The following is a 144,179-nucleotide window of genomic DNA, read 5'->3' on the forward strand; positions in this document are numbered from 1 at the left end:
CCGACTGAAAATGGACCCCAGACTCAAACAGAGGGTAGAATGGCACCTGCGGACTAAGTACCACGAGAAGCGAGACATACAACTAGCAAACAGGGCTTTGATCACTGACAGACAAGCTATGCAATTCACAACCAATGCCTGCCGAAGCGTTTGCTGCGGTGCACAAGCACTGTAAAGCTCTGATGGATGGGCAGCGGGCCCTCAGGGCGGCTCGGGCGGTGCGCAGGGCGCGGCTCGGCCCCTCCCGTTGCCATGGCGGCCCCGCCGCTGCTGGCCCCGCCCCGCCCGGCCCTCGCCACCGCCTCCACAAGATGGCGGACGGCGGGGCAGCGCCCGCGCAGCCGGACGGGGATGCGGCCGCGGCTCCGGCCGCCGGTGGCCGCAGGGATCGGCAGCCGCGGAGCAGCGGCCGCCCGCCCAGCGCCCGGGATTTGCAGGTGAGAGGGTGGAGGTGCCGCGTCGCTCCCGGGGCGGGGCGGGGCGGGGCCGGGCGGAGCGCCGCGTCCCCTCGGGGGCGCCCCAGGCCTGCCCTGCCCTCGGGCCGCCGCTGAGGGGAGCGGGCGGTGCGCGGGTCTCCTGCCGGGGCTGCCCCGCCGTGCCCTCTGAGCCCTGTCGGCTCTTCTTCCTTCAGCTCCTGCGCCCCTTTGGAGGCTGGCAAGGGCAGGATGCCTCTGGAAGAGCACTAGGCCCCTTAGGAAACGGCGGGTGCTCAGTTCTCCAGGGCACGGGAAGGACTCTCCCGACGCTTCGCTAGTTGGGTTTTAACTGTCCTTGAAGTTATTTCAGTGCCATTGCATTTCCTGCTTATTTGATAGGAATGTCTTGTCCCGCATGGAAATGTTAGTCTCCACAGATGTGTAAGACTAAGGACAAGACCTTTCTTCATGTGTATGTGGGAAAAGTAGAGTGTGATCACAAATAATTCAGCATGGGTACTTAAATGCTGCATTAGAAACCTTTTTAGCAGTATTCCTTCTTTTGCGTTTGACACTTTATGAAGGTTTGAAATATTTTAGCAAGAAATTGATTGGACAGCAGGTGAAACGTAGTAACTGCAACAGCTCCTGTTCTATTTAATTATACATAATTAACAGGGAAAGATAGGTATAGTTTTCTTCTTGGTTGCTATTTGGAATTTTCATAGGCTTTCCTTAAGATTAATTTTGCTTCAATGGTTGCTACATCATAGGATGCATTGAGTTCAAAGGGACCTTAAAAATCACCTAGTTCCAACTCCTCTGCCATGGGCAGGGACAACTTTCACCAGACCAGGTTGCTCAGAGCTCCACCCAACCTGGCCTGGAACAGTTCCAGGAATGAGACATCCACAGCTTCTCTGGGAAACCTGTTCTGATGCTTCACTACCCTATGACTAAAGAGTTTCTTCCTAATATCTAAATCTCTTGTAGTTTAAAACCATTCTTCCTTGTCTTATCACTATCTGCCCATGTAAAAAGTCACTCTCCCTCTTTTTTCTAAGCCCCCTTTAAGTACTGGGAGCCCCCAGCAAGAGCTCACTGGAGCCTTCTCTTCTCCAGTGTTATTGTCATGTTACTCTCCGGGATTTCTTTATTATTGTTACAATATGTAACAGTAATAAAGTCTATGTTAATACTTCTGCTACATGAGGACTTAGCTGAAGCAGACTGGCATTTTTGGTAGATACTTATTGACAAAGTGTTAAAGCCCGAGGAAGTACCCTCCTGGGTCTGTACCTGATTTGTGGTGGCACAGTAAGACATGAGGTATGAGGAAAGCACAGAAGCCTGACCATGCTCTTCTAGGCTCCCTCAGCATCCCTCAGTCCGTGGATTAGGGATGGTACAGGGTATGTTGTCTATGACCTACCCATCAGCTTTATGTATCTGAAAGGTATTTTCCTCTATCCTCAGAGAGAATGGAGGTCTTCAGCAGATTTTTGGGCTGTCTTTACTCAATTTAATTTTCCTAATGTATGTAATTCCTCATAATTTATTTTTTTCCCTGCAGAAAATACCTCACAATAATATAAAAACGACAAAAAATAATATGGGATTAATACCCTGTGTTCATAGCAGTGCATTTTCAAGGACAGATGATGTTTCATTTTGTTTTAATGTGTATTCCTTCTACATTAAAATGTAATGAAATTGTAGCCAAGTACCTTTTCTGGTGTGTATGATAAAATGTTAATGTCAGTTGCATAGTGTGAACAAAATGGTTTGGGGACTAGAAATAAGGATGATTTGAGAAAGTAGAGTATTATTCAGGACAAAAGAAAGATTGGTGAAATGACATTACATGTCCCTCGCATAACTTTCTAAAAATGAACTTGCCAGTGATATGGCAGCATTTGGGGAATCTTTATGAAAAAGTTGTTGGGGTTTTTTTGATTATTTGTGGAGTGATTGAATTCAAGCCATCGAGGCTGAATTTGTTTTGCATCCCAGTGCAAGCTTATTTAAATTATGTTTTTTACATTTTTATGTAAAATGTTTGTAAAATGTATTATTTGCTTCTGTCAGAGGGTTAGGTAGCTGCTTTATTTCAATATGTTACCATTAATAAGCTGATGCTTAATATCTCTGTGTGTATTTACTCTTGTGACCCTGAATCTAATACAGGCTTTAGGTAGCCACTGAAGCAGTGGAAACCAAAGGATAGCAGAGTACAAGTTCCAAGTCATAATGGCATTTAAGCATTGTGTATGGGGGTTTTTTTTCATAAAGCAGAAAGGAAGTTGTATTTTAGTTGGGGTTTCTGATTTTCTGGAGAGACACATATTTCACATTAAGTCTTATGGCTGTTCTATATGTAGTTCTAGAGTTACAGACTTACAAAAAAGAGTTCTGTTTCCTACAGCTGGCCTTGGCAGAGTTATATGAAGATGAAGCTAAAAGGCAGTCATTGTGTTCTGACAAGCCAACAGCTACAAAGATCAGTAACCCAAAGGTATCACAGAGGTAGGATGTACTTTATTTTTCAGAAATGTGTTCATAGGTGTTGTGTTAGCTCACAAAACTTTGTCATGCTTGCTTGGTCCCCTCCTTGTATAGAAAGCAATCTACAGCAGTTGTAATCAAAAAAGGTGAATTCCTGCAATAATGCTTTGCCTTTCTTCTCAGAATGCTTTTTAGGAGAATTTCTACTAATTGGTATTCCATGTATTCCAAAACACTTTAAACCCACTTCAGATAAGATGCTATAAGCAAAATATTGTGTTGCTCTTTCTTTACATAGATGGAATTTGGAAATTTGCTGTATCAGAAAATTACTGCAGTTCTTTGCTTTTTCAAAATTCAGCAAAGTGGCAGCTTGTGTGAAACTTGGCAAGTGAGCTGCTTTCACGGTTGTATTTATGTCAGTGCCTGAGGAGACAAATAATGATTCTAAAAATTATCAGTAGCTTCTAACTTAGTAGGCTCCTGTGGGGTGACAGAAATAAGAAGGGCTTCTTAATGAATTTAGTTGGGCAGGTGGAAGGAAAGACGCATATCTATATATCAGTCCAGCTTTTGCTGGCCTGCAGTGTTTGCAGTTCCCATAACATTTGAAAATTCAGCGTAGTCTTGGATTTTTTTTCATAAAGGAATCTTGCCATTTATTAATTTTTTTTAAAATTATTTAAAAAATAGAAGTCTTTATAACATTACTGACAGTGATGCCATAACAAGTCTTGTATTTGGCTTGTTTTCCAATCGCTACTGCCAATATGGATCTCTGTGTTAAAGGAGGTCAAGCAACAGAAAAGATCTGAGTCACCAGTCATGCTTCAAGTGCACTGCAAATGCAGATCTCTTCAGGAAAAGAGATTTTAGCAGAGTGTGTGACACCTGGAAGTGTGGGGGTTTTGAGGTTTTTGTTTCTTTTGGTGAAACTACCTAAACTGACTAACCAGTTAGTTACATAGAACTAAGTTTACAAACAAATAAAGCGAAAAGCTCAATTTACCAATACATAAAGTGAAGTTACAACTTCCCACACCTAATCAAAGGAAAAACTGCAATACCATATCTCAAATACTTCAGTGTGATAGTTGGCAAACACTTGCTATTTGTTGGCAATCGTATTGGAATCTGTGTGAGAAGGAAGAGATAAATTAGTAGACTTCAATTTGCTCTCAGATGAGCAGTGCATTAATTGCATGGAAACAGTGCTGCTCTTCTATGCTAGAATAGAACAGTTCACCTGGATTAGACCTACGGTGATCAGTAGGTCTGTTAATGCAAAATTACTTTCCCGTACATGTACCTTTTCCTGCTTATCCACCTAGAAGCATTCATGCCTGTGTCCTTGGCAAAAAAACCAAAAAAAAAAGCCCAAAAAAAAAACCAAATGCAAAAAACCAACCAACCAACCAAAACCCCCAAAACCAGAAATCAGAACTTTATATCCTTCATTTTTGCAAAATAAGTAGTTTCAAAAGTTAGATACAAAGTTTATGTGCCAGTCATCTGCTAATGTGGTTTTTTTTTTTATTCTCTTGGCAGTCTTAAACTGGATTCTCTTAAAAGGTTGAGAAAACCAGAGAGAAGCATGAGTGATGACAAAGAAAACCAAAGGTATTTTTAAAACAAAAAACCAGTTTTACAATTGTGAAAGTAATTGAGGTCTGTGTCACGTTCACACTTTGCTCCCTCCTGTTTTTTCAAAATGCATGGGATCTTGGTCTGTCCTGCAAAGAGGTAGGGGATGCTGTGTGACTTATTATAGTGTTAGTTGTACACTGTTGTTGTAAAATGATATTTAGTAGAATCTGGCTGGAGTGATGCAGGACTTGTAGATGCCTTAACCTGTATGCTTGTAAAGATTGTAACTAACACTTGTACTCAAAAGCTTTTTTGCCTTTCTTGAATATCCTGAATTGTTCTGTGTATCTATTGCTCAAAGATTTGAGTACTTCCTTTCTTTCTTGAATACAAATTCTGATAAGAATTCTTTCTTCATCTCCTTACCACAATCATTCTTTTAAATTTAATAATTAAAGATTTTCCATATAAATGGTAGTTGGGGTAATAAAGTAATAAATAGTTGGGGTAACAAAGGAAACATGTTACTCAGGGACTCAGAGTTATGTGGCATTATAAAAACAGTATGATTGTACAGTACCTTCATACCAATACTTGGTTTTGGTAATTGTAAAATATGGTGGAATCAACACATTGTGAAGTCATTGGTCTGAGAGACTGGTTCACATGGATTAATTGATTTGCCTTACCCCAAGTGATTAGATGTAAATGTTGAGGAAAGTAGAAAGTACCCATTAGTTATTAAGGTTTCCTGTAATCAAAGGCAAAACATTCAGGTTTGCCATATTTAGATTTATATCCAGATTTTTTTACAGCATCTATTCCATTGGTATTTAGAGATTATAATGCCTTTCTCAAGATAATTCTCAAGGAATATCTTGATCATCATAATCAAACAGATGCAGTTTTGAACAGAATTATTTGTAGTTTAACATTTTGTCTTCAAGAGCTAGTAATGGTGCTGTGGTGAATAAAAAAAACACAAATTGGCTTTCACAACAGTTTCTGCAGGTTTTTAAATTACTTGAAAGGTTAATTAAATTTATTTTAAAAATTCCATTTCTGATACTGTCAGGAATGGAAGTATGCTGTATCTTTGAGTTAAAAAATCAAATTGTGGCACTGTTCAGGTTTTCCCAGAACAGTTTTATAGTTATTCTGCAAAGGTGGTGTTAGTTGTGAATTCGTGTTCTCTCCATGCACATGTGCATGTATCCATGCACAGGACACCCCTAAGGAAATTAGTTTTTCTGGGAGTACATGATAAGATGCACAGCTGCATCAGGACTGTGTTCACTTAAAACTTATGGCTTTGCCCCCTAATTTCTGGGATCTGTTCCAGAAGGCACCTTGATTCTTGGTTAGTCAAATGTCTTTTGGTGTAGTGCTACTTGGATTGTTGGGAAGGTCAGAACCAAGCAGAACATTTATCAGAATTAAAACGTTTTGTGCCAAATTTGTCTCTTTGTTCATTAATTTTTTTTCTTCTGATGGAAAGAGAAAAAATATGCTTTTCATTTAAAGCATTGTTACTTATGTGCATTACTATTCTAAAGATTTTATTCAGGTGATTCAGAATATAGAGGATTACAGATTTCTGGGGCTTCTAATAATCCGAGTAAAATCGTTGCTGAACTCTTCAAGGAAGCAAAAGAACATGGGGCTGTCCCATTAGATGAAGCTTCAAGAGCATCTGGTGATTTCAGTAAAGCTAAGGTAAAGTTGAGATGTTTTGATCTCTCTTTACATTTATGTCTCTGAAATTCATCAAACCACAGGAGAGCAAGTGCTTCTTTCTGTGATTTGTAAATAGCAGATTTGCTAAACACAGATTTACATTGTCTGTGCTCAAATAGCTTGCTCTAGAAAATAAAGAACCACAAAATTTCAGAGGAGATCATTAGAAATCATCATGAACTGGAATTATATGCTTTGTCTTTAATTACAGTAGATTAAATAAGAAACCAGACTAAATTTGCATCCCAAATCAAAATCTCTTACCTGTAAAGTTGCTCCTAGAGAGTAGTGGTCAACAGTTCAGTGTACAGATGGAGGTCAGTGACAAGGTATCCATAGCGGGACCAGTGCTTTTTAATGTCTTCATCAGTAACATAGACAGTGGAGTCGAGCACACCCTCAGCAAGTCTGCAGGTGACACCAGGCTGAGTGTTGCAGTTGACATGCCTGAGGGACAGGATGCCATCCAGAGGGACCTGGGCAAGCTTGAAAAGTGGGCCCATGGGAACCTCATGAGGCCAACACCACCAGCAAGGTGCTGTACTTGCATGAGGCAACCCCCAGAATCAAGACAGGCTGGGGGAAGAAGGCATTGAGAGGAGCTCTATGGGGAAGGACTTGGTGGTGCTGGTGGATGAAGAGTTGGACATGACCCAGCAATGTGCATTCACAGACCAGAAAGCCAAACATGTCCTAGTCTGCATCACAAGAAGCGTGGCCAGCAGGGTGAGGGAGGTGATTCTGCCCCTCTTCTCTACTCCGGCGAGATCCCACCTGGAGTGCTGCATCCAACTCTGGGGCCCACAGCAGAAGGGCATGGACCTGTTAAAGAGAGAGTCCAGAGGAAGGCCACAAAAATAATCAGAGGGATGGAGCATCTCTCCTGTGAGGAAAGGCTGAGGGAGTATGGATTGTTCAGCCTGGAGAAGATAAGAGTCTGGGGAGACCTTATTGCACCCTTCCAGTACTTAAGGGGAGACAAGAAAGATGGGGATAGACTTTTTAGCAGGGCCTGTTTTGGACAGGGGTAATGGTTTTAAACTAAAAGAGCGTAGATTCACACTAGACATAAAAGAGACATTGTTTACAATGAGTGTAGTAAAACACTGGAACAGGTTGCTCATGGAGGTAGTGGGTGCCCCATCCCTGGAAACATTCAAAGTCGGGCGGGACCAGGCTCTGAGCAACGTGATGGAGTTGAGGATGTCCCTGCTTCTCACAGGGGAGCAGTTGGTGACCTTTAAAGGTCTCTTACAACCCGAAGTATTCTATGATTCTTATGTTTGAAAAAGTGTACAGAACAGAAGCTGAAATGCTTCTTAGCCTGATTATGGCTACTAGGTATAATTTTCCACTTAGGAAATACATCATAGAACCATACTTGCTTTTTATCACAGAAGCAGGCTTGTGAATGCCTTTTTTTTTTTTTTTGTACCTAGGTAAGAATTTTAATGAACTGTTTCAGATAATTATTTTATAAGCTTTTCTATGTATTTTTTTCAGTCATTTTCTGGTGGTGGATACAGATTGGGTGATTCATCACAAAAGCACTCTGAATACATATATGGAGAAAATCAAGATGTAAGTAGAATTCATAGCAGAAAACAGAACCTCGAACAGGCCTGCTTCATCATGTTTACAGCTTGAAATGCCAGTATTACTGTAACTGTGTCTATGAGGAAAAAGTAATATCTAAATATTAGATATGTGTTAAGTAGAAATTGCTGAAGTGTCCAAAGAGAACAGATGTTCATTGGATACTCTTAAGACCTCCATTACAGAATTGTCACATGTAAATTACTTTAAAATTCTTGGCACACTGTCTTTTCTGATAGTTTCCACCAGGTGGTGTTCTGCATTCTTTTAGCCATGCTAACATTCTAATCCTTTTAGGAATTGATTCTTATTGAGGCTTGCAAAGCAGCCAATCTCAAACTGCTGGAGATTGGCATGGATGTATTCCAGGAAAGGTGAAGCAGCAGGTTAGAGACCTTTCTTTCCTATCACTTCAAAAGCAGGATGTGAAGGAGAGTGGGGAAAAACAAAGTTCTCTGCACTTCACTACTTTTGTAAATGGCTAGAGCAATCTTCAGCAAATCTTGAGCTTGTCTAGAAACAAACCCAAGAAAATGAGTAAGGCCAAAGGAAATGGTTCTGGCTAGGGGGTGCTGTTGTGTCACACAGGGAGCTGCTGCCTTCTGCTCTTCAGTAATCCTTCTACTCTCTAAGTAATAGCCAGTTGTACCCAGCCAGAAACTTGTTGCAATGTGCTTACCATATCTGGGAGCAGAAATAGCTCTCTAAAGGAAGGCCAGTTTTACTGGTTAGGGAAGCCTAGTTTTGCTGGATGGCAAATCACTTAGGAGGAAGAGAGGTGCAGGTTTTAAAGCTGAAAGGCTGTGGCTGGACGTTTCACATAGGATGTAGCAAAATAAGAAGGGAGCAAAGTAGGCTGGTTTGTAGCATTCTTAGCATTTGGACTGAGTGAAGCTACTTTCAGCTTTATTGGAGTTCAGCATATGATAATTTGAGGAAAGAGTAGTTTTTGCTGTAACTGATGTATCATCTGTAATTTGTAATTTTGTGGGTTTATTTCTTGATTTGTCAGTAAAAATGTTCACTGCTTTTGAAAGTAATTGGAACACTGTGAAGATCACTGCACCCTCATTTTATCATACTTTGTTATGGATAGCATGTTAAGAGAATCTTTTTCACAAGGTGGGAAAGTGGTCTAGAAGTCTGTAACTATTGAGTTTGTTTCAAAAAGAATCTTACAGTGACATTTGCAGTGCAGTGCTCTGTTCTTATTTTGTTATTTGCCTTCTTGCTTGTGGTCTGGTACAAAATCTTAAGTATAGATCAAAACTAGTTCTTTAACTAGTCTGCATGAGATTGTACTGCCTTGTCTCTCTTTATTTTTTATTTCACTGGTTTTGCTTCACAGGTTCAAATTTTGCTGAAACTGTGGAGGAATGGATTCAGTTTAGATGATGGCGAGTTGAGATCCTATTCAGATCCAACAAATGCTCAGTTTCTTGAGTCTGTTAAAAGAGGGTAAGTTTAAATGGCAACTTTTCTGAGGTATGTCTTTGAAGTAGAGTGAAGAAAAATGCTTTTTCCACTTGCTTACTAAAAGTTCCAGATTTCTTCTTTACCTGAACCCATAAAATATAGTCTGTATTTGTCAACAGATGCATGGGGCACTTAAAAATTTGGAATACTTTGGTTCCTTTGGAGGTTTAACTCTCAATGGTACTTGTTACAGCAGCTTTTAGGTTAATTTTTTTTGCTAGCTCTTTCTGTCCTTCAGCTGGCAGTATGTTCTAGGTTTTGACTGTCAATTCGCTGATTTTTTTTTTTTCTTCTTCTTTTAGGATGAAATCAATTAGTAAAACAATTGAATGTAACTTTCAAAATAAACTTAGTATTGACTCAGACTGTATGTGTGCTTTTTTGATAATTTCTTTTTGCAGTTCAGGATGTAATTGAAAAATTATTATTTTTGTTATTAGGGAAATTCCTGTGGAACTGCAGCGACTTGTTCATGGTGGCCAGGTTAACTTGGATATGGAAGATCACCAAGAACAGGAATATGTGAAGCCCAGACTGCGATTTAAAGCTTTCAGTGGCGAAGGGCAAAAACTTGGAAGGTGAAAAAAGCTAGATTTTCTGTTCTGTACTCTGTATTCATATGCTGTTTCACTGCTGTGACTGAAAATTTCAGACTACTGTGTCATGGTTCCATTAGTAATGTCTGTTTTGTTGTTTTTTTTTTTTTTTTCCAATGCTATAGCCTTACACCTGAAATAGTCAGCACACCTTCTTCACCAGAGGAGGAAGAGAAATCCATTCTTAATGCACCTGTTCTGATTGATGATTCCATGCCAGCAACGAAAATTCAAATTAGATTAGCAGATGGAAGCCGATTAATACAAAGATTTAATCAAACACACAGGTAAATTGATTCTTCATCAACACAGGTAACAGTAACTATTTCGAAAAGCTTATGTTTTGTCATTAAATGAGTTTCAGCAAGACATGAAAAAGGTGGAAATACCAGCTTTGCTGAAATGTTTAATTTCTGTGTCACATGGATGCACTGACAAACTGACTGTCAAAAATTCTGCACTTGGAAACAGAATATGTTTGATAACTGCAACTTTTATACCAACTTTTATAAACAATTATGTCCTTTGATTTTTTTTTTTTTTTAAAGACATTATACAAGCCATGAATGTTCGCAGGACAACTGAAATCTGGATAGCCCCACTATGTAATCATCCCTGCCCTGGACCCTTCTTGGGAGGACCAGGTGGATGACTTGGCAAACACTGTGAAAGCACTTTATTGCAAAGTGTGGAGTATAGTCTCAGTTGGAATATAGTCCACACTACGGGCAGAGAAATCCTGTTCCACATAATCAAGAATTCCAGCTTTCTACCTTGTTATACTCAAGGTTGTGGCAAAACATGACATGGGCTATAAGTGTAGACTGCAGCCCATATGCAGAAGGATATATAGGCACTTCATGCTCATTTGCAGTTTCACCATGTTGGTTGGACAAAATACTTAGAACAAACTTTTGTTTTGTTTTGGATGGTCATCTCCTAAGAACTGGCAGTGTGTCAACTTGATGGAGATTTTAGATTTGTTAGTAGCTTTGCTGATTAGAGCTTGCCACCAATTTTATTGACATTGTTGGGACAGTGCCACAAATGGTGTTGGCCAACCCCATTTATTTGCCTAAGAGGTTGTGTTAGGGCAAGGTTCTGCAGACCTCCACTCTCTGCTGCGTGGCTGAGAGAACTTTGGGCAGAGGGCAGAGATTTGGGCAGCAGTTCCACCCATGCTTAAGCAGTGTTCAAGCCAGCCTTGATTGGAGCTCTGCACAACTGTGTTAGAACATAGCTGCAACTGGAATCCTGACTTGGAGATGGTTTTAGCATGGAATCCATGTTGATATTGTTACAGGAGAGGTTACCTGTTTCCTTTTTTCTTCTTGGCTCAGAATAAGGAGAATGTGTAGCTTTCTTTACCTCACAGTACAGACAGGCCACAATGAGGAAATTTTAGCTGAGATGCCAGTAGGGAGGAAGACACAGCAATATTTTTTTGATACTTTAGACCTGATAGTATATACTGGGAGTGCAGGCCCAGATCCTTTCTTCACAGAACCTACAGGAGAAGTGACTGAGACAAACCATGGAGCTTGCTGAGAGGCTCTGTAGGTGTGTTATGTGTTCTTCTGTCTGCATGAAAGGGTAGAAGTGGTAAATTTCCAAATAACATCTAAAACAACCGAGAGTGTGTTGACAGAAGCTTATTTGAATCATTATTAACTTTCTCTTGACTGTGAATCTTTATGGTTGTCTTTGACATATATATGATCAAAATCAGCTGCTAAAGTGCGTTACTTATGTCATAGGCCTTGAAGACTGATAGAAAGCTGAAATCCTTGCTTATTTGGCTACAGTAAATTTGCCAAATTAATTGCAAAACATCTTCACAGATTTATTCTCAGCTTAATGTCTTAGGAGAAAAACCTCAAATTTCAGGTTTTTATCTCTAAAATACTACTTTTTTCATCCATGTCTTACAAAATTAAATTACTCTTGTTATACTGGTGATGTGATTGCTTTATTAACTATTGTTTGGAAGTTCACTGCCAAGTGAAAGTAGGAGAAACTTCTTACTATTGAAGTGCATTAATAAATACCCTCTGCTTTCTCTTCACTGTGACCATATATTTTAAGATTCTTTCTTCCATTAATAATTCCAGCTTTTTGGAATATACTAATTAATAATGAAACTTTTGACAGTGATGTTGAAATTACTTGACTTCCTGTAGGTACCAGTTTGTGACACAAGTTTTGTTTCTGTTCTTTGAGAAAACAAGCAACGTTCACCATAATTTTTCAAGGTTTTTTTAAATGAAGAATAAAAAAATTGCAGGCTACAATCATTAGTTACCTGGATCAAAGAGTAATGTGAAATCTAGGACTTACTTAGTGGTTTAGTCTGCTTTATGGTTTTGTGTTCTCTGATCATATTAATGTTCAGAGATATATGTCAGAATGGAATCATACAGAGTTTTCATGTCCATATCCTTTTCACAGGATTAAGCATATTCGAGATTTCATTATCCAGTCCCGTCCAGCTTTTGCAACAACGGATTTTGTTCTTGTGACTACCTTTCCAAATAAAGAGCTAACAGATGAAAGCCTCACACTACAAGAAGCAGATATACTTAACACTGTGATTCTTCAACAATTAAAGTAATCTTATGATTGTTGTACAGTATAGGGACCCTGCTGTACTGTCATACAATACGTTTCCAACAGATGAAAGAAAGAAGATATCAATGTCTTTTTATTTCCTCACTTCCAGGGATCATATTTTTGGATTTCTTGTCTTCCAGCTGTAACATATCTAACTTTTTAATTTGAATTTTTCAACATTATTCAACCATTTTTCATTGTTAAAATTAAGCTTCCATATGTTAGTATGTTTCAAACCGCATCTTATACTAAATGTGAAATGAGATAGGACTTTGTGATGTATTGTTTTGAGGGGGTTGGGGAAAGGAGCATTTTTCTGAAGTGGACAGTATCTTTCATACAGTTGGTAAGATTTGCACTATGGAAATGTTCTATGCTGCATTGACAAACAGCCATTTGGAAACTTAGACTGTAGGTTATGTTTACGTTCCAAACTGTATTAATAGTAAGGTGTCCTTTTTAATAGGTTTACAGCTAATTAATGCCCTAATATAATTTTTGTACATTCTATTTGTAGTGTTTTATGGTGCAGTATAATATTTATATTCTAGTTTTTATGTAGTTTTCCTTGTATTATTGCTTGTATGAGTGAATCAGTTTGGGAGATGCAAACCTCAGTTGTTGCGGACTATGACAGATTGTTCTTGTATTCTAGTTGTACTACTTGGATGAAAATAAATATGAATTTTTTCTTCTTTAGTTAGAGAAGTTAGAGAAATATGAGAGACCACTGTCATCTGGGGAAATTATGTGATTTATAGGAGGCCTGTGGTCATTTTGAATCTGAATATGCGGTTGGACCTTGTGCAGCTACATGATTCTTTACACAAACAGTTCATTAAATAACCCCAAACAAAAATACACTGAGGTACACAGACACAGAACTGGTCTGCTTTTGTGCATGCAAGTGACAGCATAAACATGTTAACTGGTCACCTAGTTTTGACCTGAATTTCAGTTCTTTATATTTGGAATTTTGGCCAAATGCATTTTGTAGTATTCAGTGGGGATTTGGTTGTGCAGCTTTCACTGTACTTGTTTGGAAGCTGTTTAATTAAACCCCTTAATCTTTGAAATTATATATTTTTTCAAGTAACTTGCCCCAGCGCTGCAGTAAGCAGGTAGGAATCTTACGTTGGGGGACACTGGCTGCTGTGCTTTGGTAGTATGCAGTTTTTTAGTATTTTTGGATTTATATCAGATGAGTGGATCACACTCTGAAGGAGGGTAGATGGGCTGTATCTCTTGTACCAGTATGTGTTAAAACTTGCTGTTTTCCGGTATTATTTTGTTCTGAAAATATCAGTACTTGTTTATTTATGTTAAGGTTATAATTGTTTAGTTTATTCTTACATTTTTACCTCAAAGTAGATTTTTGACTGAGTAAATTTTAAACATGCAATTGTATTTGAAGTATTTTGTTTAACAGTCTGAATATTTGCATGATTTTAATCATAATTCATGTGCTAAGTAATTAAAGTTTTATGTTAAAGATCACAGGCAAGACTTCTTGTATTATTCCAAATATATGTTACAGATTCGTGATTGTGTTGTGTGCCAAATATTTAAGCCTAAACATAAAGGAATTGTCCTGTACTATGCATATATTGTATCTGCTATATACTAACAATTCTCTGTATGAATAGGAGGCCAAAGTTTGTGATACCCATCTTGGGCAATCTGGGGTTTGGGCATATCTCACTTCAGAATATAGGTAAAGCTACATTGCTTATTACATCTGAAGACCATTAATGGTCTTCAGATGTAATAAGCATAATACAGTGATGTATGAAGAAAACAGGTTAACTAAATTGTTGAATTTTTTCCCTCTTATGCCAAAATCTACAAGCACATATTATCACAATCTCTTTGTTTCAAACACATTACATTTTAGTGTTTAATAGTAATTCGGGGTCCCAGTAGTTGACATTATTTTGTCAAGCACTAAGAAAATATATCAATGCTTATGTTTAAATATTTCACTGCTTCTCAGTATTTGAAAGCCTGTGGAATCTCATAACTTTATGTCATAGCTTTAATTACTATAAATTTTCCCTCGTGTAGCTATCATCTTGGCATTTTTGGCACAAAACTGTTGAGTGCAGAGCTAAGTGGATATGCATTCAAGACTGGCTACAAGGGAGAAGGAACTTGGTAGGATATGGTGATCTGTCCCTCACAGTAAGGCTGCTGAGCTTGGGAGTTCCATTCAGTTTCCATGAAATACAGGTAATAATCCTGGTGCTTGCTGTTGTAGGCAGCTTATGAAAGACTCAGGCTTCACCTCTGCTTGACTTTCCTAGAAATCCTTTATCACACAAGAGCCAAATAATCAAACCCTGAATGTTTTCTTTAAAGAAAATCTCTGTAATCATTTATTCTGGATAAACACAGCCTTGTTAGCTTTTCAGTTTTTTCTTTTTTTCTGAGCAGCACATTGAGATGTTTGTAAACATTCTTTTTTGATTAGACTACTGGACACACTTGTATAATTAGTATATATTAACAGTTATCTCATGCTCTTCTTGCTCTTTCGTGAAAATCTGTCCAATATTAAATGAAGCAAGGAAGAGCACAGAAGTACTCTGAAGTGCAACTTACTAGCTCCCTGCTTAGTTGTTTGCACTGGGTTACAGCTCCCATGGTCTTTAAATTCTCTTATTCTGTGCAGGGAGAAGAGACAGAGATGCACCTCCCCTTGCTCATGCTGTTTAAACCTGGCAGGCCTCGGCATAGGCATGTGCTGTTCTCAGGGCAGGTGAGACAGTGAGCAGCAAGAGTCTGGGACAACAAACACTGAATCAATGGCATGCCAAGAGCAGGAAGCTTGTGGTGTTTGTGTGGGATGGGTGTAACTGGAATGGGTTCCTGAAAAGATTAAGAGTGGGACTGATTCTCTATCCTGGAAAGCAGAACCCCATTCCAGGCCCTGGAATGGGGTTAGATGAAAAGAGTGCAGCAGAACTATTCATACCTATTTGATGTTTACAGAATTGACTTTGTGACTGGAAGATGATTTTAATCCTTGTGTTTGGTATTAGTGACTTCAAGTTTGAGTTTATGGTGCTAGTTCTGCTTCTTAAGGACCTCTCTTTACAGATGCATTTCCATTGAGTCTTTGGTCCTAAGTCAAATGGGTTCATCTTAAAATAGCTCAAAATATGTAACTTACCAGGAACAAAAGAGGGATGAGGTGATTTAAAGTGGGCAATTATTTCACAGGGAGGAAAGTATTAGAGGACTTTTTAGTAGGAGAAAGCATAACACAAATTAGAAGCTTGTATAAAGCTGGAAATTCAGGTATTCTCAAAGTGAAATTCAGACACATTTTTCAATAGTTGAACTACTGGAATGAACCAACCTTGAATATCAACAACTCTGGTTTTGTTGGGTTTTGTTTGCTTGTTATGTTTCTTGTTTGTTTAATTCTCAGTGTTATGCTGGCTTTCTGTAAGATTTGTTATAATTAAACCAAATTTATTTGAGTTTGCTACTGAGACAAAGTAAAATAAGATGGCTTAATTTTTGAAAAGCCACTTGCTTTGCCTTTGTTTAGTTAATAAATTCTGATGCATGTTTCATATTTAAAGGGCTGGAGATGTTACATACAGCACTGTACATCTTCAATATTTCCATTACAGACCTTACAGAAAAAGTCTGCTGAACATGAAAGAACTCAGATTGTACACTAGTACTCAAATTCTTACACTTCTTGGTTGCAATTCTTTAGTAATGGTCTTGTTTTTCCCATAATTGAAGAGCTCCCTGGCAAGACATCTGAATGTTAAAGGAAGGCATATGTTTAAAGACTTTGTCATCTAAAACTGAGAAATGGGGAGGGTTCTTTTCAGTTCACTGGGGGCTGTCTGCTCTGGAGTTAAATTTGTGATCTACAAGGTATGTGATTTAGCTCTTTTTCAGGGATATGGGAAGGCAGATGTGTTATTCCACACTGCATTAAGATAAACCAAGACAGAAATTCTTAACTGTGGAATTAAAAAAATTCCTTTAGGGAATTATTCTGGGAGAGCTACTGTTTTATATTTATACACCTTCTTCAGTCCAAATTAATTTTGTGAGATCTTAGACCATTTAAATAGTAATGAGCAAAAGGCGCAAATGGGAATAACCATGAGTCATTTTTCTAATATGTTTCTAGCTGAAGTTTGAACAGAAGGAATTTTTTAGGCAGGGCCATGAAACTGGTATTTATTTCATGGAATTCTCAGTGTCTTACTAGGTGCTGATAGAAAAATTTTGATTATCTATTCTAGGAAAAAAACCCAAAACAATTCATAGTGTTTACTAGCTCTAACCTTAACACTACCAAATAATTGCAGTTGGAGGACAAAATAAATTTTCTGATTTCCAAATTAAATTTTCATTTTCATGAACTTTTTAATGGCAGTAGCTACCTGCAACATTTTGCACCAAAGGAAACCTCAGAACTTCGGTGCCTGCCCCGTGTAAACTCCAGACAAATGATCCACTTCTGTGCAAAAAATTGGTTTCTGCTTATCTTACAACTGTTCCTAATCAAGTTACATTAAGCCATCATTAATCAAATGCTCACAACGTAAATGTCCTTGCAGTCTTTCATGACAATTTAGTCCATTTTCAACTGGATTTGCCAGTCAGTACCTCAGCCTGAATGTGAAAATGTTAATTCTAGTTTTTTTATAGCTTGCAGTTAATAGAGAAAAACATAGATAACGTATTTATTTCTATTTGTATTTGAATTCTTCTTCACTTATCAAACTGATTCTTGGTATAAGAAACTGAGATGTTTTCAATAGAGAAGACTTTGGCTCCTAATGCAGAAAAGTGCTACCATTTTTTGTCCATGAATGGGTACCTCAATACATGTAAATAGTAGTTTCCACTTTTATTTGTGACTTTTTAAATATTCGTTCTCTTGTTTTGATATTGTTTTCACATGTATGCTTTCACCTCTTTTAACTATAAAATTATACTCCTGCATATGGATGCAGGACTTCTTCCTATAGCAGTCCTTGAATCCTGAGCCTAAAAGGAATCATTGAAAGCAGAGGAGGGAGTGTAAGTAGATATAGGCAAATGGTGATGTTAAAATGTTTTTTACTAAATTATTTGCTCCTGCTCTTATAGTCTCATAAGTTGTTTCATTTTCTAAGGACTATTCCTGAACACTGTATTTAGTGTAAATAGACATAGACCTTAGACCCAGTTGGAACTGCTTGGTAACCTTGGTCACCACACAAAAAATTGTTAGCGAGGATTTGATTTGCTGAAAGGAGAGCTGGAGAGATCAGACAAGTAGACCTTAAAAGGATTTGCTCAGTGTTCAGGTACACTTTTTTCCCCCTCTCTCTTAAATCCCAAGACTGGAAAAGTTTGGATAAATGTCACACCCTGGCACCAGAGGACTCAATAACATATAAGGTTGACTGAGCTAGTACTTTCTGTATTGCTGTTGTTGCAGAGCTTGGCCTTTGGAATACAGTTCTCTCCGGGATTTTGTGTGTTCATATCTCATGTCCCAAGTAAAGAAAGAAGCTTAGGTCTCACATATGATAAGGATGTGGAGTAAGTCATAGTGTCAGCAAATAATCAAATGCGAGAAAACTAGAACCTTGAAAGGGTTTTGGAAGAACTTTGATTCTTCATGTTTCTTCTCTAATCTGCACTGACCTTTTCCACACAGAGGCTTTCACTTATTTACTCATCTAAACATTATTTTATGAATGCAAAGACAGCATCTTTAAGTTCTGTCTGTCTTCCTAAGCAATTCCTATTGACCTGTTGTAGCCACCCATAAGAATAATAAACTTTATGTTCAATGCTTGCATCCTAATTTTTTTGTGGCTGGTTTCAAATCCCTCAGGGTGTCTGCAGTCCTGAAAAACAGTGGCTGCCTGGTTGTGGTTGCAATCTTCAGGCCCTACTGCACTAAAACTTTGTAACAATAACAATTCAGATTCATGACTGCATTAATGTTCCCATCAGTTCTAGCTCCTACTGCTTTGACTGATACCCAGTATCAGAACATGTCAGCCTGGCAAGGTCTGTTTGCCTTTGTTGTCTCTGTGGCTGTTATTACCCAACCGACTGCGCAAGCAGAGAAGGTAGAGATGACCTGGAGTTAGTGATTTCCAAATGGCCTTTACTCATGGTCAAGGCCACCAACAAACACGCATTTAATTTTGTGAATTTTCTTAGAAGGGTAGCCTATCCATGCTCAGAGAGTGCTACTGGCTTTGTATAAGCACAGTAACTACTTAAGTGCTGTTACAATAGTGAGATAAATTTATTATTAAGAAAGCTATATTTTGATAATACTCTTGCTATGAAGATATTTAGAGGGATGGAGCACCTCTCCTATGAGGAAAGGCAGAAATAATTGGGAATGTTCAGCCTGGAAAGGAGAAGGCTTTGGGGTGGCCTAATTGTAGCCTACCAGTACCCAAAGGGAGCCTACAGGAATGAGGGAGAGAGACTATTTACAAGAGCATGTACTGACAGGATGAGGGGAATGGCTTCGAACTGAAAGTAGGTTTAGATTAGGTCTTAGAAGAAATTCTCTGTGAGACAGGTGAGGCACTGGAACAGGTTATCTAGAGTAGCTGTGGATGTCCCATCCCTGGAAGTGTTCAAGGGCAGGTTGGATGGGGACTTCAGTAACCTGGTCCAGTGGAAGGTGTCCCTGCCCACGGCAGGCAGTTTGGAACCTAGATGATTTTTAAGTTCCCTTCCAACCTAAGCCTTTCTATGACTCCATGGTACTCTTAGATGAAAAAAATCAGTCGCATTCCTGTAGAGTAACAATGTGATAGTCAATAATACGGATTTTTGTAATACATTCAGTGAACTTGAGATTTTGTAGCATTGTTATGGAAAGCTTGTTCACAGTTACAAGGATATTTAATTCCTGGAACACAGGGTCAAAAAATCCCATAGCTGTACTATTATAATCATGGTGATAGCAAATAATTAGGGGGAGTTTTTTTTCTCCTGTCTTTATCTTCTCATTCTGAGGGAGGAATAGATTATAATTAATATCAGGTATTTCTCCTAGAAAAGCTTCAACAGATATGCCAATGAAAGACACTGCTTTCTTATTCCAGCTATCGTAGCACCCACAGAGCTTCCAGTCTACACTTCCCATGGAGGTGACTGCCCATCTCTGATAAATGTCATTCCTTTTTTTTTGTTGTTCTTGCCTCCTTAAATGTCCTTCACTGAAACTGAGTGAGTCTTCTCTCCCCAAAGTTTCATTATGCACTATCAGGATCTCATCTTTTATGTTTCACCTCATCCATTTTTTTTGGTCTTTTGCAGCTAATGCTTCTGCTTGAGTAATGAGTTGCTTGGGTGGCTGATCATTATAGTTTGTATTCCAAGCATTCACCTTCTTTCTGAGAGCCATATTTTTGTTGATAGATAGGAAATTATTTGGAATTCATATATTAAAAGAGAAGAAAACAACTCTTCCTCAACTCACTAATGAAAGATTGTCACATTTCATGCAAACATCACTGACGGATTCTGCTTTCTACACTGGACGTTTTTCCCCATAGCTAAGCTAAATTTTTCATATCAAAAACCTTGATTCTCTTTTGATTTTTTGACCAATTGGAAAATTATCACTTTTAAGTTCAGGGCACTTTGGCAGTATTGCCATCCCAGTTTTACACCAGTAATGTGGTTTTAGCCATCATTGCAGCTGATCTGTCAACCCGTGACATGCTAAAAATTGCAGATAGTGCAACCTATCCTATGGGAGAACTTCCCCTTTCTATTGTTTTTCTTTTATTTTTTCTTGTTCCTCTGTGTTCTAAAGCAGAACAGACAGAATTGCTGTAGAAGTCAGCAGGAATTTGTTCTTATACTGTGATCCAATTGGTTTGCTAGATAAGGAAGTTAAAAGGCAAACAAAACAAAACAAAATCTTGAACAGCAAGCGACTCTTCTTATGATCTTCCTCTGAGCACTGCATCAGTCCTTTGAAGGTTAAACAAGGCCAAGTGTGTCAGGGCAACCCTTGGTACCAATTCAGGGTGGGGAGTGAAGGGACTGGGGGCAGCTCTGTAGGGAAGGACTTGAAGGGCATGAACCAGCAATGTGCATTCACAGCCCAGAGCGCCAAATGTGTCCTGGGCTGCACCAAAATAAGAGGTGATTCTGCCCCTCTACTCTGCTCTCATGAGACCTCACCTGACGGGCTGTGTCCAGCTCTGGGGTCCTCAGCACAGGAATGAGGAGTGAGTCTAAAGAAGGGCCATGAAAATAAAGAGGGAGCTGGAGCACATCTGTGAAGACAGTCTGAGAGAGCTGGGGTTGTTCAGCCTGGAGAAGTTTCCAGGGGGACCTTATTGCAGTAGTTGAAGGGGGGCCGTAAGGAAGATGGGGATAGACTTGGTAGGGCCTGTTGCAACTGGACAAGGTGTAAAGGTTTTCAACTAAAAGAGGAAACTAGAGATGAAGAAATTTTTTATGGTGAGGGTGTTGAGACACCAGAACTGGATGTCCAGAGAGGTAGGAAATGCCCCATGCCTGGAAACATTCAAGATCAGGTTAGACTGGGCTCTGATGTAGTTGAAAATGTCCCTGCTCATTGCAGAGGAGGGTTTGAGCTAGGTGAATTTCCAAGGTGCTTTCCAACCCAAACTGTTCTATGAATCCTGGATAAAGAAAAACAGATATAATGGACAGAAATTAAAAGATAAAGTTTTGTGGTTTGTGTTCCTTTTCTTCATCTTGGATGAAGAAAAACAGGTAGAATGCATATAAATGAAGATATAAAGGTTTGTGGACCTGTTGGGACCATTGTCACCAGTGACAACTCTTTGAAGAAGGACTTCTTTCACCTTATTTCATAAATATGGGAATAGGTGTTAAGAAAGGGAGCAACCCCAAAGACTAAAACATTATCTTTGCTCTTAGAATCATGACTATGATTTTTTTAAATATGACTCAGTTTTCTATTGTACACTAGTGAGATTGTAGTTTAGGGTAGAATTCTTACCCAGAATAATTTTCCAGTTCTCTTCTGGTTTCTTTAGAATTATTTCTTTGAACATTTGAACATGATTAATTAATGTAATTTCTTTCTGAGTGTTTGGGGGTAAGTAACAGTGGAAGTAGATTTGACATGCACCCATGAGCTGAGCAAGACAGGATTTTTTTACCTTCTGTTAGTAGAGACTGTTTTCTTTTGCTCTCTGTATAAGTAAACTAGTAAAATTCTCATGCAGCAACAAATGTAAATGTGTAGAAGCTTATAGAAATAAATAGAAAAATCAAAAATGTAGTATAATACAGCAGTCAGTGAATTTGATTTGTGATTAGGAATTTGGATAGGTCTTCTCTGTTATATTTTAAAGTAAAAAACCAAGATACAGCACTGCACCTGAATATTTATTGTAAATGGTCTGAGCAACATGCATCTCACCAACTGCTTTGTACCTTATGGCTGTGATAGTCATGAGATGCTGAATACTAAAATTTAATGTCAGCAAACAGAAGCATCTCTGTAGTTTGATGGATCTGTATTTGTGCATACAGCAATAGATAGAAAGTTACTTTTGGAATGTGCTTGGATACATCTCTTCTGTTCATTCAACTTAATGGAAATATATAAAGTCACTTTCTGTCCTTATGTAAATGTTATAGAGGAGAATTTCAAGAGCAGTACACAATGGTTTCTTTTCCTGTGGTGAAAGTCTTGGATTAAGTTCCAACTGATATTGACAAGATGGGAAGCAAACCAGTCCTAAGTGTCTTGGGGAATTTTTACTGTGTAAGCACATGGTAGGAGAAAGTTAACAGCTCTATGGGTAAAATTTAACAGAAGAAGTTTTAGTTATTGGGGAAGTTATGAAAATAATTAATTCCAGAAGGAATTGGATTATAGCCATTTAGTAGATTTGACCTAAGTCAAGTATATCAGAGTTTTCAGCAAAACAAAACATTGTGACAGCCAGTATGGATGAAATTAAATAAAATGCTATGCTTTCCATCTTTTAATGTTTTAACTTAAGTAGTATTGAAAGCTTTTTAAATGGGAAGAAAACCAGGAATGTGTCATTTTGAATCAACGCCAGGAAAGAATTAATTTTCTTATTTCCAGTTGAAGCATTTCAGGAAATATGAACCCTGTATTGCTGGTTTGAGTGACCACAATCAGCATTTTTTTTCCACAGAATTTGTTGGCCAAAGTGTTTTCCAAATCTGTGCAATCTTGACTCCCTTGGTTTATGCAAAAATTACATGATACAATTCCTAAACCCAAAACATTGTCTCTCCAGGACTTCCTTTCAGAGTGTAATCAAGAGCAAAAGTCTCCTAGCTATTGTTCCTGTTGAAATAAAAATTTGCTCTTGAAAGCTGATGACCAAAACTAAATTCAGAGCTTACTTTTCTTCTATAGTCTTTGAAACTCTGATTATGGGATTCAGTTCAAAGATTAGGGCACTTAAATGTAGGCATCTACCTGTGTGCATTTATGTATGAGTGAAATGCCCAGCTCCCATTCTGTTCAGTGGAGGTTTAGGGTTTGATCTGGCAGCTATCCCAATCCCACTGTCAGATTCCTGGAGCTTTTCACCCTCTGAAGACACCATGAAGTCAACAGATTTGACACCTGACTTTTGGGACTGTAAGTCTGTATGAAAGGAGTCTAAAGATGCATGGGTTACTACAGGGCATTTCAAAAGTCTCTACTTCCTTTGTGGGGACAAATGAGTCAAACCCCGTGTGAGTGCCATCATTTCAATTTAGACATTTATGTGGTTTACCCTAAAGTAACCACACATATTTTGGCAGCTGCTGGTGTTCAGCTGCCTGCATGTGCTGGCCAGATCTCAACTGGCTATATGAGTTTTGAAACTTAATTCGTGGGTGGACACCTACAGATAGGTTTCTTTAATGTGTGAACTGACTCCCACTTTGGCTGTCTGTCACTGTCAAAACAGAATTTTAAATTTTTTTCATATTATTTTCCTGTAGTCTTTGGTGGCACAACTTAGTATTTTATTTTTCAGACTATAACATATTTTCATCTACATTACCTGTTATTTCCTTTTCTTGCTCGTATTCCTACCACATAAATACCACACAAAAATCTCTACTACACTGAAATTAGGAACTTGAAGTAAAGGCTCTTAGGTTATGAAAAAAACCTGCCTCAAAAATATTAGAATTATCCCCCAGATAAGCATAAGAAGCAGTAAAAATTCTGTATTTCTTTAGCTACCTCTTGTTATCCAGCATGTTTTTGATTATACATAAATTATAACAGTGGTTCTATAGTGCTGGTGATGGTTGCATATGGTGTTTTACTTGGCAGGCTCCACATACATTATATTCTGTAAGGCTTCACTGGTAGTCCTCTGCACAAAGGTTCAAGGCTGATTGACGGTACAGTTTGATGTACTGATCTTTAGCAATAGCTGTAGTAGTGGAACACCTTAATAAATGCTGTTCAAGGCCAGTTTCAAGGCTGGACATTTTCACCTAATAACTTTGATCAGAGTGGTGGCAAATATTTGCATAGTACATGCATGTGGATTCAGTCTGCTGTATTTTATTTACAAAGTAACTTTTTGGAATAGGATGTGTTTGAGGTCTACTCTGGAAGCTGAGATTCATGGTTTCTACAGGACCATGCTCTTGCAGAGCTCTTCTCATCCTCTGATTCCATCCTATTGTATCTCCTCAAAGTCACCCTGTCATGCCCTCCCTTAACCTTTTGTTCCTCCCTAACCATTGTTATCTAATGCAAGCTTATTTCTGTGCTGTTCGTGCTCTGTTCCTTTCTTGCCTCACAGCTTGCTGAATGCACATTTAAAAAATCACATTCTGGAGCACTGCTTGTAAGTGCTGTTCTGACTCCCCATCACTTGAATTTATACCAGCTTCACTCAAGTGATGTTGCTTCACAATATCTTTAGGTGGCTCAAGATTCAAAATCAGTACCCCATCCTCACCCTTGGTCACCCATCAGCAAAATGTCACTGTCAGTGTACTCCTTCAAATGTTGTCTTGCCTGCTGCATAACTGCTGATAAGATACAGCCTTTCCTAGCCATTCTCCTAACAAAACATTCACCCACGTGTTTCCTCCTTGCACTGCAGTAATTCTCCTCTCCTCTCCTCTCCTCTCCTCTCCTCTCACATAATTCATATTTTTTCTGCAAAGGGCATTTATTTATGCTGTCATCCCTCCTCCTTTACTACCTTGTCCTGCATTCTTTATAGTAGCTAATATAAACTTTTCTTTTTTTGCTTCCATGGAGCTTTGTACCTTAATCCTCACCCCCCTGTCATCTGGTATTAACTGTCTAGTTCTCATCTTTTAGATCTGACCAGATCAAGATGCTTTGGTGTCAGTGATAAACTTGACCCTTACCAACATCTTGGTCTCTTCAGGCCAGTAGCTGACATGCTGGCAATGCTGCCTCATTCATTACTTACCCTCTTTAGATGGATGGTTTCACCTTGTCTTTTCCTTGGATTGTGACATCCTTGGGAGAAGCATGGTGGTTTTGTTTTGTGTTTGTACAATTATTACAAATCCTTACCTGTGTGGAGATAATATAAATAATAAATAACAACCATTTATCTTTAGAAGCCACTCATGGGGCAAGATGGGGCTGTCCCTTCAGCTCTCACCTCTGCTCTGCCCATGCCAGGAGCCTCAGCAGGTGGCTGGGACCTTCTGAATTGCAGCCAGGCAGCTCTCTTCTGGCATTGCAGTGCCTCCATTAGGAACCTCATCTGCAGATCCCTCTGCTGTGTGGTGTACCTCTCTCATCTGCATCCAGCACCCCTAGCCTCTGGCTATGGCTTCTGAAAATACACTGGATTAGTAAATCAACAGGATTCAGGGACAGTCCTTGACTGTAGTCTCTTCATAGACACAGGAGAATCTTTTCTAAGTCCCCACATAGAACTCCAATGGACAACAGCTCTTTTGGTCTGTTTAGTCAAGTTTGCTGTGTCTAAATAATACATGTAAGAAGCTAATGTACCAAGAATATGAGGGCACAGTGAACACAACTCATGTAATTGCATCATTAACGGCTTCCCCTGTTGTTTTTAACATCAGCTTTTAATTCTCATAAGGAAATTATTCCTTGTTCCAAGTTCTTACACCAAAGAAATAAAATAACCATAAAATTGTCAGTTCAATGTGGAAAATGTCTTTTTAAAAAGCCCCCCCTTAACTGTTTGCCTTTCCAAGGCTTTGCTTACTTGGGCAGAGCAGTCAAGATGAAATGTTGCATAAAGCAGAGAAGTTTTTCCCTCAGCTTAAGGAGCAATTATCATTAAAGAAGAGCAGAGCTGAGGTCACTACAGGCCAGCAAGACCCAGTTCCCCTCTTGCCTGCTGATGCAACCTTTGGCCAATGTTCCTCACCCTAGGCTTCAAACCAGACATGCAAGCTCATGGCGGCGGGGGGGAACAGAGCTTTTGCAGGCACAAAATGTTCATACCTGTCTGCAATTGCCTTGCAGGATCTGGCTTACCTTTAGAGTCCAGGTGTCCAAATGGAGCACAGGCTGAGATGACATGGATGTCTGGCACTGTTCTCTCTACAGACCCAGGGAGAGGCGAGTCTGACCCTGGCACAGCTGGCAGAGGCACAGGTACATCCCTGGGGTGACAGCAGGGATTGACCCTGTGCCCCAGCCAGCCAGCACTCTGTACAGGGTGCTTACCTGCAGCTAACAGAGGATGGAGGCCTCCCAAAGCCCTTCAGAACCCAACAGAAAACCAGGTGGGTTTTTGAGACACCTCTGAGAGCAAATCCGTTACTTAGGAGCCTTGCACAAATCCCAAGGATCCCAAGGAAGCTCTGCTTGTTCTTGCCCTGGGTAAGGTGGAGCTCATTCCACACCTAGGGTGAAGTGACTTCTAGCCTGACTTTTTTCAGCTATGGTATTTGATGTTCTTCCTGTGGGTGATTTTATGTCTCAAGTCTGCAATTACTGGGGGCTTTTTGTATTCCTCTTCCAATCAACTGTTATACAAATGTCACTAAGAAATAATTACATGGCCAGTCACCCTGAAGAGTTCTCAAAACAAGAGAGATTCATTCAGCCAAGGTGTTTTATTCTTTCAAAATCTCTATGGGATCCAGCTATCTGACCAGACAAATTTTAGAAATTACTGTTATCCTTAAAAAGATAATTGGAGCCTGCAGGATCTTATTTATAGATGAATTAAGTAAAATTAACTTTTCATTTGAAAAAATTATGGCTCATTAGTGAATTGTTCTGAAGTAACCTCTCCTTTCATGAGTCATGGGTCACTGAAGATCATTTGATTTGAACTGTGTCCCAAAAGTTGTCTGTCTTGGCAGAAAACAAATTAAAAAGTCAACAAGAGTTAGCAAGCTGGGTATTTACACTGATAGCAGTCAATTTAATAGTATGTAACCTTTTTATTATTTTATTCTAAGGTTATTAGGAGGCAATTACTGCTTTTACCACCAAATCCCCTGTATGCAGCCAGACATAATTATGATCAAGCCTCCTCTGTTCTTTAACTGTGTGGACCTGGTGGTTTAAATGAGAGGAGATCATAGAACCATAGAACAGTTTGGGTTGGAAGGGACCTTTATAGGTCATCTAGTCCAATTCCCTGCAAAGAGCAGGAGCATCAGAAGATCTCTGTCCTATCTTCAGCTTGTTGACATCCAGATGTAGCAATGTGTGCAGTTCATAAATAGCAGTTACCTATTTATGCTGCCACAGATATCAGTTTAGACCAAGATGATGAGCAACTTTTGAAGCATGCTGTCATCAGCTAAGCTATAGTTATCACTAAAATGTATTTAATTTACAGAAAAATTATCCCATGACTTTTCCTCTTTTTGCTTCCTCTTTTGTTTAATAAGAAATTTGCATAAGAGGTCTCATAATATAAACACCAGTTTATCCTGATATTCCTACAGTAAAATACAAAGACAATTGAAGAAGGGCTTGAAAAATCTGTGTTCAAAACCACTGCTGAGAAGTTGAAGAGTGGCTGCCTGAATCTAGTGGCAGCTCTGTTACAACAACTGTGGGCAGCGTGGCTTCAGAATTGTAAAACTGTCTTGTTTTCTGACATGGTTTGTTGTTTCATTAGTCAGGTCACCATGTGGCTTCCAAGATCTCCCTGATCAGTAAAGATTTCCTGAGAAAAATGCCTGAGTGAACCTAAATGGCAAACACCTATTTCTGCTGCCACAGCTATCTGCTTAGACCAAGACAATGGTTAGGGTGTTCACCTGGGGCCTCAGGTCTTTGCCCCTCTTCTCCCCCTAACTCTTTATGCATTTTATCTAATAAGTATGTAACGTAAAATACTTACAGAGCTCACAGCAGAGGCTGCCTGCTTCCTGCCAGTCTGGATCTGCAGAGTATATTTCTAATTGCTCTTATGGTCTTTAGTAGTAATTTTTTTTTTTCTCCCTCCTATCATAAGAAAAATACCGTTTTTAGGAGAAGCAGCAGAAAGAGTTGTCCTGTTATAACCTTGTGGTGTTTGTGACCCTGGCAAGGCAGATGAGTATTGATTGCTGAAGTATTTGATTATATTTGCTGAGGCATAGTGCCACAGACTTTGTACTTTCTTTTCTCCCCTCACTTGCATCTGTGTAACCCCAGTAACAGGGGTTTAACTGAGGTCACAAAATTAGCAGCTACAGCAGCAAACCAAAATACTTGTATATAGCCCAATATTAAAAAAAAAAAAAAAAGAAAACCATATTCAAACTATTCAAACTGTTCACCTGCATGTCTTTTGTCACAAACTGGAAGCATACTTAGGGGCTTTTCATCTGCATAACACAAGGTCAATTTGAAAAAGAAGAGTCCCCTGAAGACATGCTCTATCCTCCTCAGGTTACAGGAGTCCAGAACTGAGCAGAAAAGGCTGGTTGCCTCTGTTAGATATACTGAATATCAATCCACAGGGTGGGTTCAGCTATCCATGGACAACTGCTACCCCAGCAACAGAGGAGTGGCAGCAGGCTGAGTGGTGAGGACCATGGTCCTGCAGGAGTTTGGGCAGGAGCACCTGAGCCACCCTTGCAGGACCCTGTGTGGTGGCAGTGCTGGTTTCTGCCAATTTATGATGATTCTGCACTTAAATCAGTATTCTCCCCACAATGTTCAGAATTGACTTTAATCTATGGGGTGAATCCTCTCATGGTTTTACCTTCCCCTGAGTTCTCTACTGTTGGTATTCCTTGGTGTGTGAGCCAGCTCAGGCAGGACACAGGAAAAAAACACAATACCATGGATGAAACATAGAGAAAATTTGGTTTTGTTAAAACTGAACCACAAGTTTTGTAGATTTTACCCTTCTGATTCTCTCCCTGATCCTATTGCTGGGGGAGTGAGTGACTGGCTGTTTGGTGTGTGGTTGCTGGCTGGGTTCAAACTGTGATGCCAATGGGAGGATCCTCAAAGCAGCACGCAGGCAGAGGCACACAAGCAGGGATGAAGTCACCATGGAGCTCTGTGAGTGCTAGGGAATCACCAAATTTTCTCTTTTCCCCTGTATATCAGGGATTCATGCAGGTGTAGATTACCACCATTTGATTGTTCCCACAGCAATCTCCACCATGCTCAAGAGGATGCCTCTCAGTCTATCACCAGTCTATGTTATCTAAACACAGATGTTGTCCAGCACGTGAAGCTAAACAATTATTGGTATGATGTATGTGGTTTTTGACACCCCAGCTTGCAAGCCATTTGAGCATGTTCACAATCCTCCTCACCAAACTTCCATTATTTTCCCACACTTGGGAAATTGAAAGTCAGATCAGCTTGAGGAGCTACTGAATACTTCAGTTTCTGATAGATCAAAGGAATTGACAAAAGCCCATTAAACCACAGTCAGAAAAGTCTGGGGCAGTCAGTTTGAAGGAGACAACAGGATGTAAAAGAAGGCTTAATTTTTGAAGGAACCTAGAATTAGTTTAGTCTTATCTTTTTTTTGCTGTTGCAATTCCATGTTGAATTCCTTTTCATAAAGGAAGTGTATTTTGCTTTAAACATTGCATAGCCTTGCTGCCTTCAAAACCGGTCGTTTCAAGCAGGATTTCTTTAAGAAAGTAGGAGTAAATACTCTAATAATAATAATATGTGCCAGGGCACATGCCAGGCTTGCAGTCAGTCTCCAACTCATCTTACATTGAATATGCTATAATTTATATAAATAATACAAAATATAATTGACCAAAGTATGAAAACAAGCTGTACTGGATACTACCCTTACCAAGAGAACTAAAGAAATAATTCAAATCACCTTGCATTCTACATAATAGTTTAATGTTATACACAGTGCAAATGGCAACAAATCAGTGTTCTCTATTCTCCTTTGAAAATGAAAAAAGATTAAATGAAATTACGAAGGCAACACACAGGTAATAAATAATGACTCACTGCATAATCTTTTTTATTAACCTTTGAATATTTATCCCAGTGGATAGTGAGAAGAAAAAAGAATAAATAATTTAAAGCAGTTCTAGAACTCAACCCACAATTCCTTATTTAGGAAGAGTTCTATCAGCTAGTCTGGATATCTTGCCAGAATGTGACATTTGAAAATATCTTATCGTCCTATATCTCATCTTCTGTCATCAGGCTAACTTTTGGGTCAAGGACAAAAGGTCAGACCATAAGTCCTTAGAAAAAAACAGGATAACAACAAGGTTTTAATTCCATCTGTTCTTTTCATCAGCAGATGATAAGAAAGTTCTCTCAGCCCAAAGACATTTCGTTACAAAATTGACTTTTGTGACATACATACACCTGTCATTTGCAGCAGAAAAGGATAGGGATGTTAAGAGAGAACCAAATTATATTAACTCTGAAACAATTGTTCTCATGGATATGCCACCACTAAGAATTAAATGTGTGGGCATATTACTGCCCCTGGTAACTTTAAGGGAATTAGACTAGGAAGACCTAAGGAGGCTTATGGAAATACAGAGTTTAGGCAATGAGGATAAAACCAGCCAGAACCACTGATGAATATATGGTAGATATTTATTTATCTCCATATTGGTATTTGAGCTGGCTAGTTTAAAACTGGTTGAGGTGGCTCTGGATGAGTGCATAAACCTTTGATAATATTAAGTTGTTAAAACAACAGTCTAGAGATGCAGTTGGTTCAGCCAATATAATTTATTTTAACACAGTTAGCAGTTTCTGAAAATAAGTATCTCACAATGAATATAAAACAAGTTTTGCAGTTTCACTTGAACGTGAACATTTTTGTAGGTTTTTTTCAAGTCTTCTAGTTTTTCATAAAACCATAAAGGTACTTCCCCAGAAAACTCTCCCCTCCCCAGTGTGAATCTGCCTTTATACAACAAAAACTTTATTTCACCTGTGGGAAGAACCCCCCCTGCCCCCCCCCCAACATTTCAATTGTAGTAAAGAATATGTTTTAACTGTAGTTAAATTTTGAAACTATTATGAATTAGCTGATGAAATTCTAACTCTGGGAAGGTATTTGCTGACAGAAAAAACCTGCTGCTGTACACACACAACTGAAAATCTTAACTTGCCTTTCAAAATGCTCGGTAAAAAGGGAGACATTTGCATCTAAAGAGTGCATTAAACCCACTGCATGCTGGTACCACACTGGTGCATATTTTTCATTAAAATGGTGAGTTAGCATCTTCATACAGATTTTCACCAAGACTTGAAGCATTTCATTTGCATATATACATAAAATGTATATAAAATATATGTTATACGGTGTATTTAGTACTATTAGTATATACAGTGTATTTATGTACTATTAGTACATAGTCTATATGCATAATACAAAATATATATTCATAAGCATTTCAGCCTGTACCTGAAATCAATGTCATTGGATGGCTGCAGAATACCCAGTCCTGCACGGGATTGATCTAGAGAGGGACATTTCACATTACTGTCCACAAGCTCTATCTCAAAATATGAAAGAATCAGAGCCAAAAATTGTTTAATCTCATGGACAGCAAATAACCTGCCAGGGCACTTTGCTATGCCTGTCCCAAAAGGCATGTAGTAATACTTCAGCTTCCGACCGTTCCGGTAGAAGTCAGTCTTCTCCTCTCCCTTTTCATTCAGAAAGCGATCATATTTGAATGTCTGCAATAAACACACAAAGAGTTCCTTGATATTTGAATACCTCTAAAACCAGATGAAGCTGGTAAGACACAACAGGCAGGCTGGGAAAGAGATGCCTCCAGCAATAAGCATCATAGAGTAGCACCAGGCCCCATGGTGCTGCTTTAGAAAGAGTAGCCTCTGAGTTCTCTTATGTGGGACATGATCCCAGGTTCTTTGCTGATATCTCTCCTTTTCTTTCCTGACTTCTGAAAATAAGGACTGAACCCTGCATCCTTGTTCATGTAGCAGAAAAAGAATTGGAAAACTTCTAATTCTGTGCCTTTGGGAAACTATTATCCTTATCCTTCTTCAAAGACTCCCACAACGGTGATCTTCCCTCACTGAGGAAGGCAGTAAGTATAAGGGTGTCTGGGGCTGGTAGCACACTTTTTGGTTACACTAAAACATGTTTTGCAAAGAGTGCTTGCTCTGACTTTATTCCTTTTCTTGCCTATCATTACATGTTTAGGCGTAAGAACAGACTGTCTGGGGTACAACAGAAAACCAGCCGTGGGGCACCCTGATAAATGCCTGTTAACTTCTGCCAGAGGGCCAAGTTTAATGCAATTTGGAAAAAGAAAAATCTACTTACCAAGGGATCAGCATAGATTTCTGGATCAAAATGCAGCAGTTGAGGATAAAGAGCTACAACATCATCTTTGCGAATGTTGTAGAAATCATTCTCTAAGTGCAAAGTGAAATCCTCCTTGGCCACTCGGAAAGTCATGGATGCACTCGAGAGCCTCATCGCCTCCTTGATGATGCTGTCTGTTGGGAGAGGACAAGGAATGATTGCCTTGGAAACAGGGTATTCACATCCTGGGGGCACATCATGCATATTGAACTATTTCAGACCCATCATAAAACCCTAAATTTATTAGAAGAAATATTTTAATATTAACTTTCTAAATGCCTAAGAAAGTATCCTTCTCATTTCTTTTTAGCATTTCTATCCCTATTGCAGCTACCACTGAGAGCCTAATCTGCTCTCCCCTAGAAAAATGCTTATAGTTGATGAAACAAAATGTTCAAAAGTGAGACATATTGTCACTCTGAGATAAAGACCAAACTAGTGAAAACTGAAAATATAACAAGAAAAAAAACCAGCACATTGAGCAGTGTTTTCTGAGGCTTTAAGAGGTCCTGTATAGAAACCCATACTCAGAAAAAGAGTTATGTGGGTTTTTTTTTTGTTTCAATATAGGGTGACTTCTTTTTTAAAGTAACAGTAGTTAAAAGGCAACATTATCAAAACTCTGCAACTTCTGAAAAATGTGCTTATAATTTGAAAAATATTAAGAGGAAATAGAAGTAATGGTATTAGAAAATATTGCTTCGTGGGGTAAGATTTGGGATTTAAGTTTTGGCAATACCTTTTTATTTGATTTAAAGACATAACCAAACAAAATATTGTTCAGAATTATCCATGGGTCCAGGTTATGTAGCTGTGCAGGATTATTGAGATATGCCATTACCCATGAAAAAGTGCTGTTCATATGAATTTTGATACTCTTGGTACAACCTGGGACACTGGGAAGCCTGGTTGTGTTGGCCATTGCTAAGGAACATATAGATTCCTGTTCTACTGTTTCTTTACTAATTCCATAGGAATTTCATAGCAAGCATTTACATGGTAACAAATAGAAGACTATGGAAACTGTAGTGGGATTTCTGGTACTCCTGCATAAAATAATCATACCTAGTATTGGCATATTATCCAGCTGTTTTCGGTTCAAGGAAATATGTTTGCCATCTAAGCTGATACTCTCTTCAGCACTTTCCAAAACACTTTGCACTTCTTTGGTAGCAGCCCTCATTGCTTCCGGACTCCTAAGATCAAAAGAGCAAAGGTATAACATAATTTTAAACTGAAGAATTCTTTAAGAAGAGGTTTTGCTATTAACTTTCTTCCTGACTAAAATTTATTTTGTTGGCTGACAAGTACAACCTTCTAAAATGAAAACGTTGCAACAAAATGCTGCAGTTTCACTTTTTCATGTCTTGGCAAAGGAATGATAACTTCAAAGAAAAAAAAAGAAAGCATTTGATTTTGTCTCCAATGACAAGTGGGAAGAACTGATGTGCCTAATTCAGGTAATAAACAGCACTGTCACTAAAAAGCAATGCCAAGTACAAGAAATAAAACAGCCAGTTGTAGATTAGAATATAGCCCCACTGCAGGTAGAAAGTTTAGGAACAGGCTTATAGATCAGTTTTATAACATCATTTATTCTGGCTGATGTGATTCTGCCTAGCTGAAAACAGCCTTCCTAATACTGAGAGCCCACACAGTATCCTTCACTGTCCAGCCTTTCTTTCAGACATGGAATATATGAGCTACTGTGAAATATATAGAGACAATAAAAGAGGGTGCAATAGTGTATTGATGAAGGCACAATCAGGGTTTTAAAAGAGTCCAAGTCCAGAAAATCTAAAGCAAATTCATTTTTGGAGCAAAAATCACTAAATAACCCCAAAAATTAGCATTGGCAAGCAGATATGAGGCTGATACATAAAAGCATTAGGAATTTAGACACATACTTCAGAGTTAAAGCTGAGCCAGATAATCCACAAAGGCCCTCTCTAAAATGGACATTTAATAGTGTTATCTGAACTGTGTACTTGTCTCATGAGTTACAGGTTCAGCAGGTGCAGTCTAGAGTAGAGCTTCAGTGGGATCTATCAACAAACTATTTTCTATTAAATATTTGTGAAAACAATTATGAAGTTAAACCTCATTTTGCCTGCTCCAGTGAGATGGTCCAAAAATGTCTAGTTATATTTCTAGCTTTTAATACAATTAATGTTTTGATTGCAACTAGTACTTTTAATGTGATATCATATAGATTTACTCCAAAGCTTTCTTGACAAAGTGTAGCATTGCCCTGGAGTGTTGTTTCTTAAAACAAACCCAAACTTCTACAGAAGTGCTCTGTGCTACAATTACTTGTTCTCAGATGAGTGAAGGGCTTTTCTATGGAAGTCCAGAACAACATACCACTTCTCTTGCAAACACTAAGTTTTTAATCACTGATGAGGTATCAAGCAGGGGAATTGGCCTGTATTAATGAATTGCTTCCTGTAAGATAAACATTTTTCTTGTTTGGGAGCAAGAAGCATTGGGACTTACTTGAGAAGGTAGAACAAGGTCCAAAAAGTGGCAGGAATGGTGTTAGCCTGAGAGGCCCAGAGCACTGCCACGTGGGTCTTTGCTTTCTCCATGTCATCGAAGGTTGACAGGGTGTCATTCAGGAACATGCGGAGTGTGACAAGCTCAGAGAGGTTGTCCCTTTTCACAAGGTTCTTGTGCAGGAGTGCTTCTCCCAGCTTCTCACGTGCACTGTGGGCACTCTTGAAGAGGTGGATAGGCAGCCCTGCCACAAGGGCTGGGAAAATCTTATCGAATTCCTTGAAGTTTTCAAGGGCATTTAGGATATGAGCTCTCTCAGTTTCCTGCTTTGATGATAGGTTTTTATCATTATTTGAATGAAATTCTTTACCAAAAAGTGTTAAAAAGCCAGACTCAAACATCACCTGGCAACAGAATGTATAAAGTCCTTCTGTCACCCAGGTATCAGACTGAAGCTTAGGTGTTCTTGATTGCAGCATGACATACTGTAGGTTTTCCATCATTGCTTCAATGAGGGCATCTAGAGCATTGCCTTGAAGGGTTCTGATGAAAGTCTGATGAAAATTTTCAGTGGTGTTTCCCTCTGCTGGGTCAATGCTACCATGCCCAAAAGCCTGTCACAAAATAAAATGTATGCATGATAAGTAAGGCCTGTCATAACCTTGATGATAAAGTCTAACAGAAATGAAAGCCAAAGCATAACTTCATAGCTCACTAGAGGGAAGGATAATACTGTAATAAAATTATGTACAGTCTTACAACAATCCAAATCACTGCAAATTTCCTTTCCATTAAGGAGAAGGAAAAAAAGACCCCAATATTTTAAACCAGTAAAAGGGCAGAAATGTGAAACCAATCCTATTTCAAAGGCATAGTTATGTTCATAGGGATTAATTGGGTATGTCAGCAGATACTTTGCACTTCAGATATTAAAAATCAGCAGTACCTTGGCAGAAGTGGCAAAATGGAACTTTTTCCAGTCCAGGTGTTTTCCCTGGCGCATCAATGCATGGTATGAAAAAGGATCAGTGAGGAAATGAATGTATTTCCCTGCTACATGGCAAGTGAAGATGTGGCCATGCTTCTTCTGCTTTTCTCTGAGGAATTCAAGGGGATTGGCACCAAACTTCAAGGCACAGCCCAGGTATGGAAGGAACCCATTTTCAAGTGGTGGCTCACCTTGTCGCCTACAAAACACAAGCAAAAGCTGAATTTAAAATTATAAATAAAGACTTCTTCTCCAGGGCTACCAGGTATGTGAAACACTGATGCTAGGCTTTGTGTAATGTGAAAAAAATGAAAAAAATCCCCAGTAAATAGTTTATTTACATATAATTTTCTCCCCTTTAAGCATTAGGCTATGTAAGAAAGAACAACTTTAACTTTTAATAGACATAAAAAACCACAGTTTGATTATGTCATCTTTCTTTTCATTAGAACAGAAGTAAATTTTTCACCTGTTCAAATGCAAAATTATTGACATTAGCTAAAATGCTGTTATGCAATTGTCACATTAATAAATAATCCATCATACTAATATTGTCTGATACATTTTTAGGAAATTGTATCCACAATTTCATTTGAATATCTAACAAAGTAACTTTTTAGTATAGAAAGGTTGTTATTGTTGGCATATCCCATTAATGGACCAGATCTTTCTAAAAATATGGAAATTTTGCTATGATACTCGGTAAGCATAAGAGCTAGTCTTTTGGACAAAGTGTCATGAAGGACATGCTTTAAATTAAGCAGATACTTAAAGTGAAGCATATGCTTAAATGATTTTCTTTTCTGAGTAGAAAACATTTCTGTATAAGGACATCATGACTGCTAAAGTAACTTTCATATAATACTTCAACTTTTCTAGTAAATTAATTATTTTCACCCTCTTTCAATTAAACCTTTTAAAATAAAACAAGAAAATGACTGCTGAAAATAAAAAATAAGAATAGCTAAGCAAATTACTTGGTCCTTATGCAAATGTGCCAGTAGGATAAATGCTTTCAAGGAATATGTATTCCAAATAGCAAGGTACATAAATATTACCTGTATTAAACTGTGTTACTAGATATGAAATAATATGAAAATATTTGTAAGTAGGTATTACATCCAAACTACAATTACATGTAAGTAGGTATTAACTGTGATTACAATACAGGTGAAACTATAGCCCAGAACTTTAGGAAATCAGAACATCCATATTCATATTTTAATTACCTCACTTATGCATAGATTTGTATCTACAGCTACCTCTAGGCATCACTTCTCTATTATTGCAAAGTTCATACATAAAAAATTATATTGGAACATAAATCTCTCAAAAGACCAAACTACAGCATTTTTTCTGCTATCCTGCTTATGTCCATCTGACACTCTTAAGACTACAGATTCTTAGTGATGTGCACAGGATATTTGACACAAATAAAGGCTAGGTACACTGAGATGCTTTTACAAATAAGTTCCTTACCTTCTCCTCCTCCCTAGAAGTAACCAAGACACACAACAAAGTATTACTGCCGTTCCCCAGAGCCAGGATGCTAGGAACATTTCTGCTAAAGCCCAAAAGCTTCCAAGTGGAGAATGGTTAACTACCAGGATGGCAGGAGAGGTGACTGAGAATGAAACAGAAGACAGGTCACAATTTATATACAGTGGATGCACCACTGTATCCAATGGCATTGAGTCAAGCTAGCAAGCTATTGATTAACCATTTCTGGAGAGAGCTTGTTCTCTCTCTGTTCTGGTACCTTTCTGCAGAGAGCTTCAGTGGACTGATGTAGACAGTTGCAGACCTGGCCTTGAGCTTATGTCACGTAGCAGTAGCAGTTCCAAAGTAACCAAATAGCTGTAATAGTAGATAATCTGAAGGTTAGTCAGGTGTATTTTGATTAATCCTGCAGATTCACCATTTGCAGTTTATAGTTCAAGTTTAGCAACATATGAAATGGCTACTGACCGGTGTCCAGGAGATTCAGACTGCACTAACTGGTGTCTGCAGTCCGTGCTGTCCTTCAGCTGCCAGCCTGTTCCCCCTCCCTTCTCCTTGTGCACTGCCCTGGTTCTGGTGTGCCACTGCAAGAGGGAACGGCGGGGTTCAGCTGTTGGGCAAAGGGATGGCTGCGGAGGTGGACTTACTTCCTCTAACAACAAAGAGAAAAAATGGCCTTTCACAGAATCATAGAATGAATCACAGAAGAAAGAGAAGAAAGTAGATCTAGACAACCACGCTGGTTTGGAGCTTTTTTTCATTGTCCTTGGGTCACCTTTTGTCTTCCCACTAAACCTTTTCTCCTTTCTGTTGTCAACTTGCGACAATTCTAACTTTGGCTTGCTCCTAGACCTGGCATCAAGTCATCAAGGAGGCAGCTCAGGTATAGGGATATTTCATTAGTCATTCAAGGCCTAACACATTTCTAAGAGAGGAACTGAAGAGTTTTTCAGGCTCACTTTTGTACCAGTTTTTGTTGATGTCCCTAGAGCTGTGAGATAAATCAGTTAATATGTGGACATCTTGCTGTTGCAATTGAACACTACACTGAAGGCACTGACATGAAAATCTGGCAGGTGAGAATATTGTCCTGGCTTCAAACCAGGGCAGGCAGTGAGGCATGGAGTAGTGCACATGCCATTACATTTGAGGCAATTCTTAAGTTATTATACTAAAGAAAAACACCTTATTTACAGCATCAAGGTTTGCCCTTACTTACTCTAAAAGTCAACTACTTTTGTATGTCAGCTCCAGTCCCCTATCCCATTTTCATTTAAGCACAGGTGTTTAATTTATTTTCCTATAAAGATTGCTTTTTCATCAGCTGAATTTAGCTTTTTATTATATAATTGCTTTATAAAAACCTTGCTATCCCATTTCCTGCTTGTTTGCATTACGTAAAATTTCAGTTCTGGGTGTCATCTTTGACTTCATCCTATGACTTCTTCATCCTAAGCAAGAATAATGATTTTATTATATTGGTGTCTAATTTTTTTTGCATGTATTGTCCAAACGACACTGAAAAACAAAGTCAGAAGTTATTGTCAGTTTTGTGTCCAACACACAGGAATAACATTTAACCAGCAACAGCTGCCTGTGTCTCCTCATCATATCTTGTGTTGCACTAGGTAGAGCTGCCAGGCACACTTGCCTCTTCCTCTCGTGCTTTGGGGTTGTTGTACTGCAGTGTGATGATATCATTTATAAATGGCATACTGCTGCCAGCAAACAGAAGCAGAAACTTCTCTAAAGCTGCCCACCTTCTTTCACTTCCTGCTTTGTACAAATATAATAGTACTAAATGTATAACCGGGTGTAGGCAGAGCACAGGACCTGCTTGGCAACTTACCTTAAATAATTACTTTTTCTTTCAGGAAACTCTTAAATAGGCCAATCTACAGTCCTAAAGCCACCCTGTTACTATAACAGTTTGCATCCTGTGACAGATGTCCTTGTGATAAAGGCAAGCAGGAGTCTTGCCTGCCACAGATCCTCCCCCAAATTAAGCAGATGACAAGTGTGAATCTCCTTCCATTTATATTAGTGGGCATTAGGCCTTCCTGATTTTTCAGCAGCACGAGTAGAGTGCCCTGATGTTCTGAGTGTGGTATTTCAGTGTTCTTCAGACAAACACACCATTTCCCACCACCAAAGCTCAGGCAGTTGCCACCAGCCTGTACAGCAAGGATTGAAAGCACCATGTGGTCCCACTGATTAACAGATATTACATTTTCTGCAGCACATTGTACATTGTGTATGAGCTTGGGTTTCTAGCCTGAGCCCAAGAGAGTGACCCACAGGAATTATAAGTGCAGTCAGAAAAAACATACTGACTTGTTTTGCCTGAGTTTCGTGAAGTAACCTCCTTCCTTGTGTAAAGGGTAAGAAGAATATTAATGTGAAAAACTAACACGACTTGGGCTCAAGACTCATCTCAGGCCAGCGTCACCATCAGGAATAAAGCACTGCATATGTTTCAATGTATAAGCCTTTGTCACTGCAGGTTTGAATATGGGTGTTCATCAAGAACTCAGCAATATATCAAATAGTAGTTAGAAATTTCAAAACCTTCCAAGAACTGTAATTTGACATTTTGTTTAAGTCCTAGTGCACACTGAGCTAGAGCCAGTTGAGAAAGGGCAGCTCAAGAGCACATGGATGCAGGCAAGAGCATGTGCTGACACTTTGCCCAGTACAGTGCATTTAGCAGCCACCTCCAGCCCAGCCTGGCTGCCCACACCAGCTTCAAGGGCAGCTGTGTCCTCACGAGGGCTACTCGTGTCTTCAGGGCCAGGAATTGTGTCGAGACTGATGCACGGTTACATTGCACCACTTTCCCACAAAGGGCACCAAGACACTTTTCACCCAGATACACCCACTGGCTGTGGGCAAAGCTGCCAGGAGCACTCTTATCTATCACCTCTGCTCCAGCCAGTGAAGTAAATTGGGTTGTGGCCTCCATGGAGCTAATACTCTTCCTACAAAACAAACAGGCCCAGCTCACTTCTGTGGTGATTCCTGAAGCCTAAGAGAAGCCTTAGGGCTTGTTTTCTCCTGCTGCTCTAAAACAACTTATTAACTATCCAAACCTAAGTTTCATCTCATATGCTGTACCTCTATGGCTTTCATTACCCACACATGGTATTTAAATTAATAATAAATAACAGATAGACCATGCTGAGGGGAATAATTTTTTCCAGGGTTACTGAAGGCTTTATAACCTAAGAGCACTGATGCACAGAAGGGTATGATGGACTTAGTAGAGGCTGCTGATTACATTTGGCAGTAAATAGCAGATTTCCACACAGCTAGCTACAAAACTTGTTTATTTACTGGAAGTAAATAAGACATACATGCTACAAAGAAAGGATTGACTTTTTTCCTCATGCATGTGTTGTGAGAACTGGGTTATTTTCCTTCATCAACAGACCAAAAGCCCTGAAACTACACAAACCAAGCATTTTGCTCAGCAGTGAGAAGGCAGCCCTGCAGTTCACGGAACAGGAGTAGGCTGACACGACATGCTACAGCCAGAAGATACAATTGCGGCTATGAAACACTTCTGCAGCTGTGAAACATGCAAAAGACATCTCAGGAAATATGGAGCAATATGAATGGAAAGCTTAAACAAGAAGTAGCACAGTGAAGCTGCTTGTAGCTCAGAGCCTTTGCAGCCAGAAAATAGCTAACAAATAATATGTCACCACCTACCGGTAAACCTGCTTGTGTGGCTTTTGTGTCTTGTGTTCTACAGCGGCCACTGAACTCTGTGAGTTCAGATTTGTTTCTCATTTCTATACAACAAAAATGGTGTTACTTCTATGTACATATGTATTTTTCTTTGTATTTACAATAAGTATCACTTTCACGAAGATATGGAGACTTGCTGGGTAAGATCACTGAGGTTTCTGAGAGCCAAGCTGAAAACTTGTCTTTTCTGGGGTCACTGAAAATGTTCAACAGAACATTTACTCCTCACCAGCCACAAGAAACATGTATTTTTAGAGAGGAATGATGGCTGTCGACACAGGATTCTGTACTGTGGGGACAGTCCAGAAATTGAAGGTCCTTGTGCAGCATCAGTGTTGACTTGGCACAGCCATCATATGTCTGCAAACGGAAAGGCATCATCAACACTGAAGGCACAGGGAGGAGAACACTGGCTGCCGTGTCCCCTCACAACAACAGACCTGACACACCATGGCACAACATTGCCCTGCCTGCCTTTATAAACCAGCAGCTGTTACCAAGTGATCATGCCAGAAATGTAGTATCTTCCCCAGAGAGACTGTAATTCCAGAAATAGATACAACAGATCCCTAGCTGGATTCACATTTTGCCTGGGTTTCCTGGGTCAGTGGAATAGGAGAAAGTCTTGTATACCTAAATTATAATGGACCACCTAAAAGAATATGACTGAAATTATTTTAGAGATGCTGTAAAGAATAATGCCATTGTTCAATTATTTAATGATCTACACAATCTAAAATAAATTCACACTATTACAGTATCCCTCCGCAGCTCTATTTTAACAACTCTCATGGCTGTTGAAAGGGCAGATTTTGCCTATATTATACTCAGAATTTGTGAGTCATCTGACTCCAAGAAAATAGTGTGCTCATATTTCCTTAAAAAAAATTTAAAAAAAGAAACCAAAAAACCCCAAATGCCATCATCACCATCATCAGCATCATCACCCTCACCATCATCATCACCATCATCATAGCCTTTTTTCTATAGATTGTATGCAGATTGTTGAAGTAAAACTTTTTCGTAATCTGATATCATTGTGATATATTCAACCCTTTCTTTTTTTTCATGATGAAGTGCTCTGCATAGACAATGCCTTGTACTTACATTAGGATAATCAACACTGATGGGTTATAAAATTGGACAGGCTTGGGATCTAGGTTTATTTGCATACTGTTTCAGGACAATTGCCCCATAGCATTTAAATAATAGTAGGCACAGATATTTCCTCTAATGACCCAGTTAATATTTCCATATTTATCTCAGAGTATCCTCTGAATGTGCTTATACATCAGATAATGAACTTGATCTACTTGCACCATATCAGTTCATTTTCTATCTGGGATTTTCTTTGTTCTTTAGGAATGTCAATTTAAAATTTGGGAACCTTCCTATCAAACCTGGGATTTCCAATGCCACTATCCTCCCTTTAATATCAAGCATTAGAAAGTAAACCTCAATAAGAAATACCATCCTTTACTTGAAGGAAAATATTTTAACAATACATTGCATTCCATCATGACCAGTTTCCTTAAAACTGTAAAAAAGAGAACTATTAAACTTATTATTAAAGTAACAATTGAGAATATTACAATTTATGAAAGTTATTTTTTCTAAGTATTGCAGAAGAGAAACTGTAAAGAGAGCAATTATGAAAGTGGAGACAAAAGAGAACTGATATGGGAACCCAAGAAGGAAAAGGAAATGGCTATAAAATAAACCATGAGGAGTTATTACCACTCACCCAGTGCAGCAAATTGCATCTTATTAAAGCTTTTTTAACTCTGGAGTTGAGTTGCATCGTATAATTTCATAACAAAACACAAGCTTCTATATTATCCTATTACATCCTAAACACCCAATTGCAGGTGCTCAAAACACTGATCAGGGAAAAATCAAATCTCAGATGTGATTGCAAAAATGATCCAGCTCACTGCTACCAAATAGTTATTTGAAGAAAAGTAGTTAGGTAACAAGCCCTGAGAAGACAGCTGCAACCAATTGTTTGGGTGAACACGGCAGGTTGTTCTGGGCTGCTCCAGCAGATGGAGCAGGGAATGTAACCACACCATCTGCCTCACTTTGCTTCCTATTCCTCTTTTTCTTTCTCTTCTTTTTCATTTTTTCTTTTTCTTTTCCTTCCTTCCTTCCTTCCTCCCTCCTTTCCTTTTAAACAGGTGCACTGCTCTGTAGCTTACTAGCTGCTATTTTGCTATCAGCCTTCCAGTACATAAAGGAGGTTTACAAGAAGTATGGTATGGAGAGTGACTTTTTGCACAAACATGTAGTGATCAGAAAAGGGGTAATGGTTTTAAAATTAAAAAAGGTAAATTTAGATTCAATTTGAGGAAGAAATTCTTTACTGTGAGGATGGTGAGGAACTGGAACAGGTTTCCCAGAAAAGCTGTGGACTCTCCATCCCTGGAAGTATTCAAGACAGGATGGATGGAGCTCTGAGTAACCCAGTGGCAAATGTTCCTGCCCATGGCAGGATGGTTGTAACCCAATGTTCTATAAGGTTCATTTCCAATCCAAACCATTTTATGATTATATGATTCATTGCCTGAATTAGGCATCCATTAAGTTTAGTGCTTAATTCATGTCCCCTCCTTCATCACAATCACAGTTCACTTTACATCTGCATTTAGAAGCCACGGAGATTCAGGTATTGGAAGGTGCCCATACATCCAAGTTGAAGTCAGCAGTAGCAAGGGGCATGAGACAATAGGAATGGATGTGTAGAGCTGAATGCTGCTGAAGACCTGATGTCCACTCTTTTTTTTTTATCTTCACACTAGCTCTCTGGCTCAATGGGCTAAATGACCACCAGCAGAACAGATTAAATGTCCTCCTATATTGCAAAAGTTTACATTGATCTAAAATTAAAAAATGCCCTTTTTTAAGTCCAATTCTGCCTCACCAAATGCAAACGAAAGCATTGTAAGAGATGATTTGTGGAAAGTTTGCTTTGCATTTCTGTTCGTAACAGGATTGTAACAGGCCAGTGACACCTGTACCTATTCTGTAAGAGGGGTGGCATCTTAAGAACCACTCTATTGTTTACAGCTATTTCCATCTTCTCTGTGCAAGTGCTGGTATCACTCTGGTCCTGCAGTCTGGATCTGTGCCACTTTGGCAAATCTCAAATCAGGTTGCTGTGGGGTTGGCTTCGTGCTCCTTTTGCTCCTGAAGCACTCATGGGGGCAGGGACAACCTCCATCACTCCAGTGCGAAAGGAAATTAAAAGGTCCACCACCTTACTGCCAAGATGACATTCTGGCTGGGAACCAGCTTGGCACCTGTAGTCACAGGGGGGACTCTTTCTCTCAGCTATGGCCACTGCAGATCTGGAGACAGAGGCTGACAGGAGTTGGAAACCACCAGGGACTTCAGCAGCTATCAGGCCACTTTGGGATTGGAGAAATCTCCAGAAAGCTGGAGAAAATGGAGAAGCTGGATTAACAACACAGCTGGAGAGGATCCACAGCCTGAAAATGCTGGGGCTTATCACCACAGCTTTCCTTGGACAGTTTTTCTCTGGTTTCAGAATCTTTTTACTTTTCCCTTGGATCTACACATGAACACAGGAATCATTCTCTGAGAGCATCTCTGGTGGATTTCTGAAAGCCTGTTGCCTAGGTAAGGAAAATTTTGCCAAAAATGGTTGCATATAAATATATCTTTTAATGGAGATCTGAGCTTCACTGGACTCCGCAAAATATTAAGAAGATGAAGTGTGGAGTACACAATTATGCAAATGAGCCACATTTTACTCTTCCAAGGGAAAACACACATCCTTCTACTACTAGACTTACTTAAATTTTTTTCCTATATCTGTATTCTACTTTTTATAATACAATATTTCTTGGATGATACAAGCTAAGAATAGAAAACTGAGTACCTTTCTATACTGCAGCAGAAATCTGACAGTCATCACTTCAATTCTTTTCTGTAATACATTCCTCTTCATGATCATAACTCTATGCAGCCAAAGCTTTCTTAATTTTCTTTTTCTTTTTTCTTTTTTTTTTTTCTTTTTGAGAAAGGGAACTGTGGTGTGAACAATGTCTCCATTGTGAAAAAAAAAAAGAAAAACAAGGCATGATGGTGTAATAGATATAATATGAAACCAACTTCAAAGTGTTAGGCTGTTCAACTGTCCAGATTAGAATAAAAAGATATGAATATGGTACTACATAAACTGTCCAAAGCACAGCCTGCTGGTTTTGCACGTGAATTGGTTTTCTGGCCTGGGAAAATTGAATTGCAACTGAATGAAAATGGTTAATTTGAAAAAAAAAATCTCTCTGTGCTCTGTTTAACAAGTAATATTAAATTTCCACTATCAGAATTGCTGTAATATTGCATTTTACCTATTTCTTTCTATGTGTTTCTATATTATTTTACTTAAATAGGCAAAGATCAGAGATCTATCTCTTATGGCTTTGCTTTGCAGTTGAAAACACAAACTACAAGTAGAAAGACAAAAATGAAAACAGAAAAACACAAGAAGAACATGGTAACAGAGGAAGGGAAAACTGATGGATGAGGGATGACAGGTAGATGTTGCAGAGAACAAGAAGATAAAGACAAAACACAAGGTAAAAGACAGAAGCATTTAAACAGCTGATAAGTTTACGAATGGGGACAATTTACTGCTTTTCTTAACAAACAGTCAAACACTGGTTCTCCAGTAACTATATAGCTCGAGACTGATCTCATAAGTTAAACAGGTTTGGTATGGTTAGAAATACGGTGGCAGACTGCCAAAAACCACTCCTGAGCTACAGGAAGCATTTGACTTGCTGAGTCAGCGTGGAGACAGCTCCCCAGAAAAGCAAGGGCACTGTGCCAACACTAACACATGCCTTTGGATGAGCCATCTTCTGATTGCTCACAGCAATTCAAGTTCCCATGACAGTCTCCCCCAAAGGTTTTAGCTCGGTCAAAAGACTTCCAGAGGTGACAGGTACAAAAGGGAAATTCTAATTATAAATGTTCAGTGGTGGTAATTTGTGACTGAGGAATGATCTGGCATTGAAGCAAGGAGGGGTTAAACTGGCTGGAAGCAGGAATGCCGGAGACAGAACAGACTCCTTCCAAGGGAGCAAAGTTTCCCTTGGTGATGAGATAAGAAACAGTCTCAGCTTTGTCTTGCAGCCATCCTGAAATGAGGGTGCTCAGGGAGCCAAGCTCATGGCAAACTCTGGGCAGCAGAGCTGGGTGAGGGGTGGATTCACAGACTGAGGTGCCCCATGCAAATACTCTTGGATTTGGTGCTGTGTATATAAGGAATCTGTTTGTGATGCATCTTTGCAGATTCCACGTAGAACTGCATTGTTTGCAACCCATTTTAAGCACAAGGGTGTATTTAATTTATCTCGAGGGTACCACAATTCTCCAACAGGTGCCACTAACGAGCCTTGCTGAAGCAGCTGCTGTTGGCCTCAGCTCTCCTTTGCCTCTCCTGCCAGAGGTTACAGCCCTAGCAGCCAGAGCGGAGCAAGAGGAGTGTCCACCTCTGTCTCACCACCCCATCCCAGAGTCTGCTCACATTTATCCTTGGTGGCATTTTAAGACAAACAGCCAGGCTCCCATTGAGGCATCAGAGCTCATGATTCCTCCTTCTGTACTTGCTACAAACAATTGTGCCTGGGACAGGTTTGAGAAAGCTGGTCCAGTGGAAGGTGTCCCTGCCTATGGCAGGAGTTTGGAATGATATGATCTTCCCTTCCTACCCAAAGCCTCCTGTGATTCTATGATTTTGAGGGCGGAGAGATCTGTCCTTTTGTCTGACTTCATGCTTCATCTAGATTATGGAACATCACCTAAATTAGATTACAACCTCAGCTTGAAACAGAATGTATCTAACATGAATGTATAAAATGCTAGAGATCACAGGAGAAAGAAGAAGACACTGAATCCTCAGGGAAACAGTTAAACAGAAAAAATTACTGCTACTGTGAAATATACACCTTATTTCTGCTATGCCTACCTAGTCTTTACAATATGAAAACTAAGAATATAGATTTTTAATCCATGAATCATGTACATCAGAGGTAGGAAGGAACTGTTCGGGTTGTTTGAGTCCTTTCCAGCAAAATTCTGCCTTTGGTTTAGGCACAGGAAGAACACAGTCACTCCTCCTGGCTGCCTGTGTAGAGCTCAAATCCACCTCTTCCTTGGCTCTCTTTCCTGTCTCCTGTCTCCTAGGACTGGTTCAAGGTCATGCACAAAGGAGCCTGCTGTCTGCAGGACCTCTTCATCTGTTGCAAAGGCTGAAAGGTGTCTAATGAGTGAGGAGAGAAGAACATCTTATTGCTCATGCCCTGGACTGTCTGGCTGTGGAGTTGAATGCTGCTCTCACCTCTGCCCCAGAGCTCACCTGCAATGTCAAATAACTCCTTTCTCCAGGCTCTCCACAAGCAGTTCCTGTGCTTTGCTCATTTTCTGTTTGCCCCACAGAAGCTCTAGGTCTAATCTGCAGAAGTGTTGGGCACGCACTACCGGGAGTGAAATCAGGAAGTTGGGATTTAACAAAATATCTCCTGTATTGCCACAAACATGAGACAGGAGTCCCAGTAGAACTGGGAGCTCACAATAATACATTATGAGCATATTCAACTTGAGTGCCTGAATTCCTTGTCCCTATCCCAGGAATCAGGATAGAAAATAAATGAGCAACTGTTTGCACAGCACTCAGACATTAGAGTGTTACTTAAAAAGGATGGTGACGACATTAGTATTTCCATCTTTAGAGTGGAGTTTGAATAGTAGACAGGAAATCAGGCATGAAATTGCCAACTGAACAGTGGAAAATCATTCACTGAGCGCCATCCATCCCATGGGCTGAGGAGGGCACAGTGAAAGTAATATGTTATAATGCCCTTAAAAGGCAAGACCAAAAAAAATATGAACAGGGAATGAGGAACAAAATGACCCAGCAGTTTCGAATATTAAGTACCTTACTGGGGCAAAGCTCCTGTAATGTAATCTCTTCTCCATAACAGGGGTTTATGTTGAAATCCTTGTTTCTATTTGGAAAGTACAAAAATTCTAGTCTAGAGGCACAGCTCAGTGCAATGCAGCCCCACAATTACTTAGGCTGGTTTGGGGCAGGTTTGTTCTAGAAATACAGAACAACACATCTGGACACTCCTTGCACCTGGCTTAGAGCTGGACCCAATAACTCCCTCATAAATACCCCAGTATGGAACCACCTTAATACAGTTATTCTGTTTCCAGTGCTGACAGGGTGCTATCTTGCACGATTTGTACATATTTTGAAAGGCCACTAATAATGTGTCATTGTTGAATGGGTGGAGAGCTTCCTTACAAACAAAAGCACAACCTGTTTTCAGCTTCAAAAGAGAAATGTGAATTTTTCAGTAATAATTATGTATTATTTTATTAAGATTTTTGCAACAGCTGAGACTGATACTGATCAGTAGGTAGTTTCTATTATTCTTTGAAAGTTGGAACTAGACCAGTAAAAAACCCACAAACAGTACATTGACAATGGAAAATTATCACACTTGCCCACGGGTATTCTAATTTCAACAAGCAAAGTCTAATAACTTGGCCATTTGTTCCACTTCTTTCAAACAACAGATGCACATACCTCAAGAACTAATCTAGAGCCATTGATTTGGGCAATTCACCTCTGACTCCTTAGAACTTCCCAGTCTCAGTGGAGTTCTAGAAAGATATGGCCTGGCCCTTCTTCTGCTCCCCTCCAAACTCCAGGACACAGAAGTATTTCCCTTGTCCCAGGTGCTCAGTTCATGTCACAGTGACTGAGGCATGTGCCACCCCTTCCAAAATTTGGTTGCCCTGGGAAAGAAACAAGACTAGATCAATAGCTGGAGTTGTCTTTTGTCTGTGTGTTTGAAGGATGAGGACCCCGAGACACACCAAACTGCACTGGTTGCACAGATTAGACATACCCATTTTTCAGCAATTATTTTTCTGGTTTACCATATTTACTATTTTTACTATATTTAAATATTTAAATGGCTTACTGTATTTATATTACTATATTTACTATATTTGTTTGTTCCTATATTTAAATGAACAATAACTTTGAGAAAGCTTTTCAGTACAAAAGGTGCAATCCTTCTCTGTCCAATATTTCACAAAACATTGGGAGATGAGGCTGATAAGATTCGCTTTTGATACCAAAGTGGATGTCCCACGGGTGGATGTGGTCCCAGAACTACTGCCCATAACTTGGACTTTGCTTGTTCTTAGACTATGTATCTGTAATAGTACACACAGAGTATGGTCAACAAGCAATAAACTATATCGAACCAAGTGTTTGGACTAGGACATCATCGTAAAGAAAATGAACATCCTTTAGAGTCTTGTGGGTAAAATCAGGGAAGGTGCATTGGCAGTGCAGGTTTTATATCCACCGAAAAAGGCTGCTCCCTGGATAACAGCAGACTATCTGAAAGACCACAAAAAGCCACAAAGTAATGCAGAAAACAGCAAATAACAACCTAGCTTTCTGGAGAGAAGAAAGATCTTTGCAATGAGAGGAGCATTTTACATCAAACCAAAAGAAAACATCCGTTCAGTTGTCAGCACTGGCACCGAGCAGTATTGCATGACCTGGAAAACTGTCAATCACACACCTGCAATTTCCATGCTATAACACTACAGTTCTCTTCACTTCTACAGGGTGGGTCCAGGTCTTCACTACACTGAGCTCATTGCAGGATGAAGAATTACACACTTGGTCTGAGCACAGTTTTAAAACTTTCACTGCACTTATGTTAAAATCTCTTCTGGCTATGTAGAAAACTTAGCACTTCTGAAGCAATAATCATCTGTCATTATTAAACCAGAGCTAGATTCCCTCCCTCCCTCCTGGCCCAGAAGACACGTAACACAGTATTTTTGTGAACTTATACCCTAAGCCCAAGATTTCACTTCATATATATTTAATGACCTGTAGTTGCATGCCTCAGTAGTTGAATCACCTGGGTCAGGTGCTGGCATGCAGGAAGGTTCCAGGTCTGGCTGATGGTTGGACATAGAAACAGGAACCTCCTGAGCAGCCAAAGAGTTGCTGTTCCTCTCTATTCAGCAGTGCTATGGCTGCTACCCCAGCTCCTGTTGTGGTCACCAAAGATGCTGGCAACTGGAGAGAATCAAGAACTGGAAAATATACTGCAACAACAACAGAAAAATATATATTGCAACAAAATTTCTATTTAGCTTAACTAAGGTTATGATTGTGTAAACAGATCAAATGATGAAACAGCCTGTTAGTGACATAATGAAGGAAATCAACCTCCCCTCTCAATCCCATTTCTCCTTCCTCTTCCTTCTTTCTCCTGTTTCCAGCCACACACTCCCTTGCTCTGGCTCATGCTTGTGTTTGACAGAGCATTTTACTGCTAGTTTGGCTCACTAACCAGCAGAAAACCTTTCATGTTTTTTGATGGATTTGATTTCTACTGGGGCAATGAGTTAAACTTTCCCTCAGAGGAGCTTGACAACTACTGGGACTGGCTGAGGACAGGAGAAAGAGACTGGAGGTGGGAGCAGACCTCCTTCCTAGGTGCAGGAGCACTGCTAAAATCCTCTACTGAACACTCTGGTTTCTTAGGTAAAGGGAAGCTCCAGGGCACTCAGCACATTTAATTATCTGTATGATGAACAAGATTTGGGAACAGGCAAAGAATCACAATGAAGAAGGAAGGACCAAAAATTGATGCTAGAGAAGTTCACACTCTAAATAAGCAAATGGGGGATAATTATGGTAATTCACTTATGAAAGCTTGTTTTGGGATTTCTCTGTTGCTGGTACACTTTACATCATGGTTACTCCAGGGGAGCCTCTCCAGGATAAAAGTTCTGCTTCTGATGCATGCCTGTGGAAGAAGGCCCAGGCAGTTGCTGGACTGTGGGACAGATCATGTAGTCACTCTGGCTCTGATGTGTCACAGCTCACCCATCTACGGCAGACACACAAAACAAGGCAGTCACAAGGCTTTTAGTGAAGCGTGCTTTATTACAGCGGGAAAAAAAAGGTTGGAAAATGAGCAGAGAATGGTACTTTTTCACTTTTCCTACATGAAGAAAACACCTGTGAACTGATAAAGACAAACAAATGAGCCTAGGACCCTGCAAAAACAAAGAAATCTCAGGGGCAGGCTCGGGGGGAACCTCATCGCTCTCTGCAGCTCCCTAACAGGAGGCTGAGGTGAGGTGGGCTCTGGTCTCTTCTGCCAGGCCTGCAGTGAGCAGACCAGAGGAAATGGCCTTAAAATGAGACAGGCAAGGCTCAGATTATATCCTAAAAAATAAATTAAAAATCACTGTTAGAGTGTTCAGGCACTGGAATAGGTTGTCCAGGGATATGATGGAGTCACCATCCCTGAAGGTGTTCAAGAGGCGTCTGGATCTGGCGCTGGCGGCTGTGGTTCAGTGCTTACAGCGGTAGCGCCAGGTGGATGGTTGGACTGGATGATGTTGAAGGTCTCTTCCAACCTTGATGATTCTATGATGCCACGTGAAACAAGCGGCCAGAAGGGAGCGAGGTCACCGCCACCCCGTACGGAGCCCTCCGCCCCCCAGCCGCCTGCAGCCCTATCGAGCCACAACCGCACTCCAGCCCCAGCCCCAGCCCCGGCCCCTTCCCCGCCGCCGGAGCATGCGCAGTGCCGGGCCAGTTCCGCCGCCGCCCCCGCCCCGCTCATAGCGGCGCTGCCGGGATCTAGGGGAGCTGCTGCTGCCGTCCCTCTCCGTACTGCGGGCCTCGACGGACGGCCAACAACACCCCCCTGGGCCGGAGGTAAGCGGGGGGCCGGCGGGCGGTGTCCCCTTCCCGCGGCCCTTTGTGCGGTCTTCGGGAGCGAGCAGGCGGGGGGCTGCGGGCCGGGCAAGGCGGAGCGGGGAGGGGGCGGCAGGGGCGGCCCCCTGTGCCGCTTGCGAGGGCGGTGTTGGTTTCCGCTCCCTCAGGAGCCGTGTCGTGCTCCTGCGGGGCCGCCGTTCCCCGCAGCCGGCCGGGGCAAGGCTTCAGCCGGGCTCGGGGCGCTGCCGGACCGAGGGGCTCCTCCGCCCGCGGACAGGGAAAGCAGCGAGTGGATGAGGCCCTGTGTGACTGTCTGTCCCGCCCTCGGGTTTGCGAGCGTGTTCTGGCCTCCCCTTGGGGCTCCGCGGCCACTGCGCGGGGGAGGCTCGGACATTTGTAGAAACTGGTCTTGAGACGGGCTGAAAGGTGCTGCGGCGGTGGGGGATACGGCGGGCCTTTTCGGGCAGGCCAGCCCTGCTCCAGGTCTGAAATGGAGGCAGCAGGTTTCGGAGCTGAGCGGATAATGAGGGCAGTTGCTCCCAGGCTAATTAGATATGCATCAGAAGGGAAATACCGAGTTATTAGTGGAGAGCGTGTCTTACGAAACCGTTCTTTGATTCTTGATGTCTCAGCCTGACCTTCGGGAGGCATTGTCCTGGATCTGCTTTAAAGATGATTTTTGGGGCTCGTAAGCTTCTAATTTCTGGAAGCAGGAACCAGTGTGGCAGTATAGGTGCCAGCATTGTGGCTTGCTGTAATTTTTCCCCTGGCCACAGGAGGAAGACATTCGGGGTGGCGTTTTTTGTTTTGTTTTTATTTCACCTCCCACAGTTTTGGCTGCTGGTGCTTTGAAAGGCAGCAGTCACTAGAGGCTGGCCAGACTAGGGTTTAGCAGGGTCATTCTATGTTGCGTTCATGCTTTCCGACCTGGAGAACGCGTAGGGAAGCCCGTCTCCTCCCAGCCACGCCACCGAAAGCAGTTCGGGATCACTCCCACCTTCAAGACTTCCTGCTGCCAGGCTCGGCTTGTCACGAGTGACGCCTTTCATAGTTCTCTGATCGGTGGCCCGGCACTTCCCTTTGGCAAACAGGATCTGCTTAGTGGGACGTGCTGGCACTGGCGGTCAGACTTTCCAGCCAAGTGTGCTCAGAAGGGGGGGACAAGTCTTTGCTGCCAAGTTTTGCAGATTATCAGTTGATTTACTGCTCCTGCCCCATGCTTTTCCTCTGGTTTTCTCTTCTGCTTTCCTTAACACTTGATCTCCTCACAATACGTGGAAGTATAGAAATGACTGGGGAAGGCGATTCTGAGGTTGGTGTAGATTTTTAAGAGAGAAGTGGAGGTTGCAGTGAATTACATTTTGTGGTATCCACTCCCCAGTGCCTAAAGCTGTTACATGGCCAGTTGAAATTCAGGTTTATACTGTGAATAACATTGCACAGAAGTCTTGGGTAAGTTCTTCATGCAATTACTGGCGGTCCCTGACAGTGGCAATTGTTACTTAAAAATCTTATTTTAAACTAAACACAATATTCTTGTGGCTCTCACATTATCTAACATGGCATATTTGTTACAACTGCCTGTGCAGAAATTGAAAACACCATATGCAAAGTTATGAGCTCACTGAATGCAGTTACAGTGGTGACTGTTATTCTGGCTGTTTAGTTGGAAAACCAAAACCAGGAACTGGTGACTTTATGATGAGGGAGCCAGCCAAGCAGATCCTTGGTGACAAACACTTGGGTTTGTTAACCCTTGGCTGGGGAGGGGAGGCTGGGGGAGTTGTCAGGTGAGTCAAGGGGGTGTCAGGAGTGTTGTCTTATGTAATCTGAAAACTAGTGTGTGATTAGCTTTGCTGATGCTTTTAAAAGCACTGTGCTCCTCTTTATAAACTAGCAGAAGGTTGAGATTGTCTGCCTGACAAACGTAACCAAGTAATTGTGTGCAGAGTGAGACTGGTCTGTGGAGCAGAAACACAGCTGGCCAGGGCATACCATGGAAGTTGGTCAGTGGGACAGGGGACTGAGCACTCCCTGTGCTGTGCTCTGCTGCTCTGTGGATGCTGGAGATCACCACCTGCAAAATGCTGCTGTTGTGCCCCTCCTTGCCCTGCCATGGGGTGACTCCTTTGGGAACACACTGTCCTTGGCCTGCCCTCTTTTCCTGCTGCCAGGCGTGTGCTGACTTTGAACAAGTGGCAGTGCTTGGGTCGGCACCTGAATCTGCCAGGGCAGCTGTAGCACAGAAGATGATGCTGAGTTTGGTGCTGTGTGTGCTTTGACCTGTGTGAGCAGCAGAATGGACCATCCAGGAACCATTTAACCTGACCAAGGGTTTTGCTGGGCTTGGGCTTTCAATTGCTGTTACCAATTTTGGATAAGCAAAAGCATTTTATTGTTTCAGGTCAATGCTGGATTAAAACAGAACTTTAACCTGGCCTTAAATGTGTGTGTTTATTATTATTATTTATAAAGTTATAAATTTATAAAGTTACCAGGCTTTAACTATGTTCGGTTGAGTTGAAACAATTAATCAAAAAAGTCAGTTGCAATTAATTATTGTAATATATAGCGGGACACGTGTTTACAGTTTAGATTTCTGTCACATTTAGGGCATGCTTTTTTTAAGTTTTAATTGCAGTTTGACATGATACTGGAGCTGTTGAGCACTGTTGAACAAGCATAAAAGCTGTTGATGAACTTAGTGTAATACGAAGAGATGTCTATTGTGTTACTGCAGTATCGCATTAGGATTCTCTGTGTGTGGTGTTCATTTAGAAATTGACTTCATATCTGCACTTAGAGAAGCAATAGCTCAAGGATTTATGCAGAGATCACTTCTAGTCTGAATTTTTTGCTAAATTGCTACATGAATAAGAACCTCCTCTGTTCTTTGAATGAGAAAATGAATCCACAAACCAAAAACTTTTGTTAAAGCTTCTGTATTAACTGTTCTCAGTGCCTTCTATAACTTGCAAAATGTATCACATTTTGTTGTCTTCTGTTTCTGTCTCTCTCCATCTCACTCACTAAAATGTTCCCATATGCTGATGGGGAATATTTTATTGTGGGTTTCAAAAGTTCAGCTGATCTCAGTGAGAGTGTGAGTGAAGGAGCTCCGGAAAAATGGGATTTCCTGAAGCCTCAGGTGACTGGTTCTAGCAGAGCTGGATGTCAGCATGGTGCCTTAGAAAACCATGTGAGGTGGTTTATTTTTTCTGGTTTTGCTGAGGGTATTTTTCTCCCTTGGTTTTTTTGCTTTACTCCCTGATAAGTTGTCACAGGGCTCTTCCAACATCACATGAGAGCCAGCCTGGAATCTCTGTGTTTTGAAACTCACCACTGACTGAATCTTCCTAGTTTATACAGGTCTCTTGCTGCAATTAATGTGCTGTAAATCGAAAGCCAATTCTCTCTAGTGGCTTCTTGCTGGATCTCATGACTTAACCCCAGCCAGCAACTAAGTGCCACAAAATTGCTTGGCGGTTCCCTCTGCTTCAGCAGGATGGAGGGAGAGAATCAGAAGAGTAAAGTGGGAGCTCACATGGGTTGATGTGAAGATAGTTCAATGAGACAGGAAAGGAAGGAAGAAAATATTAAAAGAGTAGGAGTATATAAAATGAATGATGCACATTGCCCCTGCTCACCACTTGCTGAACAATGCCCATGCCTTTGGCCAATTTCCCCCCAGTTTATATACTGAGCATGATGCCACATGGTGTCCCTTTGGCCAGTTTGGGTCAGCTGTCCTGGCTGTGTCCCCTCCCAGCTCCTTGTGCCTCTCCAGCCTTCTCAGTGGCAGGGCATGATGAACTGGAAAGTCCTTGACTTGGTATAAAGACTGTTTAGCAACCAGTAAAACAATCAGTGTGTCATCAACATTATCCTCATCCTAAATCCAAAACGCAGCACTAGGAAGAACATTATCTCTATTCCACCCAAAACCAGGTCAGTGGAATATTAGAAGTGATTAAAGTGTTTAGATATTTTGGACAACAGAGTGGAAGCTTCTGCAGTTGTATATAAAATACTGTCCTAGGTGGAAGGAGAGTGGTTAGGTTTTTCCTCTTAACCCCCATTAATTGCATCCTGGCCTCCTAAAGTCTGTCTTTGCTTCCTGTGAAATGGTCCTCTCTGTATAGGCTTTCTCTTCATTGAGACCTAAACTTTGACAGTGCTAAGTATATTAAATAAAGCCTATTAGCCAAAGGCTACTATTGATAACAGATTAAATGGGTAGTCTTAATGGAATTCTTCTGTAGTGCCAGGTATCTTTACTGCTGACTTGCAGGTCACAGAACACTTGTTCAGCACTTAGTCTGGTTAATTTTTTTAAAGTTGTAATCTCAGTAAATATCTGAGAGCTTATCCTGTTGTTTGTTTGCTTTCCCATTTGTTTTTTTTTTCAGTCTGCCCTCTACGTAGTGAGACTTCGTCAAAATGTCTCTCTATCCTTCCCTAGAAGATCTGAAGGTGGACAAAGTTATTCAGGTATGGTGGACGTTATGGTATGGTGGACAGTAATGTATCTGGTGATCTTTAGTCCAGGAAAGGGGGGGGAGACTTACTGTAGTTGACAACTTGTTTTGCCATCTCACTCTGAAAGGGGAAGGACAAGCTGTTTACTTTGTAGCTTGCTCTAATGTGATTAATGCTTATTTTACCACCTGGATATATTTATTTTGGTTTATATATTCACTTGTGTTCATTTGTCTTTAATATGATGATATGTTTGGGGTTTTTTTGAAATGCAGATACACGGCCTTACGTAGACAAACATAAATCAGTCTCTTCACATACTTCACCTCTGACTTGATGACTAAACTAATAAATGTGCTGCATCTCATTCCCAAGGTCCAAATCTGTGGCAGAAAGCTTTCATGGTCATTTGAGTACACAAAAAAAGAAAAAAAAAAAAAAGGAAAAATCCCCAAACCACTGGCTGTCTTAATGCCATCTGGAGTCAGACTTGTCTTCTGGCTATTTCATGGTAGTGACTAGTTCTCACAGCCCATCCAAGATTATCACCTTTGTGTAAAACCCTTTATGTGCAAGAATATTGGTAGTTTTATTATTAAACATGGTGAGGACTAAAAAATACCTGTGAAACCAAATAATGAAAAAAAACTTCTATGGACTAAAAACTCTATGAGAAGTTTGACATAGATGTATTTCACTAGGAGTTTCCTTGCTTTCTTCAGCATTTTACTTTATCCTAAAGTTAACCTGCATTCCTTCCTGATTTAAACAATGTCAAGGAGTCATAGTGTGTTTTAAGATGGCTACTACTTCAGTCCTTGCTGTTTTCATTGGGAAGCAGTCAAGAACAACTTCCTGACTCTTCTCTGCTGTCCCAAAGTGCAGTGCCTTGTCTCACCTGTGTTTGTATGTGTGGGGTGGGGCTTTTGAAGCTGTGGGTGCTGCGTTGGGATTTCTCCTTGTCGTGTCCACCCACTCCATTCTTCTTATCTAACCACAGTACTTTATCTACAGTCTGGTAATGCTGAACTCAAAAATGAGTAGCCTGGAGCCAAGAACATGCTCCTCTGGCCTTTTATTGACCAGATGCTAGAGTTTATGTATTACAGTTGAAAATATTAATAAATGTAATCAGTAAGCCATTCCAGTAATCAGTAATCATTTTCACTGATACTTTTCATAGAATCACTGAATAGTTTGGGTTAGAAGGGACCTTTAAAAGTCCTCTGCAAGAAGCAGGGACATCTTCAACTCCATCAATCACTTTGCTTGGAGTCCTGGCCAACCTGACACTGGATGTCTTCAGGGATGGGGCAACTACCAGCTCTCTGGACAACCTGTTCCAGTGCTTTACCATCCTCATTTTAAAAAACTTCTTCCTCACATCTGGTCTAAATCTACCCTCTCTTAGTTTAAAACCATTACCCCTTGTCCTATTGCAACAGGCCTCCTAAAAAGTCTGTCACCGTCTTTCTTCTAAGTATTGGAAGGCTGCTGTAAGGTCTCTCCAGAACCTTCTCTTCTCCAGGCTGAACAGCCCCAGCTCTCTCAACCTTTTCTCACAGGAGAGGTGTTGCATCCTTTTGATGGTTTCTGTGATCATTTCCGCGGGACCTGCTCCATCAGGTTCATGTCTTTCCTGTGCTGGGAACCCCAGAGCTGGACGCAGCACTCCAGCTGGGGTCTCACAAGGGCAGAGTAGAGAGGCAGAATCACCTGCTGGCATCAAAGGCTAAGTTATTTCCTTCTCCCAAAAATGCATTTAAAAATGCTGTCTGTTTAAATAAATCTGAGGGCATTCTTAGGAGAAAAGGGGGCAGAGTGCTGAAGGACAATGTCTGTATCTGCAGCAAGTGAGTAAGATTGAAATGACTGCCGGCTAAAACAGACTTGTTACATTAAATATTATTCTAACCTGCTCTTTTTGTCCGTCATTTGAGTTGGAGCCTGTGCTTCTAAGTACATGTGATATTGCTAAATAATGACTCATCCTTGCTGTGAAACCATTTTCTAAAGACAACTTCCTGGAGTGTACAGGACTAAGAAGTCTTCTATTTTTAAGTGTTTCCTTAACATCATGAAGTAATTTGACTGTCGTGTTGTGTTAGATTTATGTATCCTGTTCAGCATAATGTTGCACTATGCATTGAGTAATTTTCCCCCCACCTTTGACGTTCAGCCTCAGGAAAGTTATTGGGATAGCTATTTCCATCATGCTTAACAGGCCACTGTAAGGCTCTGTTTTTCACTGGTCATGAACACACAAGGCCAAAAAATAGAGCTGAAGTATTGAGAAGGAAGGAAACTGACTCACAAATATAAGAGAACTTAGTAAAGTAAACCAGTCAGCAATACAGAAATAAGTCTTAATATGTTCACTGTTGTGGCAAGTGCTGTAGAAAAATCATCTTGCAAAGTCCATTTCTCTCAGAAGATATTATACTAGTAGCACTGGATTGTGTGGAACTTGACACCTGAAAAGAACTATAGATCTCACTAATAATGTCTGTAAATGGTGTGAAGAAGTAAAACTGCTGCTATCCAGCTGAAAAAGTAATTGCAAAACACTCTGCCAAAGGTCAAACCTTAAAACTTAGTTACAAAGCTTTGTCAGCCAAAGGTAATGTTTCCTTTTAGGCTTTTTAACTTGCGTGATTTTAAAGCCTTTCTGTATTATCACTGTAGCTTTTTCTGTGAGGGAGATGTGAGTTGATCTGCCAAAGTACTTTTGATACTACTACAGTATGTTGTATTGGAGCTATTTACTTCACATAAAAATACTGACTTCATTACTTCAAGACAAATAGTATGTACAAGAAACAATTGAGTTTCCTGCCTGCATAATAAAGATTTCTTTTTTCTTTTACAAGATAACATATGTGAGTTTCTTTGCTTTTAGGCTCAGACTGCCTTTTCTTCAAATCCAGCTAATCCAGCAATCTTGTCTGAAGCTTCTGCTCCAATTCCTTATGATGGAGGTAAGCTCATGTATTGTATAGTATCTTAATGTTGTGGAAAGCAGTTATGAAATCCTGAAGTTAACAGTACAATCAAAAATAGTTGTAAATATGCACCCTATTTACAAAGGGAGCTAAATGTGTTACCCTATTTACATTACCTTTTTGGAAGTGCTGACATCTACCTTGGTAAGGTGCTATAGGAGTCAAAAAACAGTGATTGCTTATAAAAAGAAGTTGTGGCTAGAAGTCACCCTTCTCTTTTTGAAACCTTTTCCAAGTGAGCTTAACATAACCAGATTTGATGTTGGTACTGTTCGAGCTCTGTTTTGCTCTTACCTCAGACACCTAGTTGTCTTTATTAACCACATATATATTTGTATGCTTTAGAGGACAGCCTTTCCTCTGCTTGTGAGCTTGCATAGCAACAGACAAAACCAAATCTCTGTCAACAAGAGAAGTGCCCAGGAGGATGATACTTAATCTTATTGTGCAGTCAACATAAAACTTCCAGCAGATTTTGGAATCAAATGTGTGATGGGAAATCCATCAGATCTAAAGCTGAATGACTTTTACCCATTTTTACTTCTTTTCTCCCATCCACATGTACATAAGAAAAGATGCCACAGATATGTTTGAGGTTAGAGCTCTGTTTTAGTAAGTTGCATTCGGTCTAAAAAGCCTAAAGCCTCTAACCAGCAAGACCAGCAGCAGTGCTGGAATGGCAGTCAGGAATGCTGGTGGATCAAATATTAAAGGTTGGTGGATGGATATTTATCTCCAGTTCCCCTCTGGGTGCTTGTGTGTCTAAGATGACTTTAAGGCAGGAGTTTGCATAGCTCACCAGCGTTGCCTCTGGTAGATCCTTTCTGGATTAGGTGCTTACCTGGCCTAACCTCACCAGACCAGATTTGTGTTTGCTTCAGCAGTCTCTTCTTGGCAACGTTCTTTCTGCTGCCCAGAGTTTGAATTCCCCTGCAGTTATTTGACCAGCAGGCACCAAAACATGATTTTGACATCAACTTGTATGTGAATTGCTCTGGAACTCTGTGTAGCTGAAGAGTGATTAATCATTTAATATATCCTAAATGAAAGAAGGCCTTATGTCATCTATAGGATGTGCCAAACCCACTGGAAATTATTCTGTCCTGGCAGAGAGAGGAGACTCTACAACATCAAGAGCTTTTGTGCTTTTGTGTTCTGCTATTTGGAGTACTCTCTGTTTTAAATGAGAATGTAATTCAGCCAGCAAAGACGCATCCTGTGTTGTGCTCTTTAGTAAAGAACAAAACAGAAAAATTGGGTAGCTGCAGAAATCTTGTGCTGTGTTGTGTATAATCCTGGGGGCTTAAAGAAGCAAGCAAAAATAGAAAATTTATTCATCAAAAGCTTTTTAATCAATATTGATGAAGCTATAAACTAGTAGATTAGTCCAGAAATATGATGAGAGTTGTCATGCGAAACGGCATATTAGAGAGCAAAAAAATCTCTTGTTTATACTGGTGTTCACCTTGCAATGACCTTTGTTCCTTCCCAGAAAAGTTACTTTCCATTGCTGGTCAAACATGGATTCTTATAATAGCTGTTTTTATACATTTGTCCCCATAAATAAACACTAGAAACCTAAGCTTTGTGTACTGAGGAGTCTGATTGCTTCCAAAGCCCTCCTTTGAATCACCTCATTTTCCAAGCAGCCTTTTCTGTCCCTGTTTATTTAGTGAGAATGTCAGGGGAACTCTTAAAAGATCTCATAACTGGCATTTGTTAAATGGCACCAGTTAATGGTCTGTGGAATGTCAAGAGCAGGATCAAGTTTATTTCTAGAGTTGTTCAGCTCAAGGTCTGACAAGTCTGTCAGTTCAGCTTCCTTTCCTCCCTCTCCTTGCACTTCCTTCTTCTTGGGTATAGAGGGATATTTTAAAGGCTGTGTGTATTTTCTCTTGTTGAGAGGCATGTATAAAGCCCCTTCAGTTTGAAGCTGTGAGAAAATGATGGCTACTTTCTCATGAAGGTTCAAAGCAGACTGTAGCATGGACCTAACAATCAAGGAGGCTTCTGTAGAAACCTTCCCATGCCCAGGATCTGGATTATCCTTGGCATGAATGCCTCTTACGAGTGCAATGTTGAACTCGGTATAAGAGCTGTGTGTGTGTTTTTCAGCACACCTGGTTTGGGGGTGGGGAGGACAGCAGTTCCCCAGTAATTGCCCAGGAGTTAGTTAAGGATGAGTCCTCATGGACTGCAGCACAGCATTGTCACCATCTATTTATTGTTTCTGAATAAAGGGTGAACAGAGTAACTGAAACTGAAAGTTCTCTGTAAGTTCTTTATCTCAGAACTATTTGGTTGCTCTGCTAAACCAGGCTAGAATAACACTGGGTCTTCTGTCATAATTTTCCAATTATGTAACTACAGTAGTACAAGATTTGTTGCAGTAATTGTACATTTAAAAGCAGTAACTGTTCTTTCTGTTAAACCAACAGTTTTTATTTTTGCTTTGTTTTTCTCCTACAGGCTTGTACCCCAGATTGTATCCAGAACTTTCTCAGTATATGGGCCTGAGCCTCAATGAGGAAGAGGTGCAGAGAAACTTAGCAGTGGCAGCAGCTGGTCAGCCACAGGGTGTAGGTACCAGTCAAGCATATTCTAGAAAAAAACCAGTGTTAAGACTAAATGTATCTGCATTCTAGAGAGCAGATTGTTGTTTGTCTTCAGTACCATACTTGACTGAGAGCTGAATTATTTAAATAGCAGTGCCTATTTTAATCTGTTCTGAAATTGAACAGTCCATTTCCAATGTTGGGAGGGGGTGGGGGAGAGTTGGTGTTGTGATTTATTTTGTATGTTGTTTTTTTTAAAATATCACTTCATACAAACTAATATACAGCTATTCTTAAAAGTTAAAACTAAATTGTCTGGCTGTTTTGTTTTAATCAGCAACTGGTAACACGACCTTCTACTAATTACATGGTAGCTCCAGTGACTGGAAATGATATTGGAATTCGCAGAGCAGAAATTAAGCAAGGCATCCGTGAAGCAATTCTGTGTAAAGATCAAGATGGCAGAATTGGACTTCGCCTTAAGTCTGTTGATAATGTAAGTATAGTACTTTACTTTTGCCTCTAGAGATTTTACTGCTGGACTATGTTTGTAGTGAAGTTAGTGTGTAGTCACAAAATAGTCTTCTATATAATGCTTTCTTATCCATAACCAGAATTTTAAAGTACTTCATTAGAATTGTAACTGGATTTCCAGCTGTCTGGACTTGGATCTGAATTTACAGCAACAGTTTAACGCCCTGTGTTTTATAAGACCTGAAAAATACAGTGGTTTTTGTTTCACTTCAGAGTGTGAACTTGTCCTTGTATAGCTGCTGTGATACTTTTTGTCAGTTCAGGACTTCTTGCCTTTACCTTTGTGGAAACACTGGGCAGTACTCAATGTTCAGCAGTATGCAGAGAACTGCCCGTAAGCTTAGAAATGTCTCCTTTTTTGTAGAAGGTGCTTAAACCTGCTCTGAAGCTTCTCTGTTTCAGTATCTTTTGATTCTTAGCATGGACAATGCTACTATGTTTGTTCTGTTTGTGTTTTGTTGGTTTTGGGGGTGTTTTTTGGTGGATATTTTGGTGGTTAGTTTTGTTTTTGTTTGCTTGCTTTTGTTTATTTTTCCCTTGGCAAGGCCTTTTAATCTGAATATTTAAAAAGAATTGTACTGCAGGTAGCATTTAGGGTTAAAGTACTCTCCTGTGTTCTAATGCAGAAAATGGGGTTTTCTTAGAGTAGCATGGGGTGTTTTCTTTTTTTAACACTCCTCCCCCCAAAGGTATTATTTGTAATTTGCTTTGATATGCCTTACTTTGTTTTAGACGTACTTTGACTAGAAATAATTTTGTAACACCTGTTAAAACAGACAAGTATTTACTGCTTCGTGTAAGACTTTAATGTTATGCTCACTTTTTTTTTCTTTTTAATGTTTACAGATCTAGACAGAACAGATTTTCTTGTTTATGAGCTTTGTTCTAGCGTTAATTATCTGTCAGGCTTTTAAATACCTCTAGAAACAGACTGAAATTTCAAAAGTGCCCCTTAAGGAGAGATAATTAGCAAGTCCTTCTGTCTTGTCTGGCTGATATTGTGTAAAATGGAAAACTTTAAGGGGCTGTGTGTTCTGTGCCTGGTTTTCATCTTTTAAGCAAGAACTTACCCTTCTCCTCCCCTTCCTTTTTTTCCCTCTTCTGTAGGGTATATTTGTCCAGTTAGTTCAGGCAAACTCTCCAGCATCCCTTGCTGGTCTGCGGTTTGGGGACCAAATTCTGCAGATCAATGGTGAAAACTGTGCAGGATGGAGTTCTGATAAAGCTCATAAAGTTCTGAAACAGGCTTCTGCAGAAAGGATTTCCATGATCATTCGGGACAGGTAAAGCCAACTGCAGATATGGATTTGTCATTATCCATCTCTGATTAATTCTGTGGGGTTTGGGTGTCCCCTTGCTTGAGCAACTTTAACAAAATCTGTTTGTCCATGTACTTCAGTAAATAAAAATTTTTCAGAAATGTTCCCTTTTGTGGAGAGCAGTCAAAATGGTTCTGAAATTGTAAACTTCCTGGGCATGATGAGGCATGACATTTTTCCAAGATAAACTAGTGAGTGAGTGACGACATAAGTTGCATTTCAACTCTGAATTAAAGAGTTCTTTGCTTTTTTCAGATAAAATTTTTTACATTTAGTATAAGTGAAAGTCAACAATACAATATAGTAACAAAATGTTTGCTGTGTTAATACATTTGCGTTTTATATAGCATGATAGCTTTTCTTGTGAACTCTTGCTTACGTATGAATGTTGTATGGGATTTTTGTATTATTAATGCAGATGGTGAAATATCTGTAGAACAGGGAACACATGTAATGTTTATAAACAAGTATATATTAATACAACAATTTTAACAAAATGAAGTTAAACCAAACAACTTTTCATCATAGATAATGTATGGGTCCCTTAGAGTGCAATTAATTTTTGTAAACTAAAGGTGCTAAAATGATATGTGTTTTTTCTATGGTTTAGTAGGCTGAAAACATTGTTTTGTATTTTAAATGTCTTTTTAGACCTTTTGAGCGAATTATTACCATGCATAAGGACAGCACAGGGCATGTTGGTTTCATCTTCAAGAATGGAAAAATAACGTCAATAGTGAAAGACAGTTCTGCTGCAAGAAATGGACTTCTGACAGAGCACAACATCTGTGAAATTAATGGCCAGAATGTAATTGGACTGAAGGTAAAATAACTACTGTGTGGGGGGTGTGAATGGCTGTGAGTTTATGTTTGTATAGTCTGTGTTTTGAGAGGAAAATGTGTTGTAATATATTGTATACTGTTAGTAAAATAAAAAATTCAGTCATGAGAGGTAACTTGACTGGAGAGATATACGTCTTTTGGGTTTCTTTGCAGTTTTGTGTAGGTTGTCAGGGCAGTTCATTCTTTTCCCCTCTGCCTCTACCTGGTGAGGCTCACCCTTAGTTTTTATCTGTACTGCAATCTTGCTGGCAAAACGAAGGGTAAGCTTCATCCTCCCAGCCTGAATCAAATTTTTGGAGGAATTCTTTGTATGACATCTGTGTCCCTGCTATAGTCAGTCTGTGCAAGATACTCATAACCAAACATCTGTGGTGTTGCAATTTCAGTGATTTGTCCTGAAGTACTCCTAACAAGGAGTTGGGGGGCTCTCAAATTCACATGTTGCTCATATCACTTCTTGTGTATTAACAGGACTCCCAGGTTGCAGACATCTTGGCAACGGCTGGAAATGTAGTGACCATCACTGTCATGCCTTCCAGTATTTATGACTATATAATAAAGAGGTAGGTAATACAAATCAGCTGTGGTGTTAATTATAATCAAGTTGACAATGACTATATAAAGTGTACTCATGATAAGACCTAATTACAAACTTTACATGAAGACGGGAGGACAGGGTGGGGGTGTCTGAAAATTTGTTTAATCTGATGTTTTGGTTAATTTGGTGTGTGTTGGTACTGTTTTTAACCTATTCCATATTCATGATGATCCTTTGCCTTTTCCTCTCTGGAAAAACACTTTTCTAAACTTCTTTTGACTAAGCCTGAATTTCTGAGATACCACAAGCATTTGTTACCTTGTAACTAAAATGTTGTTTGTAGTGCTACTAATTCCTCTGATGTAAACATGATTCTTGGCAGGATAGTTTTGGTTTTTTCCCTAATCCTTTGGCAACAATGTCTATCTGCAGCTAAATATGTCCTGCAGAAATGTTTGTGAAGTTGCTAGAAGTTAATAATGCTTCAGGTGTAATTGAGTCTTTTTTTCCTGTTTCCTTTTCTTTTAAACCCCCTTGACTTGGTGTCCTCTTTCTACAAAGCAGTTTTCAGCCTAACAGCCACCTTTCCCCCTGCTCTCCCTCCCCTTGTGCTTGTACTCTGCTTGCACACATGCCCATACCCTGAAAGATACTGACAACACAGCTCAGGTGCTAATAGAAATGTTGAGTATTGTGAGCTTCTCTTTCTTCTGGGGATGCAGTTTGGCACAGCTTTCTCTAGCAACTTGTCAAAAATAGTGCAGTGAAAGTCCAGCTTTAAGTTTGTATTAAGGGGCTAGAAGTGACAAAGCTACTGTGAACATAAGCTGTAGTGGTTTTCTATACTTGTCTTACAAAACTGAATGCCTTTTCCTTTTCCTTAGGATGGCAACTAGCATCATGAAAAGCCTGATGGATCACTCTGTTCCTGAAGTCTAAACTTGCACCATGGATGTGTGTGTACATATATAATGATGATTCCACTAAACTTGGGCTATTATACTCAGTGATCTCTTTCTTCTGCACATGAGCCTTTCTGGGGGCTGAGGGAAGATATGCTGCATCAAGCATTTGCATCTATAATGGCTGGGAATGTCACCGTTCAACATATCTTGAATATTCACACACTGTAAAACTTGCAGCCTTACATGCTTGACAAATGTGAAATTCCAATTGTGTTACAAGTTTCTTTTTGTAGGTCTTTTATTTAGCTTACTACTACTATAAGCCATTGCAACTAAAGGAACCAGGTATCACTTGCAAAGCTACATGTTGTTACCCAGGACAATGCTGTGCTTTGTATATCTAAGACAAATGAGTATTTTTACTGCTTTTTGTTTGCAAGAGTAGATTTGAAATAGTGTATTAGAAGTAAGGCTAATAATAGTTAATTTTTTGTTCTAGTAAATACTGTTTACATGAAAATGCCACCTAGCTGAATATAGCTCAAGGCATCAGTCAGTAAGTAAGCGTAATTAAAGTAGTGTACAGATACTCAAATCTTTTTATTACTTGTTATATGAATTGTAACTAATATGCTTATCTCTCGCCTTAACCATGTTCTTTTAAGGATTCAAACATAACCAAATAAATGACCAAAACTTTACATCCTGTGTGTGTACATACTCCCAGATGAGCTAAAACAGGCTTGTTTTATCGAGGTCTGTTTCAGCCACTGACTAAGATAGGAAATGCAGTGTAAAATATAAGCTTACTCCTTTTAACAATGAAATGTTTTAGAAGGGTAGCTCTGGGCTACTTTAAACAAGATGTGGTTAATGGAAAAAGTTCTTCACCGTGAGGAGGGTGAGGTACTGGAACAGGTTGCCCAGAGAAGCTGTGGATGCCTCCATCCCTCAAAGTGTTCAAGGCCAGGCTGGATGGCCCTACCTCAGCAACCTGGTTGAGTGCCCATGGCTGGAAGTTTGGAACAAGGTGATCTTTAAATCCCTTCCAACACAAGCCTTCTTACAATTCTATCTCTCTTCATACCTTAAGCTTAACCCATGGAATAGCAACAAGCTGTTCTACAACATGTACAATTGTAGAGCTGCAGTTTCACTGTAAAACTGCCTGCAACTTGCTGGGTGTGTTGGGTCTGGCTGGGATGGAGTTAACTTTTCTTGTAGGAGCAGGGATGGGGCTGTGTTAGAGGCCTGTGACCAAAGCAGGGCTGATAAGACAGCAGTGTGTTTGCTGAGTAGTATGTGCACAGTGTCAAGGCCTCTCCTGCTTCTCACTCTGTTCCCTGCCTGCACTGAGCAGGAGGCTGAGAGGGACCACAGCTGTGACTGCTGACCCAAACTGGCCAAAGGAAAATTCCACACCATTTGACATTATACTCAGCAATAATTAGGGGGGAGTCTTTACAAGGCAGATGTTGGTCTGGGCATCAGTCTGCTGGGGGAATAGGGGAATGATTACCTTTGCATTGCTTTTTAATTTTTTCTCTGCTTTTTTATTTTCCCTTCACTTAGTTCCCCCATCTGTTACAATCCACAAATTCTCCTACCTTTTGTTTGGCCCTCCTGCTGTGGGCAGGTTGAGTTAGAAGCTCAATAAGAGCTCAGCTGCTCTTTGGGATTAGCCCACCACAACAGGTCAGAGCCATGTTCAGCTGAGACTTGAAAGTTCAGTGATTGCCTTATTCCTCTTTTTTTTCTCTGCTCTCTTCCAGGTTTCAGCTATGAAATCTTGCATTACTGAACTTCAGTTGTCCTTACAGTTGGCAGCAGCATGAAGTCAAAGCAAAGAACGTCAGTTTAGTAGAGGTATTATTTTGTAAAGATGTATTTGGGGAATGAGTTTAGCTATTCCTTTAGAACTGACTTGGACCCAGAATTGGTCCAATTATTCAATTATTCCAGAATTATTCTCTTGCTTGTCCATTTAAGGGACATATACTGCAAAAGATGATTATAAGAGATCACACCGAAAAGAAAAGCAAACACCTCAGAGCTTGGCAGTCTGCAGTAAACAGTCTCATCTGCCAGTTCCTCACTGGCATGAGTAGCTAATTGTAGCTTTTTCTGTTTGTAGGAAAAGCAGGGTTGGGAGACCTGCTCTTCCTGGGAGGACTGACATTCAGCAGCGTAAGCTCAGCTCTGCCTGTTAAGAAAAGTCTTGTTGTGTAGTTTGCTGTTTCTCAAATTAATTTCTCAGGGTAGCCCAGAGAAAACCATTACAGTACTTCAGGCTGGAGAGGTGATCAGATTCAGCCTGCAAGCCAGTTTAATGGGACTGTTTGGTTACTAAATGATGTGTCCCTGGAACCACTGTGGCAAGCCTACACTGGCAGTAATTGGTGGCTTCATGTAGCATGGTGTAATTCAGCCTCATGGGCCTAGGCCTTGTGCCTGCAGTCATCTCTAAGGGCTTGCCAAGCTCCTTTGCATGACTTAGAAAGCCCTGAAGCACAAACACTGATTGCTGCTTCTAACCAGTTTTCACTTAGGAGCAGGTGAGTCAGCAAGGGCTGATTCTAGATCTAATTGGGCTTTAAAACTCTTTATTTACAACTTGACCAGTCACGTTAGGTCACTTAAAAGTTGTGACTCCCTACTAAGAACAAATCTGGCTAAAAATAAAAAGTAAACCAAGACAAAATATGTTGGGGGAATATGAGACAACAATACTTAATTTTTTTGTTACCAGCCAGATCGCTGGAATTACTGGGGCAATCTATTGGAAAAAAACAGGTAGAACTTCAGTACATGAACTTCCAGCTATAGCAGATAGCAACAAGAAGTGAAAGAATAATCAAAAAGCTCTTTTGTTAAGGCAGAAAATAGCCAGCATTGAAGAGTAACTTATGGTTAAATGCATATACATAAATTCAAATAAACTACAAGGAAATAGCAAGTCAACAGGGTTAACTTGACTTTTTTCCCCTTTAAAAAGCTATGGTTGCTTTAGGCAGTGAAGCAGTGGATGAGGGCTCTGTTTGAGTACATGCTTTACATCAGAAGGTAAACCTCAGCTGCACTCAAGAGCTATGCAGACCATGCATCCATATTTAACCAAAAGAAGGATATATTCTCTGAGGCAGTTTAACTCAGAACTGAGGGTCATAAAGCGTCAGGGTAATTTTCCTCTCGTTTAGCTCAGCAGGAGGCCCCCTAGTGACAAAGGACAACCCAGAATTTACCCAAGCCCTTTCCAGGCACTTGTAGAAAAATCACATTCTATTGTCTTTGTCTACACACAGATAGGTTTGGGAAATAAATAACTTGAAAGGTGAAGAAACAGGGCAGACACCAAACATTCCCCTGCAAGATAAGAATTGGTACAGCAGGCATGCAGGGTATGGATTAGTCTTTTGCCACGTGTGGCTTCGCTACACATACTCATTGTTTATGTAAAAACCCAGTTATTTGCTAAACCAAGTTGAGTAGTGCAGCTGAAATAAATACCAGTTTGGTTTAATACCATTACCTTACTGAAAAGTAAGTTCACACGCCAGCATATTAAAACAGAGGGAATGAGAGAACAGCCCCTAATCATAAGCTGATTGTTCTACACTGCTAAGAAACAGCTGTGCCTTGGAATAGGCATTGGGTGTCAAACCCAAGGCAGGACATCTCCAGGGACTGGCTGAACATAGTTTAGTAGAACAGTTGCCCTGCACACGTTGTCAAGGCACCTCAACAACAGTAGGGAAGACCAGCAGAGAAAGAAATAATCTTCAGTCATACTCCAGCAGCATCACAATTTCAAATGCTTATATCACAATTTCAAATGCTTATTGCTGTAAATAAACAATTTGAATACTATTTCAAGTCTCACTTCAGAACAGCTCCGCCCAGAAATGATACCCTGAAGTCCTACAGAGAAAGTAATCCTTGTGCAACACTGCTTTGTTCCTGGGTTAAGACAGCTGGGGGATTGGATAAATTCAGGAACTGTAACTCTGTTTAAATGCCATATTTAAATTCCATCCCAAAAGTGATTTGAGTTAAAGAAGGTTGAGAACACTAAACAAAACATGAAAATGCTGAAGTTTACTAGGAGAAGGATAGTAATATAAATGAAGAAAAGCAGTAGTGATACTCTTAGACTCGAACTTTGGGCACAGAATTAGGGGAATATTTATCCCAACACATGTATGTGTAGTTGATCTGTTAGGAGATCAATTTTATGCTTGTCTTCCTTTCAGACCAATACATTAGTGCTGTTTTTCAGCAGGAAAAAGCCATATAGAGTATGTTCCTATTGTGCTCTATGCCTCTGCAAATATCCACAGCTGAGGACTATCTAGGAGGCCAGACTGAGGACTGCTCAGAACAGCAGCTGCCTTGGTGTTCAAAGCAGTATTTACAATCACATGCATCTCCACTAAGAAGAAAGGTTGACTGCACACAAGGTACATGCATTATGTCATGAGACATGATGGTATTAAGCTGCTCACACCCTAAAAGGCTTAAATTAAGAATGCAAATGCTTCTTCTTTCAAAGCAGTTCAAACAGCAAGCTATGATGCATTCCATGTAAACCAAACAATGACTGCAAGTTAAGAGCTCTTTAATTACAGAAAAATAAGTCTTTAATTTCATATCAGATATCATTTTAGACTAGCAATTTCAGTATGACAGTCCATGAAAAACAAATGCATACACTATGGAAGTTAAGAGCTCTCAGTGAAGTCACCATAACATAGAAAGTTGTAGATGAACAAAGCTTCCTATCTGGTTGAACTTCAGCAGCCATCATTGCACACAGGTAAGTTCCTTTAAAAGGTTTGGTTTAAAATTAGAGTTCATTTAAATGACTGGAGGGAAAGGCACTTAGTATTGCAGTTTCCAGAACATGATCTGTTTGTCTTCCCCTCCTGTAATAACACTGCTGCACTGTTCATTCATCCACATGGATGTTACAGCACCTGGGAAAAAACAAACAAACAAACAAGTAAATTCAAATGCAAATGAGTGTGGTACTCAAGATGACAGAACAGATTTTCAAGAGAGTTTAGCATAATGTGATCATTGGATTACACTGACACCATATATGCTAAGAGGAATTCTAGTAGGCTTCTAGGTAGCTGCTCTTATTCACAGTAATGATCCCATGCTCCATTGCCTCAGCTGACTTTTGGTGCTAGAGGGACAACCTCTTTGCAGTGTAGAATGCAGGTGGCAACTAAAGGAAGCATTCATGGAGAATGACTTTTACTCTGCCATTTGGAATTTTCTTGTTAAAGTGTATTCACATTTTGTAGCACATGCCTTAGGAACGCATTTCTGAAAATTCCCCAACTGCAGAACAGTCTCTCCACAGGTCAAATTCTAGAGTCCAAACTTATAGTAGGGAAGTTTGAAACAGCTGTTCTTAGTTAAATAGCCTTAAAAACTTAACGGAGTAAAACTGAGGTAGTTTTTCTCCCTCACATATCCTGGTTGCTGATCTACTGACACTATATAGATACATTTAATCAGCCTTTAAATCCCCATCCCAAACAAGTTCTCTGGTAAACTTTACTTAACTTCTGTTAGACTCAGCTGGACAGACTATGACAAAGTAGTCTATACTATATATAGCCTATACAATATTTGAGGGCTACAAGGTAGAAAAATGTTGACTTTTGCAAAGTGTGAATTAGAAAAATTGCAAGTAATTTCCCTTTGGTCAGTCTTGTAAGCAGCAATATTCTTCTATTGTCATTAGATTTCCTCGGAGGCTCACATGGACCTACTTTTAATTCTGGTGTTTCAGGTAAAGCTGACATCAGGAAAAACCTGCTGACTGAGCAGGTGACCCAAGTTTTTCAGTACCACAAGAGCTGGAAAATAAGAATCTTGCATTCAGTTTGAGAATGGGAATAATTCAGGCATACCTGTATGCCCTTTGATTCTTTCAATAACTTTTCCTCCAAGAAGATCCCAAATCAGTAATTCACCAGATTGAGATCCTGATAAAATGGTATTTCCATCCCATTTGAAGCACCTGCAAGCAAGTCTGAAATTAGTTCATGTCAAGCTTTTGCATAATGGCAGCCAAACATTTCCAATCTAGGTCAAAAAAGAATTGAAAATAGAGATACTAAACCAAAGGAAACTACCTTTCAACACAGTCTTTCTGGAAAGATTATTCCTAAATTATTTTAAAGAATCATGGCCCAAACTTGCTTTTCTGATTGCCCTAGACCCAGCCAGGCCTTCTCCTGGCAGACGATGAAACATAATCCCATAACAGAAGTCAGCTACACATGTGTGTGGTATCTGAGAGCTCTCTCATGAGCTATCACTTTCACTTCTACCACTTCATATTCCTGAAACAATCATTCGACCTGCAAAGATGACTTTCAGGTAAATAACTAGTGAAAATATATCTGTGAACATGCATATGTATTTATGTATTCCCACACAAAAAATGAACTAGTGTATTCCAGGTATAGCTGCTATATTTTTACTCCAGTAACTGAGTAAGCATTCCATCTGTTTATCTGATAAACCATAAATAATTATATACTTCTCAGCTGGTGGAAAAATGTGATCGGTCTTTGATTTTAATAGCCACTCTTTTCTTGAGATTATTTAAATAAAAAGGAAATATTAAAATAAACCTCCCAAAACAAAACCAAAAAATCAGTACTAGTGGCAGAGATGATTCAAGTAAGAAAATTGTCACCATGTTTTAGTGCTCAGCTGATGGAAGAGCTAGTTAGTTACAGCTCTCATCATCCTTAAGGGACATTAAAGTTGTTGAAAAACAGTTTGGAAAGCTTGATCGTAATGCACATGACAAGCTAAAATGTCAGCCTTTGCACTCTAAAAACTGATTCAATAAAACTGAGTTCCTGGTATTACTGCCCTTTCCACTGTACTGTCACCAACCATCCCCACACAGCTCCATGACCTGCATGTTCTCAGCATTACCTCTGTGGCTCTTCAGCGGTCACAGAAGATATGAGCATTCCAGTTTGTACATCTATTACTTTAAAACAACAGTCCTCTCCTGTGCTCAGTAGATGTCTGCTGTCTGTACAGAAGAAGAAAGCAAACAAAAAGAAACAACAACAAAAAAAGGCATGTTCAGATATTCAGTTCTAGTTACCAAAGCACTCTGCAATCAGCATGTTGGATGTGACATGGCCTGACCTACTTATCTATAAATAATTTACTGGAAATTAGGTCTCTCAGCAAGCAAAGATAAACAAGATTGGTTTAGAGTCTAGACCACTGGTCTGCAGCCTACTATGGCCTTGTGTACAATTAAATTCTTTACAGTGGAGATGTGACAAAAACATCTCACCATCCCCCTTAAAGGAGCAATTCCAATAAGAAAAATATATTACATGGTATCAGGAATAAGATTCTCTTTGAAACTCCCAATAGTGCATATTAAAAACTGAAATCCAACATACCAGGACTAAAAGCAGCATGAAATACAGTCCCAGAATGACATGGCAACTGGTGCAACACTGTTGCTGTAGTAACATCCCAAACACTAATGGTGCCCTCTTTGGTTCCAGATGCCAGCATGGTATTCGCAGCATTAAGGTCAATTGTATTCACCTAGGAAGTTAGACATCCCATGATTTTTCCTATTCTTTCAAGTGAGCCATCTTGAGACAGGTTTTAAACATACACAAAACAAGTCCATTACCCCCGAGATGGTATTTTATTTACGAAAAACTGTGAATTTAATTCTCAACACCCTTAATTAATACAAGTATGAAAAATCAAACTATAAAAAGAAAAAATAGGTTACGTTGAAGATATTTTAAAAAGCTTTTGCTCTGCAGAATCAGAAAGGCTAAGTGACATTTCAGATTACTTTTAGTACCAATACTTTCCACCTAAATACTAGACTCTACCCTTAAGGGTAAAACTTTTCACTTTTAAGAAACTTCCTACCCATCAGTTGTTTTCGATTCTTCTGCATTCAGTTCTTAAATGTTACGAGAACTATTTCAGTATTTGCCAACACTGTGACTTGTTAAAAAACTAACTCCTCAGACAGTTTAGAACACAGTAATTCTAAGTATCTTACTAGAGTGGCATTAGAGGCTATAAACAACAGTATGCAGTTACATATTTATGATTCATTGCACACAATGTGTTTATATATTTACAGTGAAATTCACTAAGATATTTGATAGCACGATAAACAACTCAGGAATTCTTTTTTATTTGCTTGCCTTACATTAAGAGGAAGCTGTAATAATCAAAACACTTGAAAAAAATTAGTCTGTTTTCAAAACCAAAGAAGCAAACAAAAACCACACAATCCTTCCTGCCCTCATAGGAATTCTGTGCATACAAGCTGAGCAAGAGAAATTAAGAAACCACTGTTTACAGTGGTGCTTCAGTCCCCAGAAGTGGATCTTTCAACCCAGGAAGCACTGGTGCAGGACCCATCAGACAATGAAAACCCCCAAACAAAACAAAAAGCCCCTACACACATGTCCCAAAATACACCACTCAGCCCCTGACCCAATTCTGGTGCTTTACCACTAGATTATGATTTTAATGACCAATTAGTTTTCTTATTCTGAGATACTGCATCAACATACTTACACTAACATCATGTTCTAACTCAGCAAGCAATTCAAAGTGGTGTTTTTTATTGCTCAAGGTCTCTCCAGGAACACAGTGCCACACCTACAACACAGATAGTTAAGATTGCTCAGGGAAGCAGTAGTATAACCCCAGATGAGTTCCTCCAGTGCTGAACTCTCACGTTACAAGGAGGGCTGCTTGTGTTCATTGTGGGCCTTGCCTACATGGCAGAATACAGCAAGAAATTGCACCTGAACTCATTTAGCCATAGCAGAATCACGTACTAAACACAACTCTGCTGACTCCAAGGAGCCTACAGAACCTATCTAAGAATGGGTATGTCACTGCACTGAATATGTACTTTAAAAAAATCATACACAGAATGCTTTGGGAAACTATTTCCTGTCTCTAGCTCCTGAATTACCTTTCCACCTAACTGTGGGCATGCTCTTTAGATTAGCAAGTTTCTGGTCCTCTTAGCTGAAGAACACAAAGTACAAAATTATTAAACATTTTAAAAGGTCTATTGCACCCAGGAAACAGAATGTGGTACCAAAGTCACAGAACATTCCAGTTCCTCCAACAAATACAATTTGTCTTCAGAACTCTCATTTTTTATAGTAAGTTACAATGAATGAAATTTTTTGAAAAATAACACTAGCTTTGAAAACAGTTGAGCTAAAGCTAAATGAAGAATAAACTCTAGAAATAAACTTACTGTTACATTGGCTAGGTTATTACTCTAGTTCCACAGGTACATCCACCCCAAAGCACTTGGCTGGCTGAATACTACAAAGTGCTGTCTATAAATAGTTATGCAACTGTAACAAACCAATCTACAAACCTTCACAGTGGAGTCCCAAGATGCAGAATATAAGCGCCCATCACGCCAACAGATCTTACTGACTGCATCATCATGGCCCATTAGGATGTCTTGCTGTCTTCCAAATGCAATTGAATAAAAATATCTAACAGGAAAAGGTTATAAAAGCATTACATTTTCATAAAACTTAAGTGGTTTTTTTCTAAATAAAGTAACTTTGTTTCTGTAGTTTCTACCAGAAATCTAGTGGGGAAAAAATAGAATTCCAGACACTGTGTTTTAACAATGAATTTCTGTATCATTACCTAAAACCATAAACATAGCAACCAAGGCACTTTATAATTCAATAAAGTCAATAGGAAATAAATACACACATATGATTGTCCCATGAAGAACTTATGACAGTGGTGTCTCCTGGTAAGATTAAACAAGATGATAAAGCCTGTAAGAAAAAAAAAAAAAAAAATAGTGTTCAATTTCTTACTCCAAATCAAACAGGCGTACATTATTATGCTTTTGGAGAACAAGAAGCATTTTAATCTTCAATAAACGTAATATGCAGATGTTATATGAACACTAATCAAGAAAAACCTTAGAGTTTGCACGCTGAACAGCAAGAATACCTAATCTCTGTTAAATAAAGGTAGCAGAGACATTCAGAAATACATGCAGAACTAATAGATCTTTCCAAAGAAGCTGGTATTTCAAGGACATGGTATGTAATTCCTCACTCAGAAGTAACTGGGTCAGCTCTTCATCTTATAAACTGCTGTCAATTCTAGACACAAATAGCTAACATAAACTAAAAATGCAGATTTCTTTTGATGTTTGTCTTCCATCAAAGGTACTTATCAGCTCAGCTCTTTCAAAGAACAAATGTAACTGTCTAATTCCTACTACTCTCAATAAGAAACATTATTTACATATACCGGCTCAGTTACATTACCATTACTGGAAATGGCAAGGAAAAAAACCCAACAATCAGCCCAGTGCTTCTACCTGGTATCATTACTGGTCATGTTTTAGGTCTATTTGAAAAACAGTAAGCTGCTGTGCTGTAAGGGCTACTCCTAGCATTGCTGTAAGTGTTTAGACCAGCACTAAAACTAGAGAGGAAGAGTATACAAGGCCTCCTCATAAAAACCAGACATTTGTCTTAGGGGTCAAAGAGCAAACTTTTCACAGTGCCAAAAGGCAAAGTTTCCCTTTGCTGAAGCATTAGGAATTGGTATGTCTAGATTCACCTGCTAGTGTGTCCCACGGGAAACCATAGGATCTTGATCCTACAATTTACTTGGGGACCAGTCAGAGCATGCTATGGATTTTGTTTGGGCAACACATTTGCCATTCGTGTTCCCCCTAAAGATGATGGTACAGAGAAAACTGATGTATCTTTGTTTTTGCCACAACAGAAGACTCTGAAAATGACAGTTGGGATTGTGTCTCTATGACCCCAGTCTGGCCACAGTGCTCAAGCACAGAAAATCAAATTCAGAATTCCCTTCCCAGTTCTATTAGGAGCAGGGGGAAAATGTTGTTCAGAAGTTGCTAAGATCACTGCTCATGAAGGAAGGATGGCTCAGATTCACCCAGCACAGATTCTTCTCCCTGTGCTTGGTTTTCCTTTGCTAGCTGACTCACAGCCTTCCAACACTTGCAGTAAGGCAATGTTGGATGTGAGCACGTGGGTGGAATTTAAGCTTTGCAATTCTGGTCCCAGTGGCAGTTCAAGGCTGCTCAGGAAGACATCTCTGCTCATGCCAGACTATCTTTGTCTACCACAAGCCCTTTTCCTGGATAGCAGGACAACTCAGAGCAGAGCCAGAGTAACCATTTAATGCTCCTTCCCCATGGCTGCAGAATATGCTCTGTCTCTCTGGTGGCTTGCCAGAATCTTAATTCACTCTGCTAAATTATTCACACACAAGACAACTGAGTAGGCAGGAAAAAGAAAAGAGGCATTGATGGATGCTAAGAGCCATCTCTCTAAGCAGCTTTCATAAGATTCCCAATTATCTAATTTTTATTTTGACCGCAACTTACCATGTTTGAAAAGGACACACTTCTCTGGATGGTTTTGGATTCTTTGGAAAACATCTTCAAAGTTGAATCTGGGGATAAGGGACAAAATAGAAGATAAAAGGACTATTTTATATTCTAGAAGCTAATAATTTTGCTCCTGCTTGAACATTGTACTGTGATAAGCAGATACTGGTTTCTCATAGTCTTTGAGAAACTCTTTATAAAGCTTGTGACTTGGGCCTGAACTACCCTGTTTTGTACCAGTTACAGATGACCCCATGCTCATCAAATTTTAAGAGAATTCTGGTATCTAAATGGAAAAACTTCCATTATTATTATTACTGATATTATCTCCCAAGCCTAGATAATATTGAAATGCTTGAGTCAAAATCATCTAAGACTGAACAGATTCATATACTTAAGTTATTTAATTACAGTAGATATATATTTTAGTTCCATGCCACTTCGTTAAAACAAAAAAAATTAACCTGCATTTACACTGCATTTTGAGGTAAATACCTGTGCAATACTTACCTTGGGATGTAGTGAAAACAGAAGACCCATTGCAAGTGACTGCTATTCCAGTAATTGCCCTGTTTAATATAAGTAAGCTCGTGAGTGACTTCATAGGTTTTGGAACTTGACCACCAGACTGTAAATAGACTACAGCTGAAATATCTTTTTTGATCTCTGTAAAACCTAAGACATTCAAGGAGATTAAAAACACTACAGCAGTGTGTTATATGCCTAGATATAAAAATGTACCTTGACACAATATGGGAAATAACAGGACAGAATCCCCAAAGTGTTCTGTAAGAACTACACCCTCATCAGAAGGGACTTGTTCATGTGAGAGGATAAATGGTTTCACATTCAGTCTTTCCAGTTTTGGATTAGCTAAAAATAGTCAGGACTTGCCTACAAGCACACACTGAATACCTGAAGTGTCAGGAATCGGAACTTGCACATCTTTTCTCCTTAAATTTGACATTGGCAAAGTCACTATAAGTAGAAATTTAAACAAAGCTTATGTCAGGGAATTAGGAGGCACAGAGCATCCTGCACACCCAAAGTTCTGTTACACAGCTTTGTGTCTCATTTTGTTCCCAGAAGTCTTCAGAAAAAAAAAGAAATAAAAATAATCAGAAGCCGAAATTTAAGTCTCTTTTCAGGATCAGGATTTCTCTAATGCTAGCAATCTGGTAACAGATTTCTCACTACAAATATTACCTTGTTTTAGGGACATGATAATGGTTTCCTAGATTGGATTACAGACACCAAGAAAGTAACTGGATTCAAGGTAGTAAGAAATCCTCCAACCAGCCCAGTCACTAGGACTCGAGATGAAGCCAAAGGAAAACCTGTTCTTTGAAAAGCAGCTGACACTGCTCTTCATTAGGTATTTTCAAAGTTCACCTGAAGTGCCCCTAGTGACTCTTGACTCCCTAGGAATCCATCAGAACAGTAGTCTGGTACCTGGATTAACTGAAAACCTATAGCTGGAGACTTGGCAAACTGCTCACGCAGCAGCAGCTTGAGGTGTACAGTAGAACAACTTAAGTGTTTAATCTTTCAAGTCAGATGGGATGACTTGATGTCCTCCCAGCATTATGAAAAAAAATAAACGGAGGTGTTTATCTGGCTGCTGGTATCAGTTTTAGAGAAGAGTAATCAATACCTGCTTCAGGTACTAAAATGATAATGAACTTAGTTCTAGATCTGTATAAGGAACAACAGCAAAAATCAAGCTGACAAATACCTTCACCAGATTGATATCCCATCATATACTCAAATTCATCTGGCATACTCAAATCACTAAGTCATCTCACAAAGAAAACCCTAACCCATCATTCAGACTGATACACAGATGCCCCCCCAATTCAGTGGAAGAATTTTGACTGAAAAGAATAGTACCTACTCTTTGTGAATTTTATATTGCTCATCTAATTTTAGTTTGGCAATATTGTTCCAGGCAAGTGTTATACTTTCTTCTGTCAAATCTTCAAATGATTCTTCGTTTGGAGAAACTGCAATAAAATGTCACAATAAAGTTTCATCAAAATAGGAAAAAAAAAGACATATTTCAAATACTTAGGTAGCTGAGATAAATATGAAAGTACATAAATCATGCAGAGCTTCAGGAATAAGACCCTTAGGCTAATGCAGAGAGTGACAAACCACTAACTTTTTTTCCCAAATCTCTTTCTGAATTTGCATAGGCTTGCACAGTCAAAAATAGGAGTTTTCTCCACAAATTAGTGCTTCTAAACAGCAGACTTTACAGAATGTAATTCCAAAATGGAAAACAAACAAATGAAAAAGCAAACCTAAAAACTCTGCAACAATATTTTGATGTCCTTTGAAATGTCAAGGGCTTTCCAAATGGAAAACAACTAGAAAAGCCATTTACTGCCACAATACAGTATATGATTTTATTATTCTATTGCACTCTGTTAAGAGTGTCATGACTTCATTTCACTGCGCTGTTACAAAAGTTAAGGGATGAAAAATGCAACAAAATTGAGATAATTAGATGGTCGATTATTATAAAAAGGTCAAACCCAAGAGAAACAGTTGATCTGTGAATTAATGACTTAGGCAGCAAACCACCACATCTATATAACATGTATGACTTTTATTATCACCACATGCAACTTTCAAAGACACTCTTGCCATCTGCATGTTACAGGCTGTCATGCTAAATAGCACTCATTGTCACAAAATTAAAGCCATCAAATGGTAAGTGAATTGAAGACAACCAAACGAGAAAAACCTTTTCAAGTGATACCTGGGCTGAATCTTCAGCCCTATTTATAGTTAGATCACTACATACATTATGAAGACAATAGCATCTTAGTTTCAGAGAAATAGTATAAGTTCTGTCTTGAACAGAAGCCTGTGAGGGCATTACAGTCCTTTTCCTGAAGAAAGTTATGCAATCAACTTTGTCCCTACAGTATGTAGGGAAGAAAAAAAAATGGTTTCAGATTTTCATTCAAGTCAAGGAAAAGGGAAAAAAATTCAAATGCTTAATTTAAGTTCTTAGGGTTTACTTTGATCAAGCCAATTAACTGCTTATCCCTAAGACATTCCTGTTAAAAACCTGAACAAATCTTTACATCATTTAGAATGCCTGCAGATATGGTCATTGACAGTGCTGTCACATCAGCTTGAATTTTAAGTGTCAGGAAGGCCACGGATGATAGGCCTCCCACAGCTTCACAAGCGGAGGTTGAACAGTCCCAGAGGAGACCACTGGAACAGAAAGCAAAATACAGGGCAATATCTGTGTTTTCAAATTTGAAACTGGTCTCCTCTGTTTTTCTTTAAGATTTAGTTCATGGATTTATCTTGAGTTGGCTTACAGAGAAAGTAGCCAAGAGAGTTGTTTAATGAGATCCTGTGGGAGAAAGATACTACTCAAAATTACAAATCCTTTACATTGTCAGTTTATCTATTAAACATTTACCTGGAGACTCAGCTACGGAAATGCTGTGACTAGATGTTCGAGACAAGCTTTTCAATTTCGGAATTATCCTTTGAGGATGAGGGGTTGTAAACAACTGTTTTGGCGTCTGTCCAAACTCCAGGATTTGTGTCAGCAGAGCTACTTTTTCATTGGGGTCCATAATACTTTACAAGGCAAGATATATAATTAGGCCAAGGAGGCAAGCACTTTTTTTCCCCTCCCCTTCCCCAAAAGCATGGGCCTCCATGTGCAGTTACTATAGCACTACAGACCATCACACATTCTTATAAAACTGATTTACAATCATATAATAGCTTCATAATTCTGTTTATGTAAAATGACAATATTGTCAACAACTGAAAAAATGAAGCAATTCCACAAAAGCCAGACTGAAGAAATTTTCAAGTAACAATCTTTCTATGCAAGCTAAAACTGAGAACATGGTGCTGGTTCTCTGCATATTTGGCAGTACAAAATGGAAGAGCAACACCATTCATGTAGAGAGCCCTTTTACAGCCAGCAGAGAACTTGGAGAGATACTGAGAAACTTAGCTAATTGCTTTAAAAAAAATTCAGATTCTTGTTAATTACCTGTTTAAATCCACTCCTCCTTCATAAGTTAATGGGTGAAACACTGGAAAAAAAAGTTTGTTTGTACAATGTAGATATACAAGGCCCATTTTATTTGTCTTTCTATACACAAAGCTGCATTTTTTACTCAAAACTAAGCTATTTCAACAGGCATTAGAGTTTGAGGTCTTACATTTTAATCCTGGGGTAATTTTTTACCTGAAAAAAGTTTAGGATTTCTAAGAGACTTTCAGAAAGTTTCAGAAGAAATCCATACCTTCATAAAAGAAGGATCACTTATTTAAGCTTCATTAAATACCTGAATAAATAAATAAATAAATAACCAAGCAAGCACAGTTGCATAACTGGATCTCTGGTTAATTTTTAGGCAGGAAACAGAAATAAAAAGTGATCAGAAAGGTCTGTGTATTCTCCTTTCCAGGTGAATTGCCATGACGCAAATGACTTTAGAGCCTCCGCATAAGAATATTTACTTTGATATAAGTTCATTCATACACAGATCCCTTCCACCTTCCTTATCTACTTAAGTGTCTGCAATTCATTATGTTAATAAAAATCCATACTGCAACGGAAGCAGCACTTTATGCATAAAAAGTGCTCTCATTACCTCATTGCTCTCATTTTACCTCTCTTTTGAGAGGTAAAAATATAGGTGCAATAATTTATATGCTGATTTACTGTATTTAAAATCTATGGTACATTGTAATTGACACATGCTCACAGCATGACTGGATGCCAAACCCTGCAATTCTAAAATATACAAAATCATACATTAAGGACATGTGGAGAATATACACTAAGAAGAAATGAACAATGGGGGGAAACCAAAACCCCCCAAACCAAACAGCAAAAAAACCCACAACAAAACAAATCACACCATCTTACCCTGTAAGAAAAAGTACTGAGTACCAAAATGAGGAGCTGCTTATTCCTACCCTCACCACTGTTGTAAGAAGGTTTCCTTTCTAAACTTATTCTATCTTGTTAAATGCAAACTATCTCAACATTATCTGTTACTTGTAGTTCTTCAAAAAGATCATGGCTTCTGGAATAAACGTCCTCAAAAATCTGATCTACTGTTTTTTTTTTTTTCCAAGAGGGCATTTCCTTATTGGGTAGTAACATACACAGCTAAAATATCAGACTTCTGAATAAGTTAATCATTGGTAATACTATTAGGTGTAAATAAATGCATCTACAGAGCAGGAACATATCATCCCCCTTTGCAAGGGCCCACAGTGGCTAGATACATGTTAAGAGTACGGCTGCAAACACTGACACTTCCCACATGCAGTAGTATATATATGTATACCAAGACAAAACAACACACACTTTTTCCTTAATTCTTGCTCCTAAAGACCTGGAGCCCATTAGCCCATTCTCTCCCTCGCCAATTCTTTCAGGAGGAGGGGGAAAACTGCATTGAAATTATCTCACTGAAATTACAGTGGGAGAAAATTAAATACATGTTTATGTGGAGACCCTGCAGATGCCCATTTTTAATTGGGAAACACTAATTCCATACCATACTGCTACACTGTGATGTGCAAGCAATTACCAGCAAAGGTACAGAATCATCTTGTACACCCTCTGAAGCACATCTTCAAAGATGCAAATCACCATGAAGGCAATACTACAAGGTAAGTCACTATTTCCAGTAAGGATCAAGCTTTCAAAGCACAGTTATGAACACTCAAAATAAGTATTACAGATATGCTGTGATTTACCATTCCTGCCTAATTGAAGCATCCCCCTTTTTTTTCCTAGCTCTATAAATGTGTATTTACCATTGTGAGCTGCAACTGCTTCACTTCCTTTCTGCTTGTAGCCAAATATGATGTCAATCCATTCATGAAGATGTTCTGATACATATGGACTTTCTAAAGCCTCTTGGCTCTTCTGAAGAAAGTCATCAGGACCTGACAAGAGAAAGGTTAATTAAAGGAGAAAATATCCCATTCAGTATTGGTATCTCTCTCTCTTCCTCCTTTTCCAAACGTCAACCAAAACATCTGCCACTAAACCTCAAATTTTTATAAAAATTAAAAGCACCTGTTAATTATGTCAATGCTTTAAGGAAAGAATTCATTTAGAAGAATGGACATTTTTGAGGAAGAATCACAATTCCAGCAATCTTGAATTAATTAATAATACAAGCAGTTTGGCTATTATTACCTGATGCCCAAGGTGGAAGCTCCACATCTTCAACCATCTTTCCACCCTGCCTTTTTCCCAAGTCCAACTTCAAACTGTTTACTAGAAAACTAGAGTCATTTTCATAAAATTCTGGAATCAACTGGAAGTTAAAAAAAAAAAACAAATACAATGAAGTTTTGACATTAGCTTAGTTTTCATCACTTACACAGATCATTCAGTGGAAAGAAAGTTATTGAAGTTCATATGTCAAGCCCTAAAGTTGGGCAGTAATTTTCCAACAAGACAGTTCTCTGAGCTAAATTGCTAAATTCAGAGTGGCACACATATTTTTAACAAGTAATGTGTGACATATACATAAAACCTATGAGTATCTTTAGAACTCTCATTGCATAGTTACCATGTCATTTTAAAGACATCAAGTAAGCATCAAGACTAAAATCTAGAATAAAACTAAAATTATGACAGAAGTTTCAGAGGTTAAATCAATTATTTAAACACCATCACATCTAACCATTAACTGTAGACTATTTTTAAAAAAAATCACTGTATTAAATAATGTTCCTTTAAAAAAGGAGTTTAACAATAATTACTATGTGACAGTTCATTATTCTCAACATATTCTAAAAGTTATGGTTTCTTAAGGCTTAAAACCCCAAGACACTACTTCTACAGTTTAACTTCTCCAGATGCAGTCTTGCAATACAGCCAAATCTTTATAAGATTCCAGCAGACAATACATAAAATTGCATCTTTTCAGGCTTAATCCACACTCTGGCAATTTCCATTTATTTCCAATAACATTCACAGTGATACTTCTGTTAAACGAAAAGTTAGAAAGCAGGTACAGACAAGCAATCGTTGAATTAGAGTTGATACAGGATTAACGCCATTAATAAAGGATTCATAAAATGCAGTCAGCAGCCTTAAAAAAACCTCAAAAAACCAAACACAACTGAAAAGCACAAACAACAACAAAAAACAACCTAACAAACTCCAATGAAACATTCTTAAATCAACAGTAGATGAGAAAGCTAAGCAGAAATGAGAAGATTTGAGTAATTTTCCAGCCATTTACCTCTTTGAAATCCGTTGCACCATCCAAACAGTTTTTCCAGGTTTCTGCAATACTAGATAATACAGATCAATCACACACACGTGTTAAAAAAAAATTTTAAGGCTTTGCACTCCCCATTGATGCATATTTGAAAACAAAACCAGCCTAGTTATAGACAAAATGTAAACAAACCTGTTGAACATTCTGTCAGCATGATCAAACTTTCCATTCTGCAGACAGAGCATGTATTCTGGAGCTAAGGAGAAAGAAAAACAGCATCAGCTTGCTCCAAACCATGTCTGCTTTGGAGGTAACTGTCTGCTCAGAGAGCACATAAAAGGTGTCTTACCAACTCTAACGAGATAAAACAAAACATAACCGGGAGAAGAATAATGGCTTCCATACATGAACTTGGGCTCTGGCATTTCCTGATAACGTGTCTGCAACATAGAAAGAAGAAATGTCTGTTTCAAATCAGCACTCCTGCTTTCCCTCAATACTGAACACATACACACAGTTTCTTTTTAAAGACACAGATTAGGACCACCCTCAATTTTTCTTCTAATGATAGAACAAACTCTGAAGTTCCAATAACCATGCAGCTTTAATCAGAGCAGTAAACAAATACAGCAAAATAGCTGTTGTAACTGATCATCCAGAACTATCAGGTTTTCAGGTTTTTTTTCCTCTCTCACTTTAACACATAACTGCAGTGACTCAAATTCAAAGGAGTGCAAACAAATGCTTCCTTTTTGTCTTTCACAGCGAGTAATGGAAGAACATACTGACTTCCATTAACCTGGACGATTCCTTCCTGTCTGAAGCCCCTATGCATTACTCTAAAACATATCATAATCTAAACAGAATGACTTTTACTGCAGTAGGCATGAGGCCAATAACAGTTTGAGCAAAGTCAGATCTTAGAAGGCAAACTTTATTTACTGTTACTGTAAACACAATATTGTTCATGTTCTTACCTTCCACAACCTTAGGATGCTGTGTGATTTTGAAATATTTTATGTTGTTTATCAATATATTGGAGATACTCTGGAAATATTTTTTCTAACGTTCTGTAAACTATTTTGAAATAATTAACTTTCCATAGGGGACAATGATTTTACACAAAGAATTAAAAGCCAAGAAACTGAGGATCTTCTAGGTCTCTAACTATGTGTTTAACAGGTTATGAAAGGAAAGTCTGCCCACTTCGAGAAACAGAAAAATTTGGTGCACTATTATATGCATAAGTTAGTGGTCTGACCACCATGGATCCAGACTTCCTCCCTTTGAAATACTCTCCCTCAAGTTCAGTATTTTTCTTAAATGGAAATACTTAAGATTTCTACTACTTTTTCTTTCAAATATGTGCTTTACATTATGCATTTAAATCCCTTGAAGTTTCATAAATCCATGTATGTTTAAAGCTTCTCAGTGCCACCAACTATATATATAGTTAAATGAACTTGGGAGTATTATTTTAAAAGAGAGGCAAAACACTAAAAAAGCTGCCATATATGCAACGGTAGCAAGAGAGAGAAAATCGATTCAAATAATTTTAAATTAGTACTGACAAAACCAGTACTGATGAAATTAAGCTGGAAAATAAATGTGGAATGGTTATAGGTATGTTTGCTTCTGATAAGGTTTATAGTTAATTTTAGATATAGTAATTCATAAGACATAATTCCTAAAGCTTGCTGGACAAATCTCCTTTTATTGCCAATATGTGCAAGGCCCAAAATGTTCAGCATATAAATGCCAAGATATACATACCACGAGTCTATCCAGCCTTTCCTTATTCAGAGCACCAACTGGTTTACTAAGGTCACGAAATGTTTCAGGCTTTGTCAGATCTAAAAAAAGCCAGAGTTATAGACTCCAAGCACTCTACTGGACATTAATGTACTCTAATTAATATTTAAAACCAAACAAAAAAAACCCCCGAACAACAACAAAGCAAACAAAAACCAACACAGAACCCCTTCAGTAATTTTGTCCCTCCCTACTATCTGCAAACCCATAGTCTTACTGTAAATGGCTACTCATCTTTTTCCTTCCAAGTACATATAACCTCACACTTCTTGCTTAAGAACTAGTAGGTAATGCATGTGACAGTTATTACAAGTAGTATCATGTAGTCAAGGTCCTGCTACCTAAGGCACAAAAGGAGCTGGTATCATGTTCTTCCTATTCATTAACCAATCTGTCAGGCTCCAGTTATGTCCCACCATACAATCAGATTGAAGTGTTTGAGCAGGTGCTGATGAATAACATGAGATTCCCCTATTCTGCTTCTTGCAGAGGGACACAATCCTCAAAAGGACAAACTTCCAACACAAACTGCACTGAGACCCATAATCAAGGAGTCTATTTAGGCACAAGCCTTGTCAGCCTCCTGCATTCAATTTGCAATGCTAGGAATTATAAAAGAACACCTGGATTCTATACATTACAGTGCACCCAACTTGTTCAAAAAAAAGAAGTCATTTTACTGGTTCTTTTCCATTCATAAGAATCATAAAGTTTATGAATGCTTCATACTGCTGATTTGCAAAGCAGCCAAGCAGATGTTTGGTACATACTCTGTATGTAAGAAGTGCAACACTTAGCAGAAAAAGGTAAGGTATTTTGTCCCCTAAATAAGAGGGGAGCAGTAAGACTACAAGAAAACATCCAATATCACTAATGCCAGGTTGATTTTGATGTAACATGAACTTCATGCAGTGTTAAAGGCCTCCCCACACATTTCAGGCTGGACATGATGCAGTAACATGCCTTTTTGTATTCACATACCTAACACTGAACTGGAGTAGTCTGCTATGATCCAAGGAAATACAGGATACTGGGAGAGATCATTGCAGCTTCTATCAGCCAGATTGTTGAGATGAAGAAGATATTGGTAATTTGATATATGTCCTCGTTGCCACTGCAACATGTAACTTTCAGCTGTGTGCTCTGCAATATGATTTTCTGAAATAAAACATTAAGATTTGTGAGGTTTGGAGTTTGACCCGCAAATTATACTGTGATTAACATTATGCAAGATACTATAAAATAATTAAGGGCAGAGTTTCTTAACAGAACAAGTTAGAATTAATTGGCAACTTCATGTTTCCATAGTTACCATACTTCACACATTTTTTAATATCTCTGCAAACAGGCCTAAATTGTATTTTGCCAAAAAAAAATCATAAATAAGGAGTGCTGAAATCAAACACAGAAGAACAGATGAACATTTATGTAGGAATGGAAAAATATTTGAAGACTATGAACAACTTCCTCGGCAATCTGGCAACCTTTAAGAATTCGAATTTCTAGAAGCAGTTCAAATATATTTTCCTACTGCAACCAACAACACCCACTATCAATAACTTGTGGAAAAAAGTCATGTATGTACACGAACAGGATTTAATTTCAGATCCACGGAAACAGAGGGTAGAGGAAAATAAAACTTGACACACACTCAAGAAAGTAGGAATTATGTACCTGGAGTTCTCTTTGAAGTATAGACAGGAGCTCAGGAAATTCAAACTGCACTACTCTCTGCTTATTAGCTATAATGTCAAACTATGCTGCTGGAAAGCTGGATTATGTATTTATTTCTTTTAAAACTCTTTCTTTTATTGATTCAGTATACAGCACCTCGGCAAGTGCCCAAAATAGCAGAATTGAAGGGCTGCAACCATGGCATGACGGCAAGAAAGGAATTTGGATTAGATTATGGCAGGCCTCTATTTTAGCTCAGCAGAGGCTGAAGAAACATATTCCAACCTTTCCTTCACCTTAGTACTTTAAATTCTACAAGTAAAACGTGTTAGCACCTTTAAAGAGAGGGTCTTCTGCTGTCAGAGACAGATACCAAGCTGCTACAGACACTTTTAAGAAAAAAAAAAAAAGGTGAGCCCTTTCTCTAAGCTCCAACATCAGCAGCATTTTCATCTACACCTTGAAATTTCACCTTAGAAAATTATCCAGAAAACAAAGTCTGAAGCATGATGTCAGAATCTATTTCCTTTTCAAAGAAAAATCTAAGAGACTAAAACAATTGTCAGGGGAAGTTATCATTCTTTCTTGGCCTTTCTATTTTTCTTTGTGAAGCAGGAGGGAATGTCAACTGACATTTAGGTGAATTCATTAAAACAGAACTAGACTCCTGGTACAGTAACAAAATCGCAAAAAAATACATAAACATTTTCGATATTGGTGGTAAATATGAGTTTCAGTGTTTCAAATGAAGCAGCATTACTGAAAAACTCAGCCTTTTTCTCCTTTTTTTTTCCAGGACAGACACATTTAACAAGATTCTGTTGAAGATCTGCAAAAAATATGCATCAGTTTCTAGGAATTAATGCATACAAGATTTAATAGAAATTAGCATTTAACTGTTTCAGAATGGTAATTTTCATCAAGCACTCCTAAGACTGAGGAAAGTTCAGGTACTTATGTGTGCACTGTCAATCCACCTGCCACAGGAAGTTCTTCAAGGTCTTAACTGAAGGCCTGGGGGATCCACACACAAGCCAGTGTATGTTTTTTCAGCAAAACACAATATAGCTGAGTGGATCTTACTTATCCCTTGTTTTCAACATAGTGTTTTGTGCCTTTGTTTGTATCACTTGTTTGTTTTTTGGTTTGGTTTTTTTTTGGGGGAGATGTTAAATGACAGTGCATATCAAGTTGCAAGTCAAAAGAATTAGTTGGACCTTAATAATGCCACCTCAGCTTTGACTTTCAGCTCTCCAAACACAAATAAATAGATGCTATTTCACAACATTCATTCTGATCTTTGCTTATTTCTATCAAAAATTGTTATGGGTTATATATCTGCTTAGTCTTCTCATGCTTTCCACAGATCAACAGAGCAAAACCCAGACAAACTTCCCTTCACAAGGTACTACACACTACATTAATAAATAAATACTGCAAACCTATATATGTTGCAATAAGGAAATAGACCTCATCTCGATCCTGATAGTTGTAGAATTTCAAGTAGATGTCAGAACATAGATCATTTTCTGTGCAAAATACTTCGAGTCCCTGAAAAGTTAAAGGAGAGGGAGAACAAATGAGGGCAGTTATTGACAAGCTGTAATACGTGTGGTTTTTAACAGAATGCTCCAGTTACTAATAACTAAGACTTATGACTCTACACTGGGTAGCAGTTTTGCCCACAAAATCTAATATATTAAATTTTCTATTTCCAATCATAACAGCATTCCGTTTACACTGAGCCAATATATTGGCTCTGTCTGGATTGATTAAGCATAGGTAATAGACCTTTAATTCTTTGCCTTACTCCATTCATTTAGGCAAAAAAAATGTATTTGGTTTAAATATGTTTTCAGACAAAAAGTTTCAACAAGACTGAAATTTTAGTGGTAACACTGAAAGCATACAACTGAGGTTTCACTGCAGCACTCTCATCATCCTTCAGTCATGTACAGTGGGACTCATCACTCCAAATTATTCTCAGTATGAAGCAGTGACCAAACTTCCTCCATGAATCAATCCAGAGAAAATACACCATGAGAGAGAAATTCATTCTATCCCATGATAAGAGTATGAGATAAATGGAATGAATTGCTCCCTAATGGTACTCCCATCTCCCTTCCCCTAAACTGACGGTTTATGAAAGAAGTTTTTCATCCTTGTCAGAGTTCACTCTATTTTCATCTATTTAACAACACAGGAGAAGAAAACATTTGAAAATCCAGAAAGGATCATTGAGTACTGCTCAATAGAGAGTTTTTAGAACATATGGCTTTTACCTAATGATGCACACTGTTCCAACTGCTCATTTTAAGCAAATATATATACAGTAAGACATTAAAATAGAATAAACACTTGAGCTTACCAGTGGCATCAGCCCATGTCGTCTTTTATAGATGCGGCGCACATTTTGCAGTGTAATTTGTACTACTGGTTTCTGTGGGGGATGGGGGGAGGAAAGGAAAGATAAAGACAGTCTAGTAGGTTTATGTTCTTCTACCTTACCCTCCTTAGACAATCCGAAGTTTTTCTTGACTATAGATACTAGCAATAAGAAAACAATATCCATCCATATCATTTTAGCAGTGGAATAGTGATGCTAAGCCCATATGTTAAAAAGAGGAAGCTTGTCTTTGCTGTTGCTGTTTGCCCGAGTAGCGAAGCAGTCTAGGAATAAGTGAACAGCAGAGTATTATCCCCGAGTCTGTTGCCAGTAACAATGCTCATGCAAGAGAGAAGCAGAACACAACAAACTGTTTTAGAAGGAAGGCATTGGGCGGCTGGGCAACCTGTGCCAAGAGTGCCACCTGGCGGGTGGAACCAGAATGGCACCATTATCCCACTGAAACACCTTTTCCTTGACTGGACTTACTTCCAGCCTGTCAGACTCATACAACAGTTGAGGTAGGAAGGGACTTTTAAAGGCCATCTACTCCAACCCCACTGCAATGAGCAGGGACATCTTTAACTAGACCAGGTTACTTAGAGACTACTCTGACCTAACCTTGAATGTTTCCAGGGATGGGACATCCACCACCTCTCTATGCGAGTGTTTTACCACCCTCACTGTAAAAAATATCTTTTCCTTCTATTTAGTCTGACTCTAGCCACTTCTGGTTTAAAACTATTACCCTTGACATATTGCAACAAGCCCTGCTAAAAAATCTGTCCCCCAGATTCCTTCTCCTTTGGCTATCTCCAATTCCCATTCCCTGGACTAGCTCCAAACATTCCCTTCTCTTGTAACAGACATGATCTCTCTCAAGTCAATGTTCCTTTCAGAGCATTCAGAGCTTTCCCTTTATTTTCCCAGTGTCTGAGTATCCAGACGCCACTGAATCTTCTGCTTGTCTTTTTCTTGTCCTTACAGCACTCAAGTTAGGGAGATTTCTTTCTTCCCCCACAGGGTACCAGAGCATGACAGCACCAGAGGTGGCTCAAGTCCTCAGCCCCCTGGAGGGAACTGGCAGTCCAGCTTTGGGATTAGAGGACGGGTCTAGCTTGGTACTTCAGCCCTGGCCAGACTGTGCTCTGCCAGCCTGCAGGACCAGTCATACACAGATGGAGCAGTGCCAGGACTGCTGATGCAATCTCACATGCTGACAAGCAAATTGGAATAAAAATTACTCTGAGAATTAAAGTTTTCTGGTAATCATGCTATTGCCATGTCCATACTAAAGGTGTATCATAGAATCATAGCTAAGTCAGTGGCCTGCTAAGACCATCACTACTATTTCTATGACAAAGTTTCAGAGCAGTAATCTTACTGCAGCATGTACTCCATTTTCCTCCAGAGAAAGCAATGATTTGTTTAATGGAAATCCTAGCTAAGAGAACCCAAAGTAAACTACATGTATATATATCTCTCACTAAGTTGGAACAGTATCAGACTAAGATTCAGAAATCTATCTTAAATAAAATGTTCAAAAAGTGATCTTCAAATATTAATAGAGAAGGAGCAAAAGACATTTTGTGCTTTGTCAGTAGGAAGTAAACTTTAAGCAAGTTAGCACAGAATGAAGCCTCAGAAGAAGAGATACACTGAATGCAGCAGAGCAGCAGAGAAAACTAATGACCTTCTAAATATAAATGAAAATAGTCTTCTTGAAGATGCACACTATGTGCATTTCAGAGGAATAGAACAGAAAATTAAAACTGTCCACTAGCAGGGCAGCGTGCCTGCAAACATTGTATGCAAGACCATCTATGAGGCACTTACAGGATATCCATTAAGAGGCTGGAAGTACAAGTTAGCATCAGTAACGCACACATGCCCTGGATTAGTCACCAGTGGCGTCACCATCTCTGCTTTACATTCCATATGCAGCGTTTCAGAAATGCTTTGAAATCTACAAGTGAAGAAAAGGAGTAAGTTTACCTCCAGTTCTTACTTTGGTAGAGGCACCCTTAAATTATTTAGAAAGGCTTTAGTTATGTTATTGCCTTGGGAGAGCCGAATGGGGACTTCACTAAGCCTATTTTACACAGGAAGGAAGTTCTTTACTGAGACCTCCACTTTAACAGGCACTCCAGAAAGGAACACTGCTACATTCTGCTTCAGTCTCAGAGCAGTAAGCCAGTTCACTTTTCTAAAACTGGGGATTTATTTGGCATATACTGATGCCCATTTCAGCAAAGTCACAGATAAATGAAAGTTTTTGGAGAGAAATTGACACGTTCATCTTCACAACACAGAATTTCCCACTCCCTATTCCAGATGCTTCAGAATACAAAGGAGCTAATTAGAGAACTTACACTAACTCAACCAGCCATGTAAGTATCAATGCAGTAGACTAATCAACCAACAAGATGAAAATGATTCCCCAGTAGAAAGTAACTAGAAAAGTACCTGTTTTTATCAAATGAAGTTCTAGCCAAGCGTGATTGCAATATAGCAGTTATCTAACGTGGAAGGAAAGAAAAATTAATATGGTCTCTGATTCAAATGCAATGAGAACTTAATTATTAAACAGTGATATCACAATTTCATTATTAAACAGGGATATTAGAAATAATCAGATACTTACCATGGCAGCTTGATCTCCCATCTTATCTAGACAAGAAGCCCTGTAAAGCTAAACAATGGGCTTTAAGTGAAATAGAACAAGGATCTCCCAAACAGCTCAGAAGTCAACAGAAGCAGGAGGGGCTTTATTATTCTTGGTGACAGTATACTAAAAGATCTGTTACTATTTCTTTTTAAAGTAGGACACATTTGTTCACTGCTACTGCCATGTTACTACTCTGTCTGCATACTGCCACCCTGCATGCTAAAAGCTAATATGGGTCACTTACAACAGCTGTCAGAACTAGATGCTGAGTTCAATTCTACATTTTAAAAATAGATACTCCACGATTTTCACCTTGAGAACAAATAAATCTCTACATCAAAAATCAAAATATGTTGTGATATCAAATAACCACATACCTGATGCAGAGTTTGCACAACATCTCCTACTTTCCCAGCAACATCCAGTTGGAATAAGTGTTCTGTTCTACCCTAAAATTAAAAGTATATTTACTACAAATGAATTTCAAATGAGCTCAGTGGAAAAAAGAAAAATCAAACTAAACTAAAATAAAATCCCCCAAATAATAAAACTCTAAACCCTGGTATAACTATGCTATCTTTGTGCTATATTATATTTCAAAGATTCCAAAAGCAGATGTAAAACCTGACCTTTTTTTCTTTACAAATATATCTTCCCCGTGAAAAGCTCTCTGTGCAGTATTTTGCTTGTTGTTTAATACAATACAACACAATAGCTTTGAAGTGAACAAGTTAATGTAGTGCAAACACCAGTAAATGTAGAAGTAGCACCTGTTCTGCCTATTTTAATATCAGCTGTTTTAATATCTATTTTAGACACATGCAAATATAGAACTAGCAAATGATGTTACATTTAAACAGATACTGTATTTCTTATATATGAAAGGTATCAGCTCATCAAATCTTTGAAGACTAGGCAAAAAAAGTGTCATTGTCATCTATGTAAGTAGTTTTGAGCCCAAATCCAATCACAGCCTATGTTGACTAGTCATTTACAAAAGCCTCACTAACACATCTCCCAGCATATGTGGCACACTCATTTTTCTCCTATAAAGTTTGCCCAGCTTTATTAAGTATCATTTTAAGCATATTAGAAGCACGAGCATGGATCAACTGGTATTAACTTTACACACAGTTTATATTTAGTAAATGTTGTTGGATCCTTTCATGACCCCCGAATGTGGTATAAAACTGTATCAACCAGTTTCTGTAAGTTTTTGTAATTTCTCAGGCTAGACTTTAAAATCACAAAACCCAAAGTGATCAGTAAGACTACAGCAAGAAGTTGGTTAGTAGATACAACTAGATTAATTTTAAACTGAAGCAAAGAAAAGCCAGATGATCTTCAGTGTAATGTATGTGATCTGAGCTGAACTGACAGCAGTGCAAGAGAAAAGCATGCTTCAAAAAGCAAATGGAACTGGATTATAGGGAGACATGAAATTCAGTAGCAATTTAGATAAAAGCCTTGTAACAGTTCACCCAGAGCATCATCTTCCTTCAACAGGGAAAAACACAGCTCTCAGAAATTGTAGTGGATGGTCTACAAGGATTGCTTACAGTCAACAATGTGTAAGTTTTCGTGAGCAGTTGTCTCTGTAGTTCTCCAGCCATATGCAAAGACAACACCTCAGTATTTTGTAATTGATCCGAAACAAAGACATGGAAGATTAAATGTATTACTCAATTCCAGCACTCAGTGACATATATGGAACTGGCAACAATTCAAGTAGGAGATTTCTAGCAGCAACAGGAAAAAAACCTAGAAATGATTAAAGGTGAACTAAATTTCTTGTTTTACAATGCAGAAACATAGCTGCACTTTAGCAAAGTAAATTGTAATGGTTAACTGTCAGAAATGTTTTAGTTGTGGATGAATCATAACTTAGGAGAAAATGAAGTGAAAAGCTTTCCAAACAACCTTTCTGATTCTTTTCTTTTTCACTGTGTTGGCAATGGGATAAGGTGTTTGTGTGATACTTAATAAATCTTGCACATGGCTGCAAAACAGATAATGGAAGAAGACAAAATAGGTTCAGCACATGAAGAATTACCAGAATAAGACAAAGAAAAAAATTTCAAAGTCCTAGTTTAGAGGCAGATCTAATCACAAAACCAACCCAAAGCAGTTGTTTAGAGAACAGAGATCCTCTTCTGCCTCTTTGCTGCTCACTACAGTAATGCAAATTTATGGACTCCATCACTTGAAATTTCTTACTTGAACAAAAATACTGAGAAATATAATTCTCTCTTTTTCAATTCTTGGGCAATATGTTAATTAACTCTGCATTTTCATTTTGTGTTTGTGTCTTAACTAGTCTCACACTTTCAGCAAAAAAAACCTTACTCAGGCTCAGAATCAGAGCAGACCAGCAGAAAGCAACAAGGAGTAAGCTCCAATTTCTGCTGTGAGCAGCCTTATCTGCCATTTCTTTGAACTGAGAAGCACTCAGCTGGGAAATACCAATTAGCAATCTCTCATCTCAGGGCTGAGCAGAACTGAGGAGAAGCCACTTATGCAGGATGCAGTGTCCACTGTACATGAGCAGTCAGCTGACAGCTCTGACTACTGAGCCCATAGAGCTGCACATCAAGGTAAATGGCAAGGTGTCAACTCTGCAGCATGTCCTCCAGGAAATATCAGAAAGCCACCACAGAAGAATCCAAACATGTTTTTTCAGTATGCAATTACTTTTTTTTTTTTTAAAGCTTTCTTGTCATATTCCTCAAATGATAATTATCTTTCTCATTCAGAAATGAGAACATAAATTCTTACAAAACTCCAGTTTGCTAGGAACAGTGAAAAAACACATACTTACTCTTATTGTTTTATAGGGTGCAATAATGTTTCTTTCCTTAATGAGAAAAACCTGAAAAAGTAACAGACATTACAGATTCACACTCTAAAAAATAATTCATACCTTAAATATTTAATCAGGAGTAAATACAAAGCTAAGAACACTGTTTAAACAAGTGAAATACTGGGTTGCAATATCCTGCCTTAACTACCCTGGATAAACTTCAGAAAAACAATGAGCTTTTATATCAGCTAACTGCAAGGAGGGCAAGAATCCAATTTAGTCCAGAGGCTTACTTCTACAGTTGATTAGTGGGCTTTTATCCTAATCATATGACCTTCGAGGAGTTGCAATACTAAAGCAAATACACAGCTACATTCAACAGGGCAGATCCCCCCCTGTTCCACTGGCCCAAGGTTCTGCCCAAACAGGAATTACCCCAGACAGGAAACTCACAATATACACTGTGCAATCTTTCTCAAATGAATGCCTTTCTTCTGCTGCTAAACGTTTTGCTTCCAGCTCCAACCACAATGAACACCAGATTTCCTCCCTCATCCAATATCATGCTTTTGAACAGTTTTATTTCTCTGGTACTGGCTTCATATCTAAGAACATCTTCCCTCTCCAAAACCCACATAAAACTACTCTCTTTCTTCAGAACATTCTCACAACTCCTATAAAAAGACTTGACTGCTAGCACACTAATTTTCATGCTGTGCCTTACTATCCACCATCTGAAAGGCAACTAGCCAGAAATAAGTTGTGGTTTTCCTCTGTTTGTAGAGAAGGCTCAAACTTGCTAAATCTCAGGCCTAAGCTCAGGATTGGTTCTGAACTGCACAAAACACACTGGACTGCATAACCTCCTGTGTTCTACTCCTGGACCACAAGACTTGGTCCATCACAGGTCCTTTCCCAGTGCCTCGGTTTCTTTCCTACAGGTAGCACACCTGTGGTTCTACACTCCAAGGCATCATGGCAGCAGCCTCAAAACAAGGGCAAGTGCTAAACTTGCAAGAATGGATGTGTACCTTGCTCTCTATCCAGAATCCTTCCAGCTGCTACAAACATCCTTCCCCATTCCCACGGGCTGACAACAGAGCCAACCTTCACCAGACCAACCTTCACCACACTGCTCCAAGAAACATCCAGCTAGAAGAAAGCATGTGGTAGGCTTAAAACCCTATAAGCTCAGAATACCTCTCTATGTGCTACATTAAAAAACAATGATTATTAGTGTCTTTCATCTGACATCAGCATGTACAGACCTAAATCAGGCCATGGGAGAATCAGAATGAGAAACTTGCTTTACATTTATTGCTTTTCTGCAGGATAACTACACTGAGGATCCCACATTACATAGGAAATAGACATAAAAGGGGTTTTTTTAAACTTGTAAGCTGAGCAAAAACTTAAGCATACTGTACTAATTTACTATTTTTGAGGATTTTCCCCCAATTTTATCTCAAGAAAAAATACTGAAATAATCTCAAATTATTATTCCCATTTACTGTATTTTAAAGCCATTAGTTTCTAAGTTGACTATTACATAAAGAAAAGCTGCTTATCCAGCTATGTATTTACAGTCTTTTCTGAGTCTAAAAGGCAAAGATGTTTAAGATGTTCCAAGTATTTGCTATATGCAGTTTCCTACAAGGCCAAAATTCTACTTAGGAAAACACATTTTTAATTAGGTCGTAATTTGTTACAATTACAACTAGTGACCACTTTACACTTGAAAGCCCATATGCCTTTAACACAAAATACCAGCATTTATGATGCCACCCAACTATTTCAGAACATTTCCTCAGAGACAGGAAGATAACTGGCAAGCTACACATGGAAGGAGTGTGGGGTGCTAAACACTCTTGCCATCTTAGAAGTTAATTCCTCTTTCCTACAAGATGTTTTTTGATAATCACTTGTTTTTCAGAACATATAGTAAAGATCTATGGTGGAAGCATTGCCTGGAGCAGTTAGAAACACTTTTTTAAAATCACTCAGTACACAAGAATACCTGCCAACTCAAGCAATAGATTACACAGTATTTTTCACAGAAGCAATTTCAGAAAGAAATTAAATATACTGATTACTTCAACACAGACCACAAACTTCTCTGGCATAGCCAATACTAAATGCTTGAGTTTGTTTTTGACTGCAGCAACATGTAACTGAGCAAGGCTATCGATTTTGGACATTGGTAAAGAGATTTTAGAAATATACAAGAGTATTTAAAACTGTATTTCCCACCTCAACTCTGTTCTATCCTGAAAGGAAAACAAACTTTTTTTTTTTTTTAAACTTTTACAGCTTTGGAACACCTATCAACTGCAATTTTTAAAAATTTAAAGTGTATCCACTTGGTTAACTTCTGGAAAGAATATATCCACAGTCACAACTCTTGACTGAAACTTGACAATGATATTTCAGGACAGCTTCTGAAAACTATTTGGTGGACATACAGCTCAGTCCAGAGTTTCCACAAAGTTGAACTGCAGGGACCAAGATGCCTTTGCCATTACCTCAACATGCTGCAGAAAGTAGACAAAAGCAGGATAACAAGACCAAACTAAAGACAATAACAAGTTTTATTACAGTCTATTCTCCTTTTTCATTCAATTCTAAGGCTGCCCTAAGCGCCTTTATAAAATGCACGGTGCAAAAAGTTCAGTTTATTGAATTAATGACTTAATGAAGTCATTAACAGTCGCAATTTCCAGCATCAACAGCTTCACATTAATGCTAAGTTTTTGACACTAATTAGTTTTGGTTTCAGAAAACTTCCCACACTTGGACTACAGCTTTGAGGAAAAATACCATTAAGGAATGTAAGCTTGCTAATTTATGTAACCTCACCCATTTATACATCAAGAACCTGTTATATGCAGGTCTTACCTGGTTACATACAACAGAAATCCCTCCAGATGTATTCCTAAAATATAAATAAGATATTAGAAATTATAGGCATTCCAGCTTTAAGAGAAGTTAAATACATACAGTTTCCCAAATTCACCTACCGTGTGAAAGGGTTTTTTGCTTCATTGTCTTCTGGGGCTTTAATACTAATGCAGTCTCTCAATGGTATCTGCAGCAAGTTATAAAAATATATAATCTTTCTTAAAAGCTTTTTAAAGAGATTCTTAAGTAAAGAAGAAATTTAAGTTTGCGCTGCTTACCTTAATAATGGGCTGGATATTGTCATCTGGTTCAAAAATAATTGACTTTGAACAGATTTTTAGGGAGCCTTGGAATTTTCTAAAAGGAACAATAAAAAAAAAGTTGTGCATGTGTTCAAGATACATGAGCCTAGAATGAGTCCAGCAAATTAAAGTATGTAAGAGCTTTGTACCTTTCATCTTTGGAATCTTTATTTATAATATGATTAGCCGTGTGCTGTTCAAAGTAATATTCTTCCAGGTTAAGAAGAAGCAGTGAAAACCTACAAATAAATAAAAATCATTTATTCTAGGAGAAAATACCCTGACAATTAGTACTCGTAATAAAACATATCAGGTGTTTAAAAAGTCTTCACTGATCTCTTTGCTGTGCCCCACACCCCAATAATAAATTAATTTAGCTTTTCAAAGTAACAACCTTTATGGAAAATTCGTGTACATGTGAAGAAGACTAATCAATGCTCTTCCAGCATATATAAGGTTAAATATTTGATTCCGATGTCTTAGGTAGAAATTATTCTAATATAGCCAGGCTTTCTGCTTTAACCCTGGTCAATGTATGCCAGTCAAAATATGCAATGACAAAAAAAGGAGGGGCAGGAACTAATCACTTAGAATGGATGGAATTAGATTGTTTTGAAGCCAAGCCAAATCACACTGGTCTAAAGTGTTAAGTGAAAACACTGGCACAGATTTTACAACACAGCTGAGTCACTCAACGGGTACCGTCTGAGGAAGTATTACCTTCCTCACCAACCGTGTTTTGTACTTGCTCTGTACCTCGGTCTGTTTAACCCCACAGGGAGCCTGTTTGTGGACTGATCTGATCAACAACAAACCTCAACAACAACAAAGCAAAAAGAGGAAACCGAAGTCTTCCAAAGTATTTAATTGCAGGATCATAGTAATGCCAGTGCTGGTACCAAGTACATACAAATAGGCCAGATTAGAGGAAACATGAAAATGCTTTCTCTACCAACTTAACTAAAACTGCTGCAAGTGATCAAAACTTAGCAACTTTTTAACAGGATGAACACTTGGTGACTGAGTGTTTCAGCTGTAGGGAATGTCAGTGGATACTGGCATGGCAGGAGAAGCAAAAAACATAACTTCAGTTGGAAGTACAACAACTTGCTTGTATACAGTGCTGATCTGATCTGTACAAGTACTTAGTATTTATTTACACCCACACTTTGAGCTTTTTGTTCTTTGCTCATGACATGCTTCACTAGAAATGCCTGTGAAAACACTAATAAACACCAAGAGTCCCCAGAGAAGTATTCAAACGGCAGTAAATACGTCAAGAGTTCACAAAATGAACAAAGTGAATCGAACAGCCTGTTCATTAAAAAAAGCCTATTACACAATGGAAAAAACAGCATTATTGAAAATACATCTTGTGCACTCAAAGATTTGTACTGCGGTTGTCATATTAAACAGAACATAACAATAAAGGTTAACTGTAACTACAAGTAACAGTGGGTCTATACACTTAAAACTGCTTGTATGCCCAAGATACTTTGTCCTCATGCTCTCCTGCTTTGTCAAAATGGCCTTATTGCTACCTCTCCTCTCTTAAAAACAGATTTTTTACAATCCCATTGTGCTGGTTTTGGCTTGATTTTCTTCACAGTATCTACTATAGGGCTTTGTTTTGTATTTATGCTGAAAACAGTGTTGATAATTCAGAGATGCTTTTGTTATAAGCTGAGCGTGCTTAAACAGAGTCAAGGCCTTTTCTGCTTCTCACCCCACCCTGGCAGTGAGGAGGCTGGGGGTGCACAAGGAGTTGGGAGGAGACACAGCCAGCACAGCTGACCCCAACTGACCCAAGGATTATTTTGTACCATATGACATTATACTCCGGATATGAAACCTTAGTAGCTTCCCCACAGTTACCATTAAATGTATCAACCAGTTGAAATAATTTGGGACAAACCTAAAGTTCCTGGTTTTGCAAATTCAGGTCTTGCAAGTTCTATCACATTTTTAAAGCTTTTTAATAAAGCTACATTAGGATGTATACAGAGTAATTCACCAATAGACTGTTCTTCTATTATGTATAAACATATACATTCAATTTATTATTCAGAAGCCAAAATATTTAAATAGTAAAAAAAAAGTCACAAAAAAAGGTACAACCCAGATTTGTTTGAAAAAAAAAAAATCTATTCTCTTTCATCAGGAAACAGCCACTATTGGCACAGGGAACAGGAACTCACAGAAATGGCATTTATGGTCCCACGACGACTTTTTTTTCCAGGAAAACTGATAATGCCTGTTCAATAGAAATAATTTCTGAAATTCTTCTTTCTTGGGCTCTTTGCTTTGTCTCTACCTATTCTTCTGACACACTCCTCACATTTTTGTGTTCTTTCCACAAAAGAACATCTTTTGTGGAAAAGATCTGTTCATCTGTTGACAGCACTTGTAATTACTACTTTTAGGACTTTGGTAAATGAAGGCATCTCTCACGTATTTAAGACACGGCATGTTTTTTACGTGAAACATTGGCTGTTACTCACAGTAACTATAACACGCTGAACATAAGCCAAAATACATAAACCAAGAGAGTTCTCTTTGACATTTTTCATTATAACTGTCTCCATGAAACTGCTGAATCTTAACACTTGAAAGTTTATAAATCAATTCCCTTTCCCAAAACTGGAAGTTGTAGGCAAGAGTTTGAGGTATTCTTTCCCTGGCATAAAACTCACTGCTGCTGAACCAGATGATTTCATAGGAGAAAAAAAAAAAAACAAACAAAAAAAAAAGAAAAAACAAAAAAACCCCAAAAAAAACCCCCAAAAACTGAACAGCAAAGAAATGCACAAAAACTCAAGATAAACTCTTCATACAGGCTAAATTGGTACTGTGGGGAAACTGTAGGTTTATTCCTTTTTGAACACCATGTTTGCTAGCAGCATCCAGTTTATCCTTTTGCTATTCTCTCTGAGTCTCTTCCACATGAGTACTCACTCCCTAGGTTTAGAGAGACAGCATCACTGTAGAGCTTCTTGCTGGAGACCAGAGACCTCCTGTGCAATGATCTCCTGCTCACTGACCTCATCTTCCTGTCTTGAAAATGGGTTGTATTGCTGTGGTGGCAACTGTTAAAGCATTTTTCCTTTAAACATTGTACATCATATAGGCTAGGTGCATTTTCCACATTTTATCTTCCCCTCCCACTCTCCACAGAGCATTCCATGTAGTTTTACATTCTCTTCCATGCATTTCTGTGCTTGTTGCTACTCTACTTGCAAGTCCATTGACTCTAACTGCATTTTCCTGTATTTTCAGCCTGCAATGAGTCACTTCTGCAGGGAGACAGAGCCAGATATCAAATCTCCACAAATGCAACCACAAATCTCTACTCTTCTCAAGCACCCACTGCGATTGGGACAAACCTACAGTCTGTCCCAAGACTATGCCACAAAAATTTTATATTTATATAGTGCCACAAGTGAAAGCAAAATTTTCAGGCTTACACCTTAACTACTGGCTAAAAAATCTAGACCACTTCAAGTTACTGATAATGACGAACTCTGGAGATTATGATGAATGATCTCTGGAATAACCTTCTGAAATTTTTCAACTTATCTCAGTCTTTACTGCTTAGGTATTTAAATTTCATTTGCCTGTGTTAATGATCCATAGAGTTGTCAAAAAAAGGAAAAGTCGATTTTTATCACATGTCACTAGAGTAGAGTCAGAGCTTTTCATCTTCACAGAAGAAATATCTTCAACATAAATAAACAAAGCCACTGATAGCTACTGTATCAACAGGGTCCTTCTCGAGTACCATCACAGCACATGATGATACTTCAGGCTTGCCAGGAGGTTTAACAAGTATCTACAGATAGCAAGGGCACAGATCAGTCTCTGGCATGTTGTGTAAGTAGGCAAACAGTGCTGTGAAGGCCTGAAAAAAATAGAACATCAATCATAATAGCTATAAAATTACAGCGATGAGGATCTTCAACATGCAACCAAGCAGTTGGACTTTGGACTGAGTGCCTTCCAAAGAGCTAAAGAAGGTATTCCAAAGACACTTGTGATATCCAGATGATTGGTATATGAGATTTATATACCATCAACTGCTATGTGGTCCTACAACAAGAATTTGTATGCACACTTAACATAGATCTAAAATATTAATTTAATTCTGCACATGGCAGGAAGACTTAAAAATCAAAAAATAACAGTAGGAAGAGAATGCATGAGATACCCTGCATAAGAAACTGGTTAAATCTGTAACAGTTGAAAACTCTATTTTGGTCTTCAGCCACTGAGCAGCTGTATTGTTCCCAGTGCTGAGTAATTAACAGCACACACTGTAAGCCTATGACTTTATCACACTGACTTGGAATAACAGCCTGGATCACAAAACCAATGTCAAGACAAATAACAATAAGCAAATCTGTCCCCAGTCTTCCCTCCCTTGCCTTCAAGTCTGACCCCAAGAAAATAAAATCCCCTCAATCTCAGCAGTTAGTCAGGCAAATCATAAGTTTTAAAACGGTAATATACAAAAATGCTTGGGTATCTAAAATAAAAAAGAATTTAGGTTTTCCAAACTTTTAAATTATCAGCAAGAACCAGCATGTAAAAAAAAACAAACCCAAGCCACAAGCCAACAAACAAACAAAGCCCAGTTCTGGTTCTTACACATTTGTATGAGGTCCCTTCAGTTTCTATAAAACACATTTGCCTGATGCTCAAAAAGTTTGTGTTCCTATAACACAGTAATAAATATCACAAAGTTCTTTTTCAGGCAAACAGAAAAGGATCAAGTTTGAAACATTTTTCTTATTATCAGCATGTGGTTCATTTTAATCCATTCCAAAATTAATAACTCAATTGTTATTTGAAACTTCTCAAGTATAAATGATTAATGAGTGTTTATTAAAAATCTGCTTAGAGAACAGTAATGCTATACTTGGAAAGCAAATCGAATACCTGTTGACACAAAATCCTTTGAAATTAAGCAACAAAGCTCACACCTTAAAGCTTATTACAGGGTATTTTTATGCTTGCTTCCTAATAAAGACAGGTTTATGTCCGCCAATGTTGTGGTCACAATGCTATTTAATGGTTTGCAACACACTGACAAAGTTAGTAAGCCACAGACATGTCTTCAGGGATCACTGACCTTTTTTTTCTTGTACAATGAACTTGACATACTAGGCTATCCAAAAATGCCCCAATATATTATTTTGAAAATGACAAAGAGACAAATTACACAAGATTTTCAAAAAAAGTTCAACTCCATGGAAGTAGCTATTAGGGTTGCATTACACTAAAGCTTCTTAATAGTGCAGTCTTTATCCTTGATGTCTCACCAACAGCAAACAAACCTGCAGAAAACCTCCAAGATGATTGTATTTTCTTATTACACACAATACCAGAAAAACAAAAAAAAATCCAAAAAGAAAAAAAGCAGCTTCAGTAGCTCTGATAGTCTATGCTTGTAATGCCTCAAAAACTACTTACAGTTGTGGAGATCAGCCAATTTTGACTTAAAAAGTTATCACATTAACAGACAGGCCATAATATAAGCTTTTGTTCAGAGCAGTGTTTTCCCAGGATAGTTCTGCACAGTTTGAATAACCTGGATCAGTCCATGCAATACCAGAAACAGTACCATGTGAAGGGGTTAGGTACAAAAACAAGGTGCTCAGGAACGAGACTTTATCCCTAGGAATGCTGCAGCAAACCTGTGCAGCAGCTCTGCTGTCAGAGATGCTGGGAAAGAGGCAGCTTCACTTTCCAGGGTAAAATTAATTGGTAGCCTCCACTGCCACTATGGCAAAGCCTTGAGCTTTAGAATGGGTGGAAAGGAATTTACACTGCTACAGTTCAGGTTTAATGCAAGTTCTGCATTCAAAAATCAACAGCAGCAGCTGCTTGCAGGGTAAGAAAGAATATCATGCCAGATAAGGGAATATCTTCAATTATAACAATTTACATATCTGGAAAAACCAACCCCACCAACTTAAATAACACAAGATGTTTCCCAGATCCAAAATGGAAAGAAGATTTTCAATCCTAGTTGTGTCTCTCTGTCTGAGGGTATGTGTTGGGGGATAGAACCTACAGCAATGGATGTAGGCACACACATCAGTATAATGCAGGCACACACATCTCTACATCCTTCCAGATAACTTTAATGTAGGCTTTAAGAGCTTTTGCATTGGAACATCATCAATTCCCACACAGTATTAAAAGTATACAAAACCTGGTGTAGCAAAGAGTTAATTTTTTAGGTGTATGAGGAGCTGTTTGAGCTTAAAAGGTAAGCACCTACACTTAAGGGGAGCAGTAAATTAAAGCATGCCAACATAATTTTGCTTGAAGATTTATTTCAAATTCCCGCCTTCATGTAGACCCAGAAAAATTATATTAAGAATAACTGAAAAATTCATATGCCAGTTACTTGGTATTTTCTTGTGGAGGGAATCAGTATTCCTTTGAGAAACATCTCCAGGTAGAAAAACAGAAAAACCTTTGCCAAGAAAAACAGAACTCACTGCCTTTTTCAAAGGGCTCCCACATAATTGCCACTCAGAAAAGGTCTGAGGAATATGAGTCAAGAACACACCCAAGACACACAGGAAAACTAGGCATTAAGTGTCAACACTTGCAAAACTTCAGTTCATATGATGCCATTCCCAATACACAAGGTCTGGGAACCCAAAGGCACCCAAACATTCCTAGCATTGTTCAAAGTAGGAAGCCAAGAAGCCAATCCCACTTAACAAACTACAACCTGGGGTTTGTAACTCCTGCCAAGATGCTACAAAATATCTTCTATTTTGTAAACAAAAGTGTGTTGCATTGGGCTTAGTTACTCTGCTTGAGGCGCGTGTCCCTCCATGCTTCAGTTTGAATGAGACTTACACATCCAACAACATCTGGAGGGGGGAAAAAAAAAGGAAAACAAAACAACAAGCACACAGTTTATTTTATACACCAATTTCACCTACCAACTGAAGTACTGAACTTACTCAAACTGGACACAGAAATGACGAAGCAAGGACCAGTGCCTTGGCAAAATCCTGTTTATACCACCCAGGAAAGGTACCCACTGATCCTGCTTTAAATTCATAATCTGTGATTGAAGTTTTACTATTTCCATCCTTTCATCAGAAAAGCATATGCTGGAAATCTGCTTGGACACAAGGGCTTCAAGTGGCTGATCCAACACACCTTGCACAACCACTTGACCTGATACTGGAAGTACAGTCCTGATAAGAGAAGGAAATTGCCAGGGATGAAAATGCAGACCAGCCCAATCCAGCAGCAGCCCACAGCTATGCAAAACCAAGTCTAAAATTAAACCTCCTCCCAACAAGAACAAATTATCTGTAGGCCAGCTGTAGGACTCATTTGCTGATGTCTGGATAAAAGCCTTCATTATGCATATTTTGCCTCAAGAGAGACAAAGGCTACTGATTAAAAAAATTTTGAAATCCCACTGCCCAAGCAGCCATCACACCAAAGATCCATCTGCAGCACCTACATGCTGCCAGTAGGTTGCCTCATATGAGTGATGTTTCCAGCAGAAGAGATGAACCCCTCACACAAGGAAGTTGGGCTGAGTGCAAGACAAACCAGCAGAACTATTTAAAGAGCCCCATATCAAGTGTTTACACTTGCCTGCATTTGGGCACACTGCCAACAGAAGTGAGAAATCAATTTATAAAGAAAGCAATGACCTGACCAAACACCACATCATTTAATTTGATGTTAAGTAACTAAAATTGTTCATAAAAAAGGATTCCTGTTCACGAAGGATGAATATTTTAGGGATTAAATGAACTTTCCTGCACATGGGACATTTCAGCATTTTCTTGTTTTCTACTAGAAAATGGCATATAGTCAGAAAAGAAGGTTTATGTAACTAGATATTAAAGTGGACTCACTAATTAGTTAAGAAGAAATATTTTTTTCAGATCACCTAAAACTAATCTGATCTTCCTTCCCTCCAAAGCAACTGCATAAGAAGATTAACTTCTTACTTACCAAGTTTCACAGTACTCTTAACCAGAACTTTCACAGATTAAAGTTGTGCAGAAAGCAATGTACAAATAACAACAAAAATCCAACCAACCAAAAAAAAAAACATCAACAAAAAGCCCCAAACCAAAACACACATCAAATGCAGTTGCCACAAAATTTTTAAAAGTCCTGGTCATCTCACTAAGAAATATCTACACCAAAGATACAAAGATCAATCACAGCTTTTAAGTAGAAGTTGGTGTCTTTAACAGCTACCCAGTACCTAGGTAAAAAATCCTCAGAACCTATCCCTTCAACTAAGTCATAGCAAGCTGTGTTTTTGCTGTTTTAAGGCATACCTATAAGGACAACATGCAACAAAAAGACAGTGTTTCTGATCTGCTCTTTCAAAGATCAAAATATTTTAAATCACTTAAATGCTTTTAAGATTTCCTTATTGAGAAAAGAACTGGAAAAGAGGGAGAGGGAGGGACCTGATATAGGGTACAAAACATATCAATTTACTTGGATTTTATACTGATATCAATTGTTAGGCAAGGGGAAGAAACAGAGAAATGGGTTTGAAGAGATAGGAAAAGCTGCCAGTGCAAATGAGAATGAGACTAATCTTTCATGAAGTGCTCAAATTACAAACTCAAATAATAAGATCCTGCAGTGGTTCCAAGTATGAGCAAAGAAAAAAGTTCCCATCAATAACTGCAGATCAGTAATGCTGACAGACACTGATATGCTGAGTTTGTTCTCAGGGCTTTTTAGAAGAGATTTAGATCCCACTTGGACTCTTTGGGACAGTCTGATGAGTTTTGGCCTTGTTTCTCAGCTTCTCAAAAAAAAAAAAAAGACTATTTACATTAAATCCTTAACAGAGCTAACACAGTCATTTAATTGCTTTTCCTACAATTAAGATGTTTTACTTTACAAGTAAAAATCCCTCTCTTTTCCTTCTACACAGGCAGTATGTCCTTTCTCCCTGCAGCCACTTACACACAACTGAAACCACTGCAGCCCTCCAAAACAAGAAGATATACAAGAAGACAAAAAGTGATCCAGAACACATCTGTACTTCAAAAAAACACTTCAGAGGATGTGGTAGCTTCATGGGCTGTGCAGCTATGAATCAGAATTTATATGGACAGAGTGAGTCCAACTCCTCATCATGTGGTTTTCTCATCAACAATACACAGAGCTGTGTAACCAGCAGAGACCTGCACCAGGAATTTGCACAGGGCTCGCACGGGACCAGCCTGCTGTGCCCCTGGTTCCTGCAGCAGGAGACAGCTGGGGATCCCTGATCCCCCAGAGAAGGTAATGTGTCACTCTGCTGTGTGACCCACGCCGACCTAGTGCTCTCACAGAGACTTCCGAGGTGGAAATATTAAGCTTGCACAAGATTTTGAAACTTTGTGACAAGACAGATAGATACAGCTAAGCCAGGTAAAAGAAAGTGGGACACTACCTAAAAATAAAAGGAGTAAATTCAGGATACACTCGAGCATGTGTGCTAAGCCTTTGTTGTACGTTCATAAACAAAACAAAGACTACAGTCAGCAAGCAGGAACGGGCTAATTGAATCGAACACTTTAAAGACCCAGCACAGTCTGTAATTTAAGGGCTGACAATATACTGACTATAGTGTTCAAGAAAAAAAAAAAAAAGGAAAACAAACCCAACAAACTAAAACAAACTAGTGAAGCAAAGCGTCACGCCACAACTGAGAACAAATAAATATACAAAAATCTACAAGACGCTATTTTCCATGCACTCTATGCAAGGCAAGCAGCATTCCTATTTTCCCAGGTCCTTCCTACACCCTTTTCAGCCTTAACTCAGGGGAACATCAGCCACCTGATCTCAGCAGTGACAACAGCGAGGGCAGCACAGCACCCAGGCTCTCCTCCCGGCGCTGCGCCGCGGCCTCTCCGCAGCCCCGCCGCCCGCAGCTCCGCCGGGCCCTCCGCGGGGCCGGGCCGAGCGGGGCGGCCGGGGCAGCGCCGCTCACCTCTCCTTGGAGTACAGCTCCCGCTCCAGCCGCCGCCTGCGGATGAAAGCCATGGGGCCGCCCGGCAGAGCTGCCAGTGCCGCCGCCACAGCAGGCCGGGCCGGGCCAGGCCAGGCCGCGCCTCAGGGAGGCGGGGAGAGCGGGCCGGCCGCGGCCGCAGCCGGGCTGGCGAGCCCGGCCCGCCCCGTTTGTACCGCCGGAGAGGCGGGGGAAGCTGGCCCCGGAAAAGGCCGGGGAAATGGAGCCGAGCGGCGCCGAGGGCTCTGCGCCCTCGCCCGGGCTGCGGTGTGTCTGCGGCCCGGCATGCACGGAGGGAAGCTCACGCTGTATTGCATTGCGAAACAGCCTTGTTACGTGGGTGTAAATAAAAGTTTTCAATGTAGTGCCACTGCAGTGAGCTCAGTGTGTCCGTAATGCGTGTGACAGAAGCTGTCCGGGCAGGAGGTGTGTTCACCCCCCTGGGTGAAGAACCTTTTCCTCATATCCAACCTAAACCTCTCCTGACGCAACTTCAGGCCGTTTCCTCAAGTCCTGTAATTGCCTAGAAAGACCTCCACGGAAAGAGGAGTTAAGTAAAAGCCCTTATTTTGTATACGAACCCTTCAATTCATAAAACTGCCACTGTATCTGAGCAAGTTATAATGTGTTTACAGACACGATCTCTTGCGCTGTAGGGAAATGCTGGGTTTTGCATATTTATAAGTAAGAAAAGTGGATTCATGGAGGGGATATATTTTTTCACATAGGAATAAAAAGTATTTTAGGCTTTCCTCTACCTCAACAGATTGTCTGATGCACTCTCTGCACTGAGGTTGATTCAGGTATATGTTGATCCCTGTTACTCAAATATTTTCAATTTGAGGAAATAAATATGAGAAGTGTTGTATTTACAGAAGACAGCTTTACTTTGGCTAATTGTCTTTCAGGGTCCTCTTAGGAGTACTTCACAGAATCTAAGGAGGCAACAGATCACAGTTTGATCTAACCAATTTGTAAAAGCAGCTGTTTGAAGGAAATCTGCAACATTTGAATGTAGCTCATACAAATTTCTAAGAGCATCTATGAATATGTATTTGTCCAATAGCCAACCTGAATTTTCTTTGCTGCATTCCTTGTTGTCATACTTCCAAGTGGAAATCATGGAACCACAGAATCATGGAAAGGCTTGGTTTGGAAGGGACCTTAAAAATCATCAAGTTCCAACCCCCCTGCCATGGTCAGGGAAACCTTCCACTAGACCAGATGGCTCAGGGCCTCATCCACTCTGTCCTCAAACATTTCTAGAAATGGGGCATTTGCCGCCTCTCCAGGCAACGTATTTGAGTGCCTCACCACCCTCACAGCAAAGAATTTCTTCCTTACAGCTAATCTAAACTTTCTCTCTTTTAGTTTGATGCTATTACCCCCTGTCCTTGTCACTACATGCTCCTGTGAATATTCTCTCCATCTTTTTTGTAGCCTCCCTTCAGGTACTGGAATGACACTGTTAGGTCACCCTTAAGCTTTCTATTTTCCGGGCTGAACAATCCAAATTGTCTCAGCCTTTCCTCACAGGAAAGGTGCTCCATCCCTCTAATAATCTTAGTGGCCTCCTCTGGACTTGCTCCAGCAGATAGACATCCTTCCTGGGCTGAGGACCCCAGAGCTGGATGCAGTACTTGAAGGTGAACAATATTTATGTGCCTTGCATATGTTTTAATTAATATTTGTGTGTAAATATGTATGTATTTATACAATTGTTTGTGCAGATATGTATATCATCCTCTCATAGATGAAACCGTTTTTTCACTCTTCTTATAGGCTACACTCATATATTATCTATTCTTACAGCTTTATTCTGCCTTCTTTCCAGTATGACTTTTGCCTTCATCTTAAGTATAAGGCATCAATGCCAACTAGAGTGCTGTAATTATGACCCATGTGTTACACATGAGAGGAACATTCATAAACACATCCCAGAAAGAACTTGCTTTTCTTTTTGTGGCAGAAATTTCTGCTCAGAACCTTTTCTAACACAACGCTACCTCGTTCTCCCCATTTCATGCCATATATGTAAGCTCTCCTCAGGTATAGTATTTGCCTTAGCTTTGATGATTTCATCCTACTAACTTTAGACATTTATCCTAGTTAGGAAACTAGTTTTGAAATTTGATACTGTCTTCTAGCTCCCAGGTTGGTGAGGACCAGATTTTTAAAGTATCTATGTTCTCTTGCATCTTGCAGATCACTAATTAAAATACAGAACAGAACTGAAATGACAACAGATCCTTATAGGTTCTTATTGCAGGTTTGATTTTTGTAAGCAGCATGCCAATTGCTTGGTGCTTTCATGAAAATTATGTTTCTTTTGCTTTTTGTTTCAATGTCATTGTCATTGGATGGTGTCTAAATTATACTTAACTCAAGATCTATGATACTTACTTTTTCTACTGAATCAGTGAAATTGATTGTAAAAAAGGGGCTAAGAGTAGTCTGAGAGTATCTGTTCCTGACAACCTCAAGCTTAGTTCTTAATCACAAAATTTATTCTAGATTATTCCTTGAGATCAAAATTAATCTGGATTGCTTTAGACCAGCTTTCCTTAGACAGATACATCTTATCCTTGTCTAGTTTCTTTAAACCTATATAGTCTTTTAGCAACTCGGAGATTATTTTTTTCTCTATTAGTAAGTTTCTTTAGTCCCTATTAACTTGATTACACAAAATTTACATAGTTTTCAACTCATTCCTCCTTTAAACTCTATGGTAAGATAAATTTAACTAAGTATCTGGGCACTTCTATTGTATTTCCAGAACATTTTCTCATTGCATTTTATACTCCTTTTTACCTGTCACTCATTTTGTACTGTAGGCTTTGTAATTTTCTTCTTTTATTCATATTCTTTTATGTTACTCTTCAGTTATGTCCCCTTATTGTGACTTCTTTCTTCAAATCCTTGAAGAGCTTTTAATGTGATGTTAACACAGTCTACTTAAGCTTCCTTTCCTTCCTTTTGTTCACATCAAGATAGCTTGCTATTGTATGTTTAATTAAAAATGAGTCTATTGTTCTGTGTAGAAAATCTAGGTTAGCTTTAAATGACTGAGCTCAGGCCTAGACTGTACAGAAAGGAGGTTAATTAACTCATATAGAATGGCATGCTGTTATGATGAGCCTGCTTTTAATACCTAGACTAGCTTGATTAAAGCTAGTTTAACTATTTCTACATAGCAATGCAATCCATAGTTGGCAGTGCTGACATGCTTTTTCTTCCTCTTTTTCTAAGAATAGGCAAGCCTGTTTTGGTCAAATGTGTCATGATCACTTTCACTCCGTTTACTTTCTGCCTTTAAAATCAAAATGAGTTCCTCTCAACTTGTCATGCAGTTTCTTCCATTTGGTAATGCCTCTTGTAACTTCCTCTGTATTGAGAAGCAAAAGTTCATCCCTAAAACACTTCAAGAGTTTGAGAGACATTTTGTGTCCTTCTGTATTGTTCTGACTGGTAATCAACTGACTGAAATCCATTGTTATCTCATGGGCAAGCTTCTTGAATACCTTCATTAGTAGCTCAGAATACATTCAAAAAAACCCCAACTTCCTCCTTTTGAATACAGCTGTAGTCTATTATGAAAAATAGACCCCAATCATAACATAATTTTGCTTCCTCCTTTTCATTTTCACGAAGAACAGTATCTTTTGTCTCTTCCTGGATTCAATACGCATTGAATCACCATCCCCTGATTTACTGTGCCCATTTTCCCTAGCATTCTTATATACAACTATCACTCATGTGCTACCATATCTTTGGGATGCTACCAAACCTGCATTTTTTCCATAGTTTCACTGAATCTCTGGCATTTGACTTCAAATATTACAACATGGTTTTAATTTTTTTTCATTTTTTTGTTTCTGGCCAATATTCTCCACAGTATTTAACAGCTAAATCTTTGTCTTTCAGGTATCTTAAAAGCTTCATGAAATACAATCTCATGTGTTTCATGTCAATCCATTCTATTATATCGCATGTTTTTAAACATGTTCAGAGTAGGTTTAAATTCAACTGTTGAAGTCAGTTGTGAAGCTCCTGTTGAGAATATAAAAGACACCTGAGTGTTGTTCAAAGATCCATCCAATAATATATTTATTCTGAAAGATATGTCAATAACCAACCTGTGACACATTAACCAAGGGCAAAACCAGTAAAGAGTACTTTAACTAGTAAAGAGTACTTTAGCTTATTGTTTGTAGATCTAGTCAGAAAACAGAAACACTTTTTGCATGGGGAAAAATTCCAACATTGTTGCCTCTCATTTAAATGACATTTGAACTGTTTAAAATAAGTTTGCATTTTTGTAAAGAAAGCATTTTTTGAAAGATATGAATGAATAGTTCTGCTTTCAGGAAATGTTTAGGACAGGCTCACTTCTTCAAGGCAGACACTGGCCCGAGTTTTCTGTGACACATGCTATCCTTTCACTGTGTGTATAGTCAGAGCCTAGAATAATAAACAGATTCTTAACTGGTACATCGTGCTTCTACCACAGTACTGATAAGAGAATCAACAGCAATTAGATTTGCCATGGCTTACCTGTTGCCCTGATTGAGTGATGACCTGGAGGAACATGCAGAAACTCCACTAGTTTAAAAATAATCATGTAAAGTTTACCCTGATCACAGAATTACCAGCTCCTATCTGAACACATTTAAACTAGTTTTTAATCATCTTTCTTGTACAAAATTCTGCTAAGCTTTTTGAGCTAGTTGTAAGTCAATTTATATACGTACACAGTGTGTGTTTTATTTAAAATCAATTTTAATTAAACCAATTTTTATAAATAAACAAATGTATACTTTACCATTTTACCTGGAAAAAGAATAATCCTGGAGGCAGAATTGAAGTGTCAACATTTAAGGATGTTTTATTCATGAAATTGTAAAGGCAAGGATGAGAGAAACTTGTACAATTATTTTACGTCAATATAAATTAAAGATTTTTATGTAAGATTAATGTTTCCAGTGAAATCCCTCTGAACCACACCCATTCTGAAATACAGTACTTGATTATAAATTGTTTTGGTTTTAGTACTCCTTGATGGATTACATCTCCTTTAGGTCTCTATACTCCTTTGCTAACATTACTAAGAGCTCTGTTTCATAGTTTAATCTCTGTAGAATTTGAGAGCTAGATTTTCAGCCACTGATTTGGTACACACTGCACATACAGGTCCCTGCCCTTCATTTTAGAAGCATCCTGAAGAGGACTCGTAAAATAGGGCAGAATGCATGGTAATCCAGAAATAATCTGGTTGCTGGGAAATACAATAATATTAATTTGGTCTCTTTAGAGGCATGTAAATTTTAAAGATCAGAGACAAATTTGTAACAGAAAAGAATATATTTACTTTATTAAAACAGATTTAAAACACATGTGAACTATATGGAAAAAACAGCTGAATGTGTTCATCAAGTAAGATACTCCCACACCCCTTCAGTGTTCCAGCTACTTTATGGAGCTGATGACTTGGCTCCCTTCCAACACCCATACATACTTCATGTCATTAGATTCATGAGTCACTCTGCACTGCTGTAGAGCTGCTAAATGTGGTGCCACAAATGTTTATTTGAAAAATGGATGAGCCCTTGAGTAATTTTTCAGTACAGCTGGTGTTTTAAGGAAAGGCCTTTTAGTAAACTTGTTACATATAGTCCACAGGCCAATGGAGCTGTATTTTATATCATAGCAATGAAAATAAACACAGATAGTGGTGGTGAGAGGAAAGCTGAAAAGTTTCAGGGAAGGAGGGAGCATCTATTAAGGACAGATCCTCTATGCAAAAGTAGTATATAATAAACCTTACAGACTAAATACCAGTTACCATTTTATGTAAATTTAAAAGGTAACTTGTGATGTCATTGGGTTTTCCTTATTTTTGCATGGTCACAGTTAATTTGTTGGCAGAATGTTAGTTAGCTGATGAATAAACTGTTCTATTCCTTTCCTCATGAACAAGTGTATATGCCTAGATATCTAAGAGCATATGTGTATAAAACTCAAAGGGAAGTTTAAATCCCACTCTGGAAATGGTAAAATCACAAGTCTCCCTTTTTTTTGGTCAATAGGTTCAGTGTTCTGGCAGAGGGTGTTTTTCTCAGATGTAGGGGAGGGAAAATAAAGCAGAAGAATTGAGATGCAGAACTAAAGTGTTTAATTTGCTTAGGTAGGTGGCTTTTAAAACTCTTAAAGTGTCTCAGCTACAAATAGTTTAAATGCCTTTATTTTTTATATAGGTAATAGTCCCAGGTATGCTAGGCCATTTATTTAGCAACAACTACTACTGTGTATCCAACAGCATTCTTGCTGCAAAAAAAGAGGTGTGACAGAATAATATTCTTGCTTCCATTTTATGTCAGTAAAACAAATGCATAATTTAGATCAATTTTCTGGTATGCATGTGAACATATTATTTCTTTGACATATATTCTCATATATTGGTTGAGTTTTTCCTGCTTTCCCTAAACCAGCGAAGTTAAAGATCAAACCTATGTTATTATGAGTCCTGTCAAAAAGCTAAGACTGTGTGATCAACTGGGGAGATAGCAGATCAGCACAGCTAAGGCCGGCGTAAACAAATTAGACTGTGGTTCCTGCGTTGAAGAGCATACAACAGATGTATAAAGGTCTTTCCTTCTTCATTCCCATCTAGAAAACTTGGCATGCTTTGTATGATGTATAATAGAGATGTCCTATGACTATATTTCTGAATGTAAGACTGGATTTTTTCTTAAGTGGAAAATGCTTTCTCCTCTGTCACCAGTCAATAGGGTTACATATATGTTTTTATAGCAGCTGGAGAAGTGACAAATGAATAAAAACAAGTCTTCTATTCAGAGCAGTTGTTTAGAACAGAATTTCTTCAGGAAATAATTGCACTTGAAGCACTAAGGATGTGATTCTTCTCATCTAAATTTAGCCAAATATGCAAGTTAAGTCTTTAGTCTAAGAATTATTAGTCTGAGACTTATTAGTCTAAGACAGTCTTCCACGCTTCTACTGTGCATCATGGAGAGAGGTGAGTGATTCACCATTCTTACCTTGGACATCACACCTGAGGAGAATGAATTGCTTCCAATAGGATCTCTGTTCACTCTTGAAAGAGTCCAGATGACTGTCTTAAATTAGACATTCACTTTTAAGGTAAATACAGCTTAGTAAAATGAGCCATGTGCTGCAGGAGGTGCTTTTCAAAGAAAAGTCATGGATTATCAGCAACCCCAAATTTGCTCTAAAGATTCAACTTCCCCATTGCCATATTCACACTCATGCAGGAGTGACTTCAAGCACATTTTAAGCATTTCAAAATCTCTGTGGCCGTATTGATCTCATAGTGATCAGACATGCCTGGACAGGCTGGACACGAGGCAACCTTGTGGAGGGAAAGTTCCCTGGATGTGAAGCACGCTGCTCTTATAGCTGTTTTGTAAGTTGCGCTTTTAATTGTGGTGGAAACATATCTATCAGCTGACTGGTTCGAAGGAGAGAGGAAAAGCAGTCTTTTGCATTTTAAGAGGAGCAGAGGTGAAATTCTGGGATTTTGTGTGTTCTGAAAAATTTCCAAAACCAAGATAGAGCTTCTGCTCAGCACTCATAAGCATATGGTAATTTTTACAGGATCACATTTAGAATTCCCACTTGGTATGATATGAAAGAGAAAAATTCAGTATTTGATATTGCTGCCTCATTATAATAACTTGACTTCAATAGCCTTCTGTTCAAAGAATTGGAACAGAATAGGGTGTGAGAAACTACTTAGGACTACATCACTCAGCAATATGCAGAAAATAAATTGAACGGCTCCTCGCGCTACACGCCTTCTGATACTTATATTTTTTTGAAATTCCTGAAGGGAAAGACCATTAATGGAAGAAGCAGTTCAAGTTACCAGATCACTTCTTTTCAAAGGATGTTGGAAAGATGGTTTAGACAATGAAGAAGTATTTGGCTTGTTGCTCTTGGATGGTAAAGATTAAAGACTTCACTTGCTGCAAAGACATACTTCAAGCAACTGAGAACTTTCAGAAGTCTAAAGCAAAAGGCATCTACTCTTCTGAGATTTTGTACCTGAAATCCATGCTTCAAAGGAATATCTCAGTATGCTCAGCATCTATAATGGTCAGGCATTAAAGAATACAGAACTCTGGTTGACAACTTAAGCAGTGAGATGTGGTGGTTTGGGAAGACAGGAATAGAAGAAAAAAAGGCAAGAGTATGGTTTTTCATTGCTATATGGATCACCATATCTATGTCCAACAAGTGGGTACATTCTTCTAGCCAGTTATACCTGTGTGTTGGATGGTTTTGACTCTGGTTGTTTTGCTTCATCTGACTGTAAGGATTTGTTACCTCTTTATGTAAGAAAGAGAATTCTTCGAAAATTCTTTGAGCATCTTTGGTTGCATTTGTATAACATGTGGCAGGATATTGTGGTCCATGACATTAAATCAATTACAGCAGTAGCTACATTAGTCACTGATGATGGCACCTGGATGACAGGAAAGTCAAGGAAACCAGCAAGACCCCCAGAAGTCTAAATTAAGTGATGAGAACATAAGCAAATGCTATTACTAAAAGGATGATGGACAGGGTAAGATTCTACTAGTCAATTACTGACAGAATTTTACTGACATTCAGGTTTTCCTCTACTCTGACCAGTGCTGCTCAGTCAATCAATCACTAGAGCAGTACCAAAACCTTTCCACAATTTGAAAGCTTATCATTTAGGAGTGATGTTTATAGGAATTTTTCACTTAAAATATGTGTTTTCAAATTTTGCCAGTAAATTCATGTATCTTTACAATTGGTGCAGGTGTTTCTCTGGTCTGTGCTATTCTCTGTGCTCTTGTCACCGTCATGTGTCTCCAGATATTGAACAACCTTTTTCTCCCCACCTTCTTCTAGACAGAAACTTTACAAGAAGGAGACAATTTTTAGTTTATAAATTTTTATAATTTCATAAGAAAGTAAGAAACAAACCATGAGGAAGTACAATGAATAGACAGGAAGTTATTGCATATTTAAATATCATACAGTGTCTAAATATATGTGTACTGATTACACAGCTCTCAGTGCACTTAGGACACTCCCAGCCAACACATGAAACCACTTTAAAAGCTAGGGATATGTGCAGAGCTTTCCATTCTTGTAACTTTTTTTACAAAATAGATGTAACTGTAAACCGCAGGCTCTTGTGAAATAGCAACACCACAAAGGTTTGTTCTTCCTTATATTTCACCAGAAGCTGTGATCACAAGTGTCAACTGTCTAGAGATGATACAGGAATTAATTTGTAAAGGGAGAGATGCAGCAAACTATCAAGAAAATACTTTTACAAAATCACCTGTGGTGTTATTTCTGCTATTGGGACTACCAGGTAACAAACATGATTTTTAGTGATATTTCACTCTGCTCTCAACCACAGCAAGCCCTGGCAGACCAGTAACCTTGAAGCTTGTTTATTGCACACCAAGGCATGACCTGGGATTTTTAAAACACGTCCTGTCTTTGGAAGCTTTCACAACTTCTCCCTTCACTCTCTAGTGTGTTTAATAAAGTGTTTGCATTGCTTTTCTGCCAGTTCTAAGGCTTAAGTTTACCTGGCAGCTGATACACATCTCTCTTCTGGTGGGAAAACAGTGTCACCGAGCCAGGAGAAAAGAGACTCACTCCACCTCAGATTGATGCTTCTGAGATTGATTCCATCTTAAAAAAATCAGAAACTTAATATGTATTCATCTACTACATTAATGAGCATTTGAAATTTAGTTATATATATTTTAGACAGACAACATCTGGGAAAATAATTTACAGAAATATTTTCTTAGAAGTTTACATTACCTGTGCTTGTTTTTGCAAAGTTTGATCATATAATAAGTGGACATATTAAAACCAAAACATTTTTCTTGGTGCATCCATTTCAATCCATTTAAGATTCTTGTTTCTGACAGAGATAGCCACTGCATTTCATAAAACAAAATAAAGATTTATACATCCAGTTTATAATGTCCTTCATTAAAAACCCCTCTATCAGAGCCTTCAGATACCACCACACAATAAAAATTGTTATGAGTTTTTACCTTGGAGAGATCTCCTATTGAGTAATACACTGCAAAGATTTCAGCCAGAGGTGAGTGAAGTACTTCAAACCTCATAAACTGTGAAAACAGAGGAGACATTGTTGCATCAATATATGGAAGAAATTTTGAAGCTAACATTGGAGTTCTTACTTGAAATTTCATTCTTGGAATGCCCTAGATGTAGACCATAAAGTGTCCGTGAAGCTATTTCACCGTGCTTATATAAAAATATTAACATATCAGTTTTCTTTAGTTAAAAACAAAAAAAGAAACCCAAAAAAATAAGATTGCTGTTTCATATTTTTGGTCACTTGGTGGCACTAAACTAACACTGTATACATATTAATCACCAACAGCATAAGAATATTTCTGCGCCAGTGTATTTTTTTTTTTTTTTTAAGGCTTGGCCTGATCAAAGTGCTTTGTTTTGTTGAGGGCAGATTTCAGACAAAAAGGAGATTAAAAATAAACAAACATAAACCCAAGAAGCAGTAGAGAAATCTGGCTGACTGTGTTCCGTCTGTCTTGTTAAAGTTCACGACATACTACAAATACCACAATGGAATGGAATATGTAGCATTTCCAAGCAAAACAAAAGTCAGTTTTCCAATGTAATGCATCAAAGACCAAACCAGGCTTTCCACTGTAAAATCTGAGAGAAGTATCTGGAAACTTTGGACAGTGGCATTTCCACCAAAGTCTGTGGCCATACGGTTGCCACCTACATGAGGGAGAACATGGACATCCTGGTCTTTTCCATATCTCAGTGTCTTAGGGGAAATTGCCAATATTTCAAGGCTAAATGCTGGGTTTATTGTGTGAATGTAGAAGTGAGGCAGGGAGAACCTTGCTTGGATGATCTCAGTCATGTAATAGGAAGCCTCTGCTGTGATACATGTGTGAAGAAGGGATTGTAGGACCATTGTATCTCCTAATAAAGGCATCTTCTCACAGATTGTCCCGCAAAATATCTGTATTATATTTATTTGCACTGAAATCTGAGAAATCCTCTGTTAAATGGAGCATTCGGGGGATCTAATAGAATAGCTAGGGAGCATTTTTATTTAATTGTCAGTTTTGATCTTTCAGCATATTTTCCTCTCCTACAAAGGAAAGAAAACCATATTTTTTAAAATTTTTCACAGATCAGCAACCAAAAATGTTTTTGTTAGATCAAAGAACATATTTTCTCCTGCTAATGCTTTTGCTGTGGATGTTTTAAACTTCTTTTTCAACAGGAAGTTACTTGCATTTCAAAATCTCCACATTAAGTACTGCCTGGACTTTGGCCCTTCTAATTTTCTCCCTGCAGAACCTCATGACATCCTTGTCCTCCAGAGATGCCTGCTCCTTTTTCCAAAGGTCATAAACTCTAATTTTTTTCTTCAGTTCCAGCCAAAGCTCTCTGTCCAGTCAGATTGGTCTTCTTCCCCACCATCTTTTCTTTTGGCACATGGGGAAAGCCTGCTCCTACACCTTTAAGATTTCCTTCTTGAAGAATGTCCAGCCTTCCTGGGCTTCTTTGCCCTTCAGGACTGCCCTTCAAACAGTCTCCTATACAGGCCAAAGTCTGCCTTCTGGAAGTCCTAAGTGGCAGTTCTGCTGGCCACTTTCCTTGCTTTGAGAACTGAAAACTTAGTCACTTCGTGATAGCTGTACCCCAGGTGGCCTCCAGCGACCACATCACCCAATAGTCCTTCTGTGTTCACAAACCATAGGTCCAGCCAGTACGTTCCCTAGCTGGCTCCCTCACCAGCTCTGTCAGGAGCTTTTCTTCCACACACTCCAGGACCTTCTGGACTGTTCAGTCTCTGCTATGTTGTATTTCCAGCAGACATCTGGTAAGTTGAATTTCCCCATGAGAACAAGGCCTAGCGATTGTGGGACTTCCCCCAGCTGCTTATAAAATATTTCTTCTGCCTCTTCATCCCAATTAGCTTGTCTGTAACAGAGTTCCACTAGGATATCTGCCTTGCTGGCATTCCCTCTGATTCTTATCCACAAACACTCAACCCTATCAGCACCATCACCAAGCTCTAGACAATCAAAACCTGTGCTATGTGTTTCCATTCTTAGTAGCTTTATGTTTTCATCTATGTGCAGTATGGCAAACTTGGAGGGTACTCTTCCCGAAGGGGAAAAAGTCCTTGATTTCACAATTTCTGCAACATTTATCTGCAGGTTTTTCCATCATATTTTGGTTTAACTGCTGCAGAGGTAAGGCCATGATGGACTTCACTTTCTCATACACTCAGAAATTTCTATCTTCAATGATTCTGCAGCTATCGAGAAATAGATCACAGATCACAGAATATTTCGAGTTGAAAGGGGACCCAAAGGGTCATCAAGTCCACCTCTGAAATAAATGACCAATACAGGGGCTGAACCCACAACCTTGGTGTTATTAGCACCATGCTCTATCCAACTGGGCCAAATATGGTGGGTTTTGGGAGTGTTTTGGGCTTTACAATGAGTTCAATAAGTTAAATGGAAGATTTTCAACTTTCTAGCCAGTGAATCCATTGTCAAAATTTTGGTTGCATTTGTCATCTCATGTGGCCTTAACTATGATAAGCTTAAGGAAAGGAGTTGCAAAGCATTGAAGCTATTTCCACAGTACAAAGCCAATTTCAGCTCTCCTTTCTACTCATGAAAGTTAATGGCTTTCCACAGGAGGTAAATGAGGACAAATTTGGCTTTCTTGGCTTAAAAAATACCTTGTTTTCATGGCTATCTGCACTAAATTTAATCCAACTACAACAAATGAATCTGTTCACAAAGTTGGATAAATGTGAGCTAAGCTAGTGCAAGCCATGTGAAAAGTTACTTTGTTTTATGCAGTACCAGTCAAATAGTATTTGAATTTTATATGAAAGTATAGAAATACATATGAAAGTATTTTCAAAAATAGTTGATGAATGTTTAATTTTTAGATGCATATCTATTTTTACAAGATAAATAAAATTATAGGATCTCAAATCTGAATTTACAAACTTGCTCCCAGAGAAGCAAAGATGAAAAATGAGGAAATGTGCAAGAAATTGTCCTTTCAATATCACACATTGTCATGTAAGTTTTTCACCATTACATTTCTTAGTCTCTTGTGCTTCGTATACGTGTGCTGGAATTGCATAGCAGAAATCCTAATTTTTTATATGCCTGGTAAAAAATGATCATAATTTTAATTGCATGTGAAGGTTTGATTATGCTTGTACATATGTATTTCAGAAATTGTTCTCTCTTTATGTTGCTGTTTACCAAATCCCCTTTTGTTCATGCAGCATAGATTGAGTTGTTTTATCTTCCATAAATTTCTAAAGAATTTTAAAAACATTGCAAAAGTAATCAGTGAAGTTTTGAATCAAAATCTGGTATTCAATGAAAGGGCTGCTAAAGGGACTTTTAAGATACACAGGGAAAATCAGTAGGTCTGCCAGGTTAAGGGGTGAGTGCGCTGCCTGAATGGCATGGGCACTGATGCCTTGCCTCTCTATGTCTTCATGGAACTTCATGATGCCTATTCAAACACTTTGCATCCCATTTCTACCTGAATAAAATGGGATAAAATGCAGAGATGACTGTGACTCAACCAGAAACATTCCTGGAGGTTCCTAGGAAGACCTCCCATGTCCACTCACTCCACTGCTTATCCCTTTTAGGCCTTATCAGCCATTATTTACCTAACAGGGCAGACCCATAGCTCTGCTGAATTCAGTTCTGTCTTCTTTCTTATAATTGTGTACACTCAGATATACTAGCTTGTATACATCTAACATATCTATAGCCTGACTGACTCTTCATTGCAAACAGCTTTAGGTATAGGCCATCCTGTTTGGACAATGTGCAAATTGCAAAAATGCAAAGATGAACCTTCCCTTCACAAGACCTACTAATTTTCAAAAATTCACAGGCTATATTTTTAATTAAAAAAAAAAAATAAGCATGAAATTATAGACTACAGAATTATTAGTTCATGAGTACTGAGGGCTGAGTTCAATACCAAGAGAAAAAATATCGTGGAACCAGATACAAAGCTAATGCAACTTGACACAGTTCCCTTAACATCAGCAGAGTTCTTCTGATTTACACAAACTGAGAATCTGGCCCGTTAAAATTTAAAAACAAATCTACAAGTACCTACTAAATTTGACCTTTGAAATATAAAGCAGACTTTTTATCCACAATTCTGTGCAATCTTTGGTTAAAATCCACTGGAATTGAGACATATTATTTTTGGCCACTGGAAAGTGCTAATATTGTTCCATGAAAGAAACAGAAACATGTTGTGTATTCAAAAGAAAAATTAATAGATTTTAAAAAAAATAATATGGAGCTCAAATGAAGAGCATTCCTTCACCACAAATTAACAGCTGTGTGCATGAAGATCTGCTCAAGAAATCAGACTTAATTTAGCTCGCTTCCCTTAGCACTTAAGTGAGGTAAAATGAGCAAAGACTTTCTTTCCTCTTGTTGCTCACTGCTCACGCTCCTTTTGATCTCTCAATTCTAGTCCTGAATAATGTGTGAAATTTTGGAAAGGCTTGGTCTTTAACAAGGAGCTTCAATTACAATTGTGTGCATTGATGGTGCAGTACCTCGATGATGACCATCCTCTCTCCAAAAGAAGCCTTTGCAGCTCCTCTGCCTGTTGAAGGTTCCTGTGCCCTGCAGCCCTTTGTACAAGATGTCTGGGAGGCTGTGGGGTCCCAGAGGAGACCATGGTGGAGGGCAGACAGGCACAAAGCCTCTCTAAAGGTTATAGAATCATAGAATCATTTAGGTTAAGAACAGACTCTTTAAGATTGACGAGTGCAGCCATGTAACCTAACACTGCCGAGCTCACCACCACTAAACCATGTCCTTGAGTGTCCTATCTACAGGTTTTTACATAACTGCAGGGATGGAAACTCAAGTATATCCTAGCAAATGTTATAGAGGTAAAATGAACTGACTTGCCAGACCATGAATCACAGATTGGGCATGTCTATGAGACCAAGCATAGCCCCAGAATTCAGAGCTGAAAATAGGTGTGGCTTTCCAGTTATCATGGGCTGAACATGACAAAATGGAAGTTTTGGCTTTCAATCACCAGTGGAAATCAGGAATAATTGGACCAAAATTAATGGCCTCATTTGGAAAACTGACAAGAGGATGTACTCACCCAAATAAATGCACAAACCCGAATGCTGCACTCTGGAAGCCATGGCAGTTTGCAACACACACCTACTCAGCTACATAGCAGGAGTGATGGAGAAACTCACACTGCTCAGCCACACTGTGTGATTACTCAGTAGCCTGCTGGCATGATTTCATCCTGTGCCAACTGGCATGCTCTGCCATGCTCTGAGCTCATGCTCAGAGTCTGATTTGGGGTTTGGAGTCATTAAAGACCATTCCCAAAAGGGCAGTGTGAACAAGAGTGACACAACTTGTCTCCCTCCACCCTCACCCTCCTTCCTCCACAGTTCACCCAAACTGTGCCAGCATCTTTTTTACCTCAAATACAGCGGCATATCAAACCCAGACTGTGCAACCCTAGTTTTATTTTCATGCAGAAAAAACACTGTTTCGGTAAGCTGCTGCACCCTTTGTATTACTGTGAATGGTGTGAGCACACACAAACTCAATTATAATCATATGTTAGAGCCTCAGAGGCACCACACTGGCCCGAAGGAGGCCTGAAGGAGAGGAGATACCTGGTGTAGACAGGATCAGGCCAGGCCACCTCATTTCAGAGCTAGAGAATGAACAGGTGTTATTTGGCAGTTCAGCCACAGTCACAGCCACTGCAGCATCAGGGACAAATAATGGATATTAGTGTTGCCAAGTAACATTTCTGTGAACTAAAATGCCACCTGACAGAACATAGCAGGTACAAACATAGGAAAGGCCTTTATCCTACACATGGTTTAGGTAAGCATATTAATGTAAAGATATAAAAATAAGCCATGATATCAAAGTATAAATCTGGCATGCACATTTCATTACAGTAATTCTTTTAAAAAAATCCCTTTTAAAAGAAAGTCCTAAATTTTTAACAAGAGCGTCTCATTGATATGCTGTATTATGCCTAGCAAACCAGAACCCAACAATAATAAAACCCCATGTTTTATTGGACAGAATGCATAATGCAAAATTTTCTGTCCAGAGACGTTCCTTTTTTTCTCACTGGGATGAAGTAAGAATATGAATAATAAACTAGGTCATAGCTCTAAGAAACCAATGTTCTTTCTTTCTTATGTAAGTTAGAACGGCAAAAAAAACCCCCAAAAACCCCTGCAGGAAAAGCATCTTCCAATGAGAGATGGCTATTTTTGAAAATATTATGTAGCATCACATTTAAGTCCAGGTAGTCATTACTCAGCTCACACAATTCTTATTGCCTTAAATGCGTATTTAGTGCTGATCTGTGCACTACAACTTCTAAATATTCATGTTCAGTTATTGAGAATAAATATTCTTGATACAGAATGCTCAAGACCCACTATAGAAAATCTACTTCAAGCATACCTGAAAAACATTACAAAGCCTGGGCCTGTAGAGACAAAAAACATCCCAGCAATGAGAAATATATATTCAGAATGGCCTTTAAATTAGTTTCCATTAAAATGGACATTCTGGTCTAAAAGGGTTAGATTTTTTTAGGAATTGGGAATCAATATTAGACTATGGGCCTCATGGTAAAATTTAAATGAAATTGTGCTGACATTAATGCAGAGTGAAAGTCACATTTTGTCAGTGTAAGTACAAAGGCAAAGGCTGACTAGATCTGTTAGACAACTGGTTTGGGCAATAATTTGGCTAGTTGCTACATATATATGTGTAAATGTGCTTAGATAATGATGAAATTCTGTTTGACATTTTATTTAAGATCTTCTGCCACATTGCACAAAAACTTTCTTAGGACTGCTGTCTGCTCTCTCCATCTGCAACCCACAAACAGCACGGAATGTACATGGAAAAGTGCATAGGGAAATTAAACTTCCTAATACACTTTTTCCTCTTAGGGACAGAAAAATTGGTCAGTTTTTAAAATATTAGCTCCTAAAGTTAGGCACCTGAGTTGTCTAATTCTAAGATTGTTGGTCCTGGTTCTACCAGTGAATTTGAGCAGAATCAATGATCCTGTCTAAGGGTTAGGTGACTGGTCCTTTATTCACTGGACTTTAAAAAATGTAGATGTGCTTCTCCAGTGCAGAATAGCTCAGTGTTTTGCAGATTAAGCATTCATGGCAGATTGTACATTCCTAGCAGATTCCATTTGGCCTTCAGTTATTGATTACAAAAACTTGAAAGCAAGTGAGTTTACATATATATGTTTAGCTGAAATAACAACAACAACAAATCTTTCTTGATTCTCTACAAGGCAGTAAATGTTAACTTAAAAAATTTCCATTTGCCATATGGTCTTCAGGTGATTTGATGTAATTCAAAACAGGCATTCAGTAGCCTAATGGTTTTACTATACCACAGATGTGCCATTCCCTTGAAATATACTTTTAGTTTGCTTCTCAGGCCTTGATTCTGCTAGCATTAGAAGCCCAATTACAGAAGCAAAGCAAATTCCAACTTCAGTCCACAAGACTACATTATCAAAACCCTCTCCACTGGAAAAATATTCATGTCAGGCTTGAAATACCTTAATCATATTTCTCTTCTTCATTCCCCAACATAGTATATGAGCATATGATGTAGAAGAGCTTGAAGCTACTCAGGAAAAGCTCTTCCCTGTTTTGTCCAAGTCATTTCAGAGAACTATGATTTGAAGCTGAGCTTAGGCTCATGGGGTCACAGTTTTAACATGATTATGCACATGCAAGACTAGCACCCATACTTGAGTTCACATACTGCAGATTTTAAGTCAGTGGTTCCAAACACATCTTAGTTTGTTTTTCTGCTGTGTCTAAAGCAGTAATGATAGATCTGTGAGAGGCTTTAGTGAAAAGGTTTTTTTTTTTCCCTTTGCTGCTTTGATCTGTTACAATAACCGAAGTATTAGAAACATTTAAGCTCAGATGGGAAAATTCTCAAACTGAATGACTATGTATTCATAGACTGATGAAGTTTAGATACCTGTGAAATATGTGCATGAAAGCTTGGGTGAGCAAGTCCACTTCACTTTGCACAGCCATTTGTTTGGTCTGCTGTCTAGCAGTTGCTGTACATTCTTTTTCACTGTATCTCATATAGATCAGACATATTAAATATGGAAGGTAGTAATCCTATGGCATGAACTTACTTATGTAAATGTGGCCAATGTGAGCCAAGCAGTCTGCAATTGACAGATACAAATGTTTTGTCCTGACTCAACCATGTGGATCAAAGATTAGTGTAACACACAACTTAGATGCCAATCCCCTGTGAAATAATGTATTTCCATTCAGTTGCTTTTCTCAGCATTATATCTACTTACATTTAGTATATACTTCAGGTGATTTTGTTGTAAATGACTGGGATTGCTTCAAATGACTGGAAGGATGACAGAGTCATTGGTTCTTTAAAAGATTTTGAGATTCCTTCTCAAAATGCTTCCAGAATCACCATTAGCAAAGTGGGACTTTGCACACACGACTCACCAGCAGCAGCAGTATGTACTAAAGCAAGTACAATGAAAATGAACACTGTTTTTAACTTTTCATTAATGAGATCACAGTTGCTGGTTCAAAGCAGGTGAAATAACAAATATGTAGTTTGAGCAGAGAAAGTTAAATGATATATGGAACTTCTTGTTACATAAAAAGCAAAAAATTGTATTACAGGCAAGTTGCTTCTTGCCAAGCTCTTGTTGGCGTTCCAAGAAAATTAATAACTGACCTACTATAAAACTCTATTCTTTTATTACTTTCTTGAAGCTTTCATCAAAATAGATATCTTGAGTGTGTTGGATATTTCTGGTTCTTTTGAGGATTTGCTGTAACTTTAATCTCCACAGTGCGGTTGTGTTAACACCTTCCTGCTGCTAAACCAAATTTCACCTTCAGACACGGGGGGGACTGAATTTTTAGACAGGGATAATCCAGGACTCAGCAGCAGTGGCTTTTGGAAAAGTGAGTGAAATATAACCCAAGCTGGGCTGACTTGGTTGGCAGGCTGAAGCTGAGACAGCTTAACAAAAAATGAGGCTTTAAAGATCCTGTGCATTGATACTTCAGGAGTATGTTACTTTTTCTGAAATTTCCAAGGGACTTTATGAGGACTAGAAAGTGCTGTTTCATGGCTGCAGAATAACAGATTTTTTCCTTATGAACAATGGAAGTCTGTTTCATCAACTGTGCCCTATCAGCTGCTTTGACAGTAATAATCATTGAACATATTAAAATCTCTGCAGATTCCTCTTTCTTCAAGATAGAAATTAGAGCTGAATATTTGCTCATGTATTACAAGTTACAGACACTACAGTGCTATGCATTGTATGAGATTGATAGATCAATATGCAGGCAGATAAACATATATATTCTCAAAAGTTGGTGCCATCAGTATGTGTATGAGATCAATTCGATGTAGGTGAACCTCTCCTCAGTCTGCAGTCTGGGTAAGGGATTGCTTGTATGAGGCTCAGCTATCAGAGCTGCAGGTTGTTCACTAGACACGAGCAATTCCTGGAGGACACAAGGGAGGTCAAATCAGAACTCTGGTTTTCTATAGCTATTGCAAATGAGGAGGGAATTCTCTCCAGTTATTGGTACCTTAGCTCTATTTACAGGACCTGCTGTGGAGGTCCATTGTGATAGGAGTGTAGCTTTTCCATTCAGCTCTTAGAACAGTTCAATATGCTCATACACAGAATCACAGAATAAACTGAGCAGAAAGGTACCCATAAGGATCATTGAGTCCAACTCCCAGCCATGCACAGCATCATATATATGCACATATGTACATATACACAATTTATAGCAGGGTGTTCTGTGTCAGTCTCTGCTTGGCAAAAAAATCTAGGCAGAAACTCCAACTATCAAGTTTTATAATGATGTTTATTTTGTGTAACTTGCCACTGCAAAAAGAGTTCTTGCGTTTATTTATTTTTTGAAATAACAGATTGTCCTTTAACTTGGAAAGTTCTTTGGCTATGCCTACCTTATCAAATATGCAGATGAATCCAGGAGTGGATCTGCAGACATTTTAATTATCTACATTTCAGAAGGTTACTTTGGGCTTATTCTATTCTAATTGTATAAGCTGAATGCTTGTCAATGGCTGGAGTGCACTAGGTGTGCTGCAGGAGGGGGTTTCTTTGGGTTTTTTTGGTGGTTTTTTTTTTTGTTTCTTTGTTTGGTTTGGGTTGATCTTCTTTTTATTTCTTTGTTTTGTTTTTTGGTTTTGTTTGTTTGTTCATTTGGGGGTTTTTTGAGGATTTTTTTTAAAATAAATTCTAGAAGTATCCACAGTTCTCAGTTTCTAAGCACTGTCCTTTGAACATTTGACATGCAGATCTCAAGGAGCTTTGTAAATCTTTGCAGTTTCAGAGTGGTTGAAATAAATGCTATTACCACGTTACAGCCAGGGAAAGCAACATACTGAAGTATTGCATAACTTGCCAACACAGAAAGTCTTTGTTTGAACCAGGTGTATATGCCACGTCTGTTGACTTCCAGCTAATTTTTTAACTTCTCTTCAGTAGTTTAAGTACAACTTCTTTCAGAGCAACAGCCCACCATAGATTTGTCCTTCAACCTGTGCAAAACAGTACTGCTTATCACCTAGTGAACAAAATGGGCAAGAAATACCTAGACTGTATATCAGGTTTGTTTTTTGTGACGATATGATGTGAAAGCAAATGCCCAACACAGCCAAAATAGAATGGTATTTCAGTCAAACCACATTTACTTTGTGTACTCTGAATATCTATGCAATGTGCAGGGTTATATAAATCAGGCATGCAAGTTGTAAGCAAAGATATTCACCAGAAAAATACAGCAACTGTCTTATTTAAAATGAATGAATAAAACCGAACTAGACTGGGCAATAAAATAACACAGATTTTCAACCTCATAAACAGCAGTGACATACCTCTGATTTGCACATTTTTATAAAGAAAAAAAATCTTTTAAATCTTGTTGATGTTAAAAATATACATGCAGTAACTTTTTGTCTTCCAAAAACCTGCCCTCTATTAGATGAATTACATTTCCTTTGAAAAGCATCTGACTTCTGAGACTACAATGTCCATCAATGAAACTCCTGGTTGTGAAAAAGCAACAAGGAGGTGATATAGCAGATAAGGTTGCTGACATATCTCCAAATAGGATTTCCTTTGTGGTAATTCTGAATAGTCAATTTTGAACATTTATAAAGAGTTTCACAAATAGACAGTGAAACTTTATTATCTTCAACTGGTGAGGAGATAGAGTATTCCAGAGTAAAATAGATGGCTACCCCATTCAATCTATCATTCTGCCTACAGATGTGTTCATTGTCTGATTGTAAAAGTTTAAAACAAAGGTCTGCACAACAAAGCCAAAATACACCTGGCCAGTTATGAAATGCTGATTTCCTAAAACATATTCCTTCCTGACTTGCATAAATAATGTGTTTATATCAAGAAGCATGATGTTTCATTATACTTAATTATCTTAGCATAATTATAAATGCTAATGGTCACGTAACTATCTAGATATTTTTAAAATCCAATCACTCAACTCACTATTTCATTCAAAAAGTCTCTTGGGGCTGTAAATCCCATGTTTTGCATGAAATAATATTTCCTTGAATTAGTTCTTCATTTAACTGCCATTAATTACATCATATAACATCTTCTCATATTTTGGAATAGAGAAAGACTGGGTGCTTGTCACAGTTTTATATTAATAACACTATGTTTCAGTGCTTGTTTTATTACTTAAAACCATAAAAAATACATAAAAACCTAGTGAATAAGATTATGACGATCATAGAAAATAACAAGCTTTATAAGCTCTGTTACAGCCACTACCTTAAATCATCATACAAGCATTCCTATTGAAAAATATGTCAGCTCTGCAACCAATCCAAAGTTAAAGTGTGTAGGTGAATACTGAAGAGATGAGTCCAGACTTAGGACTGTATGACAAGCCTGTTCTGCAAAAGTCACTGTAGAGAGGTCCTGCATAGTCTGAAACCACCAGCTCTCACAGATCCCAAGACCCAGACCATCATAATCACAGGTCGATAATTAGAACATTTTTACTCACTCCTCCGTTTGAATGTCTCATTCTGGACAGCCCTCCTCTTGCACCACTGCAGATAACTGGGTGTTGCCATTGGTGAGCCCTTCCTTCTCTTCCATGGCTCCTTGACACCACTGCTGGCACCACTTAATTCCAGTTTGTCCCCAGAGGTCATTGAAATCATGACATTTTTTCACTTCAGAAATCTGACTCTTACCATAAAGCCCACTAAAGGTCTCTTTTCTTTAATTAGTAGTACAGGGACCTGCATCAAGCAGAGCAGGGAATTCTACTTGCTGTCCTGTGATCATTGTTTTTCCAGCCTGTGAATGCCATTAATAACTACCATAGCTGTCACCTCTTTCCTGCATTCAGATGTGTCAGCAGGCAGACTCCTTGTCATCTCATCCTTCAGTGAGGCAGGGCTCTCAGAAGGCACTTTTGGAGATTGTCTAGGCCAAACTCCCATGTCCAAGTAGTGTCATCTAGAACAGATTGCCTAAGACCATGCTGAGATGGGTTTTAGATATCTTCTCGCTGCTCTGCTCTCCTTTCTTCTAGAAAGAGAGATCCTGTTTATAAGTTGATAGTCCATGAGGCATCTGGATGAAAAATCTAAACTTTAATCCAACAGACAAAAAATTGTAGAACAGATTTCATTTATGATTGTTTATTGTTGTTTTTAATATGATACAATATTTGTAAATGGTTGTGGAATCCATGGTGTCAGCTATAGATCTTGAAGCATCTCTTTGAAGAAAAACTTGCTTATTTTATTGTTTGTTTTCATGTAAAGTTGTAACAGAAGAATAAGGATTATGTGTGTATGTGAATATGTGTTTATATAGATATCCATATCCATATCCATATGCACATATATATATATATCTATATATACATATATGTATATAAAAGGGGTTTTCTTTGTGTACATGTGAAAAGTATTGTCAAAACCAGTTTTACTCCTTTCTCCCCCTCATAAAAAAAAATAAAAGTTGTTCCCCTGTACACAAAAGCACAGGAAAAACCACAAACATCTGCCCAAGCTGCAAATGTTGAACCAGATAAACTTTGAAATAAATTTCATTTCTGTGCTTTGAAGAGCACAAAGGAAAAAGTAACTTTTCTTCTCCTGATGTCAAGCAGATTGCAGAAGAGATATGTAAGCTAAAAATAAATTATTTCCTTATAGACATCATTAATTTAAGAAAAATGCAGGTTATGTGATTAAAATGGGACTAAACAAATTCAAACAGCTTGAGAAGAGCTATAAAACATGACATTGATAAATGTCATTATTGTCACATTCACAACCACTTCCATTTGCATTTCTGTATTCTGTGGGTTGATTACTACAAATGGTGATAACCTTAATGCCTTCCCTACAGTGAGCAAATTTTGACACCAATCATGTGATCATGGACTGATGAAGTGACCTCTTCCCAGAGGCAATCTTGGTACTGAGTTGGGAGTAATTTTGAAGAGTTTTACTGAAGATCATTTTCAGTTCTGAAGAATCACTCTTCTTTTTTCAGAACATCTGTCACTGAAGCTAATTCTGATTAAGAATTATCAAGTCAGAGAGCAAAAACTGCTTTCAAATTTATATTCTTTCAAATACACTCACCTTTTGCATAGTTGCACTGGGTCCACTTTTGTTTATTATGTTGAACATAAGATACTTTTATTTGCCTTCATGACTCCCTCCAAATTCTCTTGATTTTAAAGCCATCAATAATAAACTCATAAAAATACTTTGTTATATTCCACATTACCTATTTATTATATTGTAAAACTGTGTAAATGTACAGTTTGAGGAAGCCAGACATACAGAATTAAGATTTCCAAAAATTTTTGAAGAAAGGTGTAGTAAGTAATGGATGTGAGTTATTAATTGGAAATGATTATGAACATTGTATCCAATAGTCTAGAAACCACATTTCCCAACTTAAAAAGAAAAGCTTAACTCAGTCAAACTTACTTAAAGAAAGGATTAAAATTGTCCTGCTATATTTTGTGAGGAGAAATTGCTAGTAATAAATATTAATCATAAATGTTGATTTTTTGAAATGATCACAAATTAAAGAATAACTGATCACTAATAAGTGATTCTTTCAGAAATATAGAGTTATGACAGTAAAATAGTACTGTAAACAAAGGGAAGCATTTCTATTTATATGTATGTATAGAATATAGTGTGGAATATATCAGTGTCATATATGTACTCTGCAGTTGTAACTGAAGAATATGTCAGAGAACAGCTGTGGAAGAAGGTGGTTTCAAATCAGTTTGGTCATCCCATACACAGGAGTTTAAAAGAGCTGGCAAAGGAAGTCAATGAATGTGAATGCTGAAATTTAGTCAATCTTGAAGCACTAAAAAATTCCATTAGACATTTTTAAAAGTTCCCATTGTATTTTGATAGGCAAGAGGTAACAGGCTAGGCAAATAAGGACCTATCAACCCCTTCCTGTTCAAATAATAAGCAGCTGATACAAAATAAGCAAACCTGAGTGCTAATACTGTTCTGTGTTATGGTTCCTTAAAAGTGCTAATATGGTACTAATGAAGTTAACATCAATTCACATGCACAGATGGAAAACAGATCCTGTCTGACCAACCTGATAGGTTTTTTCAGGGAAGCTGGGTGATAAGAGTAGTGGTGCTTGACTTCTAGAAGCTTCTGACAGAGTTCAGAGCAACCTTAGGGAAAGCTGGAAGAATAGGAAGTAGCATGGCACATATAACTGAATAGAAAACTTACTAGCTAGTCCTTGCAAATGTGGGGAACATGTTGGACAGAGTTAATTCTTCCCAGTGGGAGCAGATCTGGAACCATTTCATGTGTCTGTCTGTCATTGCTGATTGCACTTGCAGATGCCAGGGGCACTGTGGGAAAAGGTGAGTGATGCAGAGGAAAGGGTGAGCTGCTCATTGTAAACAAATTTTATTTTTCAGACAGTCACATATAATCTCTCAAGTTCGCCCTCTTTGTGCAAATGGAATCACCAAGTAGCGAAGAAATAGCTCAGCTCAGTAAAAGCGCTTATTGTATGGCAGTGGGCTGCAGTGCTGATGTGATCCTTGGACTGTAAACAGAGTGATCTTAAGAGCTGGAAAAATATATTCCCTCTTCATTTGGCATCAATCTGACTGTTACTGCAATGCTGTGTTAATGTTTTCTCTGCGGCCTGAGGAAAATGTTTGCAATTTGGAGAGCATTCAGGGAACAGTCATGACAGATACAGGACAAGTAAACATACCTTGGAGAGAGAGAGAGGGAATGCAAGGGCTCTGTCTGTTTAGCTCAACAAGGAGCAGTTAGGAGGATGCCTTTGGTCACAGTCTTCAGCTGGCTGCAGGAGGAAAATAGGTTTTTTGGTCTGAATGTGGATGCATGGAAAGATCCAGCATTGAGAAGTTGAGGATACACACACACTCTGTGGTAGCTGAAGACTTTAATTGTTTACCAAAATCCATGGTGAAGTCATTTGGAAATATCTAAGTTGAGATCACATGCTCTTTAAAGTGTTTTTCATTACAGTCAGGAGCCAGCTGTGTGAAGCCCAATGGTCAATATCTGAATGCTGATCTCTGAGTCAAATCATACCCCAAGATTTTTCCAATTATTTCACTGTTTGGCAGGAGATGGAAACCAGCCATTTCAGTACCTTCTCCTGCACACAGAGAGCCTCTTAGAGCCAGGAGCTGTTCTATTGGATTGGGATAGGCAATTAGTACTGGAGTCATCTCCTATGCCATCTGCTCATGGCTCAGCACTCAGGACTGTGCCTGCACCTGCATTGGAGCATAGATCAAACAGGCTTGTAGCGCACAGGCAGGAAAGCAGGGTAGGTGATCACAATGGTGTCTTCTCCCTACAGAATCTTTCACTCTAGTTAAACCAGACTGTGTGACTTTCCTTGGTGTAATTCTTTAGCAGGACTATGGATAGCATGTTTAAGGTCCATTTGGTTGGTAGCACCAGACACAGCCTTATTTGCACAGTCTAACAGCAAAATAGCCTTACACACAACACTTCATATCTATCTGAGTGCACCAATGTGCCTTAGGTCCCCTTGCTAGACTCAGTGACTCAAAAGCACTTCTCCTGTTAACTTTTCCCTAACCTAACCATAGCTTGGGAGAGGATATAGAGTCTGTGGACAAAACCTTTCTGGGTAAAAAACTCCCTGCTTGTAAATCTTCTTCACTTTTATCTTTATACTTCCACTGTATTTTTCCTCATTTACTAGTTCCAGAAAGTGTTTTATGAGAGTTTATTTTCTTCTTTCAGTGTCTGGATCTGGTTATCACCACACATAATCTTTGTACAGCACATGCATAATAGTGTTTTGGGCATGTAGATTAAAAACTTGCTGCTATTTATCCAGTAGTATCAAATATGAATTTCAGGGAAACACTTAGCTGTTGGAATAAAAGGAGATTTTTTTGTAATTTCTGTTCTCTGAATATTGTGTTCATAGTATTATAAAAGCCTGCATTCTCCTCAGCTATTTGTCTGTACTGTTGTAAAGCCCAGCTGTTCAAAAGACACTAGACAATAACATAATGTTGCTTCTCTAAATTACTCAGATACAGGCACAAAGGATGGCAAACATACCTCATTGCTTTAGTAAAGGCTTTAATCTCAGAAGGTTGGAAAGGGATCTCTTGGAAAGATCTGTTCTTTGGCCAAAACTGTAAAAAGCATTCAGACTGAAAATCAAAAGGGAAGATTACACTGAATTTTGCGCAATTTGGAAAGGAAGATTAGATGTAGATAGAAAATTGGGTTAGATCCCCAGTCCGGCCTAATTTCCAAGTTAAGTGCAGCTGTCAGATATTGTGATAATGCTGTCTAATCCCTCAGGTACCTGCATACTTTACACAAATATTTCTTAGAGCTTTCCTTCAGGGTCATCATCTCCACTTCTTCTACTGAGGGAAATCTTTCAGTCCTGTGTTTGGGACATTGTGCAGCAACAGGTTGGTGTCCTCTTTGGAAACAGCAGAAAATGAGCTCAGGTTTTCTGCTCTCTGAACAGAAGGTTGTTGCTGCTGCTGTCACCTGAGAAGAGGAATTAGTCCCTCCTGAATGCTTTTAGAAAGCTGTTTGGAGAGAACCCGGGGAAGCCAGTGAGTGTCTCCTGGCAGCACAGAACCATGTGCCATGGGGCAGGAGATGGGTAGATGTACCTCTGTCCTCGGCTTCTCCCAGTAACTGCCTGAACTCTCTCAGGTTGCTGAGTGCTGTGGAAGCTGTTCTGAGACACCAAGCTTGCCCTGTGATCACACTGAGTGCTTAGTGCCTAACTCCATGTGAAGGCTTTCATTTCAGGAGTCTAGACACATAAAAAGTAGGAACTTACTTTGGCAAACTGCTGAGCTTTGTAGTCTCAGTCTTCCTCTACATCTCATTAAAAGCACTGTAGCAGAAATTGTGCTTGCTTGATATATCAGCATGTAGTTTTTGTACTGTTCAGGTGAAGAAAGGCTATAATATGGACAACATTTGTTAATATTCTGCAAGGGAATGCCATGCTGACCACAGCACTGAAATAAATGGCCATGACATTTCCTCAAATATATGGAAGCACTTGAAATCTTTAGAGCTCTTGTAGAACAGAAACCAACAAACCTACTTCATTACATGGAAAAAAATCAGCCCTTCCTTTTCCTCGCTGTTTTTTACCTGGGTAGATACTTTACTCCAATTCTGCTTTTTGTTCCAGCAGTTTTTTGAATCTTCCTAAGTTCTTCAACTTCCATACACTCTTCGTTTTTATGGACAAAGCGTAGGTGTCCACATGACATCTCACCTACTACTCACATTGCTTCTTTCTCATGCTGCTGTCAGATTGTCACATCACAGTAAAAATATGTAATGAAATCCGTTTTGTGTGATTTTTTTCTACACTATGGATGGGATACTCAGCATGAGAAGTTTCCTTACTGTAACCTTTCAGGAACATATAGATGTCATTCAAGAAGGCCATGGAATGGATAATAACCAGCTTTGCCAACCCACACTTTGTAGATTACTGTCTACATCCTGTATTAGGTTTCCTGTCCTATGATGACTAATGTTTCACAAACACACAAATTTTTACATTAATTCTTTGTCCTTGCTGCGACACCAACCCTTGTGCTGTGTGACAGAGCCTTGAGCACAGACATGGTGCACCACTGTCTCTCGGTAGCAAAGCCATTAGTGCATGTGGCTATGTTCCTGCTGCACAGCCAGGGAGTTAATTTTTCATTGAAAACTACAAATCCCTTTATTTGGATCAGGCTTGGATTAATTTGTCAAACTAGACTCACAGGGCTGGCTATTATCCTTTCCAGAGGATGGTGATTAGATCTGTACATAGGTTGGGGGTCTAATCACTGTCTTATACAGTAATAATAAATATTATAACCTTCTTTGCTTTATGTTTTTCTAGCTGTGCAATCTGTCAACCGGTTTATCTTCTTCACTAATTAGGCTGGGGGCTTTGGGGGAATTATACTGTAACTCCTAAATCTCCTTTCTGATTAGCTCTATGTTTACCTTTATGATTTGATTTGATAGTTTTTACCATTATTTTAATACAGAAGAATATAGTTATTAATACCTTAGGAGAGGGTGCATTGGTACCTTGACTGTATAATAGCTACACCCCCGCTGTGCTTTCCCAGTGCTGAAAGTGGCTTTAAATGTCAGAAGGAGAACTGCTTCCCTGTGCCCCCAGTAAGTATTTATAAGTAGCTGTTGGGGGTGGCGAGTGGTTTTTCACTTGCGTTACATTTTGGAAGAGCGTAAAGAAACAGATTTATGTGGTAGATCTGTGGATTTAACCTCCAAAGCATTAGCAATGGGGAGTGAAAGTCTTCTTTACTCTGCCAGGAGACAGGTTTTCAGATGGAATGAAGACGCTGCCTGCCAGACTGCACAGTCCCTTATATAAATTATGTCCACTATTTGGGTGACCATCAGTTGGTGATAATTGGACTTTGCCCTTTGAAGGAAAGTACAGGAAAAGTTTCCCAAGCACAACTTTTGCCCTCTTTCTTCGGGAACTGAGAAATGTGAGCAAGAACTGTGTTGTGACAAAGCTCTCTGAGTGGTGGAGGTCTCATTCACTGACACAGGAAATATGAGGAAGTCAGTGAGCACAACATCTGATAGTCCTAATTTGGGGAACTTAGATTAATTGTGAGCTCAAAAGTACTGCTGGTGTCAGGGCCACCAGGTGAAAGAAGAGTTTGCTGTATCCTCAAGGATACTTAACTCTGTTAGTTCCTGGAGCAAATAATTTTGGTTGGCAGAAGCAAGGTCTGGGAGGGGAGCAGGCGCAGCTCCAGTCATAGGGCTCTATGGTAGAGTCAGAGCCAGTATATGCAGGACACTTAGTCCTGTTTTACTCAAAGGACAGAGAAAAATAAATGCAGTATCTGAACAAGAAAGTGTTGAGTACAGTGGATAATCAGTAAATATTAGAGAATTTCTTCCTCAGGTTCAAAATCTAAAGGATTTGCAGTAATTTCAGCCAGGGCAGCTTAAAAACAGATCAACAAGGCAAGCTTGGGTGTGGACCAATCCTGTAAAGGAAAGAGGACAAAAAGTTCCCCAGACCAGCTTGAGTGTACTGTGCCCAGCTTGCTGTCTGTGACAGAGGCTGAAAGGGAGGTGGGGAGCCAGAGGCAGTGCTTTCCTGCAGGGGAGCAAAAAAAGCACCTCTGGGACCAGACAGGAACAACAGGACTCTGAGTGCAGGAAAGGCACCAGTGGGCCAGAGGGGTTGCAAGCCAAGAGGACCTGAATATTCAAAACTAACAGTCTTACTGCCTCTCCCACAGGCAATTAAAAAAAAAAAAAAAAAAAAAAAGGCGATTGAACCACCTAAATCTCAGTGTCTGTGATAACAAGGTTTTGAATAAACAAACAGTTTTGGGAACTTAAGCTTCTTAGAGCATTAGGGAGAAGAAAACCTCAGATTTCATCGTAATGTGTCTGCTTAGTTTTTTTAATGTAATATGTCAAGTAATTGCAGTGGATGGCTACTCTTGAGTGTATTTCAATAGACTGGCACACTGAGATGGCCATATGTGGGGAAATAAACATCTTGGTAAACTCCTTGGCATGTGACCAGTATTGAGTATAAATCTACAGAACAAGGAAAAGCAGCCCTTTGTGTCACAAGATTATTTTGAATTTGAGCTTTCAAGTAGCTATCAGAGATTACCTCTCATCTTTCACAGCGTGAATTTCATGTCCTTATTGTTAGAGAATACAGAACAATATGGAAAGCAAGAAGGAAGAAAGGAGGAATTAAAGTACCCAAATCAGCTGAGTCATGGCTGAAATACAAAAAGGATTTCTGAAGAGTTGAGATTGAAACAGTAATGAAAAAAATCCCTCATCTATAGCTATGGGGTTACTTACTACAGTGTTTTTGATGGGAATTATGACTCGGTTCCTGGGGACTATCTTGCTTCAATTAATTAAACTCACACTGAGAGGACTATTTCACCCCTGCAATGATTATTTCTTTTTTCATGGGAAAGTAGGAAAAGTGATTTGAAAGGAATTTGGTGAGCCTTTTTTTCATTTTCTGATGTTGGAGGCTTTGAGCAGAAACTAGAACTCAAACCACAGACCTGAGTCTGGGAGCAGAGCCTGATGGGTGGGGTGACAGGCACTGAGGGCATCACTGCAAGAAAGCATGGACAAAATCTCTCTAATATCATCACCCCTTGTATCAATTTGTTCTCCTTTCATATTTCTTTTCTGTATTCCTACTGCTTTTTTCCTCTCACCGTGAATTCCCTTTCGTTTCTGAGCTTCAAGTTGCTTTTTCAAAAGAAATATAAAAGTGTTTTGGTTGGCTTATTTATTTTATTTTTAGGTAAGGCAAAAGGATAAATCTTCCTCTGGGGAAAACGGAATCACACCAGCTCCAGTGAGTGCTAGGCAGAGTAATAGCTAATTCATTGGAGCTGGATGGTCTTTCAAAACTGTTATTCTCCAAGGTATCAGTTTAACTCCTATAGGAGACACCACTCCCCAGATTTTGCTCTTTTCCCTTTTCTCAGAAGAAAACTAGGTTATTTGGAACTACCTTCCATTTTGAAACAAGTCACTTAATGCTTCAATATTCTCTCTCTTTGAAGTTGGACATACAGTAAGTATGAAAACACCACTGGGTGATAAGAACCATGCAATTAAACCCATGAGTGATAATGAACAGATGCTTCCTTCCCACAGATGCTTTCTCATATCAAATGAAGTGTGGCTGCAAGATTTTATCAGTTCTAGAAATTTACTCAACTTTAGAGAAGAATGTGACCTACCTTGATAATCCCCCATATGGTTATCTTTCACCTCAGGGCTTTTTTACCTTTGCGGATAAGTTTGTGTTGTTTCTGTTAAACTATTTTTTCTGATCTCAGCAAAATTAAAAACAAAAGGGCATTTGACTCCTTGTGGGTTTACAATAAACAAAGCCAGTGCACATGTGCTATCTGATGGTGGATCTTTCTCTACACACTTACTAACTATTGAGATATTTTTCCCCTAATGGGAGTGGGCAAAGATAAAATCTATCAGTTTGTATCAGTAACATAGCAAGGAGGTGGTGGAAAAACTTATTTGTCATCATTTTTAATCCAGGGGTGGCCAGGATAGGATGGTTTCCAGGAACAATCTGTCTTTAACATGTTTAACTTTGCCCTCTGGTATTGCCACACTAGTATTTGCTATGGCACAGCAGGAGTAATCCCAGCACATGCCTAGGAATTGTTTGGGAGCTTTTACACTGCCTGGGCCTGTGCAGGTCTCAGGCAGGCTGGGAAGCTGTGAGCCCTTGCACCCCACCTCGCAGTGGGGTGATCGGGGTGGCCAGGGGCCAGCGTGGCACCTGCCAGCTCTCCAGCTCTGCCACTGCTCTTCTTAGGACCACTGGTCAACCATTAACTTTTCTGTCTACCTCCTTCTTTCTTCCTTTTTATCTGTCCTGATGTTTTAGATGGGGACCTCTGTAGGTGAAGGATGCATTTTATCATGTGCCTGTCAAGTGCCAATTTTGGCTGGGAAATCTCAGCACTCCTGTGATATGAGTAGTAATTCCAATAATAAAGGCAAAGCCTGGCCATCTGGCTGCTATTATGGTAATGTCTTGCTCTGTGACAGTGGGACACTGTGCAGCTGCTTCTCTCTCTCAGTCTGTATTGGAAAAGAGTGCTCTTAGACTTTGGGCTAGGTCTCCAAGGCTTGGAGATAGAAAAAGGCCTGTGGTAATGCCACCTGACCTAGGCATAGAGGCTGAAAAGAGCCCCACCATCTGGAGTGTCACTCAGGATTGTATGTCCTGTGGTACTCAGCTGACAGCAACAACTGCACCACTGGGTTTACCCCCAAAAGTGAGCAACAGTCACTGCTCACAAGTGTCTTCTCAGACCGTTCCATCCATGCCTGTCTTGGCAGATAACTTTCTCCGTCCCCAGAGTAAGAGCTCTCCTGCTTTTATTCAAACATCTATGGGTAATGACAGGAATCTGACTTAGTAGCAAACCTCTTCACCTCCCAATCAGCTCCAGATCTGTCTGTGCATCCTGCCCAGCTGACTCCATTTGCTGTTTGCAGAATTGATGCATTTCTGGCTGGTATATAGCAGACTTTTCAGTGCTTTGGGATTGAGCTATCAATATAGCCATGAGACACAAAATGAAACAAAACGTAAATTCGAAATTACTTATAAGCTGCATAATTTATGTTGATCAGAGTTTTCAGACATGGCCTTTTTCATATTATAAGATGAAGCATGACTCGGGATAATAATTCACATGGCTGAATATAGTGCTACTGATAATAATACTTAGTAGAGGGAAACTATCAAATACTTAGCCTCGCTGTGGTCTATTATGCTCTCCCATTATCTGCTTTATTTTATTCCATCTGGAGTTTGTTTTAGCTTGCACGCTATATTTGGCACAACGTACATTAAAAAAGCTATTGCATTTACAAAATTATTTTTACTCTCTCAGAGAGATAGCTTGCAAACTCAAAATTGAAACTAAAACTCCTTTCCCCTCACATCTACATACAACTACAGAAGAGGCAGGGACCTAAGCACAGCTGGATGAGCAAGAATAGTTTTAGCAGTCTCATGGTGCTAGCCAGTGTGTCTGCAGGACCCTTTAGTCCTGTGAGCCCCTGTGTGAGGCACACGAAAGGTGCAAGGGATGGATGTGTCTATAGCTGTGCTGTGGCTGAAGGCACACACCACAAGGAGCCACCCTGGACCTAAGTTTGGTGTGGTGCAACTCCCCCCCACCCAGTCCAGCCCCCTCCCAGTACCCTCAGGCAGCCTGGCTCCATCTGAACCTCACAGCCCTGGTGCCAGGGACACCAGTGCTCCCATCCTATCCCAGAGCCACAGCACACAGATCAGTTTGCACGAAGAGATGAGGATTTTATACCCTGTTGGATGATATGGCAGGAAAGATTGGCTCTGTGTGGGAGTGGGACCAGGCTCCTTTGGGGTGATGGTCATTGAGCAGATAGTGATGGAGCTGTGTTCTCTTGTTCCTCCTCAGGGACAAAACTAAGAGGTTTCCATAGGGAAGTGGGCTTAAAACCATACTCATGCCTGGAGTGAAGAGGAACTTCTGGATTTCAGCAAGGACATGTCCTGCCTGACCAACCTAGTGGCCTTCTGTGATGGAGTGACTATAGCAGTGGACAAGGGAAGGCCTACAGATATCATCTACCTGGACTTCTGTGAGGCCTTTGACACAGTCCCCCACAACATTCTTCTCTCTAAACTGGACAGACATGGATTTGATGGAGGGACTGTTTGATGGATGAGGAATTTGTTGGACACCCAATCCCTGGAAGCATTTGAGGTCAGGCTATATGGGGTCCTGAGGAACCTGATCTAGCAAAAACTGTCCCTGCCCTTTGCAGGGGATTTGGACTAAATGACTTTTAAAATACAAACTATTCAATGATTCTTTGATTCCAAGACAGAACCTTCAAGTGAACTACCACTTAAGCAACACAGATATCAGGGTCCAAGACTGAACAGGTGAAATAAGTTATTTGGCAGTGCTGTTATACCTTTTAAATCCCAAAGATATGTTGAAGTGTAATACAGATTTTTTCTACCTGTTTTTTTTATCACTGTTCAGGCCAAACTTGCTCATAATCCAGAAGTCATCACAGGGTGTAATTTTTAAAATGCCCATGGAGATCTTTCTGCAGTAGTGTCCTCTGGAGACAGGCAGATTGTCTGCATGGCCCAAAGGAGGTGGAGCATCCACATGTCATATTGCAAATTGGATTCTTATTCCTTCGGGACCTCTTCCTTTGTGTGAGGCAAATTAAATCTCTGGCTTGTCTGAGGACAAGGAAGGGAAGACTGTTTTGAGGACAATAGGGAATTTCAGCTCTCTCTTGAAACACAGCTTCATTCATTTTAAGTGTTTGCTTCTGTGCCTTTACCTTTTTTATCTGTCCCTTTTGAAAAACAGCGTAGCATGGAATTAAGGCGTTTATTCAACTCCATTCTGTGCTTGGCTTCACTCATATATTTCTGCAGTCTGTATTGATTTTCTACTTTTTTATTCTGTTGCATTGAAAACAATGACAAAAGTCCCTTTAATCTTGATGATAGAGA

At 39.0% G+C, this 144,179-nt stretch overlaps 4 protein-coding genes and 2 long non-coding RNA genes across 8 annotated transcripts in view; 3 read left to right on the forward strand and 3 right to left on the reverse strand.

Annotated features, from left to right (window-relative positions):
• The first annotated feature begins 289 nt into the window (after positions 1 to 289).
• Positions 290 to 14,020, forward strand: UBXN2B (UBX domain protein 2B). Its single transcript, XM_085052886.1, has 9 exons — positions 290 to 437; positions 2,842 to 2,942; positions 4,470 to 4,541; positions 6,065 to 6,224; positions 7,749 to 7,826; positions 9,190 to 9,299; positions 9,758 to 9,895; positions 10,039 to 10,200; positions 12,362 to 14,020. Exons 1-9 carry the CDS (start codon positions 312 to 314, stop codon positions 12,522 to 12,524), a joined length of 1,110 nt encoding a protein of 369 aa, XP_084909012.1. The 5' UTR covers positions 290 to 311; the 3' UTR covers positions 12,525 to 14,020.
• A 16,647-nt stretch (positions 14,021 to 30,667) lies between these two features.
• CYP7A1 (cytochrome P450 family 7 subfamily A member 1) lies at positions 30,668 to 37,425 on the reverse strand. The gene is made up of 6 exons (XM_085052887.1): positions 37,265 to 37,425; positions 35,744 to 35,984; positions 34,798 to 35,411; positions 33,367 to 33,497; positions 32,260 to 32,435; positions 30,668 to 31,646 (listed from the first exon to the last, which is right to left on the reverse strand). The coding sequence occupies exons 1-6, from the start codon at positions 37,342 to 37,344 to the stop codon at positions 31,347 to 31,349; spliced, it is 1,542 nt and encodes a 513-aa protein (XP_084909013.1). The 5' UTR covers positions 37,345 to 37,425; the 3' UTR covers positions 30,668 to 31,346.
• An 11,230-nt stretch (positions 37,426 to 48,655) lies between these two features.
• On the reverse strand, positions 48,656 to 51,660 carry LOC146442030 (uncharacterized). 2 transcript variants are annotated; one of them, XR_014850120.1, is made up of 4 exons: positions 51,481 to 51,660; positions 50,814 to 51,000; positions 50,020 to 50,209; positions 48,656 to 48,868 (listed from the first exon to the last, which is right to left on the reverse strand). It is a non-coding gene; the product is annotated as an uncharacterized LOC146442030 (long non-coding RNA). The 2 variants fall into 2 exon arrangements; XR_014850119.1 differs by lacking the exon at positions 48,656 to 48,868 and adding an exon at positions 49,186 to 49,484.
• A 59-nt stretch (positions 51,661 to 51,719) lies between these two features.
• Positions 51,720 to 66,715, forward strand: SDCBP (syndecan binding protein). Its single transcript, XM_085052891.1, has 9 exons — positions 51,720 to 51,839; positions 56,249 to 56,330; positions 59,218 to 59,296; positions 61,790 to 61,899; positions 62,213 to 62,371; positions 63,517 to 63,692; positions 64,380 to 64,551; positions 65,043 to 65,134; positions 65,994 to 66,715. The coding sequence occupies exons 2-9, from the start codon at positions 56,280 to 56,282 to the stop codon at positions 66,046 to 66,048; spliced, it is 894 nt and encodes a 297-aa protein (XP_084909017.1). The 5' UTR covers positions 51,720 to 51,839; positions 56,249 to 56,279; the 3' UTR covers positions 66,049 to 66,715.
• A 3,897-nt stretch (positions 66,716 to 70,612) lies between these two features.
• NSMAF (neutral sphingomyelinase activation associated factor) lies at positions 70,613 to 109,445 on the reverse strand. Of its 2 annotated transcripts, XM_085052888.1 has the most exons (31): positions 109,260 to 109,445; positions 99,412 to 99,501; positions 99,239 to 99,317; positions 99,080 to 99,147; positions 98,958 to 98,994; positions 96,081 to 96,131; positions 93,640 to 93,711; positions 93,239 to 93,286; positions 93,061 to 93,113; positions 92,431 to 92,560; positions 90,577 to 90,648; positions 89,651 to 89,759; positions 87,516 to 87,692; positions 86,496 to 86,575; positions 85,072 to 85,162; positions 84,915 to 84,978; positions 84,744 to 84,795; positions 83,687 to 83,807; positions 83,299 to 83,430; positions 81,512 to 81,554; positions 80,921 to 81,084; positions 79,370 to 79,478; positions 77,986 to 78,044; positions 77,473 to 77,540; positions 75,804 to 75,871; positions 75,451 to 75,574; positions 74,625 to 74,708; positions 73,469 to 73,619; positions 72,981 to 73,083; positions 71,939 to 72,048; positions 70,613 to 70,987 (listed from the first exon to the last, which is right to left on the reverse strand). In XM_085052888.1, the coding sequence occupies exons 1-31, from the start codon at positions 109,310 to 109,312 to the stop codon at positions 70,893 to 70,895; spliced, it is 2,757 nt and encodes a 918-aa protein (XP_084909014.1). In that variant the 5' UTR covers positions 109,313 to 109,445; the 3' UTR covers positions 70,613 to 70,892. The 2 variants fall into 2 exon arrangements, with proteins under 2 accessions (XP_084909014.1, XP_084909015.1); XM_085052889.1 differs by lacking the exons at positions 99,080 to 99,147; positions 109,260 to 109,445.
• A 25,341-nt stretch (positions 109,446 to 134,786) lies between these two features.
• LOC146442033 (uncharacterized) overlaps positions 134,787 to 144,179 on the forward strand; it is a 10,708-nt gene continuing 1,315 nt past the window's right edge. The window contains exons 1-2 of the long non-coding RNA XR_014849553.1: positions 134,787 to 134,962; positions 143,098 to 144,179. The exon at positions 143,098 to 144,179 is cut by the window's right edge and continues 1,315 nt beyond it. This is a non-coding gene — a long non-coding RNA (uncharacterized LOC146442033). The remainder of the gene's footprint in view (positions 134,963 to 143,097) is intronic.

This window comes from Lichenostomus cassidix, chromosome 2 (genome assembly GCF_008360975.1).
Source record: "Lichenostomus cassidix isolate B80296 chromosome 2, HeHo_3.0, whole genome shotgun sequence".
In the NCBI taxonomy this organism is placed as follows: Eukaryota; Metazoa; Chordata; class Aves; order Passeriformes; family Meliphagidae; genus Lichenostomus; species Lichenostomus cassidix.

Excerpts from the sequence above, each read along its gene's own strand:
- UBXN2B (XM_085052886.1), top strand. The coding sequence starts at position 312 with ATGGCGGACGGCGGGGCAGCGCCCGCGCAGCCGGACGGGGATGCGGCC. Across the intron at positions 438-2,841 it reads CCAGCGCCCGGGATTTGCAG|CTGGCCTTGGCAGAGTTATA; the intron begins GTGAGAGGGTGG and ends TGTTTCCTACAG. Across the intron at positions 9,896-10,038 it reads GAAGGGCAAAAACTTGGAAG|CCTTACACCTGAAATAGTCA; the intron begins GTGAAAAAAGCT and ends CCAATGCTATAG.
- CYP7A1 (XM_085052887.1), bottom strand. The coding sequence starts at position 37,344 with ATGTTCCTAGCATCCTGGCTCTGGGGAACGGCAGTAATACTTTGTTGT. Across the intron at positions 33,498-34,797 it reads ACCTTGTTCTACCTTCTCAA|GAGTCCGGAAGCAATGAGGG; the intron begins GTAAGTCCCAAT and ends TTTTGATCTTAG. Across the intron at positions 31,647-32,259 it reads AAATCTATGCTGATCCCTTG|ACATTCAAATATGATCGCTT; the intron begins GTAAGTAGATTT and ends TGTTTATTGCAG.
- SDCBP (XM_085052891.1), top strand. The coding sequence starts at position 56,280 with ATGTCTCTCTATCCTTCCCTAGAAGATCTGAAGGTGGACAAAGTTATT. Across the intron at positions 62,372-63,516 it reads GCCTTAAGTCTGTTGATAAT|GGTATATTTGTCCAGTTAGT; the intron begins GTAAGTATAGTA and ends CCTCTTCTGTAG. Across the intron at positions 63,693-64,379 it reads TCCATGATCATTCGGGACAG|ACCTTTTGAGCGAATTATTA; the intron begins GTAAAGCCAACT and ends ATGTCTTTTTAG.
- NSMAF (XM_085052888.1), bottom strand. The coding sequence starts at position 109,312 with ATGGCTTTCATCCGCAGGCGGCGGCTGGAGCGGGAGCTGTACTCCAAG. Across the intron at positions 93,114-93,238 it reads TGGGAGATCAAGCTGCCATG|ATAACTGCTATATTGCAATC; the intron begins GTAAGTATCTGA and ends CTTCCACGTTAG. Across the intron at positions 83,808-84,743 it reads GTGCAACGGATTTCAAAGAG|TTGATTCCAGAATTTTATGA; the intron begins GTAAATGGCTGG and ends TTTAACTTCCAG.